Raw genomic sequence first — 144,179 nt, forward strand, 5'->3', positions numbered from 1 at the left:
GCTGAACAAAGCGCCTGCATTGAAGCCCTGCTGTCCGAGAACACATAGATGATGCGGTTTCTATACCCCCTTTCTAAATTGTTTCTCAGACAGATCTCTATTGCATATATTTCGGCGTGGAACATTGTGCAACACGGGTCAAGGGTTGCATATACACGCGTGGCTGGGCGGACACCGTATACGCCCGAACTCACACCCGACTCCGTTTTGGACCCGTCCACATACCACACGCTCGAACCCGACCTAAGTACCGGGCCACCCCGATCCCACGTCCATCGATCGGGAAACAGAACCCTGTACCTGTGGTCGAAGTTGTACCGCGGCAGACAGGTATCCGACATGGTTATTCTTAGAATCGGATCGCCCTCAATGAAGTCTCTGTGAGTTCTGTGGGCCAACTTTAGCCCTGCCCCGTCCTCGCCAAAGAGAAGTCGGTAAGTCACTAGCCGAGCTTCCTTCATGGACATATGGAGGTGCAGTGGCGGCAATCCGATCATCACTTTCAATGCAGCGGTGGGAGCCGTCCGCATTGTCCCGGTCACTCCCAGGCAGGCCAGCCTCTGTAGCTTTTTCAGCTTGGCCCGCACACCTTGCTGAGCCTTACGGCACCATACATTCGACGCGTAGGTGACGATGGGCCTAGCAAGGGCCGTATATAGCCACAGTGCTATTCTGGGACTAATTCCCCAGGTCCCCCCGATGAAGCTCCTACAGGTCCACAAGGCCGCCGTAGCTCTCCCGATAACTCTATCTAAATGAGTATTCCAAGAGAGACGATCATCCAGGGTTACCCCCAGATACTTCACCTCCCTCGAGTAACTAATACGTTCGCCAAACAGAATTGGGCTCGTTAATCTATCCCTGCTTCTGTGTCTGGTGAAGGCGACCAAAGTGCTCTTGCTTGGATTTATATTTAACTCAACGCCTTTGCGCCACCTTTCCACAACACGTAAATTTTGCTGTAGAAGATTTGAAACAGTGCTCTCAAATTTTCCCTGTACGACGAAGGCCACATAGTCGGCATATCCCCAAACACGCGCCCCGGAGCCCCTGAAAGCAGCGATTAGATCATCCACTACATTGGACCACAGGAGGGGTGAAAGAACCCTGCCCTGCGGACATCCTTTTGCAGCGGAGGTGAAGAGTATATCGTCAGCTATGGTGGACTTAATAATCCTATCCTGTAGCATACGATTAACCCATCTGCTAGTCGTCTCACAGATGACATCATATGGGGTGTTGTCAAAAGCTCCCTCTATATCAAGCAAGCAGCCAACTGCCACCTCCCGCACCTCCAGTGAGTTTTCAAGGACCCCCACCAGACTCTGCAGAGCGAGTACAGTAGACCTTCCCGACTGATAGGCGTACTGAGATTCATGCAAGGGATTGCTTCCCAGTGCATCGTCCCGTATAAATCTATCAATCACTTTTTCCATTGCTTTCAATAGAAAAGAAGTAAGGCTGATTGGACGGAAAGACCTTGGGAGGTTGGTTGGTCGCTTACCCACCTTCATAATATACGTCACTTTAGCCACCTTCCATACCTGAGGGATGTAACCCCACGCATAGTTGGCACGAAAAATTTCCAACAGTGCTCTAGCAATATGTTGGAAACCCCTCTGCAAGAATGCAGGATATATCCCGTCATCACCTGGAGATTTGAAGGGCCTGAAAGAGAAAACAGCCCATCTAATCCTGCCCATCGTGAATTCTAGACAGGATCGTTGCCAGTCATCCCTCCTGGGCCAGGATGCCCTCGGTTCAATGACCGCATTTGAGTGATTCCGAAGAATCTCCGAGTCAGGAAAGTGCGTTGACGCCATAAGCTCCAACGTCTGTTTTCCGTTCTCAGTCATGGAGCCATCAGGCCGTTTCATTAGGCCCAACCCGCTAGCATACTTTTTGGAAACCACCCTGTGAAGACGCGCACTGCTGGAGAGTTCATCAATGTCCTTGCAGAACGCCCTCCACGAGATTCTCTTCGCTTTCCTAATTTCTTTATTGTATTTTGTGAGTGAGTCTTTATACTCTTCCCACGAACCCGACGCCTTGGCCTTATTGAATAGCTTTCTGGTCTTTAGTCTAAGCCTTGAAAGCTCTTCATTCCACCACGGGCACTTTATATTGCTCCGCCTCGGCTTAGCGCAGCAGCTCCCATGGTAGGCATTAGTAATAGCCGCCGTCAGAGCCTCGCTGGCCAGTTCGATATCCATCACCGTTCTGACAGAAGCAGGAACGGATCCAATCCCATCCATGAGGAGCGTTTCGAATTGGCTCCAATCTGTGGATTGGGGCACCTGATATATTTCTTCTGCCAGGGCCCCGGAGACCATGATATTAAACCTAATCTGCCTATGATCGGACATGGATGTCTCATTTGAGACATGCCATCCAATACTGCCGATAAACTCAGTGCAAAGGGTGATGTCAAGGACCTCTTCCCTAATTGCATTTATGAATGTAGGCCTCATTTATTGTTATATATAAATTCAAGTAGGCACTCACCTCTTTTGTTTATATTACTGATTCCCCAGACGGTGTGGTGAGTATTGGCATCACTTCCTATTATAAGTTGGAAATTCCTCCTTCCACAAAATTCCACTAGATCCTTCAGTTGCTCGTCTGGGTGGGCACAGTCTCCCGGGAGGTAGGATGAGCACACAATAAACTCTGTCCAACCCACGGAAGAGTTCACCTTAACCAACGCAGCTACCTGATTTTTAGAACAGTAATCTGGAATGGGAAAATACGTTAGCCTTTTACTAAGCAGAATGCAAGCCCTAGGCCTGCCCCCAATTGTATTATCATACAATAGCTCACCTGTAAGGCCCTTAACCTGATCCTTTACTATGTAAGGCTCTTGGATAAGGGCAATATCGAGGTGATCCTTCATAAATCTATGAGCTAAAACATCAGTAGATGCCCTAGCATGCTGTAGATTAATTTGAATGCACCTCACAGCCATATCATTTCCTCCGGCTCTTGTCTATGGAGGAAGCCGTCCCAGGTGCCATGCTAGCCCCTCCAACAGCAAATAGCGAAGCAGTTCCGGGCTTCCCAATGGGCTTGAGCCCTTTTGGTTGACCCGGGACGCTTGTATTTGGCGTACTGGTCGATGGTCCTTCCGTTGCCCTTGCCGCCATTTTCGGAACGACTTCAGACTTTCCAATGAGTTTTAGCTCTTTTGGTTGGCCTGAAGTGCTTGTCGTTGTCGCGATGGGCATTGGTTTTTTATTTTGTCCTGCCCTGCCGCCAGCACCTTGAAAGGATTTTCTTCCTTTAACCCGAACGGTAACACCGAAGAAATTCAGGAAAAGTCGGAACTCCGCTTTCCGTAGATCTTCCAATCCGGAATCATCCACGGAAAAGGTGATGGAACAGCCCCCGTCCTTTTCCTTCTCCATCTTCAGCGCCCTCCAGGAACTTATCATGATTTTGCTTCCCTATTCTACTTAGAAATTTGTCCCTGAAGAGACTGACGGTTGTCTCGTCCTTTGGTACGTAGGTGACGCAGACATGCTGTTTGGGCATGTCGTCGCCATCCAGTACCACAACGTTGCAACCGTCCCAAGACTTTATCTCCCTGCAGACACTGGTTATCCACTTCCTGGTGTTTTGATTGTTGCATGTTACGGATATCCATCCGTCCCTTTGCAACGCTGCAATGAATTGTGGATGAGAGTCCACAACTTCATCCATTTCATCCATGATGACTACTTTGATTTTCCCCATCTGAACTTCGGATAGCCTTTCCTCTGGATGCAGTCTATGAGTGATGGCCACCTTGACCTGTGCTACTGCATCCCGATAAGAGGTCATTGTTTCCAGGGACCTTTTCCTCAACATTGGCCTTCATCGACCTCTTTTTTAAGGGCCCTGCATCAGGGGTGTTGCTATCCGACCTTTCCCTCTTCTGGGGATGGTCGGCCACAACAGCCGATCCGCAGGCCCTCAGCTTTTCTAGCCTTTCCTTCTCATATCTGCGAGCTTCCTCTGGGGACATGCCATCCCTGATATAAGCCGCGATACGCCGCTTGGATGCACCAGAGAAATATTGTTTTCTTCCCCTGATGTCCAACCTTTTCAGGTCCTCCTCAGTTTGTTGGATAATAGGTCCAAGAGGATCCTGATTATCCGTTTCCTTCAGAGGCGCCGCCTTTTATTCTACTGGCGTCAGAAGGAGTTCCTCCTCTGCGTCAGTCGAGAGAAGCTCTGGTTCCGAAGACCCTTGAGCACTAACTGGGTTTGTATTAATGTTCTCCTTAGTATTGTTGTTGTTATTGTAATTGTCACTGTTGTTATTGTTGTTGTTGTTGTTGCAGTTGTTGTGTTTGTCACAGTTATTGTTCTTGTTGTTGCTGTTTTTGTTGTTATTGTTTATGTTCTCCATTTTTGGTCTCACGAATAGCAAGGGAAAGTAAAGTCACCCATGGCAGAGCTCGGGATACCATGGGAAGGCTCGTTTAAACTGGAGGGCGCCTGGTATCCAGAGTCCGCATACTAACGACTAAGCTCCCCCTTAGCCACGCTGTCATCGGCATATGCTGTTTCCCCTTGACTTGGGACGCCTGTCGTCAGCTGACGTGTAGATATAGGGCTGAAACTCACAAAGTAAGAGGCTCGCCGCAAGACATGACCACGACACGAACGTAACTTTGATCGTTTCAATCACCCCTTTATCCTCCGCCATTACCGGGGCCCACCACTAGGAGGTTCTACTTATACATATGTATAAGTGGTGGTTCAAGTATATAGAAATTGTACTTTGTGCTTTAATCTGAACATATTTACTATTTGAGTAGGGATAGAAGAACTTTCAATAATACCTTTTTTAATTTTAACTGTTTTCTTTAAAATTTTTGTAATTTGTCAAATACTTTCTTCATTAGTTTTGTACATTCATTCAGAAATGAAATTATTCTTTAATGTATAACAAGAATAATTAGTAAATTTAATCGAAAATAAGATTAAATAAAACCAAGAGGCTCAAAATTTAGTCGGATTTCGCACAGTAATATTTTTGTGATAACTGCTTAAGCATTTCATATATTTGCTATTTTCTTTTCGTTCCTATATTTTTGGATTTCTTCCGATTCAAATTTTAGAGATTTTCTTTTGTCTCAAACTGCCTTTTGTACCATCAATCAAAAACGTTTGTATTTTTTAGAGTTTAAATTTTAGTTTTGATTGAAAAGTTTTCATTTTTAAAAATTTTTTAAATCAACTTTGGTTTTTTTAAAATCCCGTTTTACCAGACCCATATTTCATTTCCATTGTGAAAAAAAAAAAGATTTCTGAGTGAAAAATTGCAACTACTCGTAACATAAGTACTTCAGCAAACTATCAGTAGATATAATGTTTTCCTATACTATAAGAGCACATACGAGTAGATAAATTTAAATTTAACCTTTGACCATCATATTTTTGCTTTGAAGAAAGTTGGTTAAACAGGAAAAAAAAGGATTCTTTCTTTTATTTTTACTTGAATAAAGATTTTCCAAAAGAATGAAAAAATATAAAGAAATTAAAAGAAATCGGTCAATCGTTGTGAAAATTTTTTTATAGTTTTAAGTTTTCCTTCTTCCGCTTTACTGATTATTTTCAATTTTTGACAAATGTGACTTGACAAATGTTAAAAAATTTTTAAAAATTTAAGGCACTATTTCGATAGTTTTTTTCTTAAAAATAAAATTGTAGAAACGAAAGTTAAAAATACAAGTACAAGAGATTTTTTATGCAAACTTTAATGCAAGTGTGACATCAAAATCGATTGCAGTTTCTTATAATTTAAAGAAATTCTAAAGTTTTTTTTTATGATCCCTCATGTTTTATGTAAATTTGGTGAAAAGAAAAAGAATAGCGAAAACAATATTTTAGCCGCGAATTGATTGCACTTTAAGAGTTTCAATTCTTATCATCTTCTTGCTATAAAGAGGAATTTTGAAATCGTAAGAGCAAATAATGGTGAAGAAGGCAATGGCGAAAATTTAATAAAATAGTAAAATTCTTGTTAAAATTTAATTAATTCTTGTGTAAAATTATAAATGTGGACAAAATATATAATTAAATTTATTATCCATTTATCGTTTACGAGTAAAACAAGAACTGCATAAAGTAAGGTGTGTTGATTATGGAAGAACGTCTTTCAATAAAACACAAAATAGCATTCTGTACACAATTGCAATGCTCTAAATTTTAAGCCGCTTAAGTTAAATATAAAATTATTTTAAATGTAAATTTTAATATTTAAAAAAAATTTTCATTGTACCCAAACTAACAATTTTTTGTTTTTTATTTTGTTCTTCAAAAGTTCCATTATGTCTGCTTTATAAAAAATTAATCACCATTAAAGTCAAAAACAAACTTTAACAATTAAATTTATTTCCTTACATCTGCAATATAAATCAGTTTTAAAGCTTATTTACTTGTATGTGTGTATGTGAGAAGGTACGAAATGAAAACAGAAATAATTTACTTGTACCCATAATTCATATTCAAGTACCTTTATGTGTACGTATATTTAATTGCCTGAGGCATTGTGAGGGTAACACACGACTTGAGTTTTGCGACAATGCCTTTTTTGTTGTTGTTTTTTTTTTTGGAAGTTAGAATTGCAATTGAAGAAATATGAAGGTGATTTTTAACGACGCCATCATTATTCATACTTGTGGTTCTTCACTTAATCATTCTATAACAAGTTGTTTGTCTTATCATGTCTACAATATTGTAAAATATTTAAAGGATTCTAAATTATTCTCAATTTATTTTATATCACAAATAAATTTTAAGAAAAACAATTTTTATCCTGAAAAGTTATTTAGTTATCTAATCTTATTAATCAGAAAAATAATATTATTTTTTAGTGTTTAAGTGCAATGAACATATATGTACACACACATGTTGTGTTGAATCGTACAAAAAGTTGTGCTGAATGTTTCATTCATTTATGAATGAAATGTTTACTTGTGAACAAACAGTGTTGTTTTTGCATGCTAGTCCGAGATAATATACTGTCTATAAATAGTTTGAACCAGCTGTACAAGTCTAGAACCTCTTTATTTATTTATAAAATAAGAATTAGCGGTAACTGTAGAAAACTATAGAATAACTTAAACTATAGAAAAATTTAGTACTAATTTTGAATTCCAATATTCGAAATGCGTAACTTAAACTAAAATAAAAACAAAAAATTACATCAAGATACATTAAAAGATATCCTATGATGTTACAGAGTGAAATTTTTAAATATAGTTGTAATGTAATATTTTAACTGTGTCTATAATTTATAGACTTCATTAATTTATAACTTTGCTTGCACATTCTCACTTATAGTATACAAATATAATTGACATATTGCCTTAAAATTCTTAGTAATTATTTTTTGAAAAAAAAAACTTTAGCATCTCGTTGTACATATCTATATAATATTATATCTTGTATGTATACATGATGTTGATAAAGGCATGCGATTGCAAACATTCTGAACATTAAATGAATTTTTAATTGAATTTTTTCTTAAAGAAAAATGTTGTATACAAAAGCATAAATCTGTAGAATATTTTGAATCCATTCTATGTAAAAACGAAAATTTTATTTCTTAACTTAGGAGCTTTTAATTTAGTCCTAAATAAAATTATTATAATCAAATTTATAACATTTTAATGGAAAAAAAATCAATGTGTTTTGATTTTGTTACAATGTGAAATATTAAAATTAGGTCTTCATTTTTTAGTCTGGATTCTGGAGCAAGAGTGAAAAAGCTGACTATGTATATATATTGAAAGAGAGAATGACTATGCCGTCATGCTTAAACTTATTTCAAAAATCTTTATATGTGAATAGTTTATTTGCATTTTTTGGGAGCTATTTCCTTGTTTATCTTATAAGTTACGTTAAACTGTGAAACTATTATAATGAATTATATCCTACAATTTCTTAAATCTTTACTTTGCTTACATTTTCAAATATAAGAAAACGCACTGTAGAAGGTATGACATCCGCACAAAATTTAAATACATGTTGTATATGTACTTTAATATAAGGGTATTATAACTATTATTAAGCCGGATGAATGACAAAGAAAACGTTAATTTGATTTAGTTAACTAAAAAAGTTACCTTGTAAAAAGTTCTACACACAATAATCTTTATTTAAATTAAGATTATAAAAAAATGTTTCGTTATCGTAATTGCCTTTTACACGATGAAAAGAGAACATAACCTAAAATCTTGTTTTTGTTAAATGTGAAATATGCTTGGATGTGATTTTCTACAAAATTGCAAGAAGTGATTGTCTAGAAAGCAATTTTACTTATTTATGAAGGTTTAATGAACGACGATTTGGTATATTTTCTATATAAATTCATGATAGGCCATAAAAATCAAATAAAAATTAACAGTTTCTCTTGACATTCTTTTTAGGTTAAGAATTTTTTAATTTGTAAAATTATTTTAGGTAAATTAGTTGGATCTTCCGTTCAAATTGTTTTTAAATTGTATAATAAAAAAAATCTTTATATTTTTGAAATTAATTTTCTATTTTTACCTTGATTTCATAATATAAGGTAAAATTATTTTGTTATAAATTACAATTTAAAGGACAAAATAAGAATTTTAATGATTGGTTATCAAATTTCAATGAAGGACAGACACCGTTAAATTGACAACACTAAACTATCCATGTCTTTTGTAAAGAAAAATTAAAACTATAAAAAAAGTAAATTAATATTAAATAAAAAATTAAGAAATCAATTTATAAAAACTCTACAAGAACAAGGAACAAATTAAGAAAAAATATCGGAAGAAACTTATTTAAAAAAAAAAAACAAAGAAAAAAGAATACACAAGTGAAAAAATATAAGGAAATTTAAAAGAAAAAACATCAAAACAAAAGTTTTTTTCGTATCCTCCGACGGGAAATAATCCTTACAATTATTTTTTCCACTCTTACAAGGTTTTTATTTTACATTTTTTACGTTTAAATGCCGGGTCGATTTAAATCTTCTTGTTAAATATTTTTGTGTTAAAAGAGAGAAATTGAATAAGTTAAAAAAAAAATAATTGCACTTTTTCTTATATAATTTTCACCTGTAATTTATAGAGAAGAATTTTTTAAAATAGTAACAGGTAAGTTTAAAAGAAAATTTTAATTCTTTTTTTTTCATACAATTACGGTAATCATATTGCTGTAATAAAATTATAAATAATTGAATTTTTTTTATATTTCACAATTTAAATTAAGATAAATTTTATTACAAATTTCTTTTACACGTTAGGAAATTAGAACAGAAAAAGAAATTATAAAAATAAATTAAATAATATATTTGAGTTTATATGAGAATTTTTTTTAAAAGAAATTTTCAATTATAATTGAAAATTGCCAATTTCTATTATAAAATTTAAATGGGATTTTGATAGTTAGTTAGTTAATTTGAGTTCAATGAAGTTCTTGAGATTGGTTTTAATTGCGACCATGAAAAGTGAACAGATTTTGTGTCAGTAGTATCAGATAAGTGGATGAAGCAAATATATCACTATAAATAACATAAATTAGTTCAGAAAATGCTTCTGAACAAAAATATAATTTATCCACCATTTTGTAAAAACAGTTTTTAAAATAAGTCAAAAATAACCTACAACAACTGTTTTTACGCCCATGTCTAGCTTATACACTTAATCTAATTTTATTAATCGTTTTGATTTGTTTTTACAAATAATTTTTCTACGTATATAATTCCATGTTATGCTTAAGTTTTGAATTTGCAGAATATTCTTTCTTAACTTCTTTTTTAACTTAAAATCATAGTCCCCACGATTACGCAAAATAAGATCACATAAAACTTTCTGATAAATAGAAACTCTTGGTGAGTGCATCTTCTCAGTTTTTCCCCTTTAAATATTAAAGTTGCATAAATAAATAAATTTTTTTTTATTTTTTATTTAAATTTAAGGAAGAAGAAAGTTTTTATTTATTTTATTTATGTGTTTCCTTCCGTGCTTGTTGGTAACTGTGTCCTTTGTCATCGCATAATAATATATTATATATACATTGCATATTTATAGGGATCCTTTATAATTCTCATTTTATGAAGAAAAAAAAAGCATGCACAATTTTACATTATACTTGTCTTATCTTTCCTTAGCTTTAATGTAAAATGTGCAGTTTTAAATTTAACCAAAGTTAGCAGGAAATTTGATTAAATAGAAAAAAAAATTGTTTTTTCGTTTTAATTTTAACCTTCAATGTTTTTACCGACCGTATTGTGTACACAATAGGTAGGTTATGTGATGGCAACAAATTTTGCATATCGAGTTTTCGGTGGGAATGCACTTCTCCATAGTAGGGAAGTGTAAATAAACTATTTTTAGCAACCTGTCGGTCTGTCGGTCTGTTGGTCTGTCGGTCTGTCCGTCTGTCGGTCTGTGTGTGCACGCGTGTATCTCAAGTTCTACTGAACCGATTTTTATGAAATTTTATATGTAAGTTTATTTCCACCATGGCACGGATCGATCAACTTTTGGGATATATCAGGCCTCGGGAACTGCACTTTTTAGCGGGCCTGTTTTACATTTTTGATCATTTTAAAGAAACTATTCAACCGATTTGCTTGAAATTTCATATATAAGCTTCGCTCGACCGGCCGCAAAACCTCCTAACTTTTGGAAGAAATCAGGTGTCAGCAACTGGACGTTTACTACGGGCCAAATATACATTTTTGCGTATATAAAGAGAAATAATCGACCGATTTCATTGAAATTTAATATTGAGGTTCTTCGTATTAAAACAATGAACATATAAATTTTTTGGAAAGATCAGGGCTCGAAAACTGATCTGCGGGCCGATTTTACATTTTTTACTATATCTACGGAACTAATTGATAGAATTTCTTGAAATTTGATATTTGAGTTCTGGTTGTTACCGAAACTAACTGACGAGCATTTCAGGGAATTCGGGTGGCACAAAGCGAAACTCTACTAAGAGCCAAATTTACATTTTTCTAGGTATGTTAACTATAAGCTTATTAATGTCCTAAAAATTGAAAAGAGGTAATTAACAGGCATTTTTATAATATTCTGTAACACTTTCACTTAACTAGACAATGCACAATGCGGTCGGTTATGTGCTGACCACATCAAATTTTACCATAGAAGAATTCATATTAAAAAACGATATAATATGTTGTCAACTTTGTTATGCACAAAAACTTTTATTGCAGGATAATTTTAAGTTTTAATGTAAAGCGATGAAAGAAAGTGTGTAAAAAACAAAAATTTTCCTTAAAATATGCAATATGATTATAATTTGAAGGCATTTTGTGGCAGTTTTGGTATTATGTACCATAAAAATTGTTATTATTCGATTAAATGTACTGAAAATGAAACAAAATGGAATTTTAATGTCAGCAAATAAGTGAGAAAATTTAAAGAGATTATACAAAATTTTCATTATTAATGTAAATTTGCCGCATATTTCCATTGCAAACGATTAAAATTTATAAATAAAACTTGTTAATACAAAGATTTTATAATATTAAATTGTAAAAAATGTAGTTTTGAGAAAAACTGTCCGAAAACTTACGATTGCTGCAATGAACAGGGGTTAAGTATAGGTTTATAGATTTGTTTAAAATCTTCAGATTATTGAAGGAATTAAGTGAATTGTTGAAATACTATTGAAAGCCTTGCTGTTGCAGTTACGAATTAAATCTTCGTACGTCAATTTGTTTTTTACCATAAATTTGTGCTTGCTTTTATGTGACAAACAAAACATCCAAAATTTTTGGTTACTCATTCTGTATTTAGTTGAGATCATTAGACTTTCTGCTAGTTCCATTTCAGATCATTACTTTGTGTAAGTCTAAACTTATTTTCAATTCACGAACTTTTGAGAAGCATGCTTATTGACTCGGAATCAAAATCTCGAATTATTATGGTAACTAGTCAAGGAATTCATTAAACACATTTATAAACTCCAAACTATTCAAAAAATTTTTCTCATTTTTGACGAGTAGAGAAAAAATTTTCTACTTTTTTATTACATTTATGTTATTTTCATTATAATTTCTTTCGACACTTTCAATTTTACTTCTTGATTTCTTCTTTAAATGAGCAATCTATTAAGTGTTTTAATGAGATTGAGAAATAAATTTCACATGAATAAAATTAAATTAATTGAATTGCATCCAGTACGTTTAATTTGATTTGTTTAATTTTAATTTAACTGTAAAATTCCTGACTTCTATAAAAAAATTTAAATAAGTTAATTAATACGTTAATTATATAGCACATGTAGTGTTAAGAATAAATTCACAATACAATATAAAATAGGAGATAGTTTAATTACACTTGTACATCATAGAAAATTCTTTATCGACCAGAAAGTTTTATAACAATATTAAAGTATTAAAGTATACAGGTGTGAATATAAGTAGAATATATTTATTCTAGCAAGGAAGTGAGAAAGAATTTATCTTCACTTTACCATTACTATTAAAGTTCTTAAAAAACTTTATTCAATCATACAAGTTTTAAAGTAAAAATCTCACCTAATCATTTCCTGACAAAGGTGTTTTCATATACACTCTGATGAATAACACAACACAACACAACAATAGAGTTCAGAGATGAAATGGTATGTTCTCAAGCTGAATGCGGGAGAGGAGAATGAAAAAAACGAAAACTTTTTAATCTTTAGTAAAACTAAATTTGCTTCAGTTTAGTATTATTAATTTTTGCATTCATTCAAGCAATTCATACAAATTCTTGTATAGTTTTCGGTATAGTTTTAGTAAATCTTTTTATTACTATGAAGCTAATATGAATTTCTTTAGCATAATTAAGGAATCAAGGAGCAATTGATAAACTTTTTTTCTCATTTTGTTTTTTCTTTTGTGATTATGGAACAAAAAAAAATTGCATAAAACTTCTGAAAGTGTTATTGCATTTTTCTTTTATACTTTTTTTTTGTTATTTTAAATTGGTTTTATTAAAAAGTTGGTAAAAGAAAATTTCAATTAAGAAATTAAATTTTATAAGGAAAACATTTTCATGAATTTCTATTTTGGAATTTATTTTAAATAAATTACAAATGCCGTGCGAAAGTGATTTTAAAACTTAAATTTGAAAAAATTACTGGTTTTTTTTGTTTTAATGACCAGACTTGAATAGTAATTTAATTTGGCTTAGTGCATACAAGGCATTTGGTTATCAAGAAACTTTAGAATTTTGAAATTTTAAAATTTACTCAATTTCATTTTCTCTTTCATTATAACTGCTCGCAATTGTTTCACCAATTTTCCCTTAAAAATCTTTATTTATGTTTCATAATCTCAAAATTTTTGTAACTTTGCTTTTTAATTAAATTGTAAGCTTTTCAAAACTATGGGTTATGTGCATGAATTTCTTAAATGATTTTAAAACTCACTATGAATTCATGTTATTAGTTATTCTATTAGTCCAATTTGTTTAATAAAAAGGCAAAAGTTCATATTATAAATTTTTACAATCATATATTTTTAAATATAATTTTAATAAATATAAGAAGTGACGGATTCAGATTCTGATTGTAACAGCATTTATATATAGAACACCATTGCTTGTGTGTGTGTGATGCATCAGAAAATATAAAATTATTTAATAATGAAATTGCATTCTTCCACCTACATGCATAAAAGAAAATATAATATAATCCTTTTCCTTATTATTAAGAAAAGTAATTTTATTTAGAATTCCTGATAAAGGACATTACTTTTAAAAATGTGGTTTTCCCTAATAGATATTATGTATTATGTTGTATGATGCCATAATAACATAACATGTGTATGTACATTAGTTCACATCCATTGTAGAAAATAGCCTTCTGGAAAAATCAAAGAAAAAAGATAAAAAACAATAAAAGAAGGAAAATTCTTATTTTATATAAGAATATTAAAATAATGTAAGGATATTTTAATAAAATAACTTAATTACTTTTTAAAGATATTTTAAGGATATTTGAAAAAAAAGAGAAGAAAATTTATTCGAAATTTTCAATTAAATTTTAATAATATTTAATTTTATAATCGGTTAATCGAATATTTTTTATAAATTTTATTTTAAATTTGAAATTAATTGCATTTGTATTTATTTTTAAATTTTAATTGTATTCAGCAATTTAAAATTTTAATTTATTTATATTTCATTTTGTGAAAGATGGTAGAATATGAAGAAGCGTATATTATTCAATATATTTCAATAAGATTTCAATTAAAGAATTAGATATTTTATTTAAGTAGATGGTTGGAAATTGCTCCAACCATGATCTGCAGCAGCTATATTTGTAAAGCAGAGGTACACGTGTCACACATTTTCATTAACATATGTCCGACCTAATAATCAAAGAAAATTTATATAAAACATTTTAAAACTCTTTCTTTTACTACTTTTTTTTCTATGTAATTCGAAATGAACATGTGTCATGTGATGACCTTTCATTCTTTAATGTAAGCTATAAAATATTTCAAGAGAAATTATAAAATTAGTTGAAATTGATTTTACCGTTGATATTATTTCATTCTTTTGTTGAGTTGTTGTGTTCATTTAATGCTTATTGCCTATCAATATCTCAAAACGCTTTTTGTGCGGTTCTATTATAAATTCAAATTGAAATTTCAAAATGAAAAACACATTTATTTTTCTTTTAAAATTCTTTTGTAGAAAAAAAAGAAAAATGTTTATGATTCAAATAAATTTTGAAAAAATCGGAAACGAAAATACTCATTTGAATATAAAAGAAATTCCAGTGATTATTACAGAAATTCTAGTAAACAAATTTGGAATTACAAAAGAATTACTTAAAATTTTTGTTTCGTTTTTTTTTTCTTCGATTTGTGGGTACATCGTTTCCTTTTGTTGTTTTCTTTGACCATGAAATTAAAATGGCGAATTTACCATTTCTTAAAGGTTCTTTATTTTATTTTTTTTTAGAATAATTTTACATTTTATATGAGAATTTTATTTTCTTTAATGCTGACAAAAACTTACTTATACATTTACTTATTTATTCAAGGAGAGAGGGATAATGATGAAGGTACATACTAAATTTTGAATGGCTCTGATGACCTCTAAATAGTATAGAAAAATATTTGTACAATACAAAGAAGTTGAAAAGTCTCAATAAACCATCAATCCCGTTGTACAAATTGAAATATGCTAAAATTTTCATCAAAAATATTTTCTTTTTGTTTGATTTTCGCATTGTAAAAAATGTTTTATACTACAAACAATATATTATATAAAAAAAATAAGGTCATAATAATACAGAAAAAAAAACAGACTATATAAATTATGTAAATTTATGCTCCACGCAAAGATGTGAAGTACATATATGCCAGGATAATAAATGCCAGGACGTGATCGCAAACATGAAAATGCTTGTTCAAAGTAGCATGAAAATTTCATTTGCGGTAACAATTTTGCATGTAAAAGTGAAGTTTATTGTTACGTAACTTGAATCACTCATATTTCTAATTTTTACGAAAAATTTGTTAGCAATCTTGCATTTATTTAACTCCACAACATAGTATTTAGTATACTTAACGTAAAGAGTACAATGGATCCAAGTAATCTACGCTGTATTTTTATTCTAATATTATAAAATCTTCAGATTATCACATTAAAACCAATTGTCTTGTAGCATACTACCAAATTACAGTAAACTTTCCACAACACATACTCTCTCAAGATTAAGTTCTTCTTACTTCTTCTTAAAGAGTTTTGTTGCACTTAGCATCATACTTCCTTTTATTTTTCATGCCCCAATTTTCTTTGACACGAGCTCATTTTGTTGCAAAATGGCGATTAGAGTTATGGAGGTCCAACTTTATGTATATCACATACGTCAGGTGTATCAATATATGTATGTATGTATCTTACAGTTGACAGACATTTTATCCCAACAAATAATATATTATAATATAGATCTATAATAATGTTTTACAGAGGAATTTAAAAAGAATTCTTTTGAATTGAATAATAAAATGGAAAATTTTTTCACATGTAATAAAGTGAGGTTCAATAACCTAATTTTTTTCAAGTTTACATTAATATGTAGATAAAATGATACTCTTGAGATGAGATGGAACCATAAGAATTAACTTTTATTTGAAAATTCTTTAGAAAGCGCATATATTGAAAAACCAATTTCCATTAGCAATATGTCAGCAAAATATTACAATGAAGAGAGATCAATTACTTTCACTCAGACACAATTTATGAATTTTTTTTCCAAAATTTAATTCTACACATTATTCGTTATACATTGGCATACAGAATTTGTAAAATTGTTATGATCAATAGAAAAATTTAAGGGTCTGTGTTTAATTTTCAAAAATTTTAAAAATTTAATAAAATCAAAGATAAAGTTTTATATCACAATTTAATTGTGTACGTGTCACCAGCAAAATGGTTTACTTTTATTATAGTTTAACTTTTTATATTTTCCAGTTTATCTTATACTTTATTTGAGTTTAAAATTTTTTATTGACATGTAATGAATATGCAGTTAATAACACATGTTTTAATTACTAAACGTATAGTTACTTTAGATTCAAAACAGAACATGAGTGATTTTCCGCAGCGAAATGTCAAATTTCATATAAAATACACATATTTAAATGCGATCGTCCAGAATCAAGTGAAATTATCACCGCGAATTTTACCCTTGTTGATTTTTTTTTATTAATATGTTTCCATGCGTGTAACATTACATACGCAACATACTACACAGTTAATTTTGCCGCTTCTCCTTTTATCTTGGTTAACATAACGAAAATCGTCCGCCGTTGCGGTTCACCGCTTCGGTTTTGTTTTTACAATTAAGATGAACAGCTCTGATAAGCCAAAGCAATCTGAAACAATTCGTGACAATGATACTTTTAAATTGTGATTATACTGATCACATAACGAACGAACTTTTGAAAGCCATTTACATTTCCACCACACTTAAGGTTTTACCAACAAAATTATTAATTTTAATAACGGGTGAAAAATACATACATTGGCATTAATAAATTTTACATTAATAAATTTTTAACAAACATTATTAAAGGTGCATGAATTCAAGTTTATTTTAATTTACATATTAGACTAGAACACTATTTCATACTACAATATTTAACAGTAATCGAAAGTTATATTATTTTCAATTAAGTGTAATGCCTTCATATTATAATAAACACGTATATATGTAGATCTATACATTTGTTATGTTCTAAATTATATTTTAAATAAACTAGGAATGTACATACAAGTATGTACATATGTAAGTATATGTCGAACTGCTAATTCAGTTGTCAAGTATTTTATAATATTTTGATAATAAATGTCACTTAAACTTGACATTTTAAGTAATTGAAATTATATGTTCCTAATTTATTTTGTAATAATTTTTTATATTTTGAAATGCCTACTTTTCAGCTACATGCAAACAAACAGACATTTTTGAAAATATACCTTAATTGTTCATAATGCCACTATTTGATTAATGATTTAGAGAAAGTTCAGTGGACTAAATTTTAATACATGTGTGTATTTAAATTGTAGTTTTTTTTTCTTTGATAATGTTGTTGTTTAAATAACATGGGAATTGGGTTTATTTCATTAGTATAGACCAAAATATTTTTTTTGTTCATATCTGTTATTTAACCTTTAATGATAAATGATAATGTAATAAATTTGATATGGTATACGCGTGTAGTGCTCAGAAACACAATATTATATACACACAATTTATCATGTAGGTATACCTGTAATATTTCCGTGTTGATTCACTTACATACACGTGTGCTTATGAACATTGTAATATTAAATTAAACTGTAAATAAGTAAAACTAATATCGCTATGTTTTGGAAATTAATTACTACATTTTTAATAAGTAAATAAAAATGTTTCAGTTGACCTTATAGTTGACTGAATTGTACCCTACATCTGGATAATCTGATTATGAAAGGAAAACTTAGTGAACCAGCTGAACAAATATTTTAGTCGTGTGCAAACATCAAATCACCAAAATTCAATGAACTTCATTTAGTTTTTGAAATTTTTAAAATAATCCGTTTGAAGTACATGGGAGTTACCAGAACCACTTGCTCGAATTGGCAGGAAAGAAATTATTTCGGGAAGTTTAGTTGATTATCATTTTTTTTCGATTTTGAATCGTCGTGCGAATGTACAAACGAACATGTCTAAATTAACCCACACACATGTATGTATATCTAAATTGTTGAACAACAATTTATATATATACATAAATATATGTGTATATTGTTCATACTGCAGATTTTTTTTGTTTTTTTTCCTTCTTCACTACTAGGAGGAGTATAGGGCTAGTGCATGATATCTATCATGCCCTAGTTTCTACAGTCATAGAGAGTTAGCTAGGTAGGTGACTAGCCTACCGTAGTTTTTTTTTATTTATATTAAATATTTCAGTTTATTAATATTTACTGTTTATTTTTCTTAGTCTTTAGTATCGAATATTATGAATATTTGAAAATTACTTGTATAATATTTATTAGTATTGCATATTAAGTTATATAATATTGAACATAATTTTTACAGTGACCTGACCGGGGTTTGAACCCGAGACCCTTCGGTTAAAGGGCCGGTGCCATAACCACTGCACCAATGGTCAGATACCTTCTTTAAATTGTTACGAACTCCAAACAAAAGTTAATATACTCTTCATAATAGGGTGTTGGGTATAAAAACGAAATTGTTCAATTAGTAAATTAAATAAACGAGTAGGTTGTCAATGAAATAAGTATTTGAAATCTACAAATTCATCATAACAGAATATCTACAAATTTGAATTTAAGAAATTTTTTTATATTATTGCATAACGATCTGAGAAGTTTTCTATAAAAGTAAATGTTGGCAGCAACTGTGTTAATTTTTTAATTTTCTTTAAAGTAATTGGAAATTTGTAGGCCTTTTTGTATTTTGGTGGATTTAACAAAATTGTAAACTTAATTTTGCCTCATAATTAATGGGATAAATAAAGTTTTTTTTCAATCCTCATTATTCATCTTAAAGTTCTGTCAATACGTAAATGTTTTAAGGCAGTTTATATAGAGCATTCAAATTTTTATAAATCACATTCTTTAGTCGAATGATTCAATGCAAAACAAAATGATTTAGAGGGGTCTTTTGAATTCTTTCGTTGATAAATCCTCAATGTCAGATCCAAAGATTCTTAAACATAGATATATAACACATAGAAATACGTGATATTTCTATAGCAAATATTTTTATATGGTACATTGTATACATGACACTCAAATAAAATAAGCATATTTGTAAACGACATGCGATAAAATTCTAAAATACTTTTTTAATATGTTTAAGATTTTTTCCTTATAAAAATGTCTTTGAGTTGTACAAACAAATTGTAAATATTTAATTTAGTTAAAACATTAATGTTTTATTAATTATTCCCACCTATGTATACAGACATGTAAGGAGGAATATAAATTTCAAGGATTTCCTCTTTATTCTTATAAATATAAAAATTCATCTAAGCTTAATATTTGGAATAAATTTGATATCACTTTGTTATTTCTAGCGCCGAAATTAATATAAAATATAATATTTGTCAGTTCTATATAATTTTCATTTATTTATGCATACATACATACATATGTACACATATACAGTTTCACATTTGCACAAAAATAAATTTGTAATAATTTTATGTCTCGTCAGTTTAATTTTTCCATATTTATTATCCTTTTATTTTTCTTTGTTACTTCAGTTTTGATTATTGTCTTTTATTATTTTCTAATTCTTATACACTCCGTTTCTTTTCTTGAAAAAACAATATTTTATAAAGTATAATAAAAAATTTACCACTTGTACATTTTTCTGCTATAAAACATTTTGGATCCCTTTTTTTAATGTTAAAAATTTTGGTTTTAACTATTTTTTATTTATTATTTGTTTGGGGGAGCAACCTTATTGGATTGAATAAGGTGAGCGTTGCTTTCTTCAAGAATATTTTGATTGTCAATATTTTCGAATCAATACATCGTACCCTGCAATGAATTTATACAAAATTATTGTTTTTTGAAAAGTATGAAAAAGTGAATAAATTTGAAGGACCAACGCGCTAGGCTGATTACAATAAACTTCCACCATTTTGAAGAAAATAAAATTTTAAAAGTGCAATTTCTGTGAGCTTAAGTTCAAAATTACCGTCCATGGTGCCTCATACTTAGCAGTTTGAAATTAACAGTTCAGTTTTAAAAGTTTTAAATGTTCCAAGTATCCTTTTTCTAACCGTTTATTTTTTACATCTCTTATTGGTAAAGAACGAGGAAAAAATTATACATTTTCTGTAAAAAATAGAATTATATTGAAATGCTGTAAATATATTTTCCAAGGTCATCAACTCGAATTTTTTCTGTACATATGTACGTATGAATGTTGCTGTGATCTGGTTATATTTATTGTTATTATTTTTGATTTTTATGAAAAATGCTTGAAGGTAATTTACTTACACACAAATATACCGAATTCGTATATTGTTTTATTTATGTATTATATTACATCATGGATAATTTAATATTTTCTTCCCATATAATGACACTAAAACAAAAAAAAATGGCAGTATGTAAAAAACCGAAATAAAAATGATTTCGGCTTAAGGCGAATCTCATGATATTTCTTAGAAAAATTATTCCATACTTTCGCCCCAGAAATTTAACTAGAATTTCCATATATGTAGTTATAATTTTTTTTGTATTTTACGTTTTCTTTTTTTCGATATTTATGTTATATTTTGTCCTTAAATATTATTCTTTAATCATGTTATTATTTATAGTATTTTATAATAGATGTTAGATAAGAATATTTTATACAAATACAAGATACAATTGTAACATAAAGTGTTTATGTGGGCATGTTTGTAAACAAAAACGTAAAAATCAATTTGAAGTCATGAATGAGAGTCTAAATATTTTCGTAACATGTTTTATGAGAAATTTTTTCTAAGAAAATCAAAGATAAATTAAATTAAGATGAAAAAATAATTGCTAACAGAAGTGTTAAATTGAAATGCATGAGAAGGGTTTTTAAGGAAGGATGGATGTTTGAACATCGAAATACTTATTGAGATTATTGTTACTTCAAAGTATAGTTTACGTTCACTGAAATCATATATAATTTCTTTGTTTTTTAGTTGTCTGTAGTTGTTCTCGATACGTGCTGATTTATATTTATTGTAACGTCTCATGTTAAAGAACAATTGAAATATTACGTTCTCGTATTGCTAATTTTTGTAGAGAGGATTGACAATCCCGAATATAGAAAAAATTAGTTCTCTGAAGAATTTCCACCTTAGTCAAAAATATAGAATTTTTGCAAATTTAATTTGTTATTATGTGGATATCACAATCGATTCAAAATCACAAAATTCCAACAAGTTGAATTCATACATTGCGAGTTCTGTACAATAAAGGCGTTTGCGCATCGAAACTGAACCCATTTTAGATTTGGGATTAAAATTTTTTTTAATTTAATCACACATCCATTCTACATTTTATGTAGATTATACGAGTATAAAAATACATACATACATATGTACCTAGAAAGAATAAATTAAAAAGTTTTAAATTAAAAGACGGGGGAAATAATTTAGAAGGAACGAGGATAATTTAGAAACTATATAATAATAAGAAAAAGTTGTTGTAAACAAAAATAATATTGAAATAGTCGACTTGATAGTGGAGGAAAATATTTTTCTTATTCAATTTATAACAAATAAACTTAATTTTCATCAAATAATTTTCATAAATATAGATACATACATACATATATACAAACATATATGGTATCTGTACTGTACGTACATTCCTGAAAGTATCAAGTTAAAAAAGTTAGGTATTTGCTTTTCTGCCTTAAGGCAAAATAAACCCTTTTTTTTATCTAATCTCTTATAATAAACATGCACACATTCCATATCTTTAATTTTTGTATGTAATCCTTTAACGAACGAATCCTTAAACGTACATATACCGGCAATGAGAAAAAATTAAAGCAATCATATAAGCATACTGGGAAAGAAATTAGAAGGATTTTTCCAAAATAATTTAAAAATATGTGAGAGCTTTAAATAAAAGCTGTGTGTATATACAAATTTAATATAAGAGTAAATATAGAACGGATGAAAGGATAAGTGTATAACAGTATGTATAATTTACAAAAGAAAGTAACAAAAAAAAGTTGTAGCGATCAGATTAACTTTATTAACTTTTGAGGGCATTGTTAACAATTTTGTTAACATTGAAATTCGAAAATACCAAAAAACAATTTTAGAATAAATTATTGATAGCCAGCCAGTTTTATTCATTTCGTTTCAAGCAATTATTTTTGAGAAACTCATTTGAATTTTTTGTAACAATAATTATGTAGATTATTCATCAGTATTAGAACTTGAATCAAATAAATTACATAAATGCTATAGGATACTACATTGAATATACTGAAATTTTGTAATTGAACCTTTCGGTTTTAAGAATAAAATGTTAATAATGTGAAAAAGTCTATCACATTTCTAATACGCTAACTAGACTAACGTTTTAACTTTATCTGTTGTTATACATTAGGGGTAGTATTGCTTCTCTATTATCGTGAATAAAGAAATTTGCATTAAGTGAAATGTGCTTCATTAGAAACCATAAAAATTGATTTTATTTACTTTAATCTCACCGCACGTTTTCTTATTCCTTGCAGGAAATTTTTTTGGAAAGAGAAGTTTTTTCATGTTTAAATAATCGACTTTATGGTTGATACGATAAAAATTTATTTATTTAGAAAAATTCCTTAGAATAAACCATATTCAATAAACTGAAATAGGTAAGGATTTTTAACTTTATTCACTTAAGTTGTAAATATAGAAAAGTTTAATGCTATATGTTGATGGTTATGGTGTAATGATGGTAGGTAATGGTATAATGGTAAGATTTATAGTATAACATAATTAGTTTATAAACTTAAAATTAAAGTTTATTAACTAATGTACCGGTACATATATACATTTTATATATATATGTCGGTATTATAAGTATGAGTACGTTTTGTTTAAATAATTATAAAAATTAAAAGTGACTTGCAAAATAGTAGAAGTTTAAAGTTTTGAAACCATGAAGGTTTAAGAAATTTTTCATTGATTTACTATATTTAAATGGGGCCACAATAGAAAATATTTTCATTCAGTCACTATATATACTGCAGCACTAAGACAAGCCCCACACCGGGTGGCGTATTTGAACATATTATGTTTTGATTGAGGTTAAATTTTTGATTCGTATAAGTACTCATTCTGATTTATTTCGAAATTTTGATGAAAAACAGGGCTGTTCTTATAAAGTATATGAAAGTATAAGTGTGAAAATCTTCCAAAGAGGATACAAGAGTACAACTTAATCCTTGCATTAAAATATCGAAGCATTAGATTTATCAACATAGATTTATTTTCAATATAAAAGTATAAAGACATCTGCTGGAATAAATAAGTGTACAATACAATTACAGCTTACAACAATTGAAACCCTATTAATCTACATTCGTCTGTAATTTTAAAAGAAATTTTTCAACATTTACACATTAATGTAGACAATGAAAAAATTAAAAGTTCAATGACGCTTGTGTAACTAACAAAACTTTTCTAAGAAATTGCTGTGTTTAAATTGAAAAATTTTCAAAGGGACCATAAATTTGTATTTGTGTTCGTTCTCTTATCTTAAGTAAAATATTTTTACGTAGGTTTACAATTAAAAATTCATTTCTGATTTTAAAATCAAAAATTAATTTTTGATTTTTCTTATACTTTAAATTATGACGGATTCATATTTTACTTTAAAAATTTTAATTTTTATAAAAGGATTAAGTGTCCTTGTTTATTCATGTATAAAATGAAAATTTTCTTTTGCTTTTGTTTTTTTTTTTGTTAAATACTTTTGTTAATTGATTTTTCATTTTAAATACAAATTCGGAATTAATATTTTATAATTTTTGAAAAAAATCTTCAGTTTGATAAAATCTAGAACTCTTTGGAAAATGAGTCATTCTTTATTGACTTTAAAAGTTTAATTAAAAAACATAAAAAATACTGAATTTTTTTTTATTTTAATAAATTAATTTAATTCCTTAGTTTTGTTTATCGGTCCTTAAAAAAATTTTAAAAGTATTTTTTTAAATAATTGCGGTAGATTCTTTTAAAGATTAGAATACTTTCAGACAATAAAAATCAAAGAATCTTTATGTGGGCAAAATTACATTCAATTATATGAGAACTCTAACCTAAGTATATTTAGGTTTAGTAACACTTCAACTTTAATGGTGTCCTCTTTCATTTAAAGCAAGGATGTCTTTACAAATACCAAGTAAGTTTTTTAAAGGGGAAATATTCTGCCTTACATCGTATTCCAGAAAATATTTTTGGTCTTCATTTAAGATTCATTTAAGTGTATGAGATGTCAAATTTATATAGTTTGTGATTGTTTAGTCGTCTTAATTGAATAATAATTAAAAAATTTTAAAGTTTCCAAGTTCGGACTGATAATTTCATTCGGAACTTATAAAATTTTATATTAATTAATTTGTGGTGTTAAACAATTTTAAAATTCTAAAAAAACTTTCTAAGTTTATAATTTTTCATTTTTCTTTTTAGAATCTTGTAATTGATAAACGGAAATTGATGATATGGTGTTGTATGTTGTTTATCCAGAAGACTATATAAGAGGCAAACACACAATGACATTCAATCCTGGTTTGCAAGTATTTTTAAAAAATCAGTAAGTATATTATAACATTTTTATGTATACGTATGTACAAATGAGATTAGTCGGTAAAATTGGGAGTTTCCATCAAATATTTTAGATTAGACCAAAAAGAAAAAATAATTTAGTAAAAATATATTCAACTTCTTATTTAAAAAACATGAACAATAGTCTTGATTAACTACTCTTGATTAATTAGTATTAAGCCGGCTACTCTCCGTCTTAATACTAATTATATAATATATGAGCTAAATTGTGAATCACTTAACAATTACAGATAGTGCAAAATTCTACAATTTTCAAATTTACGATATTTTTTCCTGACGTTTTGAAATAACCTTCATAGAAGTCCTTAAATTTCATTCACGTGTTCAAAGACAATGAAATTTAAAAATCGCATGCAAAATATTTATGATAATGCAAAGCCTTAAACTTACTAAATATTTATCATAAATCTTATCTTTTGAATCTATTGTCATGGCTATTAATCTTACAAAATTATTTGTCTTCATAATATTTTCTTCAATTCTAATCAGCTTAACATTTTGTCCAACAGATGTCACGCAATATATTATGCTTTATTAAAACATTTTAAGTAGACCACATAAATATGTACGCAACGTGTTCATATCATTGATATACATTTATAAATACATACGTAATGTATGTATATATGATATACCAAAAAAATAACTTTATTTCATTTTGTTCCAATTTATTATCGTATTATGAAGACAAAAGCCAACATAGTGAAAAAAGTACATTGTCATTACCTTGCCCTATATCCTTTCCAAGCAAAGAAAAGGAAATTGTGAAAATTTATATACATTGCATACATATATACAAAATATATTTTACATTATCCTTGGCAATGAAAGACCGTTTCAAGGCAAAAATTAATTTTGTTTTTTCTTTTATCGTTGATTTTTGTTTTCTGCTTTCACAAAAGAAGGCAAAACAACTGCAATTGTACACGTTTATTTGAACAAAAATTTATGTATTTCTCATTTAATGGGAAATGTCCTGTTTTTCCTTTCTTTTATAAAATGGAAAATTAAAAAAAATTAACTTAAACTACGTGGCGTAATATTTTCCTATGAAGTTGTTGTTTTTCAGAATTGAACGTTGTTTTCTCACACTAAGATTTCCCAGTGATAATATTTATTGTATATGGCAACATATAAATTTGAAGATCAGAAAATTTATTAAATCGGAATAAAAATAGGGGCCTCAGAATTTAAAATTAACGAAATGTAATTTTGTGACTTAGGAAGTTATGTGTCAATTATTCTAAAATCTACATTGGTGTTTTCTGGTTTATAAATATGCAGAATAATGCTATTTTTGGTGTAACGTAGTTGGAAGTAGTTGCTGAATGGAAAAGCCCCGTTTGTTTAGAAATTTTGCAATAAAGGAGTAAAACCTACATGTTTGAAGTGTTACTCTAAAAAGAAATATGGGTGTGTACTTAAACCGGACAACAGGGGTTGTTGATTGCAAATTTCGTCGACTTACTGTTAAAAGACTGTATTTGAAATCACAGTCAATATATATCTATTCATACAAAATTCAATTTATATAGAAGTATAAGATAATTTTTTAACAACTTCGAATGCTACTGGTAGTTAACAATAAGACAAACGAAGCACAATAAAATCTTACCGCAAAATCGAAACATAAAAATAAACAACCTTAGTTTTGTTAGAAGTTTTTATTATATTGTAATCCTAAATTCAATACGTATGTAGACAAAAATATTGTGTGTGTATATCTTAGACATATATGTGTGTATGTGGGATCATACAATTATTTTAATAATGTTAAAGCCGCAATATAAGAAAGGATGTAAAATTTACTATTTTATTTCGTTCGTTCTCTTTTATTTTTCATTGTACAAATTGCCAGTTTAAAAGAATAACAGAAATCGTATTGAAGCAGAGAACAAGGAAACAAAATTAAGGTTCTAATATAACTAATATTAGTATGTCCTTTCTTTAATTTCTACTATCATTTATAATGATGGTATATTCATATAGAACCATTAAGAATCATTATAAAAATGGTGATGAGATTATATACTATGTATATATTGAGGATAATGATGATGATGATGATAATGATGGTGATGATGGCTAGTCTCTTTAATGAAATTTAAAATGTAATTGTGTCAAATTAAATATAAATTTAGATAGGGTCTAAGAAAAAAAAATTTTGTAAACATATCATTTATATGCGGTGGTTGAATGTAATTTTTTTTAGAATAATGTGAAGTAGTTTGGTTGTATTACAGATGTGTGTTTGTGTGTTTATAATAAAGAAAGTAAATTAATTTTATTAGTGGAATTTTTGGCTAAGAAAGGAGGAAAATTTAATTAATATGTATAAGAATGCATGTATTATTAAATTTATTTAAAATTTATTTGAGGTGAACATAATTAAAATAAAAGGATACCAGGGAAATATATTGAGAAATGAGAACTCGTAATTTTTTAATTAAAATTTTATATTTATTATACAATTAGAGTTGAAAAATAATGTTGTTATGAGAATATTAAACAGGTGCTAAATTAAGTAAGGAATTTCCAAAATTGTTGTAGATTTTTGGAAATTAGAAATTTACTCGGCATGAGAATAAACTTTTAGCTATGAAAATTAAAGAAAATTTACAAAAACAATACAATTTTAAAGTTGTTGTTATTTTCTTTCTAAACATAATTTTGTGTAAATATTATCAAAGACTACATCTTCAATATGGTGCATTTTGAACCGATTTCTCGTATAATTATTCGAGAATAATATAATTATTCGAGTATCATATTCTCCTGGGTAAATGGTAGAACAAACATCCATTTAACGCATATGATGAGAGCGCGTGAAATGTTAAAAAACTTTGCAAAAAATCATCGGTTTGTAAATCTCCTTAAAGCGAAAAAAACATTTAATTTCTCTAACAACATGAAAATTAAGGAAAGAAGTAAAACTTTTTCCTTGCGATTAAAGAGGTTTCGGTCAGTTCATTTTCTTGCGTACACATTACATAATATGTATAGGAATGAAATAAATCTAAAAATTTTACTTTTAAATATTTTATTATTTAAGGAATATTACCAGACAAAATATTCATAATTAAAAATATCTAAGATAATAATCCTGTATATAAAACAAATTACTTAAATTTGTAAACACAAAAGATTTTCATTGAACTTTATTTGTTATGCACTTACATAAAATATAATTATACATTATCTTTTGAAAATATAATAAATCTCAAATATTGTATAATAATTATATATTTAGAAATAGAACAAATATTAACAGAATATTACAGAAAAAGCGAAAAACAACAAGGAAACAAAGTATAATGTTTGTCAATGAAAGGATAAATCAACATAATGTACTCATTTAAAAAAATTAATTTAGGAAAAAGAAATATTAGAATCAAAGGGATAAATAAACATTTATACACATTAGTCGGAACAGGATCAAATCAGAGACAGTTTATGACATACATACAACTGTAGTATTTATTTCCTTGGGTTCCTTGTATTTTTTATGGTCTGTAAAGAGTTTGAAACTTATTGTACCTCTCAGATAAAACCATTACCATGTCCATATTACATTATTTTTCTTAAAATTTTTTGAAGGAATTGTTTATGTGGAAGTTTTATGTTACATTTACTAAAATACCTTCGAGATTAAAGGAAATTAGTTAAAAGATCTTCGAGATTTTTCGATGTATTTATACTAAAGCATTCACTCCCAAGACATACAAATTCTTTTTTTAAAATTAACTGTTGAGAACTTTGGAAAAATAAACGAGAATAATTTTCACTCAAGATCCCCAAAATCAGAACATAAAATTTTCTTTAAAATCTTAGCACTATACAAAAGATTTTTACTTCAGATTGAAACGCTTACCGTTGGAACGGGAAAAATACGAAATTTTGTAATTTATCTTCTAATTCTCATTTTAATAAAGAATTTCATTAAGTACTTTACTTATTTCTGTTCATATAATAAGGATTGTGGTTTATTATTTTTTTCCTTGATTTTATGAAATAAAAATTAAGTTATTAAGCCTGTAAGTAAAAAAACCAATCTGAAGTTATTCAATTAATTTATGAATTACAGGGTTCTATATTTAATAGAGTAGAATGGAAAAAGGTTTAAAGTGGTACAAAGAATTAGAAATTTTGGTATTATACTTTAAACAGTTTGTTATCCTTAAAAACAAAATAGGCATTTTCTGAATAAATTTTTAGGTTTTATCTAAATTGTAAATATTTTTAAATTTTTGTTTTGCACATCCTTTAATAGACAAGATTGTTATTTACTTATTGAATAAATCCAGATATAAGAAACCTTTAGTTCATAAAAGTTTTTTTTCTTGTTCAATTGAATTTTTTTTAAAAGTTTTGTTACAAGGTCGACCGTCCCAAAATATACACCCAGTATAGCATAATACTATAATAAGAAAAATTTTCATAAATGTTTGTATTTTGTATTTTGAAGGATAATATTGTAATACTGTACACTAAATATTATACCAAAAAAAAAAAAAAACAAAATATCCTTGAATTTAATAAAAAATAAAATGGAATGTATACAATAGGATTAGGATAATATTGAGCACATGTAGAAGAATTTATGCCAAATATTAGTCTAAGCAAGTACATGCATGACATACACACAATATAAATAATTTTTTTTTATAATAATCAGTAATACTGAAATTATTTTGTAATAAAACCAAAAGAAAATAAAGTTGGGTCAAACCAATGGTTTGTATTGTAGCACTTTTCCCTTCAACAAGTGAAAATACTGCTTTTAAAAACAGTCTATATACATCCACCACACTATTAAAATTATTTTCATTTATAAACGAAACTATTTCTAGGATTGCATATATTTAGGATGAACCATTTATGCAGTCTTTGAAATAAAGCAAAAATTAATATAAACAGGGGTTAACATAACGCTCGATTTTAAGGGTTAATTGTGTGAGTTAAGAAAAATAATTATATTTTTTAATGTCATGGAATTTACCGTTAACTTTTTGCGTTTATAGAAATTTGAAAAAGCTTGCGGTTTCAGAAATATAAGGTGTCAAAAATGCAAATTTTACAAATTTCAAGAGGCCATAACTTGAGAAGGGGTGGAGATGAAAAAAAATTTTCTTCAAACGAAATGAACTACTTGTTAATGTCTAAAAGTCCCTAAAATTTCAAGCTTGTACAGGCTGGGGTCTAGAAGAAAAACGACATCGAAAATTTGGAAAAAACGGACTTTAGATAACGGTAAATTTGAACGGCCATTTTGTTTTTCTAAAGTTTAACTATAGTATACCGCGGTAGGGGAAGCAAACCACTGCCTTTCTGCGTTTGCAAAATTTCAAAAATGCTTATGGTTTCATTGCAACAAATAGTTAAAATAGGCCATTTTTAGTGCTTTGGGGGGGTATAACTTGTAGAGGGGGGGAGATAGGTAAAAATTTTGTTCTACGAAAATAAGTTTCTAGTAAAGATCTATGTACGTATTAAATTTCAGCTTTCTATCTTTAAGAATGTAGAAGTTTTGTAAACAGACACACGGACAGACGGACGGACGGTTGGACGGACGGACGGACGGACGGACGGACGGACAGAGTGAAACTAATAAGCACTTTTTTTCAAAAATTTTTTGGAAAAGTGCTAAAAAACAACAGCAATCGTCTTGTGGTTCAAAATGTTTGGTTTTTTTCTGGAAAATAAAGAATGATGAAAATTTTTATAAAATTAAATTTGACATGTGTAATTAGAAATTCGTAAAAATTTTTTTTTGTAATTTTACAAAAATTCCGCAATACGGCGGTTACATGAATGTATAAAGCCAATTAAAAAAAACCGCAATATACTGAGTTGCAATATCATACTTCGATGGATGAACCAGGTCTATTTTTATATTGAATGTTTTGCTATGGCGATGTATTTGAGTTTATATTTAATTCAAGTATGTATATAAATAGTTTGTCTATGGAATATGGCAAAAATATTAATTTTGATTTGTAAAATTTCTTAAATTAACTGTTATTAGTTTAAAAGAGTTTTTAATTAAATACTTGAGAATTTGATTCAGAAAGTAGTTTAGTATGATTGTATGACATACACGATTACTCGACACAATTTTTCGTATGGATGTTTTGAATAGCCACTGACCGCTATGTGTCGAAATTCATAAACAAATTAATGAAATTTGAAAATTTATTATTGAAAATTTTCTTATTTTTTTATATTCTGTGAACATATGAATTTTTATTTTACATAATTAATTTTACATTTTTGGAAAATTCCCTTAAAAATTTTCTCTGGAAAAAAACATTTTCTAATGAACAAAAATTTCCACATTATTACACATTACGCTTTTTAAAATAATTATGGGATTATTTACAGTTAAAAAATTCCATTTAACTCATAAATTAAAAATAAACATAAATTCATTGTTAATCATGCCGAAATATTTAAAACTCTGAAAACTGATGCAAATGGAATTTTATTTTTTATTTTTACTGAATATGTTGCGTAATGGGTTTCAGTGTTAACATACCAGGAAGACTGTGAATACATGTGAACTTATCTGTCTCAATTTTCTACGAAAATAGTTGTTATTGTAAAAATTCTCTAAAATGGTGTTAATAATGAATATTTGTAATGTATGTTTTTCATATCGAATATAATAAATGCATAATTGATGAAATAAGCGCAATTTTGTTTCCGGTACTAAGGATGATAAAAAGAGTAATTTTAAGGTCTTTTATATTTTGGTAATATTATATACATTAAGTATGGACCATGTTTTTTAAATTTCGTCCCGTGGCAGGCAAGAAATATTTTGTTCAAATAAATTGTATTGTGTGCGATAGTTTCAGTGGTCAAAAATCGTTTAAATTTACGAATATGATTTAAAGAAAAACTAAAAGATTATTTAGTTTTTCGTTCTTAATCTATTTTCTAATTTTTGGGAAAAATATTTATTATAGGGAAATGCCACAACAATACTTTATGCATTTGTTTTCGTATTATAGACATTCTTTAAACAAATACATATAATATTAATGAATTTTAGTCCGGATCATGCACCAAAGAGAATATCTACACCAAATACGAACCCGGAGCCGAAACGAAAATCCATCAAAGAGGCTATGATTGAATACTGGATTATTTATTGTAGTAAAACACATGTTCATGGTGTAAAATATTTAGTAGATCCAAAATTGCATATGTTCGAAAAACTTATAATGGCTGTTATATTGATAGCTTATGTATTCGGAACTGTATATGTATGTGTACTATTTTCATATCAATTTCAAGAAAGTGCATTAAAAATTGAAGTTGAAAGTACTACTTATCCAGTTTATTATATTGTGTTCCCAGCATTAACAATTTGCAATTATAATCGATTGAATTGGGCAAAAATAAATCAGGCACAAAGGAGATTTTTACCATCGAATGCAACACAACAAACTATTGATTTATTTCAACAGTTTATTGCACAATTCGAAACATTTTCATTTGGTAAATTTTCAACTTTTGGAAAATTTCAAAATGTATCATTAAAACAATTGGATGGAATTAATCTAACGGAAGTTATGGAATTTTTGTCATATCGTTGTGAAGAATTATTTCAGTCATGCTGGTGGAAAGACCAATACGTATCTTGCTGTGATATTTTTGCTTTACAGAAAAGTGAATCTGGTTTTTGCCTGAGTTTTAATTCTATGACAAATGCAAATTCAACTACAAAAAAGGTGAGTTTTAAATTTTTTTTTATAATTTTCGGTATTCAATTTAGGTAATCAAGATACTGTCATGAAGTAATTGTTGTAATATGTAGATTCACTTTGCTCTGAAAAAGTAAAATAAATTTCATCTGACTTCCAAAAAAATTGAATATTTTAAAATTGAAAAGCATTAAATTTTGCCTTTAAGTTTCGTTTTTGATTTTTAACATAATTTGTGCCTTCTGCAATGGTTTTTTTTGCACAACATCCTGTTATAAATATGTATGAACTTTTAAAACAAATTTTTTTTAATATTTTTTATTTTTATACTTTTTTCGTGCAGAGAACCGATATATTTTATCCTTGGCATGTTGCCAAAGCTGGATTTAGCAGTGCTTTAAAAGTTTTCCTTGTTTTAGATAAAAGTAGAAGAAGTCCTTTTAATAAGGATCCGCAAAATGGTCTTTCGGTAAGTGCTTTTTGTTTCTTTTGTTGTTTAAAATAAATATGTTTATAGCATGTACAACTAGTATTTTGTTAGATTGCATTAAATATCAATTTTTCATTTCCGAACATTTGAAAAATGAAATTAAAAGGAGGGAGGATACTTTTTTAAATTTATTTTTAAAATAAGATTGTGACATACTATGTAAAGGGAAGCCAAAAATTATTTTTTAATTGTTTACTAAAATAAATTGAATTTTTTTAAAGTATTTAAATTATACATGTACGTGCATATGCGTATATCAGTATATGTGTTTGTAGAAGTAAAGTTGGAAATGTAAAAATTTCTTAATACAAATACATTTCTTCTCAACTTTAAGTGGTGGCTTTAAGTAATATTCATCTCATGGCGCGATAGATGTTCCGAAGTGTCAATTCCTTAGAAACCAAAAAAACTAATTAATGCCAACCGAACTACGAAGAGATAAAAGAATATTCTTCTTTTGATGTTCCCACATCACATCGGCCTAATTTGATGTAAATACATTCGAATCGCCATGTCTATTATTCGGAAAAAATTTTGATGGTTAGACAAAGTTTTTTCCGTACGTATACAGATTCAGTGTTAAGATTCGGTAAAACAGTCAGAAGCCCTCAAAAATTTCTAAATGGGTACCATTTTCCTCTGATTCTACCATATTTTGAATATTTCTTAACTTTAATGAATATCAGTCGCATCGCAATTAAACAGTTATAGCACATTTTTCTTACAATTCATAGTCATAACTTCCATTTTATTTTATATGTAAATGTTAAAAATTATCGTACTGGTTATCATTGTTTTCTCTTCTTTAATAATTTTTTAGGTAATAATCCACAATAGTCATGATTGGCCATTAAATGAACAATTTATTCCTGAGAATACTAATGTTTCAATTTCACTTGATGGAAAATTAAGTTACGCAAATGTAGATACGTACAGCATGCATCCTGATAGCAGAGAATGTCTTTTTGATGTAAATATCTTTGTAAACTTATAAATTAATGTAAATTTATAAATAGGTGAACTCGCGAGTAATAATTTTTAATTAATTTAATTTATCTAGCATGAATATAAAAATCAGCGTACGTATAGCACTTTAGTAGGTTTAAAATACTCAAAATCGAATTGCATTGCCTATTGCCATCAACAGCATGCTTATGGAATGTGTAATTGTTCACTGGAATTATTTTATCCTGTTGGTAAGTGTTTAAAAATTTATAAAACAGGAAGGAGGTCTTTCCTGTGTATACCCAACTTATAAAATTCAGATTTCAGTCAAAATTCAGGTCTAGTTTCCAAAATTTGGTACTGACATCTTTTGGCAAAAGTTACTTGGCAATCGAATTACGTTATTTTACTTACATTTTTCTCATACCGAATTAAATTCAAAATTTGCGCATGATTTACAAATGTATGAGCATTTTCTCTATAAATTTAGCAGAATTTATTGAATGAAAAAAAAAAGTCATTTAGTATTTTCCGTATCAAATTGAATCTATGACGTCAATATACAACTGTGAGGCAAATTATAATTATTGTTTTTAATAAAGTCTAAATTTCTACTTTTTTAACAAATTCAAAAAATTTTATTATATCTTTTATTAGTTTATGTAAAAATATGATATTAACATACATACATATGTATGTACATATATAATTTATTTTTAATTTCTTTTGATTCGGTGACATGCATTAGTCATGTTTTTTATTTCTTTTGCTAAATTATGTCAAGATTTCTTCAAATATTTTTATTTCTAGGAAAGACATAAAAAAAATTCTTTGATTTCTTATCAGAATCTTCAAATTTAAACTTTTGTCTTCTTGGAAAATTTTCAGATGGAAAACATGAAACATGTAAGGCATCAGATTTTCAATGTCTTTACAAATATCGCAGTAAGTAAATAATAAAATTTTATGCATTAATATGTAATGTGAGCGTACATAATTTCATACAAATGTTGAAATATTTCAAAAATTTATGATTTTAAATATTTATGTAGATATTGTGAGTTTATGTAAAATTAATGTATGTACATACATTTATGTTTATTTTTGTAAAATTGTGTAAAGATAAATTTCATATGTATTTTTGAATTCAAAATTTTCTTTGTAAATTTGGTGAAATGAGAGACATTTTGAAATAGAATCCATGTAAAAATTCTTTTGTTCCATCATGAAATTTGTATTTTTTTTTTATCTTCCTCTAGTCGTCTAAATATCTTACTGTCTCCTTCCGGTTTAATACTTCGTCTATAAGTATTTTGCTAACACATTCCATTTATTCTAGTTTTCTAATTTCTAAAAGCATTTCTACGATATTCTGACTGCTGCAGTTCCCAATCCTGCTTTTAAAAACTTTGCTTTTTACTTTTTCTGTGTTGTTGAACCCGAATAAAATATGAAAGAGTATGTCTTCTGCTATGTGATTGTTCCGACACCACATAATAAAGATAAATCGCGTAAAAAACATACCAAAGCAACGGTTGACGATTCCTGTTGTTTATCCAGAACATAGTTGCACATAAATTACCATAAAAACGTTAAAAACGTTTTATTCGACCGTAGTTGGCCACAGTGACAATCAGATTTCAAAGACGAATTTTTGAAATATCAAAAAAGTAGTAATATTAGGTCGTTGTATGGCAGCTATTGGAACCTGCACAGCTATTTCATTTAATCTTTCAGACCATAATCTTCAAACAAATTGTAATTGGATACATGTTTACAAAATTTCATATCAACATTGTTATTAGATTTTGCAATATTTAAAATTCTTTTGAGTAGTATGACAGCTGCCGGAATCCATAAATCGAAATGGTACAATCACCAAATTAGACATGCTTAAATTAATACTGAATTTAACGTTGAGCATAAAATGAACTAGTAGCATCTACATATAATTACATTGCAATAAGTTTTTGTTTTAAAATAAATTGTCACGTAATTTGTGAGTAATATGCGTGTGCTAAAAACAAAATTGATTAAATAAAAATTGTTTTTTTCATATGTACTTATTTTCAGATATTCTAACGCAAGATAGAGAACCTGATGAAGAACTTTATATTAATTATACTGGGGATGGAATGAAATGTAAATGTTTGTCAGAGTGCTACTCTGTTGACTTTGATCCGAAAATTTTGCCAATTTCATTACCTGTGTAATAATAATGTTCACCTGCATCAATAATGCAGGAATTTTTTTAATGTTTTCGTATTTTTTAGGAATTCAAACCCAAGAGGTAACCTCAGTTATGTCAGCATTGATTTATTTTACGAAAAGGCAACAATTATGAAATATAGGATTGATGTGGCATTCGGAATAATGGATCTTCTAGGTAAGTAGTTACTTTAACGAATTTCTGTCTTGTTTAGTCTTCGTTCTTTATTTTGTTGCGTTTGTTTCGTTTAAAACAACAGTTGTTGTTTCGTTTGTGACGTTTTACGTTTTTGTTGTCGTTCCATGGACACATTTTTTAAAGTTGCCAAATTTAATTTTTTTATTTTAAATCACGGCAATCAATCGTTTAGTGTACTTTTCATTCAAAAGCTGTTCTGGAATTGAAGTCTTTGAAGGTTTATTAAAAATGTCCGATATCGTAATAAGCTTCGCGTTTCGTTATTGAAAAAAGAGGGCATTTTCTGAGAAGGAAACAAAAAACTTTTAACTCATCCTGCCTCTTTATAAATTTTGATTTTATTTTTATTAATTGATTCTTACATTTTAGTTGCTTATGGAGGAATTGCTGGTCTTTTTCTTGGCTTTTCATTATTCAGTTGTATCGAACTAATGTATTATTTGACAGTCGGATTCGTTCTTCATTTTTATGAAAATGGATTCTGTGTTGGTTGTTTTGAAGACGAAAATAAATCAACTTTATTAAAAAGCGAAAATGGAAATATAGTTGAGGAAAGATCAAATATTAAGCGCGTGGAAGTAAGACCTAAAACACCAGAACCAATTACAAGAGAATAACAACATTTACTTTAGACTAGAGGTATAACATTTCCATAATATAAAAAAAATCTTTTCGTTTCGTTTCCATTTCACTCATCTACAATGACCATCTGCGCTACATGGCAATTAAGAACTTTGTAAGTAAAAATATAACTAAGCTTAGCGGGAATGACATTTATGTGAAATGATCTTTAAATTAGAATATTAGAAAGCCGAGTTGAAATTTTATTACTTTCTTCTATTTTACTCTCAATATCTTAGCAACTAAATGCTCTGAATTTTGTTTATATCAAAATTGCTATTTGAAATTAATACCAAATAAGTTTAGGTAGTGATTGTATGACAGTTTTGTTCCCAAGCGCAGTGAGCCTTGGGTATATTTTTAAAAATTTGATATTAAAATTAGTTATTGAATTTTTGCGCATAATTGAATAAGTTCTTATGTTTCTTTTATATTTCATTTACAAACTTATTTTTTCTTTTACACAATGTTATATGTCAAATACCTTTTGATTCACAATCACAATTTACAAGTCAGTTAAGAATAAAAGCTTTATATTTTTTTCTTTTTTGCAGTTGCTTGTGCCGGTATTTTAGCACTCTTCTTGGATTTGTCAATATTCAATTTAACTGTGTTAAGTTATCACTTAACGTTGGGCGTAATCCGGCATTTTTATGAATATAAAAGGGAGCAAAACCTGAGAAGAAAATTTAAGGATAAGAATGTACAATATGATGAATTCGATATTAAAATTGCCAATCTTAAACGGCCTCAAAGCTGGTTAAAATTAGATAAGGAAAACAAAGATAAATAAATTTACAACTGATTAGAAAATTTCCAATAATGCTTGATTTTAATTGCAACAAGAATTTATTAAAAATTTCAAATTATTAAAAATTTCGCACCCGTAATTCCTAAAATCAATTGAATATTTGTCATTTTCGTTGTCAGCTCGGTAAAATTTATAATTGACATTGTTATATAATTTAAAATTTGAATAAATAGATTGTATTTATTGTATTAAGTTTGAATTTTTATTCTAAATTAAATTTGTGATAAAAAACAATTCCATTTTCAAATAGTTCGGTTCTTGCTATGATTTTAATATTTCTTTATACATGTATAGCTCATATATGGTACACACATAACTAACATTTCTTCAGATTTCATTTATATTTTCCCAGATAATAAACAAGTAAATTCAATTTAAATTTATTAATGTTGTTTCAACATTCAACAAAACCATTATTAATTCAACCTACAATGTTATCTACATAAAAATAATGTTAAAATTGAATGTTTAATTGTTGAAATTGTGTATTTAAAGATAGTTATCCGCAGTATGGCCACTAGCTATTCAGAGAAATTTTAATTCATTTAGCAAATTTTAATAATTTTCAGTATAATTCAATAAAAGAAATAAAATGTGTATGTATTGAAATATGTACGAATATATAAGGAGTTTTGAGCACATTAATTTGTTTCAATGAATGAGTTTATTGACAGAATTCTTTTATTTTTTTTCTTATTTATATTTCAATTAATATTTTTATCTGTTATCAAAAATAAATTTTCATCTGGAAAATTTTATACTTTAATTAAAAAGGAATATTATTGAAAAAGAAAAAAATCTATTTAATTTTTTCCCTTAAGGATTTTGTTGTTCATTTTCAAGATTTGCGTTTGATTTCATGTACATTAAAAGGGTATTTTATATTTTTACGTTAATTAAATGCCATTCAGATTGATTAGACATAAAAATGAAAAAAAGAATTTTTTGTAAAGAACATTTTGTTGAATTAAAAATTAACCTTAATTTGACGCTTTGAAATTTTTATATTTGCTTGGTATGTACAAGAACCGAAAAGAGTTTCAAAAATAGAATGTTGCATTGTGGGTATGTGAAAATGTTACGTTCAAAGGACGAAAATGTATGATAATTTGAATTTCATTTGAATAATTAAAAAAAATTATAGGATCTAAAGCTTTTTCGATTTGAAAACTATAAAGAGGTATTTGACTCAAACTTGGTCTTGTATAAAATCATCGTTTATTGTATGAAATCAATAGTATAGCGATCAATGTAGTGAACTACACGCTTACAAAAGTAAGTATAACGAGAAAAAAAAGAGTACACCTTGTCAACTCTGTGATACCCGTACGAATTTGTTATCCTAAGTGCGAATAAATATGCCATAACTGACTATGGGACAGACTATGACTTTAAGTTGCCGTATTTATTATATTAATTTATGCAAAATTTCAGTATTGCGTTTTTCAAAATACTGTGGGTGTCAAACTACTATTAAAGTTGTATGGCAGCTACCAGAAAGAGCCAAGCTATTTTAACAAATTTTATCAAACACATCGGCGCTACTTATATATTCGTTTGTGCGAAATTTCAATACCACAGCTTTTATAGTTTCTAAAATATAGTCAAATAATTTCGTGCGCTACATACGCACTTTATCAAAGCTGATTTTCTTCTCTCAGAAAAGTGCGTATGTAGCGCACGAAATATATTAGCAAAAAAATAAAAAAAGTATTTTATTCCGAATAAAAGGAAGTTTTCTTCTCATACCAATAAAAAAAAAAAGAATTATACATATTTCGGAAAAATTATCAACCATTGAAAAAAATTTTTTGAATAGTCAAATAACTTTTGAAGTTGTACGACAGCTACCCGAACCAGTACCCTGATCATGTCCAATTTAAATAAAGTTCTGGCACTTAGTTCAATAAATAATTTGTGAAAATTTGGTGAACTTAACTCAATTAGTTTTTGAGTTATCGCTGGGACGGGCGGACGGACAGACAAAGCTAAATCAACATAGAATTCAACGCTGATCAAAAACATATACTTGAGTCTATATCTCGTAGCATTATTTCTTAGAGTTACAAACCGTAAGGCAAATTTAGTATACCCTTCGAACATACGTTCGTACGGGTATAAAAATGAGAATTATAATTCGATAACTTGAATTGGCTACAAATTTATTAGGAATAAAAAACTTGATTGTTTTAAATTCCGAAATCAAATCATATTTTTATTAATAATTTTGAAATTAAACTATATTTTCCGTTTTAAATATAATAAAAATCGAAATATAGGGTTAAGACGTGAAACATTGTTTATGGACTGACTTATGTTGTCAAACACAATTTGATATCAAACCAAATGTACAGACGTTCAAACTTCTATTAAATTTTCACTTAATCAAACAAAGTCCATGAGCAATGTTTGATTTAAGAAATTTACTTTATCTGTAATACTAAAAATTGTGAATAAAAAATATTTACAAAATTTAAATATTTACTAAAATTAAAAATATGTACTTAATAAATTCGAAATTTAAATATTAAATAATCAATGTTAAAATTATAAAACAAATAATTTATTATAATATTTCAAATGAAAATATGAAAGAATTTCGATTATTATCCTGAATTTGAATTGATCATAAATTTATTATAAATAATTTTATCTTTAGTTTTTTATTTCAATAAAAAAAAATCAAAGAATTTACTTTGGAAAGGCAAACAATAATTGTTTATATTCAAAATATTAAAATATAAAATACAAGACAATCTGATAAATAGTCTCAAAGGACTTTTGTATATTTACATATTTAAAGAATAAAAGGACAATAGTATAACAAAAGGCCAATTTATAGTTGAATAGTTTACAATTAATGAAATAATAACAATCACTAAGGACATTTTATTTAATTGTTTAACCATAGATATAAGAGTAAGTATGTATGTATATAAAATTCAAATTTATTTTCATTTTGTTTTCAGATAAATTTTATATTCAAAGTTCATTACAAGTTAAATTTAGTTAGCGATAAAGTTTATTTTTTGAGATTTTTCGAAAAAAAAGAAGAAAATTTTATAACTATCGGCATTAAATTTTATTTTAAAATTTATAATTTTTGTTTCAGTATATTAGATTACATTCAACGCAATGCTTATTTTATTTATAAGAGAAAAATAATAAATATTTTACATCACTTTTAATATACATACATACATACATATTATATAAAATAGATGGGTGATAAAAACATTAAAATTAAAAACGCTTCTAATACTGCTATTCCTATTAAATTCAATTTCCCAATGGAATCAAAATTATCGATAATAAAATCATATTTGAAAATTTGCTTAGGGAAAACTGACATCCATGGTATTAAATATCTTACAAATCATGATGAAGTACCATTTTGGGAAAAGTACGTTAACGAGGATTCCGTTTTTATATCCACATGCACATTATATTGTTGTATTTAAGTATACATTTATATTTATAAGTATATTTAAGTAGGTATTTCAATTTACGTATTTGTAATGTGTGTGTGTATATAAAGGATCAATGAAATTTAAGGAAGATGAACTAAAAAGTTTTTCACTTCAAAGATATTTTTTTTTTGTTAAGAATTGTTTTTTGTTGTGGGATTTGAAATCTTAAAAATCCGGAAAAAATTCACTTTTCGAATACAAGGTGTTTTTTGGCCCGAAAAAATATTAGGAGTTTTTTTATTATAAATTGTAATGGGTTTGTATTGCAAGATATTTGGAGAATTTTGGGAAATATTAAGTTTTTAAAAATTTTGAAAATATTTTAATTAAATGCAGATTTGTTTGACAATAAGGATGAATGAGGAATAAACAGCAGAGCAAATATTCAGGAAAAGGGACTTGAAAAATGTGCAATAAATATTTAAAGAAAAATTTTGTTATATTTGCAAAATTATGATAATACCAAAATGTAGTTGAGCAGTTACTTTGCAAAGCAAATGTGATCGAGCAATATTTTTTTTTGGAAAATTGCAATCATTTAAGAATCGAGTTGTGCTCAACTTTTCAAAATTGACATAGAAACTTGCTTAGTCAACAAGAATAGGTTCTTAAATGAAAATTTATATATTAACACCTTGTATTCTTTAAATAAACAATAAACTACCAAAATAGTATCTTAAATGAAATATGTGCTTGCAAATGTGAGCTTCACATGTTCCATAACATGAATATGAAAATAAATTTTCTTGAATACAACATTATTTTTTTTTTGTTTGTGTTTTTCTATTTTCTTTATTTTCAAGGATTTTCTGGTTCGTAGTACTTATCTTAACTATTTTTACAACAATTTTTATATGTGGAATATTATGCAATATATATAATGGAAGTACAACAAAAACTGTATTAGAAAACTCTATATATCCAGTTCACCAGATTATATTTCCTGCTTTAACAATTTGCAGTAAAAATCGTTTAAATTGGAAACGTTTAGATATTGTAAAAAAACTGTATTTACCATTCAATTATACAAAAGATATGGAAATATTTTTTGAGAATTTTTTAGAAAAATTTGAAAATCTAAAATTTGGTGAATTCAAACATTTTACAAAATTATTTTCTATTTCAACAAATAGTAATACTAATATCATTACTGATAATAATTCGAATTCAATTAAATTCAATTATCCTGAATTAGATAATATTGATTTATTTGAAGTGATTAGAATAATGTCAATACGTTGTGATGAAATGTTTATTAAGGATTCTTGTAAATGGATCAATGAAAATAAGAATTGTTGTGATATATTTGGTATACAAAAAAATAAATTTGGATTTTGTCAAACATTCAATTCAGTTGTTAATGAACATGGTATGAATATGGTAGGTGAATTTTGAAAAATTGCATATTTTCAGCAATTTACTCATTACAACTAGATTATTTTTTAAAAAAGTGCAATATAATTTTGGGATTATTATTTAAAATGTTATCAAAAGGATTTATGCTAATAATCTTACTTTTAAGTGATTTGTCATTTGAGAAATAATTATTCAAAAATTTCAAAATTTCAATTTTAAGAAATTTTCCTAATTGTATACTTAAGTAAATGTTGTCAAAGCAAAAAAAATCAGAATTAAAAACCCGATTAATTCAATCGAAAATCCATTAGAATATGGAATAAATTTAGTTTCATTTATTTTCTATATTTATGATAAATTAAAAAAATTGTAGCCCAATTGTGTTTTTTGGGAAATCCTTTTGATTATTTGCGTACATATTATAATTTTACATACATCTTTATTTTACATATTTTTTCAGGCACTTATTGATTCAAAATATCCTTATCGTTTGGCAAAAGGTGGTGTTTTGAATGGATTGAGTTTTAAAGTGAAAATCAATAGAGATTTTAAAATACCTGGAAGTAAAATTCACGATGGATTTATAGTAATTATACAAGCAATTATTTAATTAATTACACGTTTCTTGCATTTTGTTGACTATTTCTCATTAGATTTAATTAATTAATATGCTTTAAAATTTATTTACTGTGAATATTGAGAATAAATGCGAAGCAACATGTTCTACTGAACTAAAATAAATGCCATAGGTGCACGAAGTTTTCTCAAGACATATTGAAAGAAATATTAAATTAATTATAAGCGTGTTCCATGTATTTTAATGACATTTACAGTAAAATTCACCTTGTACATTACTTGGACCAAATTCGGACTTCATTTATACTTTGTCGACAAAATTATATTACTATAGGTTCTTATTATTGCCGTTATTCTTTATAATAATTTTAATTGACCAAAAATTCATTTTCAAATTTTTAAAGTTTTCGTTCTCCCCAAGTTGATATTTTTTGAAGTTGAATTTCTAGAGAAATTTGAAAATTAATTTTTTTCAAATTTTGTTTTTTTCAAAAACTTTTAAAATCTTTTCCAATATGAAATTTTTCATAATTATTTTTTTCTTTCATTAACACTATTATAAAAGTAATGTTGAAGTTTTGTCCTTCAGAGTTTTTCAAATTAAATTTTTATGTTTAGTAATAATTAAATAAATTTATTAATTAAATATTATTCTACGAATGTATTTATGTTTGTATGTATATTTGAATATAAATTTAAGAAAACTTCTGTGGCAAAGGGCACCATTTTATTGTAATATTTTTAATACTTTTACAATTAATTTTCTTTTCAAATCAAATTTCTTTCTTACTAAATTTTCTATATAAGATAATGTTGCATCATTGCTCCAGTTTTCATGGACGTGATGAATTCATACCAATTGAAGTTGATGCTGATATAAAAATTCAACCAATACTTTTTCAAACGGAAATGGGTGCAAGGAAATTTTCTCCAAAAATTCGTAAATGCTTTTTCAATGTAAGTCATTAAAAAATTGCGAAAATAAAATGACAAATAAAAAACAAAAAACGTTTATGATTTCAGAGAAATTTTTTATTTTCCAAAATTAATAAAAGAGAAAAATGAAATTTTTTTTATTTCATCCCATTTATTGGAAACAAAAGAATAAAAATGAAAAAAGTTTCATTCATAATTTTTTTTTGTATTTTTCCTTACTTTTCTATTTTTGTTATTATTGTTATGGAATTTTTGCATCAAGGACGAAATGAATCATGAAAATTTTCATAGTTTGCCCGGAATCAATTATTCGTTTCACGATTGTTTTGCACAATGTCAACGTTATTATAATAATTATTACTGCAATTGTTGTCTGGATGTTTTTTTTCCATTGGGTAAGGACAATTCGATTTTTGTTTTTATTATTTTCTTTATATTTGTATTCAGTTTGAATGTTGTTTTGACTATTTAAAGTAAATATTTAAAATTTAAATTTTGATTGTCTTGTAATTATGAAAGCATTTAAATCAAAATTTGTATATTTTAGAGAAATCGCTAATGTAAATCTAAATTACGTTAGATATGAAGAAATTAAGGTGATTATCTACCTTGCCGTGGTGTAGTAGCTGATGCGTCCCCAGATGAGGCCTGAAACAAAAAGATAATCAAACCCTTTCCCCGCACCTACCCCTCCTCAGCATCCTATCGCTCCTGATTCCCCCTGGGCCGGGTTAAGGTGTTACGCGACCCGTGCCGATAATCAGCTTGGCTGGGGGCCCAGACAAATAGCCCAGTCGCCACAGAGGATCCGTATACCTGGCGCCCTCCGGATTATTTAGCATTGTATAGGTACGGCGGATCTCTGCCTAGATCGACATCCTTTCTCAGCAACTCGTGGGATCAGAATGGAGAGCGCAAATCAAAAAAACGTGGATGAGTTCGGCACTCATAAAAAGCCGGAAGGAAATTTGGCCAAGCCAGTTTCTGCAAATCGTGTTGAAACATTGCTGAGGGCGAGTTCAATACAAAAACCGCAGGCGAGCACCAAGAATGCTAAAAGTACTGGTACAAAATCTAAAGTGCCAACCAGGACGATTAAGCGAGAGGGTTGGTGCAACAAAACGACAGCGCTCCGCAGAGGAACCACCTCGGGAAGCTAAAAAGCCAAGGCCACCGAACAAACTCTCGAGCGCATCCATTACGAGGCCTTTTAGTGAGATCCTGAAGGACCATCTTGTTGTCGCTGTGGTTGACCAGGCGCAAGAAGATGGCAGGATCTCTGCTGAGAATTGGAGGAAAGTTGAAACCCGACTAATGGCGGGTTTTCCTCAAATCATGAAGAATAATCCAGACCCATATCTGGCAGGCAGGTGGCTGGGGAGTCTGCAGCGCGCCTTGGGGCCGCATCACAGTGGTCGTGTAGCCCCACGGGTCACGCTTCGATTCTTGCGGTCTGGGGGCACGGGGTGGGGTCAATTGATTTGTTTCCCGTGCTCTCATTCGTGAGGAATTTCGGGGAATCGGTCCTCCCGAGGCAAAGTTGACAGGACGCGATCAGGGATGGATCCGTCCATTTCTACACGGATGGATCCAAACTTGGCGGAAAGGTGGGTGGGGGTGTTTACTCCGAGCAATTGGGAGTTGAGCTCTCCTTCCGCCTGCCGGAGCACTGCAGTGGCTTTTAGGCAGAGGTGGTCGCAATTGGGGAGGCTTTGCGCTGGCTTGGTTAGCATGTGGTGTCCGTGGGCAGTGTTAGCATCTTCACGGACAGCCAGACCGTACTAAGGGCGCTGGAGTCGGAGACCTCTACATTTAGAACGGTTCTTGATTGTAGGTCGTCTCTTAACGAGATGGCGAGGCAGTTCGAGTTAAACTTGGTTTGGGTTCCCGGACACAGTGCGATCTAAGGGAATTGCAAGGCTGATGAGCTTGCGAGACATGGAACGACCCTCGGAATTCTACCTGAAAGGGAGAACCTGGGCATGCCTCTAGCCACTCACAAGCTGCTGCTACACAATGCGCAGGTGGAACGTACCAATCTCAGATGGGCGAATGGAACTACGTGCAACGCGGCAAGGAAGTTGTGGCCAAAGCTAGACTTGCGTCGCACGAGGGATCTAACATCTCTCCGACGGGAGGATATTGGCGCGGTGATAAGGGTTTTAACTGGACACTGTCTGATTGGCGATCATACCAGGAGGATGGGCCGCCCGGCAAACGATCTTTGTAGGAGCTGCTGTGACGAGGACGAGGAGGAAACGGTGCCCCACTTGCTATGCTCGTGTCCGGCGTTGGCGAACTCCAGGCGGAGGTTTCTTGGGTCCCACTTTTTTGAGCGGGCCACGGACCCAGCGAATGTAAATGCTAGGGACCTTGGGAAATGCTAGTGAGGGAGAGAGGGGGAATCCGGCGGCATCACAACGGGCCTTAGTGGCCTAGGTGTACCCTTCGGGGGGCCGATAAAATGCCAGTCGATAATTGAAGAAAGGGGCTGTTCACTTAATTTTCGTACGAAACAAGTCGCAGAAGATTAATCCTTCAAAAATATTCAAATTTATTGAAAAGTTAGTTTTCTCCTTTAGTTGAGAAACAAAGATTTGCTTTGGTCGTGGTACATCCCCCCCGATTGATCTAATATAAACTAATTATCAAGTATCCTTTTAATAATTTTCCCATACATGACTTCATTTAAAATATGACTTGAAACGTTTTCACTTGCGACTTAAACTAAATTGATAAATTAATTTTTCCATAATATAATAAAAAAAATTATTTGCGCTATAGAATTGTTCACCGAATGAATCAATTTCTATTATTAATTTAAATAAAATAAAATTATAATTGAAATCTGAAAACGCCATCTCAATTTATATAGAAATTATTTCATATAACAGTTTGCTAATAATTTAAAAACATCGGTTTTTTATTTTCATAATATAATTAAATGAATTATGTATATAACCACGCTATTTTGTCTAGCACTCAGTAAATAAGTATACATGCCAACATACAACAATTGCGTGTGTATTTGTTAATAATATTGAAATGACAATTATATTAATTATGTGGTTCTATTCAAATAAAGCAAATATAATGAATAAATAAATAACTTTTTTAGAACTAAAAATTTTGTATTCGACATTCAAAATATCCTTGTTTAATGCAATTTTTTCCGTGATGTTAATGGTGTAGCTTTTGTTCAAATAAATCAAACTCGTGTTCAATTGAAGTTGTGGAATTTTTTAGTAAAAAATTTTCATATCCGTACGATTGAATGTTCAAAGAGTTCTATAAAGTTACCAATTAGTTTGTAACGTTAAAAAATAAACGTTTGTGATGTAGACATAAATAGTGTCTTAACATACCTAGAAAAACGTAAATTTGGCTCTTAGTAGAGTTTCGCTTTGTGCTACCCGAATTCCCTGAAATGCTCGCCAGTTAGTTTCGGTAACAACCAGAACTCAAATATTAAATTTCAAGAAATTCCATCGATTCGTTCCGTAGATATGATGAAAAATGTAAAATCGGCCCGCAGATCAGTTTTCGAGCCCTGACCTTTCCAAAAAATTTATATGTTCATTGTTTTAATACAAGGAATTCATATATTAAATTTCAATGAAATCGGTTGATTATTTCTCTTTATATACACAAAAATGTATATTTGGCCCGTAGTGAACGTCTAGTGGCCGATGCCTCATTTCTTCCAAAACATAGGAATTTTCGCGGACGGTCGAGCTGATAATCGGTTGAATATTTTCTTCAAAATGTTCAAAAATGTAAAACAGGCCCGCTAAAAAGTGCAGTTCCCGAGGCTTGATATGTACCAAAAGTTGATCAATCCGTGCCATGGTGGAAATAAACTTATATATAAAATTTCATCAAAATCGGTTCAGCGGAACTTGAGATACACGCGTGCACACACAGACCGACAGACCGCGAGGTTGCTAAAAATAGTTTATTTACCCTTCCCTACTATGGAGAAGTACGTCCCCACCGAAAACTCGATATGCAAAATTTGTTGCCATTACATAACCTACCTATTGTTTACACAATACGGTCGGTAATAATAAGTAGGCGTTGAATTCTTATTCGATTATAGGTAAGTCTGTGCGTCCTGCATTTTTCCCCATATCTCTTTACACAATTAATTATATCTATCTTAAATATAACAATTTATTTAAAATTTAAATAGTTCGTACACGCAAAATATTATTTTATTTAATTTAATCAAAAAACCCAAGTCCCCATTTATACATTCATACATCATTACGAATGAATAAATTCTTTTGGTAAAAATAAACCACATTATTAGTTATTGCATGGGATGAGAAACAGAATATTTATGGTTTGTTTAGTCAAAAGGGTTAAGATAAAAATTTGAGATTGAATAAAATTTATAGATTATGAAAAGTCATAATAAAAATAGTTTGTCTGCTCTTTGGGTTTGAAAATATTTTTGTGTGTCATCGTTTAGTAAAATCGTTCTTCATTGTTATATGTACATATGTGTGTGTGTGTGAGGTTATGCAAAATATTGTAGAAAAGAAATGTGTGAATTTTTTTCTTTAAAAAATATAAATATTGTAATGGGGTAGTTGTCGGCGTCACCCAAACCCTTTATGTATGAATCATTTTAACACAACTTTAATATAGATAAAATATGTGAGAAATTCAGTAATTTTCAATATATTTTCCGATTTTGATGGGAATAGTGTGATAAAAGGAACATTGAATCCTTCAAAACAAAAAAGTATTTTGATTTTGTATATTTTTTCAATTTTAATAGAGCGGCAGAAATATTTTGAAATATTAGGATATACTTTAATAAAATTGCCTCTTAATACTATTTGAAGTTTTTGTATCCCTACTTAATTTAGATAAAGTCATTTCCAAATATCAATAATGGCAGTGGAAATTGCATTTTTTATTCAAATTTAAAATTGGTTATGACTGTAATCTCAATATACGAGTTTATATAAAATCAGTTTAGGACACTGTTATGCAAAAGGAAATTGAATCCACAGACCTTACGCTCTTTATATTTTGTGATATTAATGCAAATAATGATAATAGCTAGCAATGGCAGTACGTACTTGTGTCATCAACAAAAATTCAATGCAATGAAAAAATTAATGAATAGTTGTAGGAAATCTTGCGTATATAACGAAACTTTATTAACATTGAATTTTTAAGTTTTGTATTAAAGTTGGTAGAGTGCTAAGGTTATTAAACTGCGATTTGTGTGAGTTCCTCATTTTAAAATTGAAATTTCTATTTAAATTTTATTTCAGACAAATATCGTAAGTGCAGAATATCAGACTTTGCATGCCTAGCCAAGTATTCGGGTAAAAACAAATAATTCTTACTCTTTTTGATTTTTTGAATTTATTAATTATCAAATATTTTTAGCAAAAATTTATTGTTAAAATTATTGTTTCATTTTGAAAAATTTTTTCAGATTACTTAAGTAATACAAAAGCAATTGGTGTAGATCAATTTTTTGAAGGAGAGAAAGGAATTGATTGTATTTGCTATAGGAATTGTAGAGCTATGGAATATGACACAGTTTTCCATCATCACCATTATCTTGGGTATTAAAATTCTAAAATTATTTTATTATTAATAAAAATTCTACTAAAAAAATTTGTTTTTCATCTTTGATCTTTAATAATTTTAGAAATATTACAGAAAAGGATAATGTTTCAATAAATATAAATTTTTATCAATCATCATTTCCAAAATTCAGAACGGATGTAACAATGAATCGATTAACTTTATTAGTTGATGTTGGTGGTATAGCAGGACTGTTACTTGGTTGTTCAATAATCACATTCGTTGAGCTCATTTATTTTACGATATATGGTTTCATTTCTATAATTAGAGGTGTCGTAAAGAAATAAATAAAATAATTTTGTTTTGTGTTGGGGGAAAAGAAGAACAGAAATTGTAAAATGAGAAAAAAATAAGAAAAATATTATAATAAATTTATTTTGAATTTACTGTAAATTATTTTATTAAGCAAAATAGTCCAGTTGTCTATAAATCTGCTACAATGGTTAAAATGTCAAAACAACGAATTTTATAGTTTAGAGAAATATTTTACATCTATTGTTAGGATCAGCTTAAGAAATATGGCTTAAAAAAAAATATAGGGCGATTGTGAATATTTTGAAATGTGCTTTAAATAAACGGAGTAAAAAATTAAATATACCACTAAAAAAAATTTTTACTACATAATTTTTCTTTTATACAAAGTGTACTCATTGTTTTACGGTACAATTACTTAATTAGTAATTATTTTAATTACGAATATTAATAATTATAATTAATTATAAATTAACCAATTGTTGCCATTTAGTACTGCTGGGTTGGCCTCATAAATTCAACAGGATTAAAATTTTTTTTTTTCATAATTTTATTTAGGCTGTTTCCTTTTTAGTTTTAAAATAATGTGATGTAATAGTGTCGGTTAATTACCATTTCACTAATTCAATTTAATTTTCCAGGAAATAAAATGTTTTATATCAAAATAAATAATTGCTTTTCTAATAAATAATAATCTTATATACCTACACATAATATGTACATAAATATGAAAATTAATTCACATTATTTTACACAAATTATTTCACATTTATTATTTAATAACAACTGATAATGGAAAAGGACTGTAACGTGCGGTTGATGAAAAAATTTAATTAATTGATTTTGAAAATTAATTTTTGTTTTATTCGAATTATTGTTAATATTTTATGGAATAAGTTTTTCCTTTTAATTTACAAATTATTATAAATTTATTATTTTATATTAAACTAATTTTCATAATATGAAACGTGTTTACTCTTATTTCCTGTGATTATTCATTAAAACTATTTTTATTAACATGCAAGGTGAGTTAGGAAAGGATTTTTTGTGTTACATTAGTAATACCCACATAGAAAAAAGTATGAAGCATGTCTTCATTTCATTGATATCCGCTGTACAAAACAACTTAACATAAAAAATATTCCACAATACTTAAGCTAACCTCTGGACTTACTCGACATTGAAATTATTCAGGAGGTCTACATCCCCATAAATATAAAAATAATGAGTTCTTTTCTGGTTTATCGAAATTGTTACAAAACACTATGAAGATGTCTTTAAAACACTAATTTCACTAATCACTTTATGCCATCAAAATTCCCTGAAAATTAGATCAGCTAGTTGCGGTAGCAAAAAGTACAAAATATCAAATTTTAAGAAATTCTATCGATTAATTTATTTAATATGATAAAAAATGCACAAGCAACTCAACATTTTGAGTTGGAATTTCGCATTGCAAAACATTGGTTGATTCTTTCTATAAATGCGCAAATATATGAATTCGATGCGTGTTAAAACTTTAGTTGCTGTGGTCTGAATTTCTCGAAAAATTAGTTGATTTGTTTTATTGTCAGATGAAGTTAATGGATAAAATTTCAAGTTATGCTCTTGTATATTACCTTAACTATTATCAAAAATGTAAACCCGGTTCGTGATAAAGGTTCTCAACCGGACATGTCTAAATTTGATCAATCCGTTACATAGCTAATTTAAACTGAGCTATAAATTTACCTTAAAAGCGGCTCAGTCGAAATTTTAATATCCACAAAAAAATTTCGGTTAAAATTTCAACACGAGTACACCCACAGACCGATTACAAGCACGCAACATTACAAGCAGGCGAAAAATAGTTTATTTACATCTCCCCAGCATGAAAAAGTGCTTTCCCGCCGAAAACTCAATATGCGAAATTTTGTATCATTATATAATCTCTTTTAATGTGGAAAGTACAAGGTATCTAAAAAGAAAACAGGGACACACATCGTATATTTTTTGGATAGTCAAGCCTTTGCTAAATACATTATTCTTATATAAGACTGTTGCGTAATCTAAACATTAAGGTAAAATATGATAAATCACCGGTTGATTAAAAAAAGTAGAGTTTAGAGTTGACTAACAGGTTTTTAGGTTGGAAACTACTATAGTTTAAGCAGTTACAGTTAAACATTATTTAAAATTACTGGAAGGTAGGATCTTAAGAAAACCCTATAACGCTGTCATCAAGATCGAAGCAAGTGGTAACGAGCTATCCTTTATGTCAAACTAGATGTCAATCTTTTTTTACCACTTTCACGTTATACTCGTATCATTCTTGCATATTTAAATGCACATTTCGCAGCTTGAATCAGTTTGCCATTGAAGAAGTAAGCACAGGTTAATGTTGTTTCTAAAATTTTACTTGAATTTGTTTTTGTAATAGTATGTTTAACGTTACCACTTGTATGAGCAATTTCAATACTATTTATCCTTGTTCTATTTATTTGTTTCCATTGTCACTTGCAAATACATTTATGTATGTATAGGTGTAGAACTTATATATATATATAAACCTAGATAAGACGTTAATTTACTGGCATTTTAATCGCATGACATTTTTTAATTCAAATTTCTTACAAGTTATTTAAGTTTAATGTTTCTGATAGCAATCGAATCATTAAATTTTTAACAACATTGTTCACTTTGAACTCTTTAGAAATTAAATACGTTTGGTTGTAAAAATGATATTGTTACCAGGTGTTTTTGACAATTAAACTGTTAATAAACAATTGAATTACCGTTTTATGTATTTTTGATATGGTAGTTGTCTGAATTTAGATTTTTTCCCCAATTTGTTGTGATTGAGCATATTTTAAGAAAGTTGAAAAAAAAACATCTTAAATTTTACTTTATCCGTTTTTTCTTTATTTACTTCTCTGAATGTTGAATTTTCAACTCTTACGGTAAGGCTTCCAGTTCGCTTAAATTAAATTTTATAGAAACTGAAATTTCTCTATTTTTATGTTAACAAGGTTCCATTTAAACGTGAAATTAACGAACCTGAGTGATCAAATTCAAAAGGGTAAGCTAAAAAACAATTTTTGAAAAAAAGAAAAACCTGCATTTTTTTTCTTAGTTTTCACAAAGCTTTGAAATTATTTGAAACATAGTTTACTTGTGCTCACAGCTATAATAACTAACCAGTTCCTACAAAACCACCTATACTAACCAGTTTTACAAAACATTTTTGTAGAGGAATGTTAATTTAAATTGAACTTGATGGTTTTGAGACAGTTGTGTTATAATTTTATTGGCCTATACTCTATATTCCGTTGCGATTTCTCAGTCTAAGTAGAAACCAAATTAATGGCTTAATTTTACTTCAAATTATAATTAACATCCACTTATAACCGCTATCAATAAATTCTTTAAGGTGTTATTTATAATAAGAAATAAAATACCATAGGGAAAAGATTTATTTAGCAAGAAAAGGAAATTATATAATAAGAGCTCTGACACCAATTAAATAGATTTACTTAACAAAAATTATGTTTATATTATAAGGGTAAACGATTTTTAAATTACTAGCTACTGCTTTTATATTTACGTTAAAATTTTTGCATTAAATTAACTCATAATTTATCTTTTAATCAGTTATTATGTTCAACTTAATAACGAACGATAAAATTTTGTAAATTTATTTTATGTAATTTAGAGCTCTTGTATATTAATATAGTATATGCAAATAAAATTAATCGTTAAACATTGAATTAATAAAAAAAATATAAGATCTATTTAGAAACATTAACGAGCTGTGAAAGGTTTAAAAGAGTTTTAACAGTGAAAAATAATGGTACAAACTTTTACAACTCATCAAAAGAGCACTAAAATTTCAATAAAAAAAGTTAATCCTCAAACTCAACAACAACAACAGCTTGGTGGAACAAAAAATAATGATAACCCATGGAATTATTGGATTCAGTATTTAAAAGTGTTTTGTCAACGTTCCGCAATACATGGTATCAGTTATTTGGCCGAAGATAACATTCATAAATTTGAAAAGTTAATAAAGATTTTAAATATTTTAAATTTTATAACAAAAATATTTAAATTGAATTTTTTTTTAGGTTATTTTGGACAATTATTTTAATTTTAGCAATCTATGGCTCGGTTCATATATGTTTTATGTTGTCAGCAACATATCAGAAGAGCATGTTAAAAACAGTTCTTTTAAGGTGAGTTTCTTAATTGTTATTGTTAATTGGATCAACAATAGTGGAATTAGGCACTCACTCAGATTTTAGTTCAAAATTATAATTAAGTTACAGTTAATGTAATAGATTCGGTAGCGATCATTCTTATATTGCTTTATTTCATATGTGTGATTATATTATAAAAGTAGACCTACAGAACACCATGTACTAACCACTATGGTTGCTTTTGTATTATTAGAGTCACTTAAAATCATGACACTTTCCAATTATAATTAAAATCAAAAGTTGGTAAAATTTATTTTTGGATAGAAAATTATTTATGAAAATTTTTAATCCAATTATATTTAATTGATTGACATAATAAGGTTAAACACACATACTTACTGCTTCAGTCAATTTATATTGAATTAGTTTAGTTCGGATAATAAATTTACTTTAAAAAATTAATTACTTTTATATTAGTGCATATAAATAAGTGCATTAATGCACATACTATGCATAAATAACTTATTAAAAACCATTGAAATTATTTTTAAATAAAGGGGTATATAAAGTGAATATTGTTGAATAAAGAGTCTAGTGCGTTGTTAGATGGGGTGAATAATTTGAACATATTTATATACGAATACTTACATATAAACAAATTAGAATAATGTAGTAAAGTAATCAATTACTTTTAAAAGAGTGGTAGTAGTAAAATATAAATTACATTATTGCTGACGTTTAAATTTTAGAATATAAGATGAAATTTTCGCTTAAAATGGAAAAATCTGAAAAAAATCTCATTTATTATTTAATCTGGACATATAGAATTCATAGAAAGTTTAATATTTTCCCTAATTGGCCGCTTTTGTTAAATTGCCCAAAATTGTCTTTTGTTCAGAGTTTTCTTTTAAATCACAAAATATTAAATATGTAATTGTAATGTAATTTACGTGTTTTTAAATTTTTAAAGTCTCTTAAAATTTATTAAATAAGATTTGAAATTTTCTTTTTACTTTTAAAATACTTAGAAATTCTTTTATTTTTCATTTAACATTTTATTTCTCATAACATGTTTGTATGAAAAAGTTTGCGAAAAATTTTTATTTTCACAATGATTTTCCATTATCATTGCAATGCAACTATTAAAGAAATGAAACAAAACATGATAAAGTTAAAAATTCTGGGTAAGGGAGAAAATAACAGAAAATATGTTTTAAGCAGAGAGAAGAAAATTTATAGATACGAAAGAAAGTGACAGTTTTGCCTTTTAATTTTTTTTTTCTTCATTATCCCAAATAATTGCTGACCTTCAAGTCCAAAGTTCATTCAAACAATATTCTTTCTAAAGGTTCTTCAATTTTTTTTTTGTTAAAGGTTCAGTGTGTCAGTGTATGTAGGATATAAAAGATTCTTTTAAATTATTCACCGTGAGAGAAGAATAGAAATTTAATTTCACTGAAAAATTATTTAAATGATAGCAAGACTATTCAAGGGAAACTTGTGAAAAAGTTTTTCAATTTTCATTCTTAAAAACAGATGAAGAAAGCAATCGGTTTTTTTACACTTTCAAAAAAATTTTTTTAAAACTTTGAAATCCGTTTAAAGTTGTTGTAAAGTTGAATTTGATGCTATGAGCTTCTAACAGGTTTTGATAGAAAAATTTTTTTAACAGCTCGGTTAGAGGAGAATTGAGTAAAGAAAGAGTTTTTCTCTTTACATAAATATTAGCTCCATTCAATTTGCGTATGCTACTCATTAATTGGTTGTAAGACTCTGTAAGTTGCTTAGATATATCAAGATTAATAATTCGTGAAAAATTTCAAAATTCATCGGAAATTTAAGAAATTTAGAAAAAAAATGAATATTTGGTTTTAACACAAAGGTTCGACTTTGGCCACAATCTTATTTTAATACTGAAAAAGCAAGCGCATAACGGTTTACTTTACAAGTTAGCAAAATAACGTTTTTTTACTTTCCAAATCAATTTTCTCTTTTAGTATGTAAAATTCAATTACTTTTTTACATTCACCTATGAAATTGACTTGAGCACATCCTTAGCAAAAGTTCTAACAACTACAGAAAGCTTTTTTATTTTTATAGTTCATCATTTCCTGTCTATGCAATTCAATATCCAGCTGTCGTTTTATGTAGCAGTAATCGTTTAAATTGGCTAAGAATTGATGAAGCGAAAAAACGTTTTTTACCAACAAATCGATCTATTGAAATGGAAAACTTATTTGAGAAATTTTTTTCCAAATTTGAATCTTTAAAATTTGGTGATTTTAAAAAACTTCAAGATTTAAAAAATGATCCATTACAAATATTAGATGACATTAATATAAATGAAGTTGTAAAATTTTTATCATTAGAATGTGAAGAAATTTTTAATGGACAGTGGTGTTGGTGGAGAAATTCCTATCGTAATTGTTGTGAAATTTTTGGTAAACAAAATGGTCCGGCTGGCTATTGTTTCGCTTTCAATTCTGTTTTGAATGAGCCCGGAATGAAATTACTTGTAAATTTGATTTATTATTTATTTTTCAATAGTTAAAATTAAAATATTTTGTTGGATTTTCTTGAAGAAAGAAATTGGAGTGGGAAAATATCCATATAAATCGTCATCAGCAGGACCTTTTGGTGGATTAAAAGGTTCAGTTTATTTCAATGTAACATACAAAAGACCCGGTAATACAGACCGTAATGGATACCAAGTTAGAAAAATTGATTAGGATTTATAAATACTCAATAACTAGAAATTTCCCATTAACTTTTAGTTGATTATCCAGGATCCTGATCAATGGGCAGGCTCTGCAAGTCCTTTTATACCGTTACAAACTGAAGCATTTTTAAGCTTACAGCCAATTTTATTTCATGCAATGAATGAGACAAGAAAAATCAATCCTGAAGTTCGACAGTGTCTTTTTATGGTAAGAATTTAAGTTTTTTTCTGAATATTTTCTTGTTTTTACTACATTTTAAGGATGAAGAAGGGCAAGAAGATAAAACACTTCCTGGTAAATTAATGAGATACAGTTTTGAAGATTGCTTTGCTGAGTGTCAAAGAAAGCATACTGGAATATTTTGCAACTGTACAATCGAAGTCTTTCATCCTATAGGTAAGAAAATTAATTTTGCTTTTAAATTTTAATACATTTAATTTTAGGCAAGGACTATCCCCCATGCAAAGCGTCAAATTTTCGCTGTTTATATGAAAATGCTCGTAAGTTAATTTTTATTTCCTAAACTGAAAATTGATATGTGTAAGTAAATGAAGAAATGCGATTTTAAATTTCAGATATTTTTAAATTTACGAAAAATATGGAAGAAGATAAATTTGTCAATAACAGCGGAATGGGTATGACTTGCTCTTGTTTAAGGTACTGTTACTCTCTAAGATTAACTTTCGATATGGAATATGATAATTTGTTTGAGTGAGTAATTTTATATGCTTATTGTGCAGAACGTAACAAATTTTTAATTATGCTAATTGATATTTTAGTGAAACTTACAATAACATTGTTACATTTGATGTGTCATATGCTAGCGAAACGATGCCATATTATAAAACGGAACTAGTTATGAATTGGTTAGATTTACTAGTATCTTTTGGTGGTATAGTTGGTTTATTTCTAGGTTGTTCACTTATAACAATGGTTGAAATTTTTTACCATTTCACAATTGGCTTAATTTTGTACTGGAGAAAGAGTAGGAGTGAGGAAAATTTTAATTCTTACAATGAAAATCAATGGGCTAGAAAAAGTAACAAATTTTAATGTTGTTAAGTGTTAAAACGATAAAATGTGACAATAAAAAATAATAAAATCTATCGAAAAAATATTTTTAGAATAAATAAGCTAATTGATTTAAAATTATACTAAATTACTTCTTAGGATGATGCTATTTTAGACATTTTTCTTCCAAATTTTTTGATATAAAAGAAAAAACCCTATTTCATTAAATTTTTTGCATAGATTACCTAAATCCATTCATCAAAAAATTATCGAAAGCTTTATAGACTTGTTGAGACTAGTGAAACTCTTTGCTAATTTTCTAATATCGTTCAAGTATACTAACAAATTTTACCATTTTAGTATTCAATCAACACTTATAAAATTAAATATAAAAGCTTTTAGACAGATTTTATATCAGATATCTCAAGTATAATAAGATATTAATTGCTGTCCAGGTGTTGTATAAAATTTAACGAATTCGTGAATATGGTCGTGCTTTTGTTCTTTATTTTTATTAAAACAAAATCGTTCCCAATATTAAAGAGAGCAGAATAAAACAAACTGGGAAATGAATAAGAGAATAAATATGAAGATTTTAATGGCCCAAATATAAATCATATGTTTTCAAATAAATTCTTTTATAGATATGGCACATACACGCATATGTCTTATTCAACTTGTTCTAGAAATAGTGAAAACAAAATTTTTATCACAATAACAACAACAAAAGAGTTTATTACCGCATACTTTTTAGCTGTTTGAACAATTGTTAGAGGTTAATTAACATTACGTGTCTACATTTATAAGTGAACGTATCTCAGAATATTTGTAAAAATTTTGAAATTATTTTATTCTACATCTTTGAAAGCATTGATTTGAAAAGCAACATGGGATTATTAATTTATAAAGTTATTTTACTAACAATTTGCTTTGTTTGGTTTGCTAAATTCGGTTTAAGTAGCAAGTCAGTTGATGATGCACACTCATCTGTAACTGCTTTAGAAGAAATATTTCAAACGGAAATGCTTTATTTGGAAAATTTTCAAATATTTCTCAATTATTCTCAAAGAATTTTGAATGCCTTAAAAAGGTAAGTCAGAGTTATTTTTATTCCAAGAACATTGGGTACAAATATAATGTGTAAATTTAAGTAAATTACATGAATGGAAAACAAATGGAAGTTCGAATCTTAGAGATAATTTGACCTTAAACAAGAAATTACAATTGCAATATAGGCTAAATAATATATCAAGATCGAATTATACAGGTAAATCCAAATTTACGATATTATTGCATTCTTTTTTAATTTAATTTTTTATTTTATTCATTAATCAAAATTTCAATGACAGATTTTGCAAAAAACATCTCACAATTTAGCGAAGACTACAGATTTCCAATTGAGGTTGATATGGAAGGCGTAGCCAGAGCTATTGGTCGATTACAAGATATCTACAATTTTACAGCTAAAGAAATAGCAACAGGAGAGTTTTTGGATTTTCCAAACGCATCCAATGTGTAAGTTCTAATATAAGATTTGCAAATTCTTTTTGAATGACATCTTTTTAGTTTATGTTTTTATATCCGTGGGATATAAGAAGTTTGCCATTTCCGTAATCAATACTTAAAATAAAGCAAATGAATGCAGACGTATGTATTCAAGTCCTTGATATTTTTAATGAATGTTCAATACCGGGTCTATTGAGCTATGTGTATACTTCTGTCAGTCCGCCAAGATGAACAAAAGTGCAAGACCACATAAGCTACATATATTTTATAAAATTCGATCAGTTCAATATGTTTAATTCGTATACGACTAAAGCAAACCGTTCGATCTATTGTCAAATTTTTTAATGATATTTCGAAAATTATTTTTATTACGATAGTCAGATTTCAAGCCAAGTAGAGCAGAAAATTCACTATGCTTATAAAATTTAGTCAAAGTTATAGCTCTTATTATTAAATTCGTTTATCAAATTTCAGGAAAAAATTAGATTCTACTGATTGCTTTTATATTGGATTTCACTTGTTTACCATTAAAGAATATTTTCAATCCGAAGAATGGTTTAAGTTGGCCTATGATTTGTATGACAGAACTAAAATTGAAGAACGAAAATTTCAATTGAAAAAACTGGTTCATATTTCGAGAATTTTGAGTTTTATGGCGCATACGACCTTTCGATATGGTAATGCAAATTTTTACAATGCAATTGAATAATAAAAAAAAGTTTTTAAGCTGATTTACCGCATACGGAAATTTCCGTTTTGATAATGAAGGAAGCGGTCAGTGAAGATCCAGAGAACCAGGAAGTTAAAAAACTTTTGAGTCAATATGAAAAAGTTTTGAATGCAATTAAGTACAACACAAGTAGAATCGTAAGTAAAGCTATCTTTTAAAATTAAAATATTTTCTTATTTGATTGGAATACATTGACACTTTCAATGAGACGTGTTTATTTAACCATTAAACTGAAACATATTTCACTATTTTAAAGCAAGATTTGTTTATAGAATATTGAAAAAGAGAATGAATATTATAGAACTGCATGCCGTGGGGATGCAATTAAACCTCCAGAACTTCTTAGAAAATTGTATTGCACTTATAAATCTCATGGACATCCATTCCTGAAGCTTGCTCCAATTAAAGTCGAAATTCAATACATAGATCCTCCTTTAGCAGTTTTTCATGATGTTGTGTATGACAGTGAAATAGAGATAATAAAGTCTTTAAGCACTGATTTGTTGTCGCGTGCTACAATTTGGAATTCAGAAGAGTCGAAAGCAATACTCTCTGATCAAAGAACAGGAAAATATGGTTGGTTGACTGAGACAATGCATCCAGTTGTAAAGACTATTAATCAAAGAATCGAAGATATGACAGATATGACGATGAAAACTGCTGAAGTTATGCAAGTAATGAATTACGGAATAGGGGGTCATTATGATGTTCACCCTGATTATTTGGGAGAACCAACTGATGTAAAAATTCATTTCAATTATAACATTTGTTTTAATTAAAATTAGTTTTCAGAATACAACAAAGCCATACTCACTATATTATTGGGGAAATAGAATAGCTACACTTTTATTTTATGTAAGTGTCATATTTTAAATTTGTGTCAATTTTATTCGAAGCTTTATTAACATTGAAGTTATCAGATGTTGAACTTGGGGGAGCTACGGTTTATCCACATCTGAATACTGCTGTTCGGCCAATAAAGGGAACTGCTGCGTTTTGGTTCAATATGTTACCTAGTGGAAATTTTGATTACAAATCAAGACACGCTGCTTGTCCAGTGATTTTCGGCTCGAAATGGAGTAAAATTTTAAAATTCCAAACAAAGGAATTTAAATATTTTAGATTTTAATTTCAGTTGCAAATAAATGGATTCGCTATAGAGGCCAAATATTTCATAGGCAATGTACAATGAACGAACATGATCATTACTCCTTATTTGCTGAAGGTTAATTTTATACACAAATAATTGATGAATAAATTTTTTTTTAATTTTAATTTGTTGTACTTTCATTTTTCTTTTTTTTCTTCTTTTGTTAACCAAAGGTATTGAACATTAAATTATAACACTATTAACCACCTCGTTTTATAAGATTTTGAATAAACTCAACATTCTCATGAAATGCTCATCTGCTCTTTGCTTCAACTTTTAAACAAAACTATTCAAACATAAATATTCTGAAATACTGAACAAAGTTCAAATATGCCATTTTATAAAAGCGATTTTAAACAAAGGAAAAAGGAATAGAAGCAACGCCGAAATAAAATATAAGGAAGCAAAAATGCTGAACTCAAATTTTTATTTGTGAAACATAAATCATATGTTTTTAATTCGGTTACAGTCATCACAAATATCTTACCAAATGTGTTAAGGAAGTAGCAAAAACAATATTTTTGTCGTAATGAAATATGGTTTATTACCGGATTGTTTATTCATGTTTGAACAGTTGTTAGAACTAGATTAATATTACGTGTCTACATTTATTAGACAACGTATCTAAGTGTATTTAAAAAATTTTTAAATTATTTTATAAGAAACACCTTAGGAAGCATTGCTTCTCAAAATATTATGGGATTATTAATTTTTAAAGTAATTTTAATTACAATTTTCATTCAACTTGGCTTAGCTAACGAACCAATTGATGATGCACATTCATCTGTAACAGCTTTAGAGGAAGCATTTCAGACGGAAACACTTTATTTTGAAAATTTACAAATATTTCTTCAACACTCTCAGAGAATTCTGAATTCTTTAAGAAGGTAAGTTTAAGCAAAAATTTTATTCTGAGGGCATTGGATCTGATGTATTTGTAAATTTAAGTAAGTTACATGAATGGAAAATAAATGGAAGTTCGAATCTTAAAGATAATTTGACCTTAAACAAGAAACTACAATTACAATATAGACTAAATAATATATCAAGATCGAATTATGCAGGTTAATCAAAATTAATATTTTATTTTATTGACGGTAAATAAGGAAAATAACAATTATTGCAGATTTTGCAAGAAACATATCAAAATTTAGTGACACATATAGATTTCCAAATGAAGTTGATATGGAAGGTGTAGCTAGAGCTATTAATCGAATACAAGATGTCTACAATTTTACAGCTAAACAAATAGCCACAGGAGAGTTTTTGAATTTTCCTGACATGCCAATTGCGTAAGTTCTTAAATTGAAAATAAAAATTTTCATATTTTTGAATCAAACACAAAATTATTGAAATGATTTTTAAAAAAACGAAAGTGTAATTCGAGTCTTTAATTACAACAAGGATTCGTTCACCTTCTCAGTAGTCGACTCACATAAATTCACAAAATATAATGTTTAATTTTAAGTGCTGAACTAAAAATTCACGGGAAACTGAATTGAATACAAAAACGAAATTAAACATGCTTTAATTTGCATGTACATACATACATACATACATACGGTAATATCATGCCGTTGTTCAACTGAAAATAGTGTAAATTTCAAGTGCTTTTAATTGGTTTTTTTTTACCGAAGAAGTCGGCTTGTGAAATATCAAAACAGTCTCTGTTGGAATCTGAAAAGCTTTCAGAGATCTTGATTTCATTTTGAAATGTTCTCAATTTACGTAATTTAATTTTTCTTTTAAACTGCTTGAATTTTGTTTTTTCTTTTTATTCAACAATTGAAAGAAAAAAACTAGATTCATCTGACTGTTTTTTTATTGGATACCACCTATTTCGTATCCATGGTTATGTAGAAGCTGAGGAATGGTTCAATTTGGCATATGATTTGTATAATAAAACCATAAAGGAAGAATTTCCATTGAGAAAACCAGTTCATGTTTCCAGAATTCTAAGTTATGTGGCGTATTCAACATATATATATGGTATCATGTGTTTTGACAATACAATTGCATATTGTAAGTAAGAAAAACAATTTTTTAGGTGATATACCACATACCGAAAAAGCGGTTTTATTAATAAAAGAAGCAATTGCTGAAGACCCAGAAAATCCAGAACTTTATAAACTTTTAATTCAATATAAAACAGTTTTGGATTCAATCAAATATAACACTAATAAGATTGTGAGTAAATTATTTGTCACATATGTATAAATAATTTCCGTAATTGAAATATAGAAAGATTTATTTATTGACATTATGAATAAGTCAGTTATATTCCATTATGATTTACAAAAATATTGAAAATAGAATTTTATTTTCTTTTGAATAGAATTTTGTGAAAGAAACACAATATTATAGAAAAGCATGTCGTGGAGAAGTGGAAAAACCTTCAAAGCTTTTGCGAAAGCTGTATTGTACCTATAAGTCTCATGGACATCCATTCCTGAAGCTGGCTCCAATTAAAGTTGAAATTCAATACATAGATCCCCCTATAGCAGTTTTTCATGATGTTGTGTATGATAGTGAAATAGAAATAATACAGTCTTTAAGTACAGATTTATTATCGCGTGCTACAATTTGGAGTATTGAAAAATCTAGACCAGTGCATTCTGAGCAAAGAACTGGCAAATACAGTTGGTTGACTGAGACAATGCATCCAGTTGTGAAGACTATTAATCAAAGAATCGAAGATATGACAGATATGTCAATGAAAACAGCTGAGGCACTTCAAGTAATGAATTATGGAATAGGCGGCCATTATGATGTGCATCCTGATTATATGGGTGATCCAAATGATGTAAATATTATCTTAATTATAATATACTTTTCTAATAGTCTTTTTGTTTAGAATACAACTTATTCAAACCCAGAGTGGGGCAATAGAATAGCTACACTTTTATTTTATGTAAGGGTTTTATTTTAAGTTTGAGTCAATTATATTTTAAGCTTTATTTACATTGAAGTTATCAGATGTTGAGCTTGGAGGAGCTACTGTTTATCCGCATCTAAATACAGCAGTTAGACCTGTGAAAGGAACTGCCGCGTTTTGGTTCAATATGTTACCTAGTGGGAGTTTTGATTACAAATCAAGACATGCTGCGTGTCCAGTAATTTTCGGCTCGAAATGGAGTAAAATTTTGAAATTCGCGATAAAGAAATTTAAACATTTTAGATTTTAATTTCAGTTGCAAATAAATGGATTCGATATAGAGGGCAAATATTTCATAGGCAATGTACAACGAACGAACATGATTATTATTCCCTATTTGCTGATATGTAGCTATGTGCGATAACAATAGCACCATAGAATAGGAAGAGTAAAATGTGTATAATCATTTGTTCCGTACAAAAAAAAATAATATCTGCAATATGAAGTGCTGACTTCCAATAAAACTTTTAGTCGTTTTCCAATAAAAAAAATGTTTTGATTTTATTGTTTCTACTCGATACTTTTACCTTTACTAACTTACTTTTGCTTTTACTTTTACTTTTTTTTTAACAATTTTTTATAATATCTTAAATTCTGATGAATTGATGGTTGGTATTTTTGATATTTAATGGCGTCAAATTCATTTGAGTTTTAAACAGAAACGCACTTCTCCGTGGTGGGGAAGTGTATTTACAAACGGTTTTTACTGATATGTCAGTCTGCCGATTCGTTAATCTGTCGCCTTGCACGTTGAACGGTCTGTACGCTCGTGTTTAGAAAAATCGAATTTAAGAGTGAACCTCTACCAAGAACCAAATTTTCGTTTTGGGGTACAGTTCGAAGGTTAATAGCTTTCTTTGTTTGAAACATTAGACCATTGCGGTCGGTTGTGCTGGCCATATTTAATTTTTTTTTTTCGATGAATTCCTTGTCCTCCTTATTGCAACAACCACATTTTGCGCATTTAGTTGTTGTCGTATTCAATACAAAAAAAATTGTAAATCAATAGAAAATTTCATTTATAACAATTTTTTTCTATTTTCTTTGTTACGTTTCAATCTTAACAATATTTTCCAATTTATTTAACATAATATTGTGATATAAATCGATCGCTTAACAATGTAGTTTTTATTTTTCCCACTATTTTTTCACATGCCTGCGGTTATCTTCTTATAAGATCAGTATTGTGTCACTCACAGGACAATTAAAAACGTTTGCGATATGATTTTTATTATTCTTGTGTACGATTCTATTCACCCGTAACTAAATACCACAATCGTTACCACGTTATAATAAAATATTATCATTGATTTCTAATTCTAAATAAATACACATGTACTTAATAAGTGTTATGATAAACAGTATAATAAATATTTTATTGCTATTAGCCCTGTGCATTTATATTTTATGACATTTCATATATTGTCTTGTGTGTTTAACAACCTTCAATAGGGTTAATTACTATTATCTGAATTTAAAAACTTATTTGCGAAATATTTGATTCAATTTGTAATTCATATTATATGAAGGTTACCAAGTGTTAAATTTATTGTATTAGCCTTTTATAGTTGCTTTTAGTTGATGTGTTGGTCTACATTGAATTAAATTACATTTAAATTACATTAAATTACATTAAAATTTCAATCGGACTCTCAAAGTTGAATTTCAAAATCTTGCAGAATTAGAAATGATTTACTCAACAGATTTTAATTATTTAAAAAGATATAATGATAATTTTTCACAAAAAAGTAAAACCGAAGCAAAATTGAATGGTACAAAACCACTTTGGGAAATATATTGCGAAAGATCGACCATAGCAGAAACTCATAATTTGGTAAACCGGAACTCATATCCTCTTGAAAGGTAATAACATTTTTGAATCTTTATCTTTAATTTATTTCAAGTTTTGTTAATTCAATTTCAAAATTGCTGATTGATTGATCATTATTGAAGATTTACAAATTTTTATTACTATTTGAGTGCTTATAAAACAACAATCTATTTTATAAGACAGAATAATTCCTTTTCTTCTAACTTCACTTACAGATTTATATGGCTGGTCATCTTTATTATTTCAATTACCTATACCGGTAGTGCGTGTGTAACATTTTTTAAAATGTTTTCAAATAATTTAATTGAAACTGTTCTTGAAGATGTACAATTTCCAGTTTATAGAATTCGCTTTCCCGCTATTACACTATGCAATACCAATCGTATAAATTGGAACCGAATTGAAGAGGCAAAAGCAAAATTTTTACCGCAAAATCGTTCGCAGAATACTGAAAATCTATTTGAGAATTTTATGGCAATGTTTGAAAATTATCGCTTTGGGTTTTTTGCAAATTTTTCAACTAAATTTGAAAATGAATCTTTAACTGAGCTAGACCAAATTAATTTAAATGAAGTACTAGAGTTTTTGATGTTTAGATGCGAAGAGATGTTTTCAACGAATAGCTGTCTTTGGAGAAATAAAGAATTCAATTGTTGTGATGAATTTGATTTGCAAAAAACAGTTTACGGGCATTGTTTTACATTTAATTCCGAAATAACGACAAACGGTAGAGCAAAATTTGTGAGAAAAATGATAAAGAAGTTAAATTTTTTTTAAATATGAATAAATATTTTTTCTGATACCAGAATGATATAAGCTACCCAAGAAGATCACCGGGCGGAGGCCCCGGCAGTGGTTTAAGAGTACAAGTAAATTTACATCCAGATAAAAAAAGACCAGGGAATACTCAGGCAAACGGATTACAGGTTAAAAATTTTAATTTTGTATAGTTTGAATTATTAATTTTGAATTCTCATTAGATAATATGTCATAAGTCAACAATATGGCCTACTGGTCAAGGAGTTTCATTCTCCAGTACTGCAATAGCACGTACAGAAACAGTTGTAGTATTACAACCCGAAATTTATGTAGCCGACAAAAAAATATCAAAATTACACTTAGATCAGAGAGGATGTTTATTTGAGGTAGGCGATTCAAATCAACAATCAGAGTATATACAGTAATTTATTTGTTTCGTACTTGCATAGGATGAAAAAGAAGACAACATTTACGAATATTTACCAGGTCAACAATACAGTTTCGGAAATTGTTTGTTTCAATGCAAATTGCGATATGCACAAGAAAAATGTGGGTGCATTCCGGATATGTCATTTCCAGCTGGTAAATTTCTTAATTTTACTACTTTTTTATGTTGTAATATTTTATTACATATAGGTAACAAAACTAAACGCCCGTGTCGAGCATCCGATTTTAAATGTCTAGGAGAAAATGATAGTAATTTTTGTTTGAAGTGTTTTGAAATGGTGTCTTATTATATAAGATCTCTTATATGTGTGATTGTAGGTATTTTTAAGCAGTTTGCCTTGAAAGGTTTTCAAGCTGATGTTCCGGATACAGCATTTATGTATTGCCGTTGTGCATTTACTTGCACAAAAACTGATTATCATGGGAAACGACAATACTACTTGTAAATATTTCAAACTTATGCACAATTTAAATTAGACTTCTTATTATAGAGTTTTTTCTTTTAGTTCTGAAATTGATAAAAATTTTATTAACGCAGAAATATTCTTTGGAGAAAAAATTATGATAATGTATTTGATGACGATGCCATTTGATTGGAGTAATCTACTGGGTAAAAATTTGCAAAATATTATATTCTAATATAAGAGAGTATTATAATAAGAAGAATGTCAACTTCTATTTGGATGTATGTCCAAAAAAAACTACAATAAGAGCTTGTAATTAATATTTTACCGTGATATTAATTGTCCTGTTCTGCACATTTGGATAACTAAGCAAACCGCTTCTTTTAGCTTAGTCGTTTGGGTTGCTTATGACTTGTTCAAAAGCGTTTTACAATTTTATTTAAGACAGCAATTTTTCAAAAGATTTTGCTATCCAGTTACAAAATTTTTCTCTTTTGTCATTTTAGTTTCATTCGGTGGTATAGCTGGTCTTTTTATTGGATGTTCAGTAATCAGCTTAGTTGAACTTTTTTATCACTTTTATATCGGATTAAAGAATTGCAGAAAAACAAGACAGATTCAAATAAAAACTTGATATTCGACGTCAAACTTTCTTGCCAAAATCTCAAAAATAATTTTAATTTGTTTTGCATTTCATGAAGAGCAGGAATATGTACTTATTTTTAAAATCATAAGACTATAGGTTGGGACGCTGATAAAAAGTGACAATCAATAATGTCACTTAATTGCACGTACACTTAAGTTGCACCCGTATCAATTGCTGGATGGAGGCCTATTTAAGAGTTGCATAACTCAAGACTCAATTTTAACCGGAGCAAAAAAGAACTTAAAGTTCTTCAAAAACAAAAAGTCTGCACGCTTGCGTTTAAATAAAAATTGAACTGAAATCTTTAGGAATTATTAAGCGAAACTTAATTAAACTTTATTAGTGATAAACCAGTATCGTCTGGTCATCACTTTTTTTATTTTACAATTTAAAAGAAATGCTTATTAAATAAAAATACCAAAAATACAAAAATACCTAAAATTGATGTCAAAAGCAATAAAAAGGTGATTTTAATCCTTTTCAATCTTTTCCATTTGAATAATTTTATTATTTTCTCTTACTGAAAACAAAATGAGTAATTATTATCCTCGAAATTAAACAAAAAACAGAAGAAATTAATCGTTTAATTTAAAAACATCCTGTGGGTTTTTATCTGACACATAAACTAACACAATTGAGTCACAACGTTAAACCGCTTAATGATGAAAATGTAGAGCTAATAAAATGAAGTGAGAGAGACATTAATCCTTATTGTATTATTTGCATATAGACTTTTTTTTTAAATATATTTAAAGTGAATGAAAGAATCTCAATAATGAATATTAATTGCGATATGTGAAATTTTAACAAAAGGATTTTTTTTATATAAAAAAATTAATCCTTTAAGGTATAAAACTTAATTTCCGCATTTATAAAATCTGATTCTATAGGCATTCTTGCATGTATACACGTAGTTATAAGAAAAGTGTATGCGAAGCCAATAATGTTTTTTTTTTATTTAAAAAGAAACGGGTTTGTTTTAAAGAAATTTCCTATTTAGACATAACTTATGTAAGACTTAACGTACTGATGCAAGATGTGAAAATACTGTGTAGATTCAATGAATCGATGAACCTTTGGAGAAAATTGATAACAGGAGTAGGATTTTTTTATTCATCTGCCAAAAGAATTTATAAATCTTAATATATTTTAATATTTCTGAGGTTAAACTCCGTTCAGGAAAAGGCAAAAAATAATGACAAACTGTTGTGTGGAATTCAAATCCAGAGAAAAGTTTTCATGGAGATCAAATTTACATTACGGCAGTTGTATTATAGCTGAGGGTAAACGTACTCTCTTAAAATTTTATTATATGTTTAGAACTACCACTCATTTGTAAGTCCATTTTTGTAAAGCTGGGAAAGATTTATTATAGATCCTTTAGATATTACCGAAAAATATATATAGTGACCTAACAGGCAAGAAATTTTTATTTTTCTATGATAAAAGTAATGCTGATATGAACATTAAAAAGGGCAATTAATTTATTTAAAATTTTTACTTTTTATGGAACCAAACTGAGAAATACAAACCGATTTTGCAAAATTTTGAAGTAAATTAAAATTAAAAATGTTAAACCATTTTACATGTAGTTTCCGTTTAAATATGTCATTGATTGAAAAATTAATATGGAACTTTTCCAATATATAAACTTGTTTTAACTTGTTTATGTCTAAATTTTAGAAAATAGTCCTTATGATTTATATTACACATTGTTTCATTGGGCTTTCTATTTTAGAATAAAGCTACAATCTGTCTAACATTCATTTGGGAAAATTTAATGACTTATCATTACGTAATTTAATGATCAATTTGCAGCAATTTGAAATTTCTGATTAATACATAAGGATATCCAAAGAAATCCAAGAGCCTTTTAGAAAACAAGTTTTTATGCTATTATATTCACAAGTATACAACCAATATTATTATATAATAGTTGAAGGGCCTACTATTTATTGGAATCCTGAAGAGGATTTCCATTAACCGATATTTCTCATTTCAATTCTCTTAGCTTAATTAATTTTTACCATTTTAATTGAATTGAGTGTTAAAAAAAATTGGGTATCAGATCAGAAATTATTATCGGATTCAATTAAAATCTGCAGATAAAGTCCTTTTTATTAAGTAATCAATTTCTGTCAATATTTTATACCGTTTTGTTTTTTTATATTTTCTCAATAAAATGTCAACATCTTTGAAGATTTTTTTTCATTACACATTATTTTTAATTAACTATCAAAATATTGTGATAAAATTAATCCAAAATTTTAACATGTTCTGCATAATTCAACTACATTTCTTTACGAATATATTTCTAAATGTGTGTTGAGGTTACCAGACTGTTAAAATTTGTTGTGTATACAAGATGAATGATTGTAATTCAGTTACATATATATACATATTGAATGTGCTTTGTTGGTTTGAATAGTTTTGAATAGTTTTGTGAAATTCTATTTTAACTGCAAATAGATATTTTAATAATATATTCAAAAATAATTTCAGAAAAAAAACAAATGTATTTGTTGTAATATAAAAAAAAGAAAATATTGCATTTTGAAAGCCCGAGTTGCACAAGCAGCTGTTTGGCTTATTATTTTTCTATAAATAAAAAAAAAATTTGGGTTTTCATTTTTCTTCTTCCCTTATTTAAGATTTTAAATAAATTTCTAATAAATTTTTTAAATTTTGTTGTTTTGTGTTTTTTCTTTTTTTTTTGTTGAATTTTCTAAGTTATCGTAAAGATCCAGCTTTAAATTTTTAAATTATAAATATTAACAAAGTTAAAAATTATTGTACAAAATTAATAAACAAATTTAATAAACAAAGTTTCAACATATTAGTTTCTGTATAAAATGTATTTTTTAATTTCTTTCTTAAAAATCCCTATGTTTACTATATCCTTTAATTCCCTTGGCAATTGATTATAGATTCTTAAACAATTATATAAACAATTATTGTTTTGATGGTTTTTTTTAAAAGGCTTAAGTAAAAGTTCGACTTGTTCCTAGTGTTGTGGTGATGAATATCTATATTTCTGCTTAGGATAAAATTATGTTTAATATAGCCATTAATAATTTTAAAGCCGTTTAATACAACTCATAAGCACATATATTTGAAAAACTTATGTACCGCCCACCATACAACATAGAAGTCGCATGCCTGGATGAAAAATAATGTATAAGTTTAATGAATTTTTTGTGTATAACATCTATTCTATTTAGATTCACCAGAGGAGTCCTGCTCCAAATTGGATTAAGATAATTTATGTTGGATAGTATAAAAGAATTATAAATTACATATAAACTACTACTGTTAAGATATTTTCTCATTCGCCCTAGTATGAAGACATGCCAAGCCCACTTCAGTTTACTGTCAATTATTAATCCTAGGTAATTAAATTCCTTTACCGTTTCGAGAACCTGACCATTAAAGTAAAAATTCTGATGTGTAAACCTCTTATTTTCAAATAATAGGACCTTCGTTTTTTTTATATTTAATAAGAGATAATGTCTTATCAACCAGTTTCTAAACACTTCCAAATCCGCGTTAATATGATCAACCAATTCTTTTTCACTTCTGAACGTTATTATTTCTATAATTTAATAATTTTGAAAAACGATGGTAACACAAGAATATTCAAAGTAATTTTGTATTTTACTTTGTCGTAAACAGAAATTTGTTTCACCCTTGAGGATAAACTAATTGTTTCTTATGTTTAATGTCATATTATACGTGTTAGTATAGTAAAATAAAAAGAAAAAATATTTTAATGTCCTTAAAGAAAAAAATAAATAAAATAAATGAAAGTCAGAAATCTCACAAAAGTTTTTCCTGAAAGAAAAATCTTGTAAAATTTCATCATTTATTTCATTCTACAAATAACTTAAACCAATCCGGAAAGTTATGATAAATTTTAATTTTCATTTATGATAAAGTGAAAAGGTATACAATACCTGCTCTTTTCAGAGCAATGCCTTGTTTCCAAATTGTGGGTGATTATTCTTTGCAGTATTCAAGCAAAACGTAAATTATGAACAAAAATTTAGAAAACTATTTGTTTTTTATGTGAAAAAGTGAAAAGGTATACAATACCTGCTCTTTTCAGAGCAATGCCTTGTTTCCAAATTGTGGGTGATTATTCTTTGCAGTATTCAAGCAAAACGTAAATTATGAACAAAAATTTAGAAAACTATTTGTTTTTTATGTTCGTTTCAAAAATTCATGTTTCTTGTTTACTTAGATACCTAGATCAAAAATTATGACATAAAGTTGAAATATGTGAAAAGATTTAAAAAAAAAAATGATTAAATTCACATTGAACATAAATAAGTTTCTTTTGGGATGTGAAATTCAGAAAAAACTAAAGTGATTTTAAGACTACATTCTATAATTCTAACTTTATGGCCCATTCTTTAAAAAAATTTCTTACCGAATGATGTTTTGGGATTCAAAAGAACAGAGGGTTGGCAGATTTTAAATTTCCTCCGGATAAGATAACTGCTTTACAGCAGCATTATCTACTTAGCGAAACAGGAAATTAAAATATTACTTACCACGCATGAATTCTTAAAGTTGATTATCCTAAGTTGACGATCTAAAAATTTTGACCTTTTTTCTAATTTTACAATAAATATTTATGAAAATATGTTATGTTAAAAATTGAAGGTATTATAAAATCGGATAAAAATTCAGTCGCAAGTTCTATAATTTTTAAAGCTTAACTCCTTAATGAAAGATAAAAGATAAGGAAATTAGAAAAACTTATGTATTCATTTATTTATGAAGAAAAAGGTGAGAAATAAGCAAGAAACAAAAAAAAATGGAACAAAAATATAAAAACACAAAAAGGCTTTTCCTAACATAAATATTACCTAAAAAGGATAAGGAATTGTAGGCTAATTTTATGAGCATATATGTGTAAATGCCTATGGTATGCTTAATTAAAGGATTGAGATGGTAAAAATGTCAGCATATTAAAATTTCTCTTAATTTTCTTAACATTTCCTTACCTTATTACATGTATCTTTTGTTCTCTACCTGTTCTTTTTGTAGTCATAATATTATATTCCTTGATTTTTATAATATTTGTATAGTTATAGTTTAAACCTACATACATACGAGTACATAAGAAAAATTTACTTTAAGGATATGAAATGAAAAAAAAAATATGTAAATGAAAATTTTTCTCTCAAATTGCTCGTATGAGTTTTGATCCTTATATAAGAAAGAAACTTTAAGAACGTTATATAGAATATTTAATCAACTTATTTTTAGTCTTAATATGTTTATCGTATTTTAAGTAAAATGTGTTTTTCCTTAGATAAGGATTTCGACTTTTAATAACACATATAAAGTTATTTATTTTTTTGGTTTTTTTCTTTTTTTTTGGCTATTTTAAAAAAACATTTTGAGGATTTTAAGGTTTTTGAGGTTTTTAATCCATAAACAAGAGTAGACCATTAAAAATCATAAATTTAATACAATAAATTTAGAATTAAAGTGAATTTTTTAGAAGTTTTAGAAAAAAAATAAAGCGTAAGCAGAAAATTATATAGTTATGGTGCTACTGTACATAATGTATGTAGAAGGATGTATGAGAATTTGTTGAAGAAATAAATTTGAAAATGTGTGGCATTAATATTTTAATTGTTATTAAATTTTATTTTTGTTAAATACAAAAGTATAGAAGTTGTTAACACTCTTCGGTTTATAATTAAAAAATACCAAAAAAGGAATTAGTTTTTTGGAATAAATAATTTGATTTTTTAAAAAAATCTAAATTGATTTTATGTAAGAATTTGTTAAAAATTGGTTGAAACTCGAAAAATTAAGAATAGTAATAAATAAATAAATTTATATGTTAAAATATTGGAAACCAATGTTTGTTATGGTTTTAGAGGAAATCATTCTGAATAATGAAATAAGAACTAATATAAAACAAATATAATTGCATATATTTAGGGGCAAAATTATTTAATATCTATAATTTTCGATTAGTGCTCATTAATTTCTTATCCTTTTACGGTAGGCTAGTCACCTATTTTACGGTAGGCTAGTCACCTACCTAGCTAACTCTCTATGACTATAGAAACTAGGGCCTGATAGATATCATCATGCACTAGCCCTATACTCCTTATAGGAGTGAAGAAGGAAAAAAAAAAAATTTCTTATCCAATTAATATAGTAAAAGAATGGTCAAGTAAAATTTTTAAACTGAACGTCTATTAAGCTTCAGGAATGTGATGTTTCACCACGTCGATTATGTTTCACTCCTCTGTATACTCTCCGTTTGTTAAATTAATTTGAATACTTCATATTCTTGCAAATGAATTCGAAAAATGAAACACAGTATTCTATTAGTATTTTAGTCCTGTTAGTAGGAAACTACTTGGATAGGTAGAAGTTATCACTATAACATATTGATATAATATATTTTAGTAATAATTGTTACATTATAGAAACTATTAAAGCTCTGGTAATGAAATTTTGCAAAACCGATTATTGTTTTGAAGTTATTGGGATGGCATAACAGCTGCAATATAATTTTATAAATTATTCATTTATATCTTAGAGAAAACTAAAATTACAGTCCTACTGACGCAAACTATGTGTATAAAGAGTCAACAATTTAACAATGGATGGTAAATAAATTTGAGTGGCATTTAGTATGAAATTCCTAGAATCATTCATTCGTTATTACAGAGTTAAAACAAAAAATTCTTAATTATTCAGAGCGTTCATAATATTTTCCAAAAATAAGGCAGTGTCTTGTTAACTTGGAAGAAATAAGTTGGAAAATCAACATACCAAAAAAAAAACATTTGACAAATTTTGGATTCTGTTTTCAAAAACTGATTAAATATAATTAAAAAGTCAATTAATTTTATTATCGTTTTATATAGTTAAAATTTAATGCCAAATATTTTTTAATTCAAAACATATTGAAAAAGAAAAGGAGGACATTAAATACTTATTTATAGCACAATATACGGATTTTATGTCGTCCAAATGAAAAGGAGGTCATTTCTTAAATTAACTTAATATGTAATAACGGTATAAGCTTCTAAATCAGCACCCGGCAAACTATGACCCGCGGGTCACGGAGTGACCCGAAGCATGATTTTATGTTACCCGCTTCGAGTTTTTAAAGTAACTTTCCAAATCTATGTAAGAAAAATAACAAAAAATTGAACGAAATTAAAGAATTTTTTATTTTCCAAACCATTTATTCAAATGTTATAATGGATCAAGTTATAATTGTGAACAAACATTTTCACAAATGAGGTATATATTAAATAAAAACAGGAGTAGTTTGACTACGGAGCATTCTGATGAATGTGTCCGACTTAAGGTATCAACATATGAACCAAACTTGTCCAAATTAACTGCAACAGCACAGCATTATGGAAGTCACTGATTTTGAACTTATAACATTAAATATTGGTTTTGTTATTTTTTGATTTATTTTTATTATATGTGTATTGAATTTATTTCTGTTATGTTTCTATTTATTTTAATGTATAATAAATGAATACTTTTCGTTTAACTATTCTTTTTAATTGCTTTTTTATAAAATTGCCGCTGACCCGCTATGAGTTTAAAAAAATCTGATTTTTGACCAATTTTACCCACGACCAAAAAAGTTTGCCGACCACTGTTCTAAATAATAAAAAAAAATTTGAGATTTGAATCGCAAAGAAAAAAATTTATCTACTTAAAAAAACAAAATGTATAAATCAATGTAAAACGCTATCTGTATTCAAACACGCAAGTTAATAAAACAAAAGAAAGAATATAGGCAGACAAAATTATCTTCATCAAAAAAAAAAGAGAAAATAAAAATAGCTGTCAGAGAGAGAGAGAGAGAGACAAAGAAAATGAAATATAAAAATTTAAATAAAAATTTCGTTAATATTTAAGCTATAAAATTTATTACGCGTCTATTTTATATCTTTAAGTTTCCTACTGCCACCATTTCTCCCCCAGACCCTTATATATCAGTCTAATCCTTTGTTATTTCTCTTTTCAAGTGCGTGGATAATTTTATATGGATTTTTATATGAATGAAAATAAAAATTGTGGGGAAACTGAAGGAACGTTATGCCTTCCAATTTTCTCATTTTTCTCAATTTTTTTTATTGTTTTGTACTTTTCTTTTTTGATTTTTTCAAAGAGATAAAAAAAAATTTTATTGGGCGGACTTTACTGATTATATACAAGTAGGATTAATGTTTAGAAAAATAATAAAAATAATATTGAGAAAAAAGAAACGACCAAAAGAAAACACGAATTAAATGAAGAAAATAAAAAATAGAAAGAAAAGAAATTTTTTTTTTCGTTTGTGTTTTCTTTTTTATTACAAAAGGATATTCACAGTTGCAAAATAAAATATTTTTACGTTTTTTTTTTATATTTTGGTTGAATTAAATAGGAAGGGATTACGTCAGCTTTATGAATTTCTCCAAAATAAAATGAAAAACATTAAAATAGAAAAATTTGAAGAAAAATTATTTTTAAATGAATTGAAATAAAAAAAATCGCATTTTCTCTCAAAAGAAAAATATAAAACTGAATTTTTATTGGAAAAATTTATATGAGACTGTGCTTGTTACAATAAGGATACTAAAATTATTGTTTATAAATTTAAAAACCTGATCGGCAACAATTAAACACTTTTAAAACAAATAATTAGACATGAAAATTCAATCACATTAATTGTAAACTATCCTTGAAACAAGGTAGAATTTAGAAAATTAAAGTTTTAGGATAGAAAAGCTACATTGATATTTGATATTAGTACAAATTAATATAAAATATCAATATCAAATTCAAATATCCATCAAACAAATTTGTGACAAATTTATGGCTCAAACCTGAATTGTTCCAGAAAAAAAATCTAATTCGACAGCAATCGATGTTAATAATTTAATATGAAATTCAATATTTTTGAAACTTTTAATGAAAACCTCTGATAGTTTTAAAATCCACAGTTTTTAAGTATTTTACTCACAGTTTCACAAATACACAATTAAACTTTTCACCTTGAACTTTGTAAGCTGATGCTGAATTTTACAAATTAATCAAACTTAAAAAAATTATTCACACACTATAAAAATATGCCAACTTGTATATTGACTTGTTATACTTGTAATTTAAGTGCAGACAACTGTGCATTTCCAACATAAGATCGAACTATAAGTGTAACAAACAAGACAATTTATTTGTATATTTGTGATTATTTTTATTCTTACATTGTTCTTATTTATAGTGTAGCACCCAAAAAGGAAAATATTAAAGGATTTTCTTTCATTATTTACATTTATTTTATATTCTCTTAAGAGTATTTGTAACAGATTTAAATTGTAATTTAAAAAATTCTCCCTTTTTTCTTGGCATGTTAGCAGTTTATATGTCACGCACAATTAACAATTTCTACTATATGAGTGTAGTAAAAGTATTAAAGAGTTGTAAAAAGATCTATAGTATGTTTGGTGAAATTTACAACTGGAAAATTGAAAAACGATTGCCAAACAAATATAAATATTTAAATTGTCATATGAATTGTAGCTATATAAGATTTTGTATGCGATGATACCCACGTCATGCAAAGGGGTTTTAATGTAACTTAAAATTCATCAAATCCGCTGTAAATAATATTTTACGTTAAGGTAAAAAAGAAGTAAATAATATTTTACGTTAAGGTAAAAAAGAAGTAAATAAAAAATTAAAGCATTATTCAGCTTTTTTTTTTCTAAGAATCTGAATGAGTGCTTGCACGCACATATATATACTTTTGTAAAATTAATTGTGTTGACAGTGCAATATTGGAATTCTCACATCACCATTTTTCACCTCATCATCAGTATGTTGACATATAAATTCTTTTCCTTTTCGTTTTAAAATTGAAGAAAGAAGTTTTTGATTGAATTATAAGATATTTGATACCTTGAAATTTATAGAGTGATTTTAGAATTAAATAATTATAAGTCCTGTGAACTGTGAGATAAATTTGAATTTAGTTCTTTAGACTCTAAATCAGTTCAATAGATTGTTCCATTCAATTAGCTATTTGAAATCAGGTGGAACTCGATCTCCAGAAGTGGGTTTATCTTATCCAGGAACATTTTTATTTGAATGTCTATCGCGCGATAAATCTCAATATCTCATAGGGTCCATTGTTCATAATCATTTTCTAGTGAGGATGTTATAGCACAAAAACTTTTTTCTATGATGGATCTGCATTGCTACTTGATGTTTTTGAATATGAAAAGTTGCATCAAAATCGTTCTGTTCTTCAACTATTTATTAACTGCTGTACAGCCATCGGTATATAACCATATTTTATAAATTAAAGAGCATCAGGACAATCGCTTATGGTGTCTGATCTGGCAAGAAAACTTCTTCTTCCATTTTTCTTGCAGACTCAAAAAGGTAAATGCTCCACTAAGGCTCCTCAAGGCTTTTCAAATAGATAAAGTCCCACTCCACTCCGCATCTGCTTTTACGACGGACGAAACATAAAATGACTGCTTTAGAGAATTCAACTAATGACACAGAGCCTAGCAGCATCTTGACGTGTCGTAAGTTAACGTAGAAGTCCCTAACGTGCTCGGTTTAGTTCGAGCTCCTCTGTGGCACGTGAATCTGATAGTACATCCACAGACCTCTCCAAAAAATCACACAGAATGTTCTGTATGAAGCAGAGGCCTGGATGTATATATAAAACGACACTATGTTTAAATTTTTGGTTTAAAATTTTTGATTTTAGGTTTAAAACGAAACTCCTTATGAATTGTGTTTAGCTTTGTTACCCTGCACATAATTAGAATTTTTTATTTTACTATTATATTGGATCGTGTGTGAATACGAGTAAGTACCTTATTCAAAGACACATACATGTATAGGTACCCAACGATATTGTAATTACTTGACGCGAAAACACCTAATATTTTTTTCCATTTAATTTTTTAGTACAAAAAGCATGTTTAAGTACTGAATTTTTCTTTAACAATTTTTAAATTTAAATTTCAACTTAATATTCACCATTTTGCTCTATAAATGTGTGTTTGTTTCATTGAAATCCTTTCTATCAAGGATAAATACCATTTTGGCGTCATTACATTAAACTTTTTTCTTTTTCTTCATTTTCTGTTTATGACATTATCATTAAAGGATTAGACTATCGACTTTCTTTTACCCAAATAATAAAAAAAAATGAACTAATTTTTTTCTTTCTACTTTATTTTTTTGAAAACAAAATTTAAGAAAATAAATTTTTCGATTGCATCCTTTAAGAGACGAAAATAGCATTGAAGAAAATGTAAAAAAAAAAGGAAAAACAAAAAAGAATTCGAAGTGAGAGTGTAAGAATTAAATGGCGCTCTTGAAGATATTAAATGTGAGTTGACCTTTTAAGAAAAAATTTAAAAGATGCTTCAGACAATTACGAGAAAATAAATTCTTATTGCATATAGAATTGTAATTGAATTCTGACAAAGAAGAAAGAAAGGAAAAATTGTGAAGATTTTCATTCGAAATTTAATTGAATTGCTTGAGTTGAGAGGAAAGAAGAATTAGAAAAAAATTTAGTATTTAATTTTTTGTTTTCATTTTCTTAATTTGATTTTCTTGTTGCATTCGGAAATTGAATTTTGTAATGTCCTTTCTTTTTTTTTCAATTTAATGAGTTGATTTTGATACTAAATGTTGCAGACTACTCAAAATTGAATTATTTATAAAATATTCCAAAGTCTCTATATCGTTTGGGTACTGTAAAATGCTTCAATATTAATTTCCTTTCTAATCTTTATCTTTTGATTAAAATTTTTAAATTAAATTCAACGTAATAATTAAATTTTCGAGTAAAATTCCGATCTTTTCTAAAAATTCTGAAAACAATATAATACATGTACGAGTATTTAGGTCAAAGCACAACCCCACACTTTTGTTTAATAATTGGTGGAATTAAGATCTCATAACATAATAATTTTTGGACCGCATCTTAATATGATTAAATTAATTTAAAATTTTTTACCCTACACGCTAAATTTAAAAAAATTTTTGATATTTTTTCATTAAGTTTTCACTTGGAAAATAACTTGAACTCCATCTTTCATATATTCCCTTCATAATTAAAAATAATATTCCAAATTCTATTCCAAATAGCTGTAATAAATCATCCATTTTAAATACTTTTTTTTTATTTAAAAGCATGTTTTAACCATAAATTTTGATGAAAATTATATGAGCGCCTTAATTTTATTCTCATATCGCCAGAGGAACAACAAAAAACATAAAGAAAGGAGATATCCAGATATTTTTCAACAATAAAAGTTTTTCGATAAATCAAAAGGTTTCAATATCCTTTAACATTAAAGTTACTATGATAATTTATTAAGAAATCCGCTACTTTTATTATAATATTCTTTTTAAAGTATAAGTAGTGTTGTTATCCTTAAAGTATAATTTCAAGTATAGTAATTTTTCTTAAGAATAATTTTTTTGCACGACTTATTTCAGGTATGTAGGTGGAATTTTTCAATACTACTCGTAAGAGAAATGTTAAAAAAAGGAAAGAAGAGTAAAAGTATCATTAAAATAAAAAAAAGGTCAAAATGTTTTTGAACGTAGAGTAAAATTTTCTAAAATTATCATAAAAAGGAGAAAAAAAATAGAGTTGACCTTGTCAACTCTGTGATACCCGTACGAATTTGTTGTCCTATGTGCGAATACTTTAAGTTGCCGTATTACCTAAACAAAATTTCAGTACTATGTGTTTTTCAAAATACTGGTTGTGCCAAACTACTATTGAAGTTGTATGGCAGCTACTAGAAAGAGCCAAGAAATTTAAGCGAATTTTATCAAGCATATCGGCCCTACTAATATATTCACTTGTGTGAAATCTCAATATCACAGCTTTTATAGTTTCTGAGATATAGTCAAATAACTTTTGAAGTTGTATGGCAGGTACCAGAAGGAACCAAGTAATTTCAACGACTTTTATGAGACACATTGGCCCTACTAATATATTCGTTTGTGTGAAATTTCAATACCATAGCTTTAATAGTGTCTGAAATACAGTCAAATTACTTTTTAAGTTGTATGGCAGGTACCAGAAGGTGCCAAGTAATTTCAACAATTTTTATGAGACACATTGGCCCTACTAATATATTCGTTTGTGTGAAATTTCAATACCACAACTTTTATAGTTTCTGAGATATAGCAAAATGAATTTTGAAGTTGTATGGCAGCTACCCGAACCGGCACCCCGATCATGTCCAATTTAAATAGGGTTCTGGCACTTACTACAATAAATCATCTGTGAAAATTTGGTGAACTTAGCTCAATTAGTTTTTGAGTTATCGTTCGGACGGACGGACGGACAGACAAAGCTAAATCAACTCAGAATTTGACGCTGATCAAAAACATACACTTGAGTGTATATCTAACGCCGTTATTTCTTAGCGTTACAAACGGTAAGGCAAATTTAGTATATCCTTTGAACATACGTTCGTACGGGTATAATAAAAACGTCGAATAAAATTTCTCAACTAATAATTTTGCATTTATTTGGGTTCCTTTTTCCTCTAGCTGTAAATTTAATCAAAACGTAATTCTTCAGTTGTATTCAGGGAACTAAAACTTTAAATGATCTACTGTGAAAAATTTTCATTAAATAGAGGTCACGCACAGTTAATAAAAGAGTGCTGTGAACTATCACGGCTAATATTTTTGGAAGTTACTTTGTTATGCACGTATCTTTTTTACAAGCATTTTGGATTGAAATTTAAGTATCGAAAATAGCACCGAGCTCAACTTCAGTTCACACTATCCTAAATAAATATTACACTTATTCGTATGATCCCGTTCTGATTAAATAGAATTGTTTTCTATTTCTGAAACTCTAAAATATTCTGAAATTGTAAAATGAAATCAAATATACGATTATTTTATAAACTCCTGTTTATTACTCAAATTTTAATATGTCAAATAAATCCTTTGTAAGAAATAGATAAATTCCACATAAGTGCGTGTATATATATGTATATTCAACTGTATCCTTATGCATATTATTTCTTCAACATTAATAGCAACAAATTAAATCCTTATTTAATGTACAATTAAATTGTATTTTCCTATACACAAAGGCGACTAATATGCAGTACATTTACCCTTATTTTCACATTATGCGACAAACAACCAATTTTTATAGGTTTGAAACATTGAAATTTCTAAGTAAATGCTATAGAATTCATAGACAATATAATTAAAATAAATCGGCGGAATATTCTTAATAAAATATAAAATGAAATTTAAAATAATTATAAAATTTAATAGAGCTTAAAAGTGTCTTCTGTTCCATTTAAATCATAAGTGTAGAACTGTTTATTATAAAGATTAATTGGATTACGATTGCTAAAAAATTGAGAATAGAAATTTAATTTTAAGTTTTTCCTTAAGAAACTTTCAGTAATAGAAAAATTTAATTTGGTCTTAAATATATTTTGGCACCATATCTATACTTGGCACTAATACCACTCGCATTAACGTGCGTGACAGAAACGACAATTCAATCAAAATGTGAAACAAATGAATTTAATTTGGAGACTATTGTCAAGCATTAAATGCCTTGTAAAAATAACAATATTATGGTAACATTATTTAAAATTCAAAGAACAATGGAATGCTCGATAGAAAATCCGATTAAATTTTTGACTTTGAGACTAAATTGTCTACATAAATTTATGAATGTTATTTTCCTGTTATTGTTTTCATATTAATATTGATTTATATGTACAGGGTTGTTCGGTTCTAAGTTCACTATGCTATATTGCATTGCCCATTAAGAGCATAAGGTAAAATAGAGTCCGTATTCACAGCTGAATAAGTGCCGAATTATTGATGTTTAAAGTCGATTTCAGTTATTCTTTGGCTAGTTTCGACTACTTTTACTTTTGCGTTTATAATTGACGTATGAATAAATTTCATTATAAATTTGCCTTTAGTGAGGAAACAACTTGTATATGTGAGTAGCTTTAGCTTTTGAATTATTTATTGGAAAATAAATTTATTTATTGCATATAGTTTGATGCCTTCAAAGAATCTACAAAATTTTAATAATTCAATTTAATAAAATTATCTGGAAATAATATTTATGACAGAAGTAAAATGAAATAAAATTGGAAATATTGTAGAAGGCGATTTAGGTTTTGTTTTTCATTTGAATTCCAAATAATTTCATTGACCCTGACATTTTTTTTATTATTGTAATTCTAAACGACTTTGAATTCGTAATTAAATAACATATCGTTTCTAATAATTTATTTAATATTCATAAAAATTCTATCATCATCATATGAGAATATAAGACCAACGTAATGTAATTGAAGAGAGAGACAGTTTGAAGGGTAGATTGTAGAATAGAATCTTGTCCATGAATATTTAAATGACTATGCTTGATTTTTTTTTATAAAAAAAGTTTCATCCCATTTTATTTTTTATATTTTTGTATTTTTTTTAAACTATATGAGTAAATGAGGTCAAAAATATTCGAATATTCAATTGTAAATTTCATCACGTTATTGCGAAACTTTTGTTCAAACAATCTTTTCTATATAAATACTTCTACGCTGTCCTTTTTTGTTTTCCGTTTTCTTTTTAATTTTTTAATTCAATAAAATCCTTGGTCCAGTCCATATTACCACAAATGAATGAATAGTAAGTATAATGCTTAACTGCGTATAGCAACTGCAATTAAATTAATCTCACTCTTCTCATTATCGAATTGACGCGATATTTGTGAAAGCATGATATGAGAAGAATATGAGTATAGTATTGAGAGAGGCCTTCAGACTACTTCGCATTGTACAATGAATTTTTTTTGGCACTGCAAAGTAAAAAACACGAAAAAAATGAGATTGGCGCCACAAAACCCTTGAGATGCAACAAAAAAAAATATTTTATAAAATACAGAAGCAAATCTTTCAAAGATTTTCAAGCATATCCTTAAATATATGTATGTATATATCTATATATCTAAATTTAAAAGGAAAATTAATACCCAATGTTGCCAAGTTGAATCAGTTCACTCTGAGACTTTAATTTTTTTTGTCATATTTTGTCTATTCTATTTATAAGTACAAAAACAATACCAACTCATTGTTTGCAAGTATCCTTTTAAACAACTTATTTAACTTTTGATTTGATAGTTTTAAAATAAAAAAAAAGGAAAAATGAAAAAGAAAAGAACGAAATATAAGAAGTATCCCCTGTTAAATCTTCAATGAGTGCACTAATAAAGATCTTTTATTTTTATGTATCTATTGGTTTTAAGGATAATTCTATAAAATAGTTTCTTATTAAAATTATAACAACAAAATAAATGCTCTCACTCTCCGTGTGTTGTGTACATAAGCTTGTATACCAACTACACTTGTATTGAATGACATTCGTGATGAAAATTTATAATTGTTATATGAGATGACATTTAACTTGTATAGTTTTTTGTGAAGTCTTTAATACTCGTAAGTGTTTCGAAAGAATAAATTGTAGAAGAAAGGATAAATTTGTTCATTGTGTTTACAATTTGTTGTAGAATTCTTTACAAAATCTTCTATCATCATAAAATTTTTAAGAAATTTTAATTGATAAATTTTATAAATTGAGCATTTTTAATTAGGAATTCATTGATAAATATTTATTTTAAATTGTAAAGTTATTTAAACTATTCTGGTTCTATTCTGGAATTAATCTCTATCAAATGTTGTGCCAGTTATTTTCGCATGTTTTTATAACTATTTTATAGAATAACTATCACTCGGGTCTATTGCTTTTTATCATCGCTTTCAATGATGTTGTGTCCGTTTTAAATTGCAGTGGAATGTTAATTTATGCTGATGATATGAAAATTTTCAAAACGATTCGTTATGCAAGTGATGCAGTTTTCTACCGAGTGATCAACCTTTACAAATGATGCACTAGTAAAAACTTAAAAATGAACGTCCATAAGTGTACGTTAGTGTGTTGTTCCAGACAAAGACTGCCGATAATTTCAGATTATATATTAAATGGTTAAATTCCTAGTGACCTTGATTCACTTAGGAACCCAGAGGTTTGCTTTAAAACAGGCTTAAATTAATTAACTTACAAAAGATGTGATGTCGTCTACGTGATACTGATTTTTTAACCGAAAAAATCTGATTTGATCTCCCCGGATCTTTTGCAATGTGTTGCTTCAATCTCCCTCACAATTATGTGTTACAATTATTCATTTATTATGATTGTACAAACCATACAAAATTCAAATATACCATCAAAAGGTTTTTGAGTTGATGGTATATGACAATATTTATTTCCATTGTGACAATATTCCACGGTGACTAATCTAGTGGAAGCCACGACAGTTTTCTCAAATAATATGGAAAATAGGTATCAGACGGACGTGATTTACACAGACTTTAGCAAAGCATTTGACATACTACCACATGAAATTATTATTTTAAAATTGAAACTCTTAGGATTCCCTGACAACTTCTTAGCATGGATAAAGTCATATCTCTCTGGCAGGACTTACAGTGTTCTCTTTCGTTCAGCAATTTCCTCGTCTCTTTCGTCTAATTCTGGTGTACCGCAGGGTAATCACTTAGGTGCATTGCTGTTCATAATTTCAATTAACGATGTTGTTTCGATGCTAATGCACAGTGAGGTATTAATATATGCTGATGACATGAAAATTTAAAAAAAAATAAGCTCTTCAAATGATGCGTTGTGTCTTCAGTATGATCTTAACCGCTTCTACGGCTGGTAGTCAAGTAACAGCCTAAAAATCAGTGTAAGTAAATGTGCACAAATGTGCTACTCTAGGCAAAAACAGCCATTTTTTACAAACTATACTTTGAATGGCCAAGCTCTTTGCCGAGTTGATTCAATAATGGACCTGGGTGTTTGGTTCAATAGCAAGTTATCATTTATAAACCACTATAATCATATCATATGCAGATCAAGCTCGATGTTAGGTTTCATTAAACGCTGGTCAAAGCAGTTTAATGATCCTTATGTCTTAAAATCACTCTACACATGCCTGGTCCCTCCTCATCTTGAATATGCTTCACAAGTATGGTCACCCTATTATGATATACATATTAATAGGATTGAGTCTATTCAAAAAAAATTTTTGAGGTTCGCACTGCGCCTTCTTCCTTGGGAGGACCCCATCATTCTTCCACCTTACGAGCACAGACTCAAATTAATTGACCTACCCACACTGGGTAAAAGACGTGACGTCGCGGATTTGTTATTCATTTCTCAGCTTATGAAAACTGACTCAATCTCCCCCGACATTTTAAATAAAATTTTGTTTAACTCCAACCCTAGGTCTCGTTCCCCGGATCTTTTCATGGTTCCTTTTCATAGGACTAATTATGGGAAACATGAACCTGTCAGCAGAATGCTGCGTTTATGCAACAAACACAGACTTGACTTTTCACTGAAGAAAGACACGATGAAAAAGCTTCTATTTACTTATAGTTAAGTATAATCCTTTGCTTTATTTTAACAAATTCTTGTTTTAGCTTTTAATTGTCTATATTCATATTTAATGGAATATTATTACTCGTACTAATAAGTTTTATTTTGTATAATTTTTAAATTTAATTTTTAAGTCAAAAATTTGTTCTGTCTAAAACATATGTATCTGTATATTCATTCTTTAATTTTAAGTTATGTAAAATGTTTGAGCTAAACATAAATAAATAAAATGCCGTAATGGTTCATTGGTGTCCTTTTTTCGTTAGCATTTTGGACAAAGTGTGAACGCGAAATTCAAATTAAAACAAACAACATTTAACAATTGGATAAAATTAGTTTTTACCAAAATTTAATTCTTTAAGTACAAGCACGGTACAATTGAAAATTATATAAAAGTTCACTTTAAAGGCAGCATATTTTGCAAGCATTTTGGAGTTCATAATTTAAACATAAATTTTCTAAATTATATACATGTTTTACATTTACAATAAATTCTCATATCTACACTGATCAGTGATTACTTTTATTACGTAGGCTGCTCACAGTTACTTATTCAAGAAATCAACACAATCTTTATATTCCTACGAGAGTTTTTTTTTCATTTCGTGCAACGACAAGTGTACGTTTTCTTTTAATAGAAATAAAGCATATATAGGGTGAGTCCTTGAATACATTTATAGACATCAAATAGAATATGCGTGACTTCATAAATCTGTTAAAGAAGTCATGAAAAATAGCAAAAAAAAACAAAATTTTCTAATTTTTTTCTTTATGTTCATTTCATTTTAGTCTAAAATTTTAGGAAATCTTGTTTACGTGCAAAATTCATATTCATGTTTAGATAAAATCTCAGACAAATTAATAAAAAATAAAATATTCAGCAAAAGACTAGTACAATTCTGTTTTCCACATCTCTCACTTCGCCATCATTATTATATGTTCTTATTTATACTACAAGTGTTTTTTATTCCTGCACCTTTTGATTTCATTCAAACTTATAAAAGACATTCTTGACTTTAATAATGACTCTTGCCACCACAAAATATATCCATTTTTTTCAAAATAAAAAAAAAATCTTACACCAAGTAAACACTTGAAAAACAAAAAGCCCACATATAAAAACTGCAAAATAAAAATAATTTTTGTTGGTCCTTAAAAGTTTTCCTCAATCATTATCATTTTACTTTCACATTTTATCATTATTTTGTGAAGAAAATGATTAAACAATCTTACAAACGTTTATTGAGCAAGCATTACAATTGAATTATTAGCAACGAACGTAATGATGGAAAAAATAATTTTATTGTCTGATAAAATTACCTGCTCTCTTATAAATTATTATGATTGCTATTATGAGTGTGTATTTATTAACCTGTGCGGTAAATGTTGCCTTTTCGGTGTTATAGTATAACAAATTGTTATTTTACGTAAGGTTTACAGTGTGCTTGCAGCAAATCAAATCATGATATTAAAAACAATGCGTGGATTTGTTTTTGTTTTTCTTTTGTGACATCACTCTATGCGATGGAGGACGGCGCCATTTATTTACCTCTGATCTTTAAAAGTCATTAGTTCTTAATTTTTGTCCAAAAGAGAATTTTAAAGAATAATTTATCCATTGTATACCGCATAAAAAAAAAATTAAGTTAACAAGATAACAGTTGTAAAAAAAGTTTAGTAATGAATTATATCTGCATTCCAGGATGAAGGAAAAAATTAAACAGAGACATCTATTGTTAGGATTGTGGAACTTCGAATCCGGTTTTTGTCTTTTGTCAATCAATAAATAAGCATCATACGCTCGATTTAGATCAATTTCATGCAAATGAGAACATCTTTTTGATCGTGTGATGTAGTGATCATCTCCATAAATTATACAGCGTCACTAAACTTTGATATGGGGTAGATTTGCTTTCTATCCGCAACAAATTTTCGTGTTTAACAACTAACACGGAGCTAAAGGAAGCTAGTTAAGAGAAAAAGTATTTATTTTCACAAAAAATTAATTCGCAACCATTTCTGAGCAGTATATAAAGAGTATTCGCTAAAAATAAAGTTTTTATGTACCCTACTTGCTACAAAAATAGGGTGATGGTACACGCCGCGTGTAAATCGTAGCAAACATTTTATTCTCTGAATCTTATGCGGATTGGTTTATTTATTGCATTTTTAACTGAGACAAGCGAAAGGACGTATAGGCAAGGCTATATAAAACTAAGAGTTTTATTGAGTGCGAGATTTCAGAAATATTACACTTACACAAGACTATATCTCAAATCATTATTTCTTAATGATTCAAATGGAGTGGTAAAATTATAATGCCCTTGGAAAATACACTCGAACAGATAAAATCATTATATTAACTCGAAAATTAATTTGTTTTTTAACTATTAATTTTGTTAACATGGGATTACAAGGCACATTACAGTATGTTCCCAGATATATTTAATAACCTAGAACGAAAAGAAAAATATTTAATTAATGTCAAATATTCCACATTGCTTTAAACACGATTTTTCAACTTCATGCTTCAACATTCAAATTTCCGCTAATGTTTCCAATTGATTTGTATTCCCAATAACTTTAAAAATTCTTTCCCCCTATACTATAAAAATAAAAAAAAATCTGGATTTTATTCAAAAAACGTATTTACACATCATAATCCAAATCTCGATAACATTTTATTGATTTTAAATAAAAAGTTTTTTTGTTTTCATTTCATTTTTTTTTTTTGCCTTAGTTAAGCTTCTCCCTATTCAACGCATGAACTCATAATTTATCGCAAACTAATATTTATTCAGAAATTTTATAGTTTATTTATTTTATATATTATTTATTTACATAAAACGTTTTACATTTTTCCTATTTTCTTTTGATGGAATCCGAGCTTCCTGCGAACAACAGAATAGTGAAGAAACCACAGAATAGAATGAAATATGAAGTGGGTGTGTAGGATGAGTTATGGATGGATTTATAGAAGTTACATATGTACGAAGGGGAAGGAGGAAAAGCTATAAATCAATATAAACATCCGAAAAATATTATGTGAAGAATAAAAGAAAATGCTTTTGGATGTCAAAAACAAAGATCATATCAACATATTTTTACATAAAGTCATGATAAATGTGTGTTTATGTGTGCGTATAAATAAAGTTAAAAAATTAATGTAATGATTTCGAAATATGTGGGTGGATAATATGTTTGGTTTCTCTTTTAAACAGAAGCATTAAAATGCGGTAAAATATAAATTTTTTTTTTATTTCATAGATTGGGTGTAGTAAAATATTTCACATGGTGTGAAATTGTGAAAGATTTTTGTGTGCTAAAAAGGTACTGGGATGTTCACGTAGCGATAAGGTACAGTGCTGTTAGCATGCTATTTTATTCAATACGTTCTTAAATCAGTATATGTACGAAAGGATCAAAATAGCTTTCGATGGATTATAGCTCAATACCTTGACAAATTTTCTCTCATGACTCATTGTGAAAAATTTTCTAAGAGAAATTTAAAGAATAAATTGTTTTAAACAGGACGAAAAGAACTGCTTTCGATGGATCAAAATTGAACGATTGAATCATTCAAATAAATAATTATATAGTAACTGATGTTGCCAGAGCATGAGAGAAATTATGAATCTAATTTTAATGGTATAAATATATAAACAAAGTACGGTTTGATTCAAATATGCAATTCAAAGTGCAACAAAAAAATTTTGCATCAAAGGCTTTTGAGGAACAAGAATTTATGGAAAAAGAAAATTTTTAATTTGCTATAGGTCTTGCACCCAGAAAGTTGAGATTCTAGGCTAATTCGATATTTTTAAAAATTTAATATTTCTTATTAGTTACTTTTCTTATAAAACAATATTGTATTCTTTAAGTCAATTTAATTAAAATATTCATGTTAGAATTCCAATACTTAATTATAAGGTTGGAAATTTTACACTGTGTGTGACTGCGACCCTTTGAAAATTTTGTAAAGAAATGTTGGAGAACTTGGAATGTGAATTATAAATAAAGTCAAACTACAAAATGTTTTAAGTAAGACTAAAAATACTTTCACTTAATTTTTTAGATTACAAGCAGTTTATACAAGGTAGTAATGCATAAAAAAAAAGTAGACTGAATGAAAAGAGTAATTTCTTGGAAAGTTCTGCACTAGTAACGTCGATGTGTTAGTTTTAGGGTGTCTTAGTTTTAATTGCTCATTTTTCAATAATTCCGTCAATTGAATTTTGACAAGTGCTAATAATCAAGTTCCTTGACTTAAATATATTGTATTCAGAATTTTTGGCACCGTGTTTTTTAATCTTATAACTTTTTAAAGTCTAATAAACTATCATATCGGTTGAATGTCTTTTCTTTATTTTTCTTGCCTTCTCACTCATCCTTTTTCTCTGACTAAAATGATTAAAGTCGTAAAAAAAGTAGTAAAACAAACATAAAATAGCTATGCTTATTTGGAACTTCTTGTAATTTTTATCGTTTATGCCCTTTGATTATGTGTTCCTCATATAGTCTTAAATGTAAAACAACTATTACAACAAAGTTTTTAAACTACACACATAAGCCAAATTTATTGTTTTCTATTTTAATTTATCTATATTATATGCTTTATATTATTTCAATTTCTTACTCTACCCATCCTTACAAAATATGTGAATAACAATGGGAAAATTTAATATCAAAACTATTATAATGTTTTTCGCTCCTCTATTTTGATGATTCGCAAGTAACACAGAAGTAAATACATAGTAGAAGAAAATAGCTGTATAGGAGGAAAAAAGTTGAAGCAAGGTCGGAATTAAGAAATATCTTCCTTTACTTCTTCCTCAAAATTTTATAGCAGTGTTGGATGATAATGTGTAGAAGAATAAAAAAGATTAATGGATATTTGTACATGTACGGAACAGGAATACATAGTGTTCTTGACTTATCCTTTTATTACTGATACATTTTTAATTTTATATTTACTTTCGTTATCTTATGAACTCCTAAATCCTAAAGTTGTCGCAATCTCAAAATTGTTAACAATTATGATAACATATACGTTTGATTGTAAATTATTTGTTGTAAGTTAATAGTTTTTGTCGCCACAATGTCTCTTAAGTCAAATAGTACATGGTAGATCTAAGGTTTGCATCATTGTTTTCTTAAATTAAGTTATAGTAAAATAAAAATCATTAAAAGAAACCAGGATATCATGAGAACGTGGAAAAAAGGATACAAATTCAAAAAATAAAAAGGTTTTGTGTTTTTTAAGTCGTAAAACTTATGAAAACAAAAACTAAAACAACTAAAAATAGAGTGCTTTGGTTGTTTACAATTTTTTCACATTTTCTCTTATGTTGGATTGTGTCTTTTCCTTGTATTTATTCGTATGTATGTTCTGCAATAAAAGCATTTTCGCTAAAATGAAAAGTTAAAGCAGTGCAGAAGAATATATCAAGGGTAGAAAGGAAAAAGTAATAAAAACTCTGTTGAAAAAGCACTGATTGTGTACTATGGGTTTAATTTTAAAAGGAATTTTCTCTACACTTCGTATATGTATATTATATAGAGTAAAGATTAAACTTAAATTCCACATTTTTATTATTAAAAATATACAAGAGAAAGATAAATCCCTTTTCACAGGTTTTATCATCAAGCGTTTTTATTCAACTTAATCAATACCTATGAAAAATGTTTACTTAAATTTGAAAGTGCCTTAAAGCAAAATTACTTCACAATTGGATAATATATGAAGTTACAATTGGAATATATGAAGTTTTTTATCACATAAATATCCGAAATTTTTATTCAAAATTCCATCTATTTTTTATTTAAATGAATTATTGCACTTTTAATATTTGAAACTAATTTATTAATTATTTCACATGTACTGCAAGTATACTCTTATTTATCTAGTTCTTATTCCTTTCAATTTTCCTCATTAAATATTTCTTTATGTGGAGTAGTAATTTCTCTTTGTAATTGCAATTCCTCATTATCCTTATTTTTAAGGAAAATACTCAAAATAAAATCCTTAAAATTCTATTTGGAATTTTTTTAAATTGAAAATGAAAATTATGATATGCATATTACTCATATGTACCCACATATTCACATTATTTTGTCAAAGGATTATTTAATTTTTATGAATTTAATGTTCATTTTTTTAAATATCATATGATCTTTCTTACAAAGAGTCTCTTGAAAAAATAAGTTTATTTTAAGGTCACAGAGAAATCTGGATTTTTTTTAATGAGATTGAAAAAATCATAAACTAACGAAATTTTATTATAATTTTTTTAAATAAAGACTTATTTAAATTGAAATCCTTTGATATGAGTGGGTGTCCTTATTTTTATAAGTTTATCATGTAAAGATTTACCTTTGAATTTTTGAATTTTAAGTAAAATGAAGTTTCAAATTACAAATTATTTTTTTTTTTGCTTAAAACTAGAATTTTAAATTCTAGTAATTTTCTAATTCATATGAAAAATATAATGTTATACTCGTATAGGAAGTAATTATAAAATTAAAAAAAATTTATAAAAAAAACCTGATGTGATCAGCACATAACCGACCGCAATGTGTATTGTCTAGTTAAGTGAAAGTGTTACAGAATATTATAAAAATGTCTGTTAAATACTTCTTTCCAATTTTTTTTAGTAAGCTTATAGTTAACATACCTAGAAAAATGTAAATTTGGCTCTTAGTAGAGTTTCGCTTTGTGCTACCCGAATTTCCTGAAATGCTCGCCAGTTGGTTTCGGTAACAACCAGAACTCAAATATCAAATTTTAAGAAATTCCATTAATTCGTTCCGTAGATATGGGAAAATGTAAAATCGGTCCACAGATCAGTTTTCGAGCCCTGATCTTTCCAAAAAATTTATAAGTTAATTGCTTTAGTACGAAGAATTTAAATATTAAATTTCAATGAAATCGGTTGATTATTTCTTTTTATATACGCGAAAATGTATATTTGGCCCGTAGTAAACGTCTAGTTGCTGACATCTGATTTTTTCTAAAAGTTAGGAGGTTTCGCGAACGGTCGAGCGAAGCTTATATGTGAAATTTCAAGCAAGTCGATCGAATATTTTGTTTAAAATGGTCAAAAAAGTAAAACAGGCCCGTTAAAAAGTGCAGTTCCCGAGGCCTGATGTATCCTAAAAGTTGATCAATCCGATTTATAAGATTTCATTAAAATCGGTTCAGCCGAACTTTAGATGTCTACACACGCAGACCGGCAGACCGACAGGTTGCTAAAAATAGTTTACTTACACTTCCCTACTATGGAGAAGTGCATTCCCACCTAAAACTCGATATGCAAAATTTGTTGCCATCACATAACCTACCTATTGTTACAATACAATACAAACTGAAACCTCTTCCAAATTTCTATAAATGCAGAAAACTAACGTTCTATGTTATCTCATCAAAAAATATAATTATTTTTCTTATTTCTCTTTAAATTTTTTTTTTTCTTTCACCCTAAATATATGCAATTTTTGAAAAATTTTAGTATATAAGTGAAAGTAATTTCAGCAACGTAGATTTCTTTTAAAAGCAGTATTTTCATATGTTGGTGGAAAAATTGTTACTTTACCAACCATTTTTTTGACGCATCTTTATTTAAGTAAGTCTAAATTTAGTTTCGTTAATATTAAGGCCACCCATTAGGATTTACCAATTTATTACCAGCCACAAAGCCGGAGATATCCCTAAGGGAGTTGGACAACAGTTCCCGAACACTTAGGGACCCATGTCCAAGACAATTGCGGCGGCGAACAGCCAGTGTCGGACAGACACAGAGAATGTAAACGGTGGTCTTATCGCCACCCCTCACAAAATCTGTACAGCGGGGAGTCCGACTTCCCCAGCCTATGCAGGTAGTACTTCACTGGGCAGTGCCCCGTGAAGAAATTCGAAATAGTTCGAACCCGGCTCCTTCTCATCCCCAGCAACCCTTTGGTGAATCCGCCGGAGCAAGCCGAAAAAAACACTTACGCATGACGGCACCCTTTCGTGTCCCCACGCAGGCAAGCCAGACCCCCATGGCGGAAGAAGGCAGACCGCAGAAAGGCAGAGGCTGCACAAAGTCAGCCCCAGATCCCCTCCCCGCTAGCCCATCGGCAATTTCGTTGCCCGCAAGGCCACTATGGCCCGGTATCCAAATGAGCGTGACTCTATTCTCTGATGCCAATTCCATAAGTGCAGCAAGGCAACCCCAGACCAGCTTGAATGTAACCTGAGCTGAACGAAGCGCCAGCAGTGCAGCTCTGCTGTCCGAGAACACATAGATGGTGCGGTTTCTGTACCCCCTTTCTAAACTGATTCTCAGACAGATCTCTATTGCATGTATTTCGCCCTGGAACACCGTGCAATACGGGTCAAGGGTTGCATATACACGCGTGTCCGGGCAGACACCATAAACACCCGAACCCACACCCGACTCCGTTTTGGACCCGTCCGCATACCACACGCTCGAACCCGACTCAAGTACCGGACCACCCCGATCCCACGTCCATCGATCGGGAAACAGAACCCTGTACTTGTGATCGAAGTTGTACCGCGGCAGACAGGTATCCGACATGGTTATTCTTAGAATCGGTTCGCTCTCCTTGAAGTCTCTGTGAGTCCTGTAGGCCAACTTTAGCCCTGCCCCGTCCTCGCCAGAGAGAAGTCGGTAAGTCACTAGCTGAGTTTCCTTCAATATATGGAGGTGCAGCAACGGCAACGCGATCATCACCTCCAGTGCGGTAGGAGCCGTCCGCATTGCCCCGGTCACTCCCAGGCAGGCCAGCGGTCACTCCAGCTTGGCCCGCACACCCGCCTGCTGAGCCTTACGGCACCATACAATCGACGCGTAGGTGACGATGGGCCTAGCAAGGGCCGTATATAGCCACAGTGCTATTCTGGGACTAATTCCCCAGGTCCCCCCGATGAAGCTCCTACACGTCCACAAGGCCGCCGTAGCTCTCCCGATAACTCTATCTATATGGGTATTCCACGAGAGACGATCATTCAGAGTTACCCCTAGATACTTCACCTCCCTAGAATAACTAATACGTTCACCAAACAGAATTGGGCTCGTTAATCTATCCCTGCTTCTGCGTCTGGTGAAGGCGACCAAAGTGCTCTTGCTTGGATTTATATTTAATCCAACGCCTTTGCACCACCTCTCCACAACACGTAAATTTTGCTGTAGAAGATCAGAAATAGTGTTCTCAAATTTTCCCCGCACGACGAAGGCCACATCGTCGGCGTATCCCCAGACACGCGCCCCGGAACCCCTGAGAGCACTGATTAGATCATCCACTGCAATGGACCGCAGGAGGAGCGAAAGAGCCCCGCCCTGCGGACATCCTTTTGCAGCGGAGATGAAGAGTGTATCGTCAGCTATGGTGGACTTAATAATCCAATCCTGTAGCATCCGATAAACCCATCTGATTGTCGCCGCATCATTCCCCCGTTTGTCCAACATGACATGATATGGGGTGTTGTCGAAAGATCCCTCTATATCAAGGAAGCAGCCAACCGCCACCTCCCGCACTTCCAGTGAGTTTTCAAGGACCCCCACCAGACTCTGCAGAGCGAGTACAGTAAACCTTCCCGACTGATAGGCGTATTTAGATCCATGCAAGGGATTGCTTCCCAGTGCATCGTCCCGTATAAATCTATCAATCACTTTTTCCATTACTTTCAATAGAAAAGAATTAAGGCTGATTGGACGGAAAGACCATGGGTGGTTGCTGGGTCGCTTATCCGCCTTCGGAATATACGTCACTTTAGCCACCTTCCATGCCTGAGGGATGTAACCCCACGCATAGCTGGCACGAAAAATTTCCAACAGTGCTCTGGCAATATGTTGGAAACCCTTCTGCAAAAATGCAGGATATATCCCGTCATCACCTGGAGATTTGAAGGGCCTGAAAGAGAAAACAGCCCATCTAATCCTGCCCATCGTGAACACTAGACGGGATCGTTGCCAGTCATCCCTCCTGGGCCAGGATGCCCTCGGTTCAATGACCGCATTTGAGTGATTTCGAAGAATCTCTGAGTCAGGAAAGTGCGTTGACGGCATAAGCTCGAACGTCTGCTTTCCGTTCTTAGTCATGGAGCCATCAGGCCGTTTCATTAGGCCCAACCCGCTAGCATACTTTTTGGAAAGCACCCTGTGAAGACGCGCATTGCTGGAGAGTTCATCAATGCCCTTGCAGAACGCCCTCCACGAGATTCTCTTCGCTTTCCTAATTTCTTTATTGTATTTTGTGAGTCTTTATATTCTTCCCACGATCCCGACGCCTTGGCCTTATTGAATAGCTTTCTGGTCTTTAGTCTAAGCCTTGAAAGCTCTTCATTCCACCACGGGCACTTTATATTGCTCCGCCTCGGCTTAGCGCAGCAGCTCCCATGGTAGGCATTAGTAATAGCCGCCGTCAGAGCCTCGCTGGCCAGTTCGATATCCATCACCGTTCTGACAGAAGCAGGAACGGATCCGATCCCATCCATGAGGAGCGTTTCGAATTGGCTCCAATCTGTGGATTGGGGCACCCGATATATTTCTTCTGCCAGGCCCCCGGAGACCATGATATTAAACCTAATCTACCTATGATCGGACATGGATGTCTCATTTTAGACATGCCATCCACTAACCCTATTGCCGATAAACTCAGTGCAAAGGGTGATGTCAAGGACCTCTTCCCTAATTGCATTTATGAATGTAGGCCTCATTTATTGTTATATATAAATTCAAGTAGGCACTCACCTCTTTTGTTTATATTACTGATTCCCCAGACGGTGTGGTGAGTATTGGCATCACTTCCTATTATAAGTTGGAAATTCCTCCTTCCACAAAATTCCACTAGATCACTCAGTTGCTCGTCCGGGTGGGCACAGTCCCCCGAGAGGTAGGATGAGCACACAATTAACTCTGTCCAGCCCCCGGAGGACTTCACCTTCACCAACGCAGCTACCTGATTTTTAGAACAGTAATCTGGAATGGGAAAATATGTTAGCCTTTTACTAAACAAAATGCAAGCCCTAGGCCTGCCTCCAATTGTATTATCATACAATAGCTCACCTGTAAGGCCCTTAACCTGATCCTTTACTATGTAAGGCTCTTGGATAAGGACAATATCGAGGTGATCCTTCATAAATCTATGAGCTAAAACATCAGTAGATGCCCTAGCATGCTGTAGATTAATTTGGATGCACCTCACAGCCATATCATTTCCTCCGGCTCTTGTCTATGGTATTTGGCCCTTTAGACAAAAGCTTTACATGAGCCTTGCTTCCCATTGCCGCCTTTTTACACATCCTGGTGGGCGCCTGCCCTGCCACAGCCTCTTTTGCCGTCCCAGGTGCCATGCTAGCCCCTCCAACAGCAAATAGCGAAGCAGTGCTAGGTTTCCCAATGGGCTTGGGCCCTTTTGGTTGACCCGGGACGCTTGTATTCGACGCGCTGGTCGATGGTCCTCCGTTTCCGCCGTTTTCGGAGTGACTTCAGACTTTCCAATGAGTTTTGGCTCTTTTGGTTGGGCTGAAGTGCTCGTCATTGTCGCGATGGGCGTTGGTTTTTTATTTTGTACTGCCCTGCCGCCACCACCTTTGGAGGATTTTCTTCCTTTAACCCGAACGGTAACACGGAAGAAATTCAGGAAAAGTCGGAACTCCGCTTTCCGTAGATCTTCCAATCCGGAATCATCCACGCAAAAGGTGATGGAGCAGCTCCCGTCCTTTTCCTTATCTATCCTCAGCACCCTCCAGGAACTTATCTTGAGGCTCGGAATTTGCTTCCCTATCCTACTTGAATTTTGCCAATGGAGGGACTGACGGTTGTCTTGTCATTTGGCACGTAAGTGACGCAGACATGCTGTTTGGGCATGTCGTCGCCATCCATTACCACGACGTTGCAACGGTCCCAAGGCTTTATATTCCTGCAGACACTGGTTATTCACTCCCTGGTGTTTTGATTGTTGCATATTACGAATATCTATCCATCCCTTTGCAACGCTGCAGTGAATTGTGGATGAAAATCCACAACTTTATCCATTTCATCCATGATGGCTACTTTGATTTTCCCCATATGGACTTCGGATAGCCTTTCCTCTGGATGGCTACCTTGACCTGTGCTCCTGCATCCCGATAAGAAGTCATTTTCGGGTTTTGTTGAGGAATGTTCCCAGGGACTTTCCCTCAACATTGCCCTTCATCGTCCTCTTTTTTGAGGGCCCAGCATCAGGGTGTTGCTTTCTGACCTTTCCCTCTTCTGGGGAGGGGCGGCCACAACACCCGATCCGCAGGCCCTCAGGTTTTCTAGCCCTTCCTTCTCATATCTGCGAGCTTCCTCAGGGGACATGCCATCCCTAATATAAGCCGCGATACGCCGCTTGGATGCACCAGAGAAATATTGTTTTTTTCCCCTTTTCAGGTCCGTCTCCATCGGAGGCGCCGCCTTTTCCTCTACTGGCGTGAGAAGGAGCTCCTCCTCTGCGTCATTCGAGAGAAGCTCTGGTTCCGCAGACTCTTGAACACTAACTGTGTTTGTATTAATGTTGTCCTTAATATTGTTGTTGTTCTTGCAGTTGTTGTATTTGTCACAGTTGTTGTTCTTGTTGTTGCTGTTGTTGTTATTGTTTATGTTCTCCATTTTGTTCCCCTGATTTGCGCGGGAAAGTATAGTTACCCATGGCAGCGCTCGGCTTACCATGGGAAGGTTCGTTTAAACTGGAGGGCGCCTGGTATCCAGAGTCCCCATACTTACGACTAAGCTTCCCCTTAGCCAAGCAGTCATCGGCATATGCTGTTCTACCTTGACTTGGGACGCCCGTCGTCAGCTGACGTATAGATACAGGGCTGAAACTCACAAAGCAAGAGACTCGCCGCGAGATATGATCACGACACGAACGTAACTTTGATCGTTTCAATCACCCCTTTAACCTCCGCCTTTACCGGGGCCCACCACTAGGAGGTGACAGTGCGGTTTTGGGCCCCTATTAATATACATACAAATATAAACTATAAATAAACATTTGTATGTATTAATATACATACAAATATAAACTATAAATAAACTTTTTTGTTAAAAGTTAATTCCAATAATTTAAGGTTTTAGAAGAATTCTAAAATTAAAACCTATAACAGGGTATAACCGGAATATTATTTTTAGTTTATAAATTTTATATTCAAAAATTGCATTTATTTTGCAAAAAAAGATTATAACTTTTAATCCTGTTTATTTTTAAAATGGAGAGTGAAATGGAGATTGCTTTTCCCTAATTCTACTCTTGATTTTAACACTTAAAAATAATTTAATAATTGCCTGCTAAAATTGCATATACCAATTTCTCATGCATATGCCATTTTTATACCCTAACGAACGTATGTTCGAAGGGTTTACTAAATTTGCCTTACCGTTTGTAACGCTAAGAAATAACGGTGTTAGATATAGACTCAAGTGTATGTTTTTGATCAGCGTCAAATTCTGAGTTGATTTAGCTTTGTCTGTCCGTCCGTCCGTCCGTCCGTCCCAACGATAACTCAAAAACTAATTGAGCTAAGTTCACCAAATTTTCACAAATGATTTATTGTAATAAGTGCCAGAACCCTATTTAAATTGGACATGATCGGGGTACCGGTTCGGGTAGCTGCCATACAACTTCAAAATTTATTTGGCTATATCTCAGAAACTATAAAAGCTATGGTATTGAAATATCACAAGATCGAATATATTAGTTGGGCCGGTATGTCTCATAAAAGTCATTGAAATTACTTGGTTCCTTCTGGTACTTGCCATACAACTTCAAAAGTTATTTGGCTATATGTCAGAAACTATAAAAGCTGTGATATTGAGATTTCACACAAGTGAATATATTAGTAGCGCCAATGTGCTTGATAAAATTTGTTAAAATTTCTTGGCTCTTTCTGGTAGCTGCCATACAACTTCAATAGTAGTTTGGCACACACAGTATTTTGAAAAACACATAGTACTGAAATTTTGCATAAATTGATATGCTAATACGGTAACTTAAAGTCATAGTCTGTCCCATAGTCAGTTACGGCATCTTTATTCGCGCACAGGATAACAAATTCGTACGGGTATCACAGAGTTGACAAGGTCAACTCTATTTTTTCTCATTTCAATTAAACTTTCTGAAATATTCTTTTTTTTCATTAATTTCAACATGGAAGCAAGTATGAATGGAATGAAAATTTTAAATAGAATTACAATGAAAGTATTTTCAATTTAAGAAAAAAATTAAACACTTTTAATTGATCGAAGTCATTTTATATACGTATGTACTATGAAGAGAAATTTTTTTATAATTTTGTAAAAATTTCCTAAATTCATTTCAGATGAAATTGCATTTCCAAAAGGGATTTTTTATGTAAAATATTTTCCTCTGGTTTGTTGGCTTTTTTTTTTCTTTTTTTTAAATATACTGATACTAAAATTTCTGATTAAATCAAAATTAGTGCAAAATCTGTGAGTTCATTTGTATTCTAGCTATAGTCTAATGAAACTTATGGTTATGAAATTAATTTTTAATTTTTCAGATTTGTGGAAGTAAGTCAATTATTAGTTTTTTAACAAAATTTTTTGTTTTTTTGAAAAATTTTATTCCAATTCCAATTGAAAATTGAAATACGAAAACTAATGCACAAATTGAATAAGTTTTAAATGTAGTTCACAAATTCTGTGATAAAAACTGAAAACATGATATCAAAATTATGATATTATGAAAAATGGAAGAAAATACAAAGATTTTCGCTCAGAAATATATTCAAAAATTTAAATTCAAGAGCCAATAGTTTCGAACGCATTATAATTTTTAAAATGTTGCATTCGATTAAAAATTAAAAAAATGGTGGCTAAATGGGTCTCTCCAAAGATATAAGGCTCGTTAAAGCGTTAATAATGAATGTGATTAGAAAATTGTATTAAGTTTTACCTTTTAAGGTCCTTATCATCTTCTAATAACACACTCGCCACAAACTGTCGGAAAAAATATCTTTTTGCCCTATATCAAAAGTCACTACTTCACAATATTAAAATCAATTTGCCTAGTAACCTACAACTTATATACCAACAAAATATTTAAAAATTCACAAAACATAATCATTAAATTTTAATTGACCTGATAAAATTTTCACCCATAAATTAAAAAAAAATCAAATAACTTTTAATTTGCTCTGATCAAATCCTTTCATGTTTCCAATACTTCGAGAACTTCTTTATTCGAGACTTAATTTATGAGTCATTGATGGATTGACTCCTTTGTTTTCTATTTTTTCGCCCAAAATCCTCAATACACTCACAGCTGGGATAACTTTTTTTTTAAATTTTTCTTTTCTAGACTTACCATTCATCTTTTTTCTATTACAATCAAATTTACTATTTGTCTCCTTGTCAATTTCATAATAAAACAACATTTCCATCAACATCTTCATTTTTATCCTCTTCCTCTTCAATATTGTCAACATTTTTCTTTAATTTGTTTATTTTTGTAGACCACAGAAAAGCTGAAAACAAGGAAGCAGCCTAAATTTTCCATAAACAACAAACATTGAATTTTCCACATCAAGAAATATTAAAATGGATCAGAAACGGTGGCGGGGACTATATAGAGTGTTGAATTGTTTAAGTTTCAAGTATCGATATGTCAATCATTTGACATTATTGATTGATTCCATTCAAAAATTTTTACAAATTTTTCACTAACATTAAATTTGTTGTACATAAATTTTTGGTTTTGTTGTAAAATCATTTGATTGATGTTTAAGAAAACGCACTGAAATCAAAAGAAAATCAATAATATAACAGTAAAATCAAAAGGAAGAAAATTGATAAATTATTATTTGGAATTAAAACCAGTCTACATCCTGAATGATTTTCATAGATTTCTTTTCATTCTTTTCATTATTTCCTTGTTAGATTGATGTTGTTTTTTCATATAGAAGATTCAATTCTACGGAAGTACAAATGGAAGCAGGAAACTGATGTAAAGGAAAAGATAATATTGAAATTTTGTTTCGCTATATTATTATGTGACTTAACGTAGGTTTTCAGGAATAATCCTTGAATTAAAATTTCATAAATAATTGCGGTAAGAAGAATAAGCAATGCATTAAAAAAAAATTACTTTTGTTGGCATTTGTACGCTTGCTGTTGTTGTATAAGTTCGAATAAGGATTTCGGTAACCCAATTTTCGCTCTTCATCTCTAAGACTTGGAAGAAAAAACTGATTGTTATCAGCAGTTTTAAATGAAGCTGAAACCGGATTTGTATTTGAAAGCAAAATTTCTGCCTTCAGAAATATTGTTATATTCATTTAACCATGTATTCCTTAATACATGAACGTACAATTTTCTAATAATTATTTTCCTTGAAAAATTATTACAGAGACTCATAAGTAAAAATGAAAATCTCACTGACAAATTTTATATTTTTCTATTCAAATCCGTTTCATTTACTAGAAAGCGTCGTGCAATTGCTTTTTGTAATTTCCTTTTTTCTATACGTGCACATTAGTACACACTAATATCACATAAGCTCATTGTTATTTTGTACGTCTATTTATTTACTCTTGTTGCCTTTATTCTCGAAAATTTTATTAACTTTTTACTGTTATTTATTGTTAAAATTTTCATCATTTGAAAACCTATAATCTTTTTAAAAATAATAATAAAAAAAAAACCAAAAGAAAATTGGAAAATTTTTTTTAATCCTGACGAATAAGGGAAGAATCAGGCATAAAGCAACAAGAAAATTACATATAAAAGATTGGCCTAAAATTAAATAGAATAAAAAATTTTAATCTACTTCCAATGTAAACCCAAAGACTGAGAATGTATGTATAGAAATACGCGTCACATATATATATATATATATATATGTGTGTACATATAAATAAGAAGTATATGCATTTAATCACCCACACGCACACACTAATATTGCCCTGTGTATACTCGTATACTTCAAATTTATTTACATTTCAAAAAGATAATAGGGAAAGTAATAATAAAAGGTCTATTACTTCATACTCTATTTAATCTTATGAGATCTTCTTTTTAAATAAAAACTTCCTCACGAAGGTCTGCCCCCATTTCAAAAAGAAATTCGTGAAAAAAAACTCAAATTCCTGCTTTCCTTTTCTTTTTTTGTAAAGATTACCATCTTAATTTTTTTTCATAAATGATTCTTGTATAGTATAAACAAAATAACAACAACAAAAAAGATCAAAATTCCACGAACACATCTGATATAAGACAAAAATGCCCTGGTGCTCTGGTATGTTGGGAGTAAGAAGAAGAGAGAGTAAATATACAAATACACTCAAAGAGGTCTGATACAAGAGCACATTTGATCTGATTACCGTCAACACCGATTATTTCACTTCATTTTTCATTAATTTAATAATTTTTTTTATTATTTGTTTGTTTTTGTTATGTCTTCCTTTAATATTTTTATTTTCCGTTTTGGTGTTTTCATCTTTTTGGTTTTTATCTTTTTAATATTGTTTTAACATTAGGATAATCGGGATTGTCGTTTTAAGTTCAAATTATCCTTGTTGTAATTTTAGCTAAGTGTTTTTGATTTGTCTCTTTTAATATTTAATATTTGCTTTGTCCAATATTTAAGGACAGTTATTGTGTTTTGGGTACTTTTATAAAGGAATGCGTTGATATTATTTGTTTATTATGGTTTTTACCAGGTATCGCGATCTTGACCGTATTCCGAAAGTAAAACAATTGAATGGAATCTTAGTTCCTGGAAAGCTGAGAAAATCTATTAAGATTAAACAATTGGAACCGTCTGATGTTATGATTCCTGAATTACAGGAAGGCCGAATAAAAGAAAACGAATAATATGCTTTAATTTTTTTTTCATTATTTTTGTCTATTTACAATTCTGCTTAGAAAGCATTTTAAACAAATTCAAACCTAATGCTTAGAATAAAACATAAAATTGTTCTTAAAATAGCAGTTTTAAATTAATTGAACCAATCTAGTTTAAACGAGTCATCAGTTGTGAACCAACTAAAGAAAAATATGCATAAGATGGCAATGCTTCGTTTACTTAAAGATTTCAGACTGATTCGTCCATTTCGTCCATTTGAATTCTCTTATTAATAATTTTTTAAATTCGACCTTTGCTCAATAATTATTTCAATGCTAAGTTATTTACTAATTACTCACTGATAATGGGCAGAAAACTCTTAAATGTAATTGAAAACGCAGCACATAATTTATTCATTGCGAATATTTTTCAATACTTTCTTAAACTATGGAAGTTAAAAAAATAAAAACATTAATTTAACGCATCAGTGATTTACGAAAAGAAATTCGTTCACTCATTGTGTAAAAAAAAATTATTATGAGTACTTCCTTTTATTTAATTTGAACGCTTTAATGTGAGAAAGATTCTGTCCATTAAATTTTTAATATTAAGAAATTTTAGAAGTGAAGTTTTAATTATGAAGAAATTTGAAATTCAAGTGCCCTATATATAGAAACGTTGGCAATTTAGCTGACAAGTTTTATTCTTTTTATTTTCATCACTTGTTTTCTCACCTTTGTCTTTGTCCTCCGTTTGCTCTTTAAAACTCATGTTCGAGTATAATGCTAATTTCATTTTTCTTCACACCTGACAACATTTTGTTACTTAATTCTATTTTTTTCTCCTTCTTTTCCTTTATCTTCATTGATTTTGTTCTTGTAGTACGTTCATATCGGATAGTATAGTAATAAACGACAAAAAAACGTAACCTTCTAATCTGAAACAAAGAAATTAAAAATAAGACATAATAAAAGAAGAAACCGAAGATAACAGGGAATCACATAACAGTAAATTGGAATGTTTATTATAACAGTACAATATTCTCTCTCTTTCTTAAAACAGAGTAAGAAATAATTCTTCGTATCATATAAAAATATCACGCGAGCATGAAAGGGAATAGAATAAAAGTGTCAAGGATAAACGAGTGTGTAAAGTTTAAAAATTAAAGAAAACTGTCCGTTCCAGTTAATTTTTATTTCTGTTGGCTTTTATGTCTCTTTAAATTTTTAGTTTTGCAAGTTTTTTGCAGAATTTTGCTTATTTAAATTTTAAAATTCATGGAAGAGGTAACAGAAACTGCTCGTATTCTATATTGACAAATTCTGATTGTACCAATTTTTAAATATAATGTAAAGTCAAATGGCTTTTACATTATACATAATTCCTAATATTTCCCTTTATTGCATACTTTTAGGGGAATAACAAATATATAAACACATTTACGGTGCATTATGGTGATGAAATTATACAGTTATTTATTATTTGTAGATTTTCATGTATACGTGGGCAACTCGAGCGCCAACTCGAGATTTGGCGTCCTCATGAACTGCAGGAGCTTAACCGTGAAGCTACACTTCCTCTTCTCCTTTTGGAATGAATGAAAGCATCACCCTTTTTAAGAAGCTTTACCGAGGTTTTTATAAATAATCACACTACTTTAAAGAAAATATTAAAAAGATGTAAGCTTCATCAACAATATATATAGACAAAATCCGTTCCCAAAAATAATTTCCAACTGCTTCATCATGTCCCTCTATAAAATGGTGATGTTTTGATTAAAATCTCCGCAAATAATCGATTCTCTATACAAAATTAATAGTGTCTCTTGATCAAGAGCAAAATGTGCCCTCACTATCTTCACCTACCTAATATCTCAAATGTCAAAGAGACAAAACCCAACAAATATTAGTGAAATTTCATTTTCAAATCAAATCGAAATGTAAGAATAAAATATTTGTGAAAAACAAAACAACAAACATTTTTTAAATTAAAAATATTCTTCTTATTTTATTATTTATTAAATTCTATTCAGCCTTGAGGTTTCATTCCGAGAATTATTTATTCATTTTTAAAGGGATTAAACTGAAATTTACTAAATTAACTTCTATAATCGGGTCCGTAATCCGACTAAACCTAAATGTAAATTTTATATAAAATTGAGGAAAACATTTTAGTTACATTTAATCCTTGTATTATCCTTCAAAATTAAAAAAAAATCGGTTAAATAAAAAAAATGCTTGACCTTAAAATAATTTTTTCCTTTTTTTTTTTTGGAAGATTGGTAAGAAATTTTGCTTTAAATTTTTAGTAAAATTGTATAACAGAAATAAAATTCAATAATTTTTAATATTTTGATTGCTTTGGAACAAATTTTCAGTAAAACATACGCATGTTCTTTGCTGGTCGATCTGTCTGATATCGTGATAAATCAAACAACGATCTAAAAATTTTGTAGTACTGGAATTAATCAATTAACCTGGTAACCTTATATCAATGTTTTTCAATGGATGCAATGGATTTCACGCCAATTCCGAGACGGCTTTCATACGCTATTCGACCTTTTGTCCCTAGGTATTAAACTTTGTTTTGGTATTTATCTCTTTTCCATAAGTTTTTTATTTATCCCTGTGAGAGGAGAGCGTAAATGAATTTTAAACACGAAAATCACTGGAATAGCATCGTAATTTCTTTCTTAATATTTTTTTCTCAATGTACAGCCGAGAAAACATGACAATATAAACTATCGATCGAGTGTCAAAAAGGTTGCACTAATAGGGTAAGAAAAAAATTTTAAATATATCCTTTCTTTCAGTATTAGCTCTAAGATACGAATCTTATGTCCGATCGATTGCAATAGAATATCTTACGTCTTCTTTACCATCTTCATCAGTTTTGGGTGTGCTACGATTTATATATTAACTTAATTTTTCTATCCTATTTTGTTAAACGACTTTTATATAGTGCAATTTTTAGTGTGTGAGAAATTATTGATGATAAAAAGAATATAACAGGTTAATAATCTAAGTGTTATATTTATATTTTATTCATGCTAAGATTACGAAAATTTTCATAAAAGGAATATTCACTGTCAGTTTAAATAATTAATGGTTCTATGATTCTATGGCTATCATCACCATTCTAAGAACACGTTTTTTAAAAAACTTGTACGTGCAACCATAAGTTCGAATCATACACGTTCTATGTATAGAGACGTTATACATTTATATTAAAACGGATACGGCTGTTTATAAGATTGTACAATGTTTTTATGCCTGGTCTATGACAAATTGAAAACAAAGACTATTTTTTGAAGTTTTCAATATAAAACAGAAAGTAATGGTACCAATACCAAAGCGGTAAAGAAATTGTTAAACATGCTGCCGATTGAGTTTTAATATAAGAGAGGAACGCCTTAAGAAAGATGAGTTTATAAGTGTAGTGGGTGGAGTAAAAACAACTGACAAACAATAATACTGTAATTAAACTCTCTAATCTCTCACTCTAATTTTTTGTCATTAACTCTCTTTTAATTTCCACTATCGTTTATCAGCGAATTTCTGAAACGTTTCAATAGATTTTTCTCTTTTAGAAAGATTGAGTTGTAATGTCGGTATAATATACGTAAAGCTCTCTAAATAAATCGTTTATGGAAAATTGTAGATTTTAATTTTGCCACATTGATTCTGTTTTATGTGAAACCTTATACCTGAACATATAATAAAAATGAATTCCAAAAATATTAATAATTTTTCTTTAAACACCAACAATGAATTTCAAAGGTCTGTTACATCTTTCAACATGAATTCAATATTTTTCGTTATATTAAAGACCCAAAATGAGTTATACGAAAAATTCTTGAGACTCTCAGTATGTGACAGCAGGATCTATCCAACAAAGCAATGATACATTTATGGAAATAATATGGGAATCTCTTCCCTGATTTATTAAATAAAATAGTGTACGACAAAAGAACACATGTTACGCATTTTGATTTTATTTGAAAATGAAGAACTAAAAACAAACAGAGAAAGGGAGAGAGGGAGAGAGAATAAGAGAAATTAGTCACGCTTATATCATACATCAACTGAATTTACTATACTTCGTCTTATCACACATACACACATAATATATTCGTACAAACACGTAATATTCAAACTTCTATATTTGTCGCGTCTTTTATGTTAAACACAAATTCAGCTTAAGCATTTATAAATCTTCCATTTAAGGATAATATACAAATTGCATTCTTCAATCTTAATAACATTAATAATAGCATATAGTTTCCTTTGTAAGATTTTCTATTGCAATGTTGACAAAGTGGGTGGGTGTAAATGAAATAAAAAATTAAAAATTTTTATTAAAAATTGCAGTTAAATAATACGGTTGTTGACTCGTTTCATATCTCTTTCAGTCTGAACAGAATGAAAATGAAATGGGGAAAAAAAGATTAAATAATCGGGCTAATTTAATTCTGACAATAGAAGCATAAAAGACAAATGCTCTAATTTATTGTGAAAATGGAAAATTTTAATATGTGAATTTTTTTTTGTAAAAAAAGTGAAATGATATTCAAAGAAATTTTTATTTCTAAAAGAGCATCGTAAAAATTTAGAGGGTTAATTAGAGAAAATTAAGATTTTTTTTCACGCAAATGGCAAATGGAGTTGGTAAATGAACTCAGCTTTTATTGTTAGAATTTGAATTTTAAGTTTGGTATGAGGTTTTTTTAAATTTCGTTTTTAAGATTTATAATGAATGAAATTTCATCGTTATTGCCGTAATTTGTAGAAATGAAGTCAAATTAAAGTTGTAATAAAAAAGTTTTACTAGATTCGGTTAATTAGTATCACTCTAATTATTGTTATAGAGTGTTTGAATTAGCTCATAAATTTTTATGGATTAATTTAATACTTTTGGATTGTATGAATTTTTGCGGCTTTTGTGAATGCGAGACGGTGGCTCGCTTACAGCTGAGAACTGAGAACTCGCTTACTACTTCGAAAGGGACCTTGTGACTACCAATCTCCCGACTCAAGGTGGCCGCTATACTGAAATTTTTCAGAAGTCTACATAGAGTGCCAATGTAGCTGGGGATGGTAATCACAAATGATCCTATGGGTGGGAAGGGCCCAAAAACAAAAGGTGGTGGATTATTTCTGTTCATAATATGCATCGGGTTATAAAATGAAAATTAGTTTTGAATTTCATTACATTTTATTTGTATATTTTTTATACACTTAATGAAATATGTCGTGAGAATAAAATGAGCCAATATTTCTATCTTAGAAATTTGCATTCAAAATACTGTCCCTCTAGTTGTTTTTGAGTGGTATCTTCACATCAGGGTTTCAAGTTCGAACCTGCTTTTTATAATTGCCCTCTGAGTAACCTCAAATCAAACTACGCTTACTGAAGCGAATTCATATATGCGTGAATTACGAATATTGAAAGGAAATTTTTATTTAACAAAAAAATACTACCTATAGGAAGGACACCAAATTTAATTTTTAAATTTTCATAATTTTAAACATAAAAATTTTTTTTGATAATTAAAAACATCAAATTTACAACGCCTATTCATTTCTGTCAGTTTTTATAATTTAAAATATTTTTAAAATTTCTTCTCGGGTGATTTCAATTTTAATGTAATTAATATTGCTTAAAGCATCTGAATATTACAAAAATTGCAAAATAAAAGTAAAAAAAAAATTCGAATTTCAATTTTATTTTTTCTATCAAAATATTTTCAATTAAAATTCAATGAATACCACAAAATATCATTTGAAATCGAAAATGTTAATTTTTTCTCAATTTAAAACCCAGAAAAAAAAAACAACGAACCAAATTCAATTAAATTAAAAATTAAATCATTTTATAATCAAAATCGAATCAAATGAAAAAAAAAGGAAAATAAAAAATTCCTCAAAACAACGGTTACGTCACAATTTTCCAAATTGGCAAATATTATAATTCAACAATTCAAATTTTAAATCCCCATATTTTCCATTTAAATTAAATTTTAAATCTTTATAATAGCTGCATAGGTTGTTGGAAAAATAAAAAAATTTTACGCATAATTTTTCTTACATACCTGAAATTCCTTTTAAAGGATATAAATTTAAAATTTCCCGTTAACAAAAAAAACGAAAAGTTAATATTTAAATAAAAATTATTTCTGTTATGTATGTATGTATGTATATAGAATTAGATTATAATTTAATGAAGGATATAATATTTCCAGGATAATTATAAATATGTGTGTATTTTTAATGAGGAATTCATATCGGATGTATTCGTTTTTATGTACTTATTCAAAAAAAAAATTTAAAACTGATAATGCCAAAGGTTGTTTTAGATTATCAGCAACAATTATTGTTTATAATAATGACGTGCATATTTTATATAATCCCAGGAATTGATTGCAACTAAAGAATTCAGTTTTTCGGAAAAGCCGATTGTATAAATTTTACGGTATAATTAACAATCAACCAATTTGTTTCAATACTTTATCACAATTTTGCTACAAAATTTCACATATGTAGATCAAATTATGTTGATGCTTTCCTGAAGAACAAATTAAATAATATTTGGAAAACCTCATAAAAGACGAGGACTAAAATTTCTCGATAAAGTAAAATTATCCTAAAACGAAAGGAGCCAAGTAAAATGAACGACCCACTTATTTTGCTTTGCTATTATTTTGAAAGCGATTTTGAGCTTATTAATCAAATTTCCAGTCATTTTAATTTTATTAATCCAAACTATTAGTAATTGGAGCCAATATTAAGCCATTCTGTATAATATGTAAATTAATAAAATTTAAGAAACTCACTGGGAAATTAATTTAAATTCCAATAATTGGGTAAAAATTTGTTTATATTTAAATTTGTTCCCTAAATGTGTACTTTTTCGAATTTTTTTAGCTCTTTATTTGAATTCTTTATTAATTTATTGACTGAAATTTTCCAACTACTTTTGTAATAACTTTCAATTAATTCGAAAATAACTTGGAAAAAAGTTTTATAAATACAATTTTAATTTTTTGTTTTTGTTTTAATTGTAAAAATAGATTTGTTTTAGCGTGAAATTCAAATATTGTTAACTTTGTCATTTAAAATATAAACGCATAATTTTTTACACCTGTAATTATAGATTCATAGGTAGGTATAACATAAGTTGTAGTATAAAAACTTTTAATATAAAATAATAATAAGGATAAAATGAAAATGGAAAAATTTGAGCTCATTAATTTTCATGGAAAGGCTTTAGAAAAGTGTTAATTAGGGTAAATATAACTGTTTACCCTAGAATAAAAACTTTTCCTTTCTATTTTTTTTTTTTCTTATTTTTATTTGTTTTAAGAATTTGTTTCGTGTTTCTTTGCCATACTAGCTACTACTTGATATTGTGTTAGTTTTCGTTCTTATACAAATCTGCCTATATTACGGTTGTTTTGCCTAAAAGTGTATGTGTTATTGTTACTATCGGAATGTAAATAAGCTTCGTATTTTAACAAAACAATTCAAAGTTACTTTTAATTTTTTGCTTGCTTATACAAGTTTCATTAACGGAATAATGATTTTTTTTTTCCTGCATAAGTTTTACTCATGTCTTATGGTAATCAAAAAATATTTTTAGTTTATGATAATAAAACTTAAGTTGCATTTATACTCGTTCGTTTTAATTAAATTGATCTGTTTGTAATAAAACTGATTTTTCTTAACCAGTAACTGAATTCTTCCGTTTGAATGAACTAAATTCGGTATACTAAACTTAATTCTTACACTCAAAACTTTATAAATTGAGAAATGACAGTACACGCTGGTATTTAAAAATAATTCCAATACAATGCAATGAGTCCAGCTTTAATAATGAATCCCAATTTTTAAATTTTATTTAAGTAACGAAAAAATTCCTTCAGTAGACTTAATATTCACAGATTCTTAAACTAAACCACGTCAATTTTAGTATTCATATACGGTACGAAGTACTTCATTATATTTATAGAAATATCCTACAGTTTACCGTTAATAACAATTCTAGGCTAATTCCTAAAAAATTATATGATATTTATTTTATTTGTTTTCTTTTAAATCCAACACAACAATAATAATTATTGTGAACGTTTTCATAATGCTTCTTATATACAACGATAATTTCTGTATCCCCATAATTCCTAGATTTCTTTACTAAATTTTATGTTAAATTAGTGGAATTTATATTAATAATAATTATTTTATGTGGAAAGAATAATTATTTAAGCGAATTTTTTCCTACGTTGCATATACACACTCACACAAATTTTACGAACATTTATACACTCTCATAAAGATTTTGAACTATTCGAATTGAATTCTGTGAAAGAAAGGTAAAAAAAAATTGTTTTTCCTACCAATTAACTTTTTACTATTTCAACTTTTCAGTGCTTATGGAAATTTTCGTTCTTCTCTTGAAAAATTACAACCTTATTCAAAGTTTAACTTTGACTTCAGTGGAATTATAATAATAGTTATTGGTACACACACAAAAACACATGGGTATTTTCTTACTTGTACTTTGATTAGCGAAAAACACAGGCGTATATTTAAGTTGTTGTACCTTTCATTAGTAAGTTCTACCTACCACAGTTAACATGTTAAGAAAATAATGTTTTCTATTGTTTATTTTACGCAAATTAAGATGCAATACAATAGCGCTATTAATTGTATAACAGAAAAATAAAGAAATTATTATACGCTCAAAAGATTTTCACATTTTCACAAAAACTAAAATTCTGAAAAAAAGTTTAACTCGTTTACGTTTACCCAATTTTGTTTCATACCTAGGAATAGAAATATTGTACAAGCTAAAAGAATGCAAGGAAATTCAAATAATTTAAAAACTATTATAATGATAAGCTAAGCAAATTTATAGTTGTTTTAATTATTTTTTTTTAATTGCTCTTTGGGTCAACTATTTTTCTTGTAAAGTAGTTCTCTTTGGGTCCAGTAATTATTCTCTTCATAATTTGTGTGGATTAATTGCAATTATACTTGTACTATTGCATATATAAAATTTACAAAAATTCCATCTGCTTAGAAGCAAGTAGATAGATTTACTTTCATTGCAAGATTTCAGATAATCTGAGAATCTTTAAGTTTTGTCAGTAGGAGAATCTGAAATGCTTTCAAATTCAAGAAAGCAGTTAAGCATTGGCACTGCTACTGTCACTGTCACGAGCAGTTTCGCATATCAAGGTCCCACGCCTAATTTTCTACGTTTAACCATTACCATGTTGCAGTCACTCGAAACGTGGCCTACAGATTAACATACAACTTCGGGCTTTTATTATACGACAATCCGCCTTATTCTTACTATAAGATGCGCCCCTTATTCGGTTTGAATGTTATTCTTATCTAGTAACGCATATTTTAAATACAATTCTTAGAACATTTTTCCATAAAATCTTTTTGTTGGGTCTAAGTCGGTAATCCAATAATACCAACGATTACCAAGAAGAACTTAAACTATGATTTGAAAGGATAATTTTCTTTTACAAATACTTTAATTTATCCTTAAAATCCTGTAATTACCTATTATATTCACATAAAGAATAGGCTCTACAAAAACAGAATTTTACCAACTACAAAAAAAAAATTACCTACTCATAAAAGTCATTATACTAGACATCAAAGTAATAAAAAAGAATATAAGGTAATTTGGGAAAAATATAAAATAAATACAAGAACAAAAAAACAATAATAAACAAACAAACAACAGAAAAATACGAAATTAACAAAAGAAATCCAAACAAAATGAAAGCGAAAGGACAATATTTTTCTTTCTAATATTCTAACATATGTTTAATATTTAGGTGTGTGTGTGTGTGAGCAGATATATATATTATAATGGCTTCAACAATCCTGGAGAATTCTGATTGCGGGTAATTAATAAAATTCTTATCACAATTTAGGCAGAAACGTGATTTGAGTACGAAAATGAAGAGAAAAATTAATGTTTTCTTTTCGTTTAACCTTGTATAATTAGATACAAACGTTATTTAGTTATAATTTTACTGTTATAAATCGTAAAAGTTGGTGATTTGGAAATTATATTCTCTACATATACACAAATAAATTTTTATCTTTATTTTTTCGTTTTGTTCTTCTTTTATAGGTTTATTGATTTTTAAAAAAAACTTTATGGACTAGGACTACCATTAATTATTTGTCAATATTTTTATAACATTAAGTAGGTGCATCATATGTAACGGTAATACAATTTATGGGTTAAATAAATTGGGTTTGAAATTTATTTTTCATTAAATTATTTATTTTTAATAGAGTTGTTATGGTGTGGTTTTGATATTAAAAAGGGAGAAACGTAAAATTTAATTTACAATAAAGTATATATGTATGTACCTAGATATGTAGATACACATAGATGAAATATTAAATAAAGTTGAAGAAGTGAAATGTCAAATGAGATATAGGGGAGGTTGTAATTCATAAGTGGTAAATTCATTGTTCTAGTATCGATAAAAATTTAAATCTAAATTCTTACTGAATTCCTAAATATTTCTTCATTAATTAATTGCTGCCGACTAGCTTTTTGCATAAGTTTTGCATCAAAAATTATTTTGCTAACATAAGCCAATCATTATACTATATAATTATGCTATTCTTTTAATTTTTAGTACAGTTCTTGTAAAATTCGAAATATAAACTATTTCAGTCCTTTGATAAATTAAAATGTGTTTTTGCGAATTTGTGCAAACTTGCTTTCAGTGAGTAACTGGACAACCAGTTAATACCATTTAATATTTAATACAGCAAGTGAAGTAATAAACTAGTAGTACTAGAATTTTATAAGTATTCCGCTCCGTTATGCTTTTAAGAAAGCTTAATAATTCTCTTATACATTTTTAACTCTTTTTACTAAAAGCCAACATAATATGAACTTTTCTCTATTAACCTAGCAAAATGTCAAAATTACCTGAAAACGTTAGACGTAGTGTGAGTGGAAATGTTGTTCAACATGTTTTTAAGGTTTTAAGGGACCAAATTGAATATTAGATGGGCCAGAAAAAGTCAACTTTAAAATCCACTTATACTAATTGTTTATTTACTTTGAACGAAATTTCAAAAATTTTTCTGCTTCTACAGGAATAAAAAGTGAGACGTTTACATATGACAAAATTTTAATTACATATTGATGAAAAATTTAATTTTCAAAATGAAATTTTGAATTTTCAAAATTGAAACCTTTTTTTTTGCAAAATTACCCAAAAATAAAAATTTCCCAAAATTTTACCTGATAGCATCCAAAATACCTTAGATTCGGCAACCCAAATAATAACATATGTGCGAAAAAGCAAGAAAATAAAATGAGAAAAATTAAAATCTTAATAGCTTGTAAACTATTAGTTTAATGGTAAGGATTGGATAAGGCAGCCACAAACATTTGTGATAACGGAGCGCATTAACCACAAAATATTTCTTTCTTTTGTTCAAAAAAACACAACAGTCTTTTTATCTCTTTCCATTACAATCCGTTATTCTTTTGTATTTTTTATACGTATATAAAATAATTAATATGATTCAAATCAATATTGAACACCCTCAGATCATACAATTTACGTACTCACATTATGTTTATGTGTGTGTATGACTTTATTTATAATTTTTCCGAATAAAAATATGCTCACCGATTTTATCGATTTTCCAGATGTACATGTACGCACATATATATGAATATATTTGTATATAAGTTTGTACACATGTCGCAGTGCTTATCAATTTTCTTTTGGTTCCTTTTTGAAAAACTTTTCTCTTTGAAAATAAGAAGCAACATTAGAGAAAAGGAATAAAATTTTTGTTGAACGGAAAATTAATTAATAAAATTTTGGAGAAGAAAACATTGTCGTAATTAAATGTGGTGCGGTTCACCAATCACCGCACCATTATTTTTATGAATATTATTATGTTTAATTTAACTAATCAATTATTTGTTGTAATTTTATAAAATATTTTGATTACATGATTTTGACAAAATTTATCAAATTTTTAGATTTACACAAGTGTATTGGAGGCGGGACAATTCCTATATGAGAATTGTTAAAAGTATTAATTGAAAAAAATTAATGGATCTTATTAGTAACATTTAGATTATAATGCAATCAGGCTCATATTAAACTCTTTAGCCGTAAATTTATTAAGAAATGGCTTTGTTCATCAGTTTATAATTTTATAATTTTCATTGCTAAATACATGCGTATATTAAGTGAATTAATACAAATTAAGTACATTATTAATGACTATTTACTTAAAAATATTTTAAAAATGACTACATTTTTAATTCAAAGGTTAAGTTATTCTGAAAAATAACTGTAAATTACAGATTAGACTATAAAAGGTCATTATACTCAAGAGAGTTTAATAAACCAATATTCTTTTATTTTTTCATAAATTCTTTTAAATGGAAATTTTAAAAATTATTTTTCTAGTCCATTTAGCATGCATATAGTTTTTATATTACTACAGAAATTTATTTATAAACTATACAAATAGTAGACAGCCACAACTAACAAATTTAAAAATTAAATCTCAACATTATCATTATAATTAATGAAAATCCTTTCAAAAATTGTCTGCAGTCAACAATTGAACAGAAATTTTAGAATTTCTTTTATTAAAAGGTTTACAAAATTACTCCTACACTTTACAATGATTAAATAACCACAAATGTTACAAAACTGAATATATCCAATCATTTTAACAAATACGTGTTCAAATCAACTAACAAGTGTAACATAAACGTATAAACTTTACAATGCTATATACGAGTACCATGTTAGGTATTAATGAATAAATGTTATTGTGAACTTAATGTAGACGGAGCACGACTGCAAAATTGTCAGAATAAAATGGAGAATTTAGAACAAAGTCTAAACTATTTAATATAAGGTACTATAAAAATTTAATTTCAAAAATATGAATTCTCATAAAACCTTCAAAAATATTTTAAAATCAAATTTAATTTAATATCAAAAAAATTTCTCGAAACAAACTCAGCCCGTAATCATTTTGCATTCTTAAAGTGTAAGTAAGCCGATTGGATTTTATTGATCAAGCGTAAATTTTATAGAAATATTTTGATCAACTGAATTGAAAAATATCGGAAAATCATAATCCAACTACAGTTTTTGGCAACATTTTTCCAAAACAAGGCCAATTTTTCCAAAACTTTTAATGGAAATTATTAGAATTTAATTTTAAATCCTCGTAAACAAAATTTTGCGATTTCTCACATATAACAATAAAGTTTATTCGCTTATTTATCAAACTCACTATGTAAACTGTAGGTAAAAATAAATTTAGAAATAGAACTTAATAACATACATTTAGTGTATAATGACAAAAAGTAATCTGAACAGATATTTTCTAAATTTAAGGACATGTAAACATAATAAACTCTGTTAGTTTAATTACCGATATCTGCAATTAACTTCTCGTTTTATACTTGTTGTAATTTTAAAAGAATTGCATATTAAATGCATATCACGGATAATAATTAAAGAATATCTACTCGACTTCATTTATATGACATTCACACACATGCAAATACAGTATATACAGTAAGATTTGCTTTAAATTTAAATCTTCTTAAAATCTAAAAATAAGAGTATAACATATAGCATGTGTATATTTACATGTTGACGTTATGTTCTATGTGCAATGCAGAAATGTCGCTACCTATATGTAATATATGTGAATACAGTCTGTGTGTGTTATGACATGGCATTCCAATTTTAAAGGATTTAATTTGATGATATTGCTCAAGATATAAGATAGATACTTACAAATATAAAGTATATAGGTGAATAAGTACATATGTACATATGTATATATAATTGAGTTGGTACATAAAGATGACAATCTTTCATTAGTAACTCATATTTGATGGTGTCATTTTCTATTTAAATCCACTTATTAATCTACTATACAGTAATTAAAATTTACAAAAAAAAGTATCTTTTAACTTTTATGTTAATTTGCATATCAATGCTTTTACATTTGTATATTGCATATATGTAGGCGGGAATTTCGGAAAATGTCTTTTAATATCTCTAATTAAATATTATCCTTTTGATATTTGAATATTTTGCATTTAAAAGTATAAAATATTCTTTGAAAATCTTTGTATTTAATTAGTTGTGCAATAAATTGCAAGAATTTTAATAAAACTTGTAAAAGCAAGCCAAGTGTTTCAAAACTAATTGGTTGAAATAGGAAGCTAACTTCTTTCATCCTAATTAATATTTTGACAATTTATAAGTTTGCAGTTTCATTATGAAGCAAAAGGAGTTTTTTTAAGAGTTTTTCCCACATTTTCTTTTCTTTACAAACACTCTTATAAATTTAAATTATTGATTGAGTTAAAATGAGCTTAAGTTTCTATTTGACTCCATCGACATTGTGTAGTAGATTGTTTTAAATCAATTGAATGAAATATTTGGTTTTGTTGTGCGCCACATAATGTGTACTTGTGATTTTAAAGAATTTTTTCAGAATGTATTGTATGTTGCCTCATATTGTATTGAAATAGAAAGATAAAAAGGGTTATGGTAAAATTTTGTGTAGAAAAAAGTTTTAAAGAATTTTAGGCTCTAATTTACAAGTATGCATTGTTCTAATGGACATTCAATTTTAAGTGGATAATATAATTTTTATTTTAGTGTGAAGAGTGAAGTTCTTCATGTTTAAGGGGAGCTACTCTTACAATTCCTAGTCGTCATTTTTGCAGTTGACTACACAGTCTTGGAATATTCATGGATTGTAACAATACACTATTGCAGCAACTGTATTAAAAGTGAATCTTAAAAATTTGCATTGGAATGAGAACTGCAAAAATTTCTTTTGGGTTTTGTGAAAACACATAATTTGCAGCAACAGTTGTAAAATATAAAAAACAGGTATGGAAAAATACTTTTTGGAATTGGAAAATATGCCCTAACGAATTTATAGAGAAATCAATGAAAAACGCAAAAATTTTATAGAATTTAACAAAATTATGATGGAAACTAAAACTTACTTAAAATATTCACATAGATTTTTAAACCTTTGCAAAATATTTACTTCCTTGCAAATATTTCAAGCGCTGCTAATACCTCTAGAGTTGATGCTATAAGAAGAATTTTTATTTTTGAAAATCATATCCACTGTAAAAGGAAAAAAAATACTGCGTTGTTACAGAAAAAGAGAAGGACAAAGGAAAACTTGGAAAAGGATAACAAAACAAAAACCGAAAACACCGGAACAATATAGGTTGCCTAATTTTTCAATGACAGTAAGTTAATTTTTAGGTGCTTATGAACATACTACAAGTATTATACTACATTCTATACAAATTAACACACATATATTTATAAACTGCGTGTCTACATGAACGTATGAGATAACCATGAGTTTGCATAACATACAACGTATTAAATATATTAAGGATATAAGGATATGTAAACACATACATTCGCACAATATAAATTAAAAGTTTCGGTTAGAATTTTATCTGATAGCTTATCCTCTTTTCCGGTTTTCTCCTTTCTATCATCATTCAAAATAAACACAGTGACTCTGTAACTAATTTTGTATTTTAAATCATTTTTAAATTTCTGTCATTTGTGCTGCTAGCGATTTTTCTAATTTTTGTGTATGGAATTGTGATACATTGGAGTATGTTTGCGTATGTATATGTAAATGATGTTAAGGGGTGGGGGGGTTGGGAGTTGGTAATAATTTTTTTCTACGGAAAAAGTTTCTCGTATAGATCTATGGGCGTATGAAGTGTCAGCTTTCTATCATCAATGGTGTAGAACTTTTCTAAACAGACACACGTACAGACGGATAGAGTGAAACTAACAAGCACTTTTTTTCAAAATTATTTTGGATCACATGTGATTTTTTTAACAGATCAGAGAAAAGTATACTGTTTTTAAACATAAGTTGCACATACATGAAATGTGTGAGACAAAAACAGTTAAACCCAAAATCCAAAAGCAGAGTTGTAAAACATTTCTTCGTAGATTCGTAGATTCTAAGGGAACCGAGTGGGACAGGAGTAACCCCCCAAGCCACCGCAGCCATTTTTAACTTATTGTAGCCCACCCACCCTTCCGTCTATAATATTCCCATCCCAACCACAAAGCCGGAGATATCCTTAAGCGAGTTAGGCAACAGTTCCCGAACACTTAGGGACCCATGTCCAAGACAATTGCGGCGGCGAACAGCCAGTGCCGGACAGACGCAGAGAATGTGCACGGCGGTCTCGTCGCCACCACCACAAAATCTGCACAGGGGGGAGCCCGACTTCCCCAGCCTATGCAGGTGGTGCCCTTCATTGGGCAATTCCCCTTGAAGAAATTCGCAATAGTGCGAACCCGGCTCCTGCTCATCCCCTGCACCCTTTCGTGTCCCGCCAGTGACGGCCACATTCCGCCACGAGCAGGCAGGCAAGCCTGGCTCCCACGGCGGAAGGAGGCAGACCGCAGAAAGGCAGAGGCTGCACAAAGTCAGCCCCAGATCCCCCCCCGCGCCAGCCCAACGGCAACTTCGTTGCCCGCATAGCCACTATCGCCCGGCACCCAAATGAGCGTCACTCTGTTCTCCGATGCCAATTCCATAAGTGCAGCAAGGTAGCTCCAGACCAGCTTGGATGTAACCTGAGTTGAACGAAGCGCCAGCAGTGCAGTCTTGCTGTCTGAGAACACATAGATGGTGCGGTTTCTATACCCCCTTTCCAAATTGATTCTCAGACAGATCTCTATGGCATGTATTTCGGCCTGGAACACTGTGCAATACGGGTCAAGGGTTGCATATACACGCGTGTCCGGGCGGACACCGTATACGCCCGAACCCACACCCGACTCCGTTTTGGACCCGTCCGCATACCGCACGCTCGAACCCGACCTAAGTACCGGACCACCCCGATCCCACATCCATCGATCGGGAAACAGAATCCTGTACCTGTGGTCGAAGTTGTACCGCGGCAGACAGGTTTCCGACATGGTTATTCTTAGAATCGGATCGCTCTCAATGAAGTCTCTGTGAGTTCTGTGGGCCAACTTTAGCCCTGCCCCGTCCTCGCCAGAGAGAAGTCGGTAAGTCACGAGCTGAGTTTCCTTCATTATATGGAGGTGCAGTAGCGGCAACGCGATCATCACCTCCCGTGCGGTAGGAGCCGCCCGCATTGCCCCGGTCACTCCCAGGCATGCCAGGCTCTGTAGGTTTTCCAGCTTGGCCCGTACACCCGTCTGCTGAGCCTTACGGCACCATACAATCGACGCGTAGGTGACGATGGGCCTAGCAAGGGCCGTATATAGCCACAGTGCTATTCTGGGACTAATTCCCCAGGTCGCCCCGATGAAGCCGCCGTAGCTCTCCCGATAACTCTATCTATATGGGTATTCCAAGAGAGACGATCAACCAGGGTTACCCCCAGATATTTCACCTCCCTAGAGTAACTAATACGTTCACCAAACAGAAATGAGCTCGTTAATCTATCCCTGCTTCTGTGTCTGGTGAAGGCGACCAAAGTGCTCTTGCTTGGATTTATATTTAACTCAACGCCTTTGCACCACCTTTCCACAACACGTAAATTTTGCTGTAGAAGATCAGAAATAGTGCTCTCAAATATTCCCCGCACGACGAAGGCCGCATCGTCGGCGTATCCCCAGACACGTGGCCCGGAGCCCCTGAGAGCACTGATTAGATCATCCACTACAATGGACCGCAGGAGGAGCGAAAGAGCCCCGCCCTGCGGACATCCTTTTGCAGCGGAGATGAAGAGTGTATCGTCAGCTATGGTGGACTTAATAATCCAATCCTGTAGCATCCGATAAACCCATCTGATTGTCGCCGCATCATTCCCTCGTTTGTCCAACATGACATGATATGGAGTGTTGTCGAAAGATCCCTCTATATCAAGGAAGCAGCCAACCGCCACCTCCCGCACTTCCAGTGAGTTTTCAAGGCCCCCACCAGACTCTGCAGAGCGAGTACAGTAGACCTTCCCGACTGATAGGCGTATTTAGATCCATGCAAGGGATTGCTTCCCAGTGCATCGTCCCGTATAAATCTATCAATCACTTTTTCCATTGCTTTCAATAGAAAAGAAGTAAGGCTGATTGGACGGAAAGACCTTGGGTGGTTGCTTGGTCGCTTACCCACCTTCGGAATATACGTCACTTTAGCCACCCTCCATGCCTGAGGAATGTAACCCCACGCATAGTGGGCACGAAAAATTTCCAACAGTGCTCTGGCGATATGTTGGAAACCCCTCTGCAAAAATGCAGGATATATCCCGTCATCACCTGGAGATTTGAAGGGCCTGAAAGAGAAGACAGCCCATCGTGAAGACTAGACGGGATCGTTGCGAATCATCCCTCCTGGGCCAGGATGCCCTCGGTTCAATGACCGCATTCGAGTGATTCCGAAGAATCTCCGAGTCAGGAAAGTGCGTTGACGCCATAAGCTCCAGCGTCTGCTTTCCGTCCTCAGTCAGGGAGCCATCAGTCCGTTCCATTAGGCCTATCCCGCTAGCATACTTTTTGGAAACCATCCTGTGAAGACGCGCACTGCTGGAGAGTTCATCAATGCCCTTGCAGAACGCCCTCCACGAGATTCTCTTCGCTTTCCTAATTTCTTTATTGTATTTTGTGAGTGAGTCGTTGCATGTTACGGATATCCGTCCCTTTGCAACGCTGCTGTGAATTGTGAATGAGAGTCCACAACTTTATCCATTTCATCCATGATGGCTACTTTGATTTTCCCCATCTGAACTTCGGATAGCCTTTCTGGATGCAGTCTATGAGTGATGGCCAACTTGACCTGTGCTACTGCATCCCGATAAGAAGTCATTTTTGGGTTTTGTTGAGAAATGTTCCCAGGGACCTTTTCCTCAAGATTGCCCTTCGTCGACCTCTTTTTTGAGGGCCCTGCATCAGGGGTGTTGCTTTCCGACCTTTCCCTCTTCTGGGGATGGTCGGCCACAACACCCGATCCGCAGGCCCTCAGGTTTTCTAGCCTTTCCTTCTCATATCTGAGAGCTTCCTCTGGGGACATGCCATCCCTGATATAAGCCACGATACGCCGCTTGGATGCACCAGAGAAATATTGTTTTTTTCCCGTGATGTCCAACCTTTTCAGGCCTCCTCAGTTTGTTGGATAATAGGTCCAAGATGATTCTGATTATCCGTCTCCATCGGAGGCACCGCCTTTTCCTCTACTGGCGTGAGAAGGAGTTCCTCCTCTGCGTCAGTCGAGATAAGCTCTGGTTGCGAAGACCCTTGAGCACTAACTGGGTTTGTATTAATGTTGTCCTTAGTATTGCTCTTGGTGTTGGTTAATTGCCACTGTTGTTATTGTTGTTGTTGTTTTTGCAGTTGTTGTGTTTGTCACAGTTGTTGTTCTTGTTGTTGCTGTTTTTGTTGTTATTCTTTATGTTTTCCATTTTTGGTGCCACGAATAGCGCGGGAAAGTAAAGTCACCCATGGCAGAGCCCGGCATACCATGGGAAGGCTCGTTTAAACTGGAGGGCGCCTGGTATCCAGAGTCCGCATACTAACGACTAAGCTCCCCCTTAGCCACGCAGTCATCGGCATATGCTGTTTCACCTTGACTTGGGACGCCTGTCGTCAGCTGACGTATAGATACAGGGCTGAAACTCACAAAGTAAGAGGCTCGCCGCGAGACATGACCACGACACGAACGTAACTTTGATCGTTTCAATCACCCCTTTATCCTCCACCATTACCGGGACCCACCACTAGGAAGTGACAGTGCGGTTTTGGGCCCCAAAAACATTTCTTAAATTTCTTTTAATAGTTTTCAAACATTAATCGGAACCACACAATAAGACCTCAGTATAAAATTGCTCTGAAGGCTTTGCTTTTTTTAAGGTTATGTTTGTTAATTAACTGAGTTTTCCATGTTAGCATTTTAATTTTAGCCAATTGCTGGTAAATTTCATTCTACACATTGTTCCAATTTTAAGCTGTAAGCCATAGATAAGATTTGATCAATATTAATCTGCATAAATTTTCTTATATCTTCTATTTTACTGATCTAAAAGTAAATTATAAGCATTTTTATTACAATTTTCCTGTATTCATTGAACCGTATCCGTGTCTATTAAAATTTTTGAGTTTAATATTAAAAATATTATAAAACCATATTCGTCCTCGTCCCATTTTTTTCAAAATATGTGTAGGCTCCACATTTCTTTTTAAAAACTTTTTTAATTCATAATGTGTGACATAGAATTTTAGTGGCTGATATAAGCACATTATTTTGTTTACGAAATCAAACCTTATATAACAAAATATAAGCCGTTGATTAAATTTTTATTTACTTTTATTCTGGGATCTACAAAAATCACTCAAACATTCAATATAACTTTTCATATATGCGTAGGTAATGCTTGTGGTAGAATTTTCTGAATTACATAATTATATCATATACGTATAGAGAAACATATATGGATTTACAAAAGTGGGTACAGCCATATACAAAATTAAGTTTAGCATACAAACTGTAGAGGCACTAAAACCACCCGTGTGTGTGTACATAAAATATGATATAAATTAAAATTTTTCAGATTTTAATATAAAAAATATTATTTATATTTTGCGTACATTTGTATGTAACTGAATATATATCATAATACACACACACATACTTAAATAGTAACACAATGAATGTATATGTACAAAAGAAAACAACAATACAACTAAACATTATCTGTTTACCTATTAAGGAAGGATAAACTTTCAACATTTTATTACAATTTTTATTTCATTTAAATTTTTATTGTAATTTTTTTGGGGGTTTCCAAAAGGGGGGCTTTAAATGGTGGTTGTGGATTTGTTTCTTGTTTTTTTTGTTTTTCTATAGTTTTATATTTTATTATACCTGTATTAACTTTTTAACTCAATATGTAGATGTTGTTATTGTTGTTTTGTTTAAAAGGAAATAGTCATTACTCGTTATGATATTGTGCACATACCTAGGTATACACACACATGGAAACATTGCCAAATAAAAGAACTATAGTGAATTGTGTTTGTATAGCACTACGGTACTATAGTAATTTATCTCTGGTACATATAAAATAATTTTTTTAAGTTTATTTTCATATTTACTTGGAGAAATAACTATGAAAATAATTTTAGAGCATTTCATATATGTATGTACGTTTAACATTTGGTAGAGGTGTTCGAAGTGAATAAAAAATTCGCTATTTCATTTGTAACATTGAAAAGAGCAAGTTCGGGCGGGAATACTAGGAACAGTTTAATTTTGATCACAATTTACAAACGAGAGAATTTGTGTATTTTTAATTGTGTATTTTATTGTATATGAATTAAATTTCCGGCGGTTTAGTTTGGACGTTGCTTTGTATGGTCCGAATCCGGTTTTAGGGTAAAACTCTTAATATTTTTCTACCATAACTTCTCATTTTCCTAGCACATTGTCCTCGTTATGTTGCAGTTGCCATGTTTGTAGTCCGAGAAGTATTGCCTTATATTTCAAATTTTTTTAATTCAATCAAATAGGGATTATCATAAAAATATTTCACTTTGGGTTGATTAAAACCCTGACTGGGAAGCATTTTCTTCAAGTGTATGAGGTGTTAATCACTTGGATTATTAAATTTATAACTTGGTTCAAGTAAAAAAAAATGTCTGGTATCACAATATTAAATAGTCTGGTATCTTATAGTTGCTTTGCTTAACTATAAAATATTCACAAATAATATTCAAAAATATTTTTATTTCTTTTTTTTGGAAAAATCAAGTAACTGTTTATTTTATGAATGGTACTGTAATCACCATTTAAAGTGGCAACTAATTTACCTCTCTCTCGGTAGAGGTCTACAGTTTCTTTTTTCCATTTTTTTTTTGTTTTTACGACTTGTTTTTTCTTTTGCTATGTCAATATTTTTTTGTTATTTCAAATTTTTTATGAGTTTATTTTTATGAACTATAAAGTGGTAAAAATTATTTTTTATTAGCGTGCTGAAGGTAAACATTTGCCTAAATTTAAAATAAAGAAAGCAAATTTTTTTATTTGCTATGAAATTGATTTAAATTAGAATTTCATTTGAATAGGCAAACATGAAAAAATGTGAAATATTTCATTAGCTTTTATTAAGGAAAATAATTTGAAATAATTAAAATTGGTGTAATTCAGACTGAAGAGTTTCTTTGTAATGCTACTAGAAGTTTTGAACATTTTTTCTAGCTAGATCCGATTCTCTTAAATATTAAAAGCTGAGAATTAACCCAGAATTTTCCAGCTAGAGAATAATTAAATAGGAGAAATGCAACCAAATTTCTTAAACTGCTTGTAATAACGATTTCAGGTCTAAAAGAAATTTCAAAAATTAAATTATTTAATGCTAAAATTGTGCACAGTCATCTTATCAGAGCCCTTTATTAATAGTTAACATTCTGCTGCCAGTTTATAATTCATTCACCAAATATTCGGAGTATTCATTTACAATAATAAAAGCAGCATCTAAGCTCAAGAAATTTTTGTATAAGGTCTCTGGAGTAATCATAAAATTTTAAATTCCAAATAACTAATTTGAAAATTTATCGGCAATTTATCTTACATTTCGGCCTTTTTCGTTTTTTTTTTTATTACCTCCTTTTACCCTTTATACCAACTTGAAAATATAGTTTAATTTTTTTCCATGTGAAAACACAAACACAGCAAATTTAAAAATAAAAAATCTCAGTATCTAGATATGTAGAAGTTTTTATTAATGGCCTCAGATTTAAAATCATAAAACATTTTCTACCCTTTTTGTTTGGACCATAATAGTGTTATAACGGTAATTGATATGATTTGCTTTTCAACATCCTATACTTTCTAACTTTAATTTTATTGCTCTATTTTTGCCTGCTATTTCATTGTTATAATGTGACCTTTATTTTTTTTTCTATTTTTCAGAAAATCCGGAAAATTTTTTTATTATTTACAACGTTGTTAACTGCTTTTATTCCTTTATTATTTCAAATTTATTTTTGTGAGAAAAATATAAGTAAAAACAAAAGTTCCCGCTGAAAAAGAAAACAATGTTAACATAATTCTTGTACACGCTTGGTGAGAAAACGGAAAACAAAAAAATATAAAATAAAAGTTAAAAAAATTTTAAAAGACAACACTATAGTCTTGACCTTGAAAGAAAAACATTTTATTAGAATTTTCCATGAAAATTTTATTTGTTATAAAAAAAATTTATGTTAAAAAATTTTATAATTGTTTTTGACGCCAAAAACTTTAAGCTTCAATTAGAATACTAGAAAATCGATAAAGCAAATATATTCGAGGAAATAGTTTAAATGACGAACACAGATAGCAAAGGTAAAGAGTTTTACTTGCAGCGGCATTTAGGGATGATATAAAAACGTGCCAAATGCAATTTAATTGGTTTACAATTAAAACAATTACGAGGAAAATAATTAATAAATGACTGTATGTAAAAGTTTTCTGGGATTTTGAATTGATTCCGGATATCTTTCGAGATTTAACATTCATTCAATTAAAATACGATGAAAGTTATTCAACAGATTTTAGAAGAAAATTTGGATGAAATTTAAAATTAATTTTTCAACACAAAAAAGAGTTTTAATTTAAATTTCACAGAAATTAAAATTTATACTTGCCTATCTACTTTAGAATGGTTAAGAGAAATAAGAAAATTCTTCGTATATAAGAAAAATTTTACGAAAACCAGAGCGCTGTTGAATTTTACAAAAAAAATATTCTGTAAATATTCTTAAATCCTTAAAAATAATTAGAATGTTTGATTCTCTGAATATGAATGAATCACTCAATCTACAAATGAAGAAAATTCGAAATAAATTTAAATAAAATTTTAAAATTTTTTTTTTTTTGAAAGAAGTCCTTTTTAATTCAACTTAAATAAATTGAAAAAAAAATCATAATAAATTTTCTATTAATAAATAATTCAAAAATTCTTTTTATTCCACATTATTGGATCAAATATGTAAAGATTTCCACTTAAGTTCCTAATTTTTGCCATATTTTCATTTCCCATTCCATGTTTACCAACCATTTAATTCTCAAGCATACTTTCCACATAACTTTTATCATGAATATAATAAAAAAAAACAACATACAAGAGTAAGTACATACAGAAAAAGTTTTAAAAAAGTATTAACCTAGGTGGTATCGCAGAGTACCTGAAGTAAATTTCTAAATTATTTCTTTCTAAAAATAGGCAATCATTTCTCATCCTCTCCCAGTCCCATCCTACTCACCCAATATCTATTACGGAATACTTATTGAATAAATAAAATACAGAGCATAAAGAATGTATATGTTTGTATATCTGTACCTTATTGATCCTTTTAAATTTTGAAGAGTACAGTATAGGTACTGTAAAGGTAAAAAGAAGAATGAAAAAAAAACAGAAGAAGAAACAAATTCGTTTTCTCAATAAAACACGAAACAACTTTGAATTTTCAAAATGAAATCAAGAAAAGCTGAAAAGTTTGTTTTCAAAAAGTTTAATAAAGTTCTTAAAAGTGTATTGAATATTGATTTGATTATTTTATTTTGTATATACAATATCGAATATAATATAGAGGCGGCGACGTGTATAGAAGCAACAAGAAAAAAAAATATAGAATTCTAAAGGACCGGATATTGGAAATGGAATGATAATCTTAGATTTTAAGAAATATGAAACTCGTTGGTAGCTGTTGTAAAATTGTTAATATAGAAAAGAAACACAAATTATTCGAAATATTTGATTTTATTAAAATTTATTTTGAAAATATATTCGAAATTCAATGAGAATATTTTATATACGTACATACATACATGCATATACATATTTTAATGTGACATTGAAAATAAAATATTTATTAAATTAATTAAATTAATTCTATAAAAATTTTTAATAAATTGAATTTTAAGTGAAATTTCTTATTCATGTTGAGCCTATCAATTTTCTATCGAAATTTGATATCGAATTAGGAGAAAGTGAGTATGAGTAATTTAGTATTTTTGGCGGTTTGAAAGCATATATGGAATTCAGTCGCCATATCTAGTGTCTTTGTGACAAGTTTATTTGATATTTAAAAATTTGATATTCTAAATATCTAATTGAATTATGATTTTAAAAGTGAGACACTGATTGAGATTATATAATTGAGTAATAGACTGAGTGTGTTGGCTCAGTTATTCAAATTTACTTCATTAACGGCTAAAACTAAAATTTATAACCTTGAAAATGTAGATCGGGTCAAAGTATTTTTATTGATATTAAATTATTTGCTATCTGAAATCTAATTGAATTAAAGGAATTCGAAAAAGTTTTGCAATAATATAATTTTTAGAGCTTAATGCCAATATTTGCAGTGTTGCTACTCTTAAGGCAAAAAAAATCTTATTTTACTATTCGCGCATTATTTACTTAAATTGCAAATCGGTCTTCCTCTATTCTTCAAAATTTTAATTTTAATTAGTATGCTTTACATATTGTCATAAATTTTATCTATCCATATAAAAATTTATTTCCCTCTAATCAATTTCCACTCCTCGTTCCAGCACCATTATTTTTTTAATAACCATTATTATTTTGATAACGTAATAATTATAAAGATTTCATAAATTTTTTTAAGATATGAAGGAATAATTAAAAAATTTTTACACGCCCAAAATAATATAGAATTTCATATTTTGGAATTCAATACCATTTTTCACAAATAACAGAAGAAAAAAATTCTTGCAGAAACTCAAATTCATAATTTGCTTTCGAAGGACTATAGGAGAATGAAAAACTGAAAAGTTTGGAAAATGAAATTTATTAAAAAAAAGGAAAATTGATTTTCAAAGAATTTTCACGCTTAAAAATTTTTTACACGTGGTCTTCATTGTTTTTTAATTACCATCTTCTGCTGTCGAACATATTTTAAATTAAAATTAATACAGAAAAAAAATTATATTTTATTTAATTCGATTTTGATCGCCTAATTTTTATAATAATTCAATAATATTGGTAGATTGTGTAATCTATGCCAGTATAATAATTTTTTTTTTGGGTTTTTAGGATTCTAGTGTATTATGGAGCTTTTGGGTATTTAATATAAGTGTGATGATTTAGATTTCATCACGTTTCAACCACATATGCTTCATTTTCGTGCTCGGGTTTAGAAATTTTTAGTGAATTTTTGCTTATAATAAAATTCTTGTTTAGTGTTCTTTTTTTTAATTTAATATGCAAAACATGTTAAAATTAATAAAATAATTAAATATTATATGATTATTATAAAAAAGAGAGTATTTTTGTAAATTATATTTAGTTATTCCAAAACTAATCTTGAATTTTTTACCTTAATTTACATGATTATTAATAATTAACTGGGTTACATATGACAAACTACTCATTATTCAATTATGTGCTTGAGAGAAAGCGATTTCTATAAAATTAACTTGAAAAGAAAAGCAAATAAAGCAAACGGGAGTGTTCTCTCATAAAGAGAAAATTGGAGAATAAATCAAAAATAATTCTCTAAAATTTTTAATTTTTCCCATTGGAAATTTTTAAAAAATTTTAACTCAGACAAAGATCAACTAGTTAAACATTTTGCATAATTTTAGGCACTTTATTAATATTACATGGTGTTCTTTCTCATAGAAATGTTTATAGAAATATTATATTTACTCAGTAGAATGTTCAAGTTCTCCGATATTCAAAAATTTATGGAAGCATTTAAAACCCATTTAGTGGAATACAAGGATTTTATTAGGTACTTAAAATTTTTTAAGTAGATTACATCTGTGCATTCTCTTACATAATATGAATTCAAATTAATCTAAAACAGAATCTCAATTTCACTGTCATTTAAACGCACATTTAAAATCTCACATTATGTAGAACTACTTAAATATTTCATTTAAATTTACAAAAGAAACTATAAAGTTCCTATACATATGCAATATTTTCTAAGTATCATCCTTTATTCACAATATTTTTAATTTAACATCCTTAATATATATATGAAGGATTGAATACACTATTTGGCTTGAGGCAATTTGTTATTAAAAATTTATTTTTAAGAAATGAGAATTTTAATTCTTTTTCTCTTGAAAATCTAGACAAGAAAATATTATTTTAAATCTCTTAAAAAAGAAAATAAAAAAAAAAAAACAATATTTTTCATTTCGAAATAACAAATGATGAGTTTATTTTCGGTTTAAATTTACTTAAAAAACAATAAAACACAAAAATGAAAAAAAAAAATGAAAAAATAAAATGTTGATGCCTGTCGTAAACTTAAAATTTTTCGAAATTAAGTTTTACAAAGTTTGAGATTTTCTCTATACACCAAGTACGTCTTATTTTGCTTCATTTTCATTGTTTGCTTTTATATTATAATGGCTTTGAATATAAAATAAAAAATTAAAATAAAAATAATAATAAAAAAGAGCAGAGAAAATGAAAAATTATCACCATCATTTTTGAAAGATCCTTAAATTGAAATCCGTCATCTCTCCCTCACATATACTTTGTGTTGTATCGCTTGATTCAAATTGACTTGGATGAGTAAAATAAAATTCAAAAGCACAAAAAAAAAACAAAATGCGAAAAATTAAACACGAAAAAATAATTTTCTTCTTTTTAAGAAAAAAAAATAACAAGGAAAAAGAGAAACATAAAAATAAAATTAAATTTAAAAGTTTTTCCTTTTCTTTCCCATATCAAAAATTGAATATTTTTTTGCATATCCTTCTCACCTGTGATTTTTCAATTATTTTAATCATCGTCAAAACTGAAGAATCTACTTAAATACGCACCTTCATATTTGACAGAACATAATTATAATGTACGTTCTAAATGAGATTTAAGAAAATAGAAAACAAAAACAACAATACAAAGTGGAAGTAACGATTACATAAAGCCTAAGTATATGCAAATTCTTTTATTCTAATTAAATAAATGATTATGTGTATAAGTAATTATAAAAATAATTACTTGAATAAAATGCAAAATAATAGAAAATTTAAGTTTTAATTGAAGGCTAAACATGTCGGTACTATTAGGGAATGTTTTTAATATTTAATTGAATGTGTGGAAGAATTTTTTTAGAAAATTGAATCTGTTAATTTTTACTTCTCTAAAACGTTCTTATAATGCAAAGACTGTAATAACAAAAACAGCACAAGGTACAAATTATCAAGGAATTAAATGTTGGTAAACAAAATATTAGGTGGTACAACAACAAGTTGCAACAAAAAAACCAGATATTGCAAAAGTTAAAACAACTAAAATAAGGCTATCGAGATAGGTACTTTACTCGAAGGAAGGAATACAAGTTAAGAGAATTTAAAGTCCACTGAACAATGACAATTGCAAAATATTCAACATTCATATAATAAGAGCCCAAGTTCCGTTACTTTAACTTCAATTCACTACACCTAATCGCCTTAAAAAAATGCATTTTGCTGCAAATATAATTAAAACACAAATATTAATAAAATAAGAACGAGTTTTCCACTGTCTTGCAACTTTCTTACAAAATGTTGCATGCGTAATAAGAAAATATTTTTACTTTTTACTGAACGTATTGTAAGCCAAAATTTTCTTTTTCTCATAATTTCAATGCAAATATCAATATTATGGAAAAAAATTTCCAAAACTTTATGTGACATAGACTTTATACTATATATGTATACATATCATGTATCTACACATGTTCATGTTACAAACATTTCTCCATACAATTCCCAAATTGATAATTTTAATAATATTGATTTCTTTTACGGCTACAAGAATTGGCCTCTTTAAATTGAAGTCAACAAAAGGTAAAATTAAATTTATTGACATAATGTTTAATAGAGTAAATCGAAGTTTAAATTTTACATGTAATTCTTATATATATAAATTGTATGTATGTGCATTTTGTATTTTTGTCAACAAACATAATGTTAAACTTGTATAGAACAAATAACATGATTAGTTCCGTGGCAAAAAATTTTGTAACAAACCAATTTTTATACTGAAAGAAGTCAATATTGGTACCATGTAAAAATATTGGGCGCATAGCGAATAGCCAAAAATATCAATATGTTTAGTTCTTGTTTCAACTGGTACAACTGTTTTCTTATTTGAAATCAATAGACCTTGAGTTCTAAAATTAATTTTTCGAATCATTTTAATTCAGAAACAAATTTTTACCGATTTCTGACGTAAGGCTCTGACATTTATTTTCAATATGTTATGTAACTTGAATTTCAATATTTCCTTAAAATTCTATTTTAAAAACGTATAACAGACGTACTTATCCCGTTTCTATAACAACATCAAATTAAGCAAATCGAAAAACAGAAATTATCAACCTTGATAAACAATATAGAAATTCAAAATGAAAAATTTATAATAAAAGTATGTACGTTTGTGCATAAAACAAAAAAACAATCAAGTTAATAAAATCGGAAAAGAGAAAAAACAAAACGTAAAAATCAAAAAAAGAATTTACAAAAATCACTATAACCTTTGTACACTTGTATATAAGTTGGAGTACTATAACTCTTAACCTCTATACATTTATATACGGGGGTTGTGTGTATATGTAAGTACAGATTCAATTTAATACCTTTAGCCATATTATATAAGCAACGAAAAAAAAATGTTGAACTTTATGTAACAAGATTCATTTCATTTTCAAATTTTATTGATTTTTATTGTAAATTGTTTTAAGTAAATTGAATTAGAATCGAATGTAAATTTAAAATCCTTACAAGGATATTCGCTTAAAAATTTTTTAGTCTTAAATTTTTCTTGTATGTCTGGAACAAATTGAATAGAAATTCAATTGAATTTAGATTATATGGATTTTTTTGTTTTGTTTTAAATTTATGAAAAATATCATAAGTTGAAATTATTTTCAATAATTTTATGTCACGCGACTGTAGGTGTCAAATTCTCATACTTTCATTTTATTGTATACCTACATATAGTCATAGTAATTTTGTTTTCAAATTTGGTTTTTTGTTTCTATTCTAAAATAGATTAATTTTATTAAAAATTATTATGTACCCAGAATTATTTTGGGGAAGGATGAAATCTTAGTCAAAATCTTGTAGATTTCTAAGTGTTATAGTAAATACCTTCAATAGTAATATCTATAGCAAAAATCAACACATGAACTTCGTTATATGGAAAATTATAAATAGTTCCTGTTAAAAACTCAATATAAAGCCTTAAATTTTTGTTTAAAATTTATGATGAAAAATAAATATTTTATTTAATATTTTTAATTATTTCACTGGTGTTTTATTTAAATTTTCTAGAAATTAAATTAATTTGCTTCATTTGATTTCTAAATATGGGGAAGATTCCTCTAAAACACTCACTTTCTCTATAGAATCCTTATTAATTAATTAAGCAATTTGTCATTATGAATTCGCTGGTTTTCGACTGAACTGATGTGAGAACATTAATTACTTTAATATTTTCTATAATTAATGTTATACTATTTAAATTTTGATACACGAGAACAATATTGGTTTTCAAATACAACAATTCTAATTCAACAATTCTTAAATATTAAAACATACGTAAATGTATGTGTATATTATATCTAAAGTAATTTGGCTTTCATTAGAAATTAACATTTAATGGGAATTTGGTTATTATTTTTCAAAAATTAAGCTGGAATTGTTTATTTCGTGTACTATTATTTTTCTAGCAACCGAATAATAAAAGAATTGCTTGTCGTCTTGTTATACTATCTTGTAAAAAAAATTGTTATAAAATTTATGACGATGAATTAAGTGTGATAATTAAGCGTTGTTGTTATTGAAAATGTATACGAATTGATTTCAAAATTTTTTTCGAAATTCCGCTTTAATTACCACAGAAAATGAGTGTAAAATTTCCAAAAAATAAAAACTTAAAAAATTTTATATATGAAAATCTCCTTAACGCATTATTATTGCTATAATTTATAGAACATAAATTATGATTATGACTCACAGCAAAATAAATCTCAACTAATAACAAATTAAAATATTTTTAATAATTATTGTACAAATATCCTTTTTTAAGCCGAACGTGTCAACATGGCACATTATGCTTAAATTGCAATAAAACACAAAATAAAGTTGAGTCAAACCAATGGTTTGTATTGTAGCACTTTTCCCTTCCACAAGTAAAAATTCTGCCTTTAAATACAGTCTATGTATACCTATCACACCATTAAAATTATTTTTATTCATATACGAAACTATTTCTAGGATTGCATATATTTAGGATGAACAGTTTATGCAATTTTTAATATAAATCAAAAATTAATACAAAGGGGGGTTAACATAATGCTCTATTTTAAGGGTTAATTGTGTAAGTTAAGGAAAATAATTATATTTTTTAATGTCATGGAATTTACCGTTTCTGCGTTTATGGAAATTTGAAAAAACGTGCGATTTCGGAAATATAAGGTGTCAAAAATTCAAATTTTACAAATTTTAAGAGGTTATAACTTGAGAGGGGGTGAAGATGGAAAAAAATTTTCTTTTAACGAAATGAAGCATTTATTAGTATCTAAAATTCCCTTTCAGGCTTCTACAGGCTGGGGTTTAGAAGAAAAACGACATCAAAAATTTGGAAAAAACGGACTTTAAATAACGTTTAACCATAGTATACCACGTAAATAAAGTTTAACCATAGTATACCGCGCTAGAGGAAGCAAGCCGCTGCCTTTCTGCGTTTGCAAAATTTCAAAAATGCTTATGGTTTCACTGCACTAAAAATGGCATTTTTAGGGTTTTGGGGGGATATAACTTCTAGAGCGGGGGAGATAGGTAAAAATTTCGTTCTACGGAAATAAGTTTCTAGTAAAGATCTATGTACGTATTAAATTTCAGCTTTCTATCTTCAAGGGTGTAGAAGTTTTGTAAACAAAAAAAGTGTCAATGGACGGACGAACGGACAGAGTGAAACTAATAAACATTTTTTTTCAAAATTTTTTTTGAAAAGTGCTAAAAAAAAGTAGAATAAAAAAAGTTTATTTATACCAAAATATTTTGTTATAATCAAGATTTTATCATTAATTAATTAATTATACCAGATATGAATAGTTTATAAGAGTTATATTATGTAGAGATAGGGAGGACGTTGTCATAAATAAAAATATTTTTTATAATGAAGAGGGCAAGTTGAACATATGGTTTTCTCTATCACGGAAAAAAATATAAGACGTCATTATTACTTTTTTGTCCTATTATTAATTTATTAAATGCTTCAATTTAAATGTTAATAAAAAATTTTAAAAGGGAATGCTCTTACTATTCAATTTGTTTGTGCACATGTCTCAAACGGAAAATCCACGTACTCGCAACAATGAGAATGGAAATTTAAATACTCAAAAGAACGTGGACTAGCAATGAGAATTATAAAACAAAAATGGAATTCTGCGGAAATTTTCTTGAAAATCCGGCTTTCTTAGAATTTCCATATATTATGGTTGAAAACAATTGAATGGGTTGAATAACTTACTAAAGAAACATTGTTAAAAATATGAAAGTCTTAAAGTAGAGAAAATTCAAATTGGTTTTACACAGACTTCTTCTTCACTGTCATAATGCAACTTTAATATGTAATTCAAGTATTTAAGGAAGTTTTGGCCTTACTTGGCAGTTACTTGTCTAGCGTGGATATAAATTTAGCAGTAGAATTGCCCTAAGTGGTCAAAAATTTTAAAAATATAATTGAACAACAAAGGAAATTCCAGTAAGCGCCACTTTTTCTATCTAATTTCCCGGAAGTTCAGTTAAATTGTCAAATATTAGGTAATATTCTAAAATCATTGCTAATATTATAAACTTGAATTGAGAATTATTCAACATATAAATTATTATCAATTAGATTTTAGTTGACTACAGCCATTGAAAGAAAATGTAGAGCAAAGAAGTAAACAAAACTTATTTTTTTTTTTGCTATGAAACTTTGTGGAAAGTCATAAGCTTAACAGAGCACAGAAATTTCTATAAATCATATATAAATTTTACTCGTACAGAACAGAAACACCAACATATACGTATGTACATTATAATGTCTATATGTGTGGATAACCAAATTTATGTTTCAATACATACATACATACTTATATGCAAGAATAACTGATGTGTGTGTTAAATGAATTATAAAAGTTTTATATAAAATCTTGTCACAACTCAATAATCGAGAAAAATTTTGTTTTGGTAAGTTATTAATACATTGGTATGGTATAGTAAAAGTGTATTTGTTTCATACCGTATATAGGAATGTGCTTGTCGATAATTCAATATTAGTATATAAAATTTATATAACCATATACATAGACCGTATATAAATTTGGGTTTAATTATAATGCTGAAGGGGGAAAAAGTATTTTTAGGTAAAAAAAAATTCAACTGATAAAATGCGTTCAGATTTAAGTAAACTAAAAAGTGGTGATAAAAAACAGTATACAATTTTTCTCTTTATACTTTTCCGGGTTTTCCGGTGAATAACAACAAAATATGGAAAGTACTCAAAAATATTTCAATACAGTTGCCAAATTACAATTAATAGAGCCCTTTGTTTTTGCAAACAACATAGTAAAAAATTTGAATATTTCAAGGACTTCTTTTGGATTAAAGTTATAATGTCAATATGAATATGGTTATGAATTGAAAATTTTGCATTAAAGAATAATCGCGATTAAATTACATACGCAGGATCGGGTCAGTGATGCGGATAGTAGATCTACGACTTCAATTGTTACTTGGTCATAACTCAAGCTACATTGCTGAGTATTTGTTATAAGTGCAATAGGTGTATGAAAACACTGTAAAGATAAAACACCAGGAACACGTGTGAAACAGTGTGAGAATTAACATACGGCACCTGAAATCATTCATGTGGAAATTATAGATAAAGACTAGTTATCACGTTTGGCGAACGTAAACGAATAAATAAAAGATAAATTTAAATGCAGCGCCTTCAAAGTTATTTGAAAATGGTTTGAGCTTCTTGAAATGATTCGTCTAGGGCTTGCTCAACGAGCTCTGCGTTATTTTTTCTTTAGCAAAATAGTAGTCTTCTGCCAGTATTCGCTTTCAACCAATCTATTTTAATAAACTTTAAAACATAACCTTACCCAAAAAAAATAATTCACCAATGCTATTTTTAATACACGTATATTAAAACCATGTTTAAACAATTAACCAAACACAGGTGATTAAGAATTTAAAAAAACCAGGAAAAAAGAACAATCAAAAATATTGTCCTCATTTTCCACAGCAATAAAATAATAAAAGTGAAAAGGACACTCTAAAGGATAATATTTTTTAGAAAATTTAGAAATTGATTTTTCCCCCTTTTGTTTTTTCATTTTCTTGAGCATTTTCAGTTCAGGAATTTGTTTTGCAAGTTTTACACATGTTTTATTTTAAGTACATGGAAGCCGTGAACTTTCACATTTACTTTTCTATTTTGACATTGGTTTTCACACTTTATATTGGTTTTTTTGTATGTGTTTTTTTTTTTTTGTTTTTTTGAAAATTATGCTAATACATGCGGTATAAAACCAAATATTTTCATTTCGGTTAGTATTTAAAGTAAAGTACTTGTAGGATGTGAACATGACAATAGTGCATGTTGCATACTAGAAAGACTAATTATTATTACTTTTTCACCACCGCAGGATAAAATACTTGTTGTATGTCGCAAAATTTTATTTCCAAAGAATTTGATTTTATTTAAGATTCAAAGTCATATGATTTGGAAACAACATAAATAATCACTACTTTGAAGGTAGATACCATAAACTGTTCAAAACCTCGCGAGCGAATAAAAGCTGAAAAATTTTTGAGAAAATTTCGAAAACAACTCTTTGCTTCTTTTATGCGAGTTCATTATTGATTCATACTTACAACCAAACTTATATGATTAAACAAGAAAACATTTAAATTTTGCTCACATTTATAGGTACATACGTGCAAAACCTACTTTCTGAACAATTTTTTTATACAAAATATTTTCTTGAATATTTAAGAAGATTTTCAATATTATCTCAATATTCGTGAGAGGTTCCCCTGACTTACTTATCAAATATATTGCCGTTCTATTATGCGTCGAATTGTATTAGAATTTGTCAGCTACCAAAACTGGTTGCCGGAAATTTTGAAGGTTATTTATTATTTTGCTTTAATTAACAATCTTTTAAAATTTTTCGGAATGGTGTTTAAGTAACTCATCTAACTCATTTTTCCATAAATTACAATTGTTTTCATTAAAATAAAATTTTCTTTATTTAGATAACTCAGTAAAATTTCCTATAAGAAAACATTTGGTTTAAAGATAAGATTTGAAAATTCCTAAACTCTTGTAAAAAGCTGCAACTCATTGTTACTACATTACTTAATTCGAACCATTAGATTTCAATTAAATTTTGATATTGTACTCACGATCAATAAAAAATTTTAAATCTTCATCAAACTAAAATTATAACTTTTTAAATTTATGAAATTTTTAAAGACTTTAATGGAAAGAAAAAAACTTGAAATCTTAAAGGAAATTCTTCAGCAATAAAACTATAACCATAAATATTGGTGTAAAATAAAAAAAAAATTGAAGTACCTTTATAACAAACATAATGTGCACACATATAATTTGAAAAATTTTAAATTATATTTTTATCTTGATTTAATAAAAATTTAACTATTGCTCCATATGTCCTTTATATTCTAAAAGAGAAGAGAAAAGAATATAAAACAGACAAAATGTATAGTATAGACAGAGATTCGAACACAGAATAAAAACAGTTATTCCACAAATCTAATTAAATGGTGAACCTTTACCTGCAACATTAAAAATATAGGACGGATAAAAACTACAAGGATCATAAAATTTTCTTTTACACTCACACATTCGTCTGACGAAAGAAATAAAAAAAACTGAAGTTACAAAAAAAAAAATTTTAAAAAGTCCTTGTCTTTTTCGTTTAAATTTTACAATGTAAAAAATTTTATGCAAGAAAAACAAAATGTTATTCTTTTCTTTTACTCAGCAGCATCTTTATTAACTTGGCCATTACTAACACCAGAACAAATGGGTATACTGAGAAAAAATTTCCTGTAAATTTTCTGTTAACATAACAGAAAATCAAGTTTTTTCACAGCAATATTGGAAATTCTCTTTTTATGGAAAATTGGAATTTATGTCACTCTCACTGGAAAACTGTTAAAATAATTTAACATAACAGAATTTTTTAAAATTTCTTTTTTGTTTTTTCTTGGTATTTATGCAATTGAATTCATTCTTGTGTGTTTGTGTTATTGGGAAAGGTTAAAATTGTTTGGTATTTAAGAATAAACAAAAAAAAAGGAAATTTTTATTGTATTCGTTATGTGCCATTAAGGTTTCTGTACACTTTCAAAAAGGAAAATATATTTTTTGGCGGGTTTCCAATGTTTTCATTTTATTTTGATGTTTTCGTTGTTTTCTTTTTGCTACTATAGAATGTATACAAAATAATATACAGAATTTCAGTTAATGTTGACTTGAAGCACCAAGCATAACGTGAACTAAGGACAGTTGATTATATCCTTTCGAAAAGTTCGTTAGATATAAGGGAAAAAAAAAATTGTTTTTTTTTTTTTTTGTTTACTTGTGTATGGTAGAAAAATTTTCGCGCTAAATATTTTTTTTTACGATTTTTGGATATGTGCATGAGATTGTAATTAAAAATCGTAAATAAAAACCAATGTGGAATAAGTTAATTTTATTATTATTATTATTAAAAATAGAAAAAAAAACTGAAATTCTTAATTTGAAGGAAGATGAAGAAATTTTATTTTTGTGTGTGTTTGCAGTTCGTAATTAAATATTAAAATCGATTAGTTTTTATGAAATTGTGAATTAAATTTTAAACTGGAAAAAAATGGTGGTATATGAAAATTATGTTTAAAATTAGTTTACAATGTCATTTAAACTTTAAAATTTTAATTAATATAAAAATAAAATAATCGTAGTTAATAAGAAAGTGAAGAAATAAGCACTGCGTAGAAGTAAGAAAAATTTTGCCTGCCATCAGGCGTTGCTATCTTTAAGAAGAGAACAAGTAACATAGTTATCTATTTACTCAAAGAGTTTAAATACTTTTAAAAAAATTTACTTTTACAATAATTTTAAATAAATATTTTCTTGAAGTATTTCTAATTGTAAATTTAAAATTTTCTTAATTTTTATAAACCGATGGGTAATCTAGTAAACTCTTATGATTCGTCGGGAAACATAAATACTAATTACCAAATTTGAGATTCAATTTGTAAATATGATAGGTCTAGTACTCATTGTATCAAGAATGAATAATATAGTCATTAACCAAATGCGTTTATTCACCAATACAACCAGATTCGCCACAGCATAAGAAAACAAAAGATTTATTTTATCAAAATTAAAAAAAAAAATACATAAAATTCTTGCCCGATTCAATTTACGATTTTAATTATAACATTCAAGCACATACTTGAAATAAAAATAATATTTATGGTTTTTGAAAACTATTTATTCAGACAACTTAAATATTATCTAATTTATTTAAGCGCAATAATTTTTATTATTGTTAATATTTCTTAAAAAGATCATTTTCATTCAACTTTTCCATATAAATAATTAGAACAAAGAAAATTTATAACAATACAGAGAAAAAGAGAAAAAAAAACCAAATATAAATTACAATTATCGTCCTTTTTTTGGTATTCACATTCATTAAACAACTTATAAATTACATTTCTAATGAAAAGTAATTAAAATACACGTATACACTCGTACATACTATAACAAAAAAAAACCAATAAAAAACAAGTCACTAAATTAGTACATCAGGCTATACATGAATGTTATTAAAGTATTAGGAGTAAAAAAAAACAAGACTGGTAATAAAATTTACAATAGAATTTACAAAAAAAAAAACACAAGAAAAAAATTAATAAAAAAAATTACAGTGAAACTGTTATGATAGGAAGAGGTAGGAGTGAGTAATCATAATTTATGTAAAACTTAAAAAATTTTCCCATTGAAAAGTGGGTAAGGAAATTCTTTTAGGAAAATAGAAAAGTGTGAAGGGATTTTTGCTTTTCTTTTGTTTTTATTCTTGTTTTTTTTGTTTTTTTTTGCCAGAAATTAAGGTCAGTAATTTTAATGGGAATTCTTTTTTTCCTCTCTTATTTTCTTTTAAACTTTTTTTGCTCTTTTCCTCTCTTTGTGCTCTTGTTTTGATTTTTGCTTTTACTATTATATTCTTGTTCTTTAATTAAAAATTCTGTGCATGTTAGAGAAACCAACATAATAGAAAATTAAGAAAAAAAAAATAAATTAAAAAAAAAAGTAATGAGAAAAAAACTAAGAGGAACCCTAAAGAAAATGAAAAGAATCAAAAATAAAAAAAAAAAACAAAATTTATGTTTTTATTTTCTTTCTTTTTTTATCGTTTTATGTTCCTTATTACGGTGTGCTCAGCTCATGGACTTCTAATGTCTCTGTTTTTTTTATAATTTATTAAAATCTTTAATTTCTGTTTTCTTTTTCTTCTTTCAATGAAATTCTTTTGAATTGAAAAGTTTGACTTGTAACGCTTAAAAAGTCTGAATAATTTTTTTTGTTTTTGTAAGAAGGTCGAGGTTAATTTCGGGAGGTGTTAAACCTATCAATGTCGCAAGTTTTAGCCAAGTTCAATAAGCAACACAATAAAAATTTTACGCATTGAAGAATACCAAGAACTTCGGATAAAATATCTAGCCTTCAGTATTTAGTATTGGGCTAGGAGCAAAAATATTTAATTACAGTAATGTCTCTACGACAGAATTCTTATATAATTTACATTAGGAAGACCATACCTGTATTTAAAAACATTTTTTAAAATTTGTCGTCTGCACTAACACGGAAATTATGAACTTTAATACACAGATCAATTTATAATTTATAATTCTTTAATACTAAATATATATATACCTGTATAACAGTTTTACATCATTTAGACAAATTTTTTTATATAGACCTCAAGGCTAACTGAATAGATGATTAGGTAATTTATCCATAAAGTGCCTGAAGGAAGGATATGGAAAATTTTTTTTTAAATTTTTTGTTCTTATTTTTTTTTGCTAGGCAGAATCAGCTTCATAATTAATAATGTAAAAATTTTAAAAGGTGTTGAATTTTATTAAATTTTTCTTTGTTTAATTTGATCAAAAAGCTTTCGTTTTTAATTAAAAATATTTTGACAAATTTATTTGTTTTTCTTTAATGATTCTATATACGGCATTGAGTTTATATTTTTTTATACGATATTATAAAATATAGAACAAAAGCATCGAAATTCTTAATAAACTTTAGGTACATCAAAAATCATGCCGACTTTAAAAGATAG

The 144,179-nt window shown here is 28.8% G+C and overlaps 5 protein-coding genes across 5 annotated transcripts; all 5 read left to right on the top strand.

The window, feature by feature from the left end:
- The first annotated feature begins 24,738 nt into the window (after positions 1-24,738).
- LOC129611932 (pickpocket protein 19-like) lies at positions 24,739-37,030 on the top strand. The gene is made up of 8 exons (XM_055525357.1): positions 24,739-24,830; positions 31,917-32,598; positions 32,915-33,040; positions 33,882-34,031; positions 34,122-34,257; positions 36,080-36,215; positions 36,280-36,392; positions 36,783-37,030. Exons 1-8 carry the CDS (start codon positions 24,739-24,741, stop codon positions 37,028-37,030), a joined length of 1,683 nt encoding a protein of 560 aa, XP_055381332.1.
- A 4,105-nt stretch (positions 37,031-41,135) lies between these two features.
- On the top strand, positions 41,136-50,083 carry LOC129611933 (pickpocket protein 19-like). The gene is made up of 8 exons (XM_055525358.1): positions 41,136-41,248; positions 42,119-42,322; positions 42,449-42,695; positions 43,132-43,257; positions 44,055-44,204; positions 46,153-46,396; positions 49,642-49,774; positions 49,930-50,083. The coding sequence occupies exons 1-8, from the start codon at positions 41,136-41,138 to the stop codon at positions 50,081-50,083; spliced, it is 1,371 nt and encodes a 456-aa protein (XP_055381333.1).
- A 3,791-nt stretch (positions 50,084-53,874) lies between these two features.
- Positions 53,875-57,996, top strand: LOC129611934 (pickpocket protein 19-like). Its single transcript, XM_055525359.1, has 9 exons — positions 53,875-54,086; positions 56,324-56,501; positions 56,593-56,643; positions 56,806-56,934; positions 56,998-57,150; positions 57,204-57,339; positions 57,387-57,443; positions 57,519-57,654; positions 57,723-57,996. Exons 1-9 carry the CDS (start codon positions 53,875-53,877, stop codon positions 57,994-57,996), a joined length of 1,326 nt encoding a protein of 441 aa, XP_055381334.1.
- Positions 57,997-58,841: 845 nt separating this feature from the next.
- LOC129611935 (uncharacterized) lies at positions 58,842-64,626 on the top strand. Its single transcript, XM_055525360.1, has 19 exons — positions 58,842-59,044; positions 59,106-59,221; positions 59,304-59,469; positions 59,935-60,137; positions 60,188-60,327; positions 60,463-60,930; positions 60,983-61,045; positions 61,104-61,269; positions 61,326-61,415; positions 62,014-62,227; positions 62,289-62,404; positions 62,467-62,632; positions 63,133-63,329; positions 63,388-63,527; positions 63,582-63,610; positions 63,705-64,143; positions 64,195-64,251; positions 64,310-64,475; positions 64,532-64,626. Exons 1-19 carry the CDS (start codon positions 58,842-58,844, stop codon positions 64,624-64,626), a joined length of 3,234 nt encoding a protein of 1,077 aa, XP_055381335.1.
- A 1,765-nt stretch (positions 64,627-66,391) lies between these two features.
- Positions 66,392-67,758, top strand: LOC129611937 (pickpocket protein 19-like). The gene is made up of 5 exons (XM_055525361.1): positions 66,392-66,847; positions 66,913-67,032; positions 67,087-67,251; positions 67,315-67,447; positions 67,502-67,758. The coding sequence occupies exons 1-5, from the start codon at positions 66,392-66,394 to the stop codon at positions 67,756-67,758; spliced, it is 1,131 nt and encodes a 376-aa protein (XP_055381336.1).
- Positions 67,759-144,179: the final 76,421 nt, after the last annotated feature.

The sequence above is a fragment of the Condylostylus longicornis genome, unplaced genomic scaffold, assembly GCF_029603195.1.
Source record: "Condylostylus longicornis isolate FDR11 unplaced genomic scaffold, ASM2960319v2 ptg000055l, whole genome shotgun sequence".
NCBI lineage: Eukaryota > Metazoa > Arthropoda > Insecta > Diptera > Dolichopodidae > Condylostylus > Condylostylus longicornis.

Excerpts from the sequence above, each read along its gene's own strand:
- LOC129611932 (XM_055525357.1), top strand. The coding sequence starts at position 24,739 with ATGGTGTTGTATGTTGTTTATCCAGAAGACTATATAAGAGGCAAACAC. Across the intron at positions 33,041-33,881 it reads ATCCGCAAAATGGTCTTTCG|GTAATAATCCACAATAGTCA; the intron begins GTAAGTGCTTTT and ends ATAATTTTTTAG. Across the intron at positions 36,216-36,279 it reads TTGCCAATTTCATTACCTGT|GAATTCAAACCCAAGAGGTA; the intron begins GTAATAATAATG and ends CGTATTTTTTAG.
- LOC129611933 (XM_055525358.1), top strand. The coding sequence starts at position 41,136 with ATGGAATCAAAATTATCGATAATAAAATCATATTTGAAAATTTGCTTA. Across the intron at positions 42,696-43,131 it reads ATGAACATGGTATGAATATG|GCACTTATTGATTCAAAATA; the intron begins GTAGGTGAATTT and ends ATATTTTTTCAG. Across the intron at positions 43,258-44,054 it reads AAATTCACGATGGATTTATA|ATAATGTTGCATCATTGCTC; the intron begins GTAATTATACAA and ends TTTCTATATAAG.
- LOC129611934 (XM_055525359.1), top strand. The coding sequence starts at position 53,875 with ATGGTACAAACTTTTACAACTCATCAAAAGAGCACTAAAATTTCAATA. Across the intron at positions 54,087-56,323 it reads AACATTCATAAATTTGAAAA|TTCATCATTTCCTGTCTATG; the intron begins GTTAATAAAGAT and ends TTATTTTTATAG. Across the intron at positions 57,151-57,203 it reads TTCGACAGTGTCTTTTTATG|GATGAAGAAGGGCAAGAAGA; the intron begins GTAAGAATTTAA and ends CTACATTTTAAG.
- LOC129611935 (XM_055525360.1), top strand. The coding sequence starts at position 58,842 with ATGGGATTATTAATTTATAAAGTTATTTTACTAACAATTTGCTTTGTT. Across the intron at positions 59,045-59,105 it reads ATTTTGAATGCCTTAAAAAG|TAAATTACATGAATGGAAAA; the intron begins GTAAGTCAGAGT and ends TGTAAATTTAAG. Across the intron at positions 62,228-62,288 it reads ATTCTGAATTCTTTAAGAAG|TAAGTTACATGAATGGAAAA; the intron begins GTAAGTTTAAGC and ends TGTAAATTTAAG.
- LOC129611937 (XM_055525361.1), top strand. The coding sequence starts at position 66,392 with ATGTTTTCAAATAATTTAATTGAAACTGTTCTTGAAGATGTACAATTT. Across the intron at positions 66,848-66,912 it reads CAAACGGTAGAGCAAAATTT|AATGATATAAGCTACCCAAG; the intron begins GTGAGAAAAATG and ends TTCTGATACCAG. Across the intron at positions 67,252-67,314 it reads AGAGAGGATGTTTATTTGAG|GATGAAAAAGAAGACAACAT; the intron begins GTAGGCGATTCA and ends GTACTTGCATAG.